This window comes from Myiozetetes cayanensis, unplaced genomic scaffold, assembly GCF_022539395.1.
Source record: "Myiozetetes cayanensis isolate MyiCay16 unplaced genomic scaffold, myiCay2020 scf66, whole genome shotgun sequence".
Classification (NCBI taxonomy): Eukaryota; Metazoa; Chordata; class Aves; order Passeriformes; family Tyrannidae; genus Myiozetetes; species Myiozetetes cayanensis.
In genome coordinates this window covers 1-134301 of record NW_026087920.1, presented here as the reverse complement: position 1 = coordinate 134301, position 134301 = coordinate 1, and the positions used below count along the sequence as shown (strand labels likewise).

General features: G+C 64.3%; 8 protein-coding genes across 16 annotated transcripts in view; 4 read left to right on the top strand and 4 right to left on the bottom strand.

Annotated features, from left to right (window-relative positions):
* The window catches only part of R3HDM2 (R3H domain containing 2), a 28196-nt gene extending 19294 nt beyond the window's left edge, over positions 1 to 8902 (top strand). For 5 of the 8 annotated variants that reach the window (XM_050337457.1, XM_050337454.1, XM_050337455.1 and 2 more), the window contains 12 exons: positions 1937 to 2100; positions 2616 to 2705; positions 3289 to 3531; positions 4088 to 4214; positions 4631 to 4866; positions 5200 to 5354; positions 5756 to 5856; positions 6562 to 6731; positions 6877 to 7021; positions 7108 to 7208; positions 7289 to 7373; positions 8249 to 8900. In XM_050337457.1, coding sequence (XP_050193414.1) covers positions 1937 to 2100; positions 2616 to 2705; positions 3289 to 3531; positions 4088 to 4214; positions 4631 to 4866; positions 5200 to 5354; positions 5756 to 5856; positions 6562 to 6731; positions 6877 to 7021; positions 7108 to 7208; positions 7289 to 7373; positions 8249 to 8598 — 1967 coding nt within the window. In that variant the 3' untranslated portion in view covers positions 8599 to 8900. Of the gene's footprint in view, positions 1 to 1936; positions 2101 to 2615; positions 2706 to 3288; positions 3532 to 4087; positions 4215 to 4630; positions 4867 to 5199; positions 5355 to 5755; positions 5857 to 6561; positions 6732 to 6876; positions 7022 to 7107; positions 7209 to 7288; positions 7374 to 8248 lie in introns of all 8 variants that reach the window. The other 3 variants (XM_050337459.1, XM_050337461.1, XM_050337462.1) reach the window with 3 other exon arrangements.
* A 476-nt stretch (positions 8903 to 9378) lies between these two features.
* On the top strand, positions 9379 to 13667 carry STAC3 (SH3 and cysteine rich domain 3). Of its 2 annotated transcripts, XM_050337463.1 has the most exons (12): positions 9379 to 9412; positions 10741 to 10807; positions 11175 to 11433; positions 11652 to 11749; positions 11956 to 12031; positions 12136 to 12230; positions 12340 to 12406; positions 12591 to 12640; positions 12760 to 12854; positions 13114 to 13165; positions 13332 to 13469; positions 13569 to 13667. In XM_050337463.1, exons 2-12 carry the CDS (start codon positions 10742 to 10744, stop codon positions 13665 to 13667), a joined length of 1095 nt encoding a protein of 364 aa, XP_050193420.1. In that variant the 5' UTR covers positions 9379 to 9412; position 10741. The 2 variants fall into 2 exon arrangements, 1 of the variants encoding a protein (XP_050193420.1); XR_007631738.1 differs by lacking the exon at positions 9379 to 9412 and having other exon boundaries at positions 10742 to 10807; positions 12340 to 12384; positions 13569 to 13661.
* Positions 13668 to 24506: 10839 nt separating this feature from the next.
* On the top strand, positions 24507 to 29130 carry NDUFA4L2 (NDUFA4 mitochondrial complex associated like 2). The gene is made up of 4 exons (XM_050337468.1): positions 24507 to 24632; positions 27067 to 27155; positions 28549 to 28609; positions 28867 to 29130. Exons 1-4 carry the CDS (start codon positions 24576 to 24578, stop codon positions 28921 to 28923), a joined length of 264 nt encoding a protein of 87 aa, XP_050193425.1. The 5' UTR covers positions 24507 to 24575; the 3' UTR covers positions 28924 to 29130.
* Positions 29131 to 29640: 510 nt separating this feature from the next.
* SHMT2 (serine hydroxymethyltransferase 2) lies at positions 29641 to 34179 on the bottom strand. Its single transcript, XM_050337480.1, has 12 exons — positions 34069 to 34179; positions 32647 to 32841; positions 32464 to 32543; positions 32137 to 32337; positions 31977 to 32058; positions 31660 to 31782; positions 31418 to 31557; positions 31133 to 31298; positions 30957 to 31056; positions 30664 to 30819; positions 30258 to 30365; positions 29641 to 30042 (listed from the first exon to the last, which is right to left on the bottom strand). Exons 1-12 carry the CDS (start codon positions 34090 to 34092, stop codon positions 29915 to 29917), a joined length of 1503 nt encoding a protein of 500 aa, XP_050193437.1. The 5' UTR covers positions 34093 to 34179; the 3' UTR covers positions 29641 to 29914.
* A 246-nt stretch (positions 34180 to 34425) lies between these two features.
* Positions 34426 to 46466, bottom strand: NXPH4 (neurexophilin 4). Its single transcript, XM_050337466.1, has 2 exons — positions 46385 to 46466; positions 34426 to 35979 (listed from the first exon to the last, which is right to left on the bottom strand). Exons 1-2 carry the CDS (start codon positions 46433 to 46435, stop codon positions 35206 to 35208), a joined length of 825 nt encoding a protein of 274 aa, XP_050193423.1. The 5' UTR covers positions 46436 to 46466; the 3' UTR covers positions 34426 to 35205.
* Positions 46467 to 49588: 3122 nt separating this feature from the next.
* LRP1 (LDL receptor related protein 1) lies at positions 49589 to 119574 on the bottom strand. The gene is given in 91 exon segments (XM_050337450.1): positions 49589 to 50580; positions 50583 to 50688; positions 51051 to 51195; positions 51305 to 51392; positions 51633 to 51697; positions 51882 to 51986; positions 52287 to 52461; positions 52591 to 52752; positions 52907 to 53080; positions 53180 to 53320; positions 53675 to 53851; positions 53940 to 54056; positions 54243 to 54349; positions 54573 to 54751; positions 54829 to 55100; positions 55377 to 55496; positions 55679 to 55813; positions 55885 to 56028; positions 56304 to 56426; positions 56867 to 56986; positions 57276 to 57408; positions 57613 to 57719; positions 59241 to 59357; positions 59514 to 59639; positions 59955 to 60077; positions 60537 to 60656; positions 60735 to 60851; positions 61139 to 61232; positions 61627 to 61745; positions 61748 to 61774; positions 61938 to 62126; positions 62312 to 62517; positions 62924 to 63111; positions 63387 to 63506; positions 63729 to 63814; positions 64012 to 64195; positions 64709 to 64896; positions 64984 to 65124; positions 65505 to 65627; positions 65710 to 65838; positions 66047 to 66163; positions 66620 to 66742; positions 67009 to 67158; positions 67507 to 67620; positions 68205 to 68324; positions 68892 to 69020; positions 69106 to 69231; positions 69447 to 69639; positions 70079 to 70283; positions 70595 to 70784; positions 71860 to 72231; positions 72431 to 72555; positions 72685 to 72836; positions 73023 to 73149; positions 73572 to 73701; positions 73777 to 73911; positions 74116 to 74247; positions 74904 to 75032; positions 75142 to 75282; positions 75408 to 75557; positions 75781 to 75875; positions 76143 to 76317; positions 76466 to 76693; positions 76785 to 76916; positions 77173 to 77417; positions 77702 to 77866; positions 77983 to 78187; positions 78625 to 78822; positions 78961 to 79206; positions 79287 to 79487; positions 79704 to 79886; positions 80083 to 80250; positions 82371 to 82451; positions 82585 to 82701; positions 82912 to 83037; positions 83303 to 83443; positions 83540 to 83665; positions 83986 to 84175; positions 84331 to 84553; positions 84669 to 84849; positions 85020 to 85256; positions 85470 to 85613; positions 86625 to 86814; positions 86973 to 87195; positions 88149 to 88311; positions 98636 to 98899; positions 99122 to 99250; positions 100036 to 100155; positions 101493 to 101630; positions 105522 to 105644; positions 119425 to 119574. Coding segments are annotated over 91 exon segments (13611 nt in total). The 5' UTR covers positions 119498 to 119574; the 3' UTR covers positions 49589 to 50551.
* A 4188-nt stretch (positions 119575 to 123762) lies between these two features.
* STAT6 (signal transducer and activator of transcription 6) lies at positions 123763 to 131107 on the top strand. The gene is made up of 20 exons (XM_050337479.1): positions 123763 to 124035; positions 124809 to 124939; positions 125046 to 125184; positions 126226 to 126309; positions 126394 to 126695; positions 126810 to 126941; positions 127046 to 127234; positions 127305 to 127392; positions 127494 to 127616; positions 127754 to 127846; positions 128000 to 128206; positions 128283 to 128377; positions 128466 to 128602; positions 128701 to 128847; positions 129041 to 129110; positions 129371 to 129484; positions 129589 to 129684; positions 129791 to 129871; positions 130122 to 130268; positions 130354 to 131107. Exons 2-20 carry the CDS (start codon positions 124824 to 124826, stop codon positions 130532 to 130534), a joined length of 2541 nt encoding a protein of 846 aa, XP_050193436.1. The 5' UTR covers positions 123763 to 124035; positions 124809 to 124823; the 3' UTR covers positions 130535 to 131107.
* Positions 131108 to 131506: 399 nt separating this feature from the next.
* Positions 131507 to 134297, bottom strand: NAB2 (NGFI-A binding protein 2; the record flags this gene model as incomplete). The annotated part of the gene is made up of 6 exons (XM_050337482.1): positions 131507 to 131983; positions 132074 to 132274; positions 132363 to 132495; positions 132689 to 132740; positions 133255 to 133388; positions 133617 to 134297. Coding segments are annotated over 6 exons (1296 nt in total), but the record flags the coding sequence as incomplete, so codon positions are not given.
* Positions 134298 to 134301: the final 4 nt, after the last annotated feature.

Genomic DNA, 134301 nt, shown 5'->3' with positions numbered 1-134301 from the left:
TCTCCAGGCAGGTCCCTGCACAGCTGCCCGGGGGCTCCTGGCACGCAGGAACAGGGCTGGGGAGCTGGGGCTTGTGGTGCTCTGCGTGTGGAACCAGGACGTGGCTGGCACCAGGATCTCGGTGCCTGGGCATGGTTTGATCACCTGCTTTGTCACCATCACCTCTCCCATCCCTTCATCAGTCACCTGGGATGAGGGACAGTGTTTGATCCCAGCCCCTGCAACTCAGACTCCCAGTTATCGTGGTTTTCTCTCCCCTGCTGTGCCCCAAGTTGTGTTGCCATTCCCTTCTGCTCCCCAAATCCCTCCCAGCCCTGAGGATGCTCAGGGTGAACCTCCTGGCACTGTGCCTTAGCTTTCCAAGGAGGAGGGCAGGGAAAGGTGTCACCGATTAGTCTCATCAGACACAACTGTCAGACAAAGACTCTGATAATTGGGATCTGCCCACGGTGTTCTCAGAGTGATTCACTGAATCCTGGGAGCAGACAGCAGCTGGAGCTGGGCCTGAGCTCCAGAGCTGCTGGGGATAGTGCAAGGGTTTGGGAGCCAAAGGGAATTAGGATCCCAAGTCTCTCTGCTGCTCCTTCCTTGTCTGTCCCAGTACCCTTTTCAACCTGCTGCTCATGCAGGGTGTTTGTGGAAGGGACAGCACAGGTTTGGCTCCCATTTTAGTCTGGTGACAGCTGGGGTAGCTGCTGACTGGTGTCAGTGAGCAGAATCCAGCATTGTCCCACTGCCCTCCATTCCCACTGCTCAGCAGCAGGTCCCAAATCCTTAGGAACTGGCATTTTCCTGGAGGGGAGAGGCAGATTGTGGGTAATAACTGCTCTACGAGAGTCCTTTCAAACAAAAAGGGATTTAAGAGGCTCCCAGACCGTGTCCCAGCACCCAGCCCTTGGAACCACACCTTCATGTCCCAGTTTGGAGGTGCCCACAGCGTCTCCTACGATCCTGTTCCCATCATGCCAGGGCTCTGCTCACTCTGGGTGTTCCAGCCACCTCCAGGACTGATTCATGGAGTGCTGGGAGCTCTTACTTGAAGATCTGTCCCAACGTGTGCAGAGCAGAGTGAGAGAGGAGCTGCTTTTTGGCTCTTCCTGTGATTTTCCCTCCAGGTCTCCCCTGGGAACAGGAGCCAGTTGCTTTCCAGGCTTTAAATAAGGGCAAATGATTAGAAACATCCTGGGAGAAAGGAAAAAAAAATAGGCAAAGGAATTATCACTTCAGGGAACAAAACCACCAAACCCACCTTCCTCCATGTCCTTATGTTTATTCCATGGGATTGGAAGTGCCTGGGACCTGGGGGCTCTTTTCCCATCACAGCATCCAGCCCCTGGGCAACTGTCAGTGGAATATTCCCTCCTTTGCAGCAAGAGGCTGCTGACAGAGCTCCTCAGCAGAATCCCTGGAGATCAGCTGTGGAAGTGTGGGAGATCAGAGGCAGAATTGGTTAAACAGCAGCTACTGGGCATGGAGCAATAGTTTCACAACCCTTTTATTTCTGGAAGTGAGACTGGAATACTGAGGAGACCCTTCCCAGCTGGGTGCCAGCAATGTGCATCTCGCTCCTTCCCAGCTTTTCCTGCCATGGGAAGGGATTGCTTTCAGCTTGCCCCTTCCCATCCTTTTCCTCAGAGGAGGGGGGTCTGATTTTGGGATCCCTGCCTGGTTTGGGGGTGGAGAGCCTCCAAATCCAGCCAGATTCCTCTTCCCTGCGTGGGGCAGGGGAGGAGATCCCGGGATCAGCCTTGGAGGGTCAGTGTGTGCTCTGGACGTGGAGAGGAGGGGGATACAATCCCCGGGAGTGTCAGCCCCTTGCTTTGCTGTGAGCAGAGGCAAAGCAGTGCCTCAGCCCTCTGCCTGCTCCGGTGGTGACAGGATCCCACCCAGCCTTTGTCTCCCGGGTGCCGACCTCCCGTGCCTGTCCCTGTTGCAGGTTTGGTGCTAGGAGCCCCTGAGGGGTGCAGCCAGTCCCCGTCCTCGCAGCCCAGCCGTGGCCTCCTGCCCTGCACGGCCCCGCAGCCGCCGCCCCCGCAGCCCCCCGGGATCCCCCCCCCAACCCAGCAGCCGCCGGCCATGAGCAACCCCATGATGTCCCAGGTGAGTCACCGCCCGGGACCCGGGCTCAGGGAGGGGGGAGCAGGGCCAGAGCACACCCAGGGGGCTCTGGGCCCACCCGTGGGGTGTTGGGGGTCCCCACACTCGCGGTCCCTCTGTGCTCGTGGCAGAGCAGCAGAAAGGTTGGGGGCTGTGCCCTGTGCCGTGCCTGAATGATTCCATGGGATATCCCAGCTTCCCAGCCCCTTCTGATGGGCTCAGGCCAGCAGCCCCTGAGTAAGGGTCTGTAATCTTTGGGTGCTTTGGGACAGGCCACCCCTCCCAGGCCCTGCAGATCCTCCGGCTGGGCCGTGTCTGACAGGGATGGATCCTGCCCCGGAATGGTCTCCGTGCTTCCCAACCCCTGCAGTGCCCCTCTGTGTGTTTGCAGTTGGCTCACTTGACTAACCTTGTTGTTCCTTCTTTCTCTCCTTCCTCCTCATCCTTCCTTCCTTCCTTCCTTCCTTCCTTCCCCTGTCCCTCCTTTTCCCTGGATCTCTCTCCTCCGCTGGTCGTAGCCGGTCCCGGCGCTGCAGCCCGTTCCGTACTCTCCAAGCTCCTGCCCCCAAGTCCTCTTGCCAGTCTCTCCACCCCAGCAGTACAACCTGGTATAAACCCCAGTTCCTCTTCTGCACTGTCTGTTGTGCTCTGTGCTGTGTTTGTGTTGTGTGAGCTTGTGCTGATCAGGTATGTCCCGGGCACTGACCCCGTGGGGTTGGGATTCACGGAGCTCTGTGCTGCAGTGGCATTCCCGAGGCTGTGGCACCACCAGTCCTGGAGTGGCAGTCTTGCAAAGAGCCTGGGAAAAGCAAACTCCGAGCCCAGAGCTCCCCAGGAGGCGATGCTTGTGCCCAATGCTGGGGTTTGGGAGCTGTGGCTGCCCCGTGGGCTCTGCCAGCCCCTGTGCTGTCTCCACCGGGATCTTTTGGGAATGGTGTGCCCCATGGGACGTGGCCTGCGGGCTGGGGTCACCCCTGCCTGTGTGGGACCCCAGGTGTCACTGAGTGCCCACGCAGCATTAGGCCCCCCAGCGGGTCGCATGTCCCCCTGTCCTGCTCTGGGTCTGTGGCTGGGGGAGCTCCTCACAGAACAGGGAGGAGGGGTCTGCACTCACCAGCAGAGCTGTGTGCTACGTGCTCTTGTGCCACGTGCTGTCTGTGCTCCTCCATCCTTCCCCTTCTCTCCCCCCAGGCCGACGAGCTCAGCAGCCCCTTCGGGCAGATCAGCCTCAGCCGACAGGGCTCGACGGAAGCCCCGGATCCTTCCTCGGCGATGTTCCAGTCATCCCTCATCTCCCAGCACCCTCAGCAGACAGGATTCATCATGGCAACCCCTGGGCAGCCCATCCCCACCTCCAGCTACTCCGCCTCGGGGCACACGGCCCCCACTCAGCAGGTGCTGCAGCCCCAGGGCTACATTCAGCCTCCCCAGCAAGTAAGGACACGAGGGGACGTCCCCAGGGCTGGCAGGGGCTGCTTGGGAGTGGGGTCCCTCTTTTGCTGCTGCTGGTTGGTGATGGATCCATCCTCAGGGGTCCAGGCTCCGCGGTCTCACGCTCCCTCACTAGCACAGGATGATCCCAGCCCCCTCTGAGCCCACGAGGCTCCTACCTGGGGACCCTCTGGCCTGCTCCTAGCTCTCAGTGGTGGGGGAGGGACAGTGGCCGGACTCAGGGCTGACACCTCTAAGCTCTCTTTGGGGTCCTGCAGGGCTTTAGGACCTCTAGGATTGTCCCCTGAGCTGTGAGGAGAGTTGTGCCTACTGTGCTCTTGCACTACTGTGCTGGGAAAGGCTTGGATGAGGAGGCTGGGGGCCCGGGAAGGGGCTGCGGTTCCCCACGGAGCCACCAGCTGGCCAGAGCCAAAGCCCTGGGTGGTTCCCTTCGGCAGAAGCCAGGCCAGGTGAGAGAGAAAACTGGTCCTGGGGGACCAGCTTTCTTGGAGCCCCTCCCTGCTGTGTTCTCACCGCTGTGTTTTCTTGCCCTTGGTAGATTCAGGTTTCTTACTACCCCCCCGGGCAGTACCCGAACTCCAGCCAGCAATACCGACCCCTCAGTCACCCAGTGGCCTACAGCTCCCAGCGCCCACAGCAGCTCCCCCAGCAGTCCCAGCAGCCAGGTAAGGGGCTGGAAAGGGGGGAGGGGGGCAGCTTTCCCTTCTCTGCTGCTTTTGTTGGCCTTAGGGATCCCCCATGCCCTGTCTGGGCCCAGGTTGCTCTTCCCCGTCTCCCACTCTTTGCAGGACCTGTCTCTCGGCTGGAAATTTGGATCCTGGCCTGTAGAGGCTGTTGAATCCTTCCCCTCCCTTTCCTCCCAGCTTGTTGGAGCAGGGATGAGTTGGATTTAAGTCCCACTGAGGGGGTTTAATGCCAGGAACTTCCCTCAGGTGTTTTTACATCTGCCCTAGGGAGGCCCATTCCCCACTCTTTAGCAGGAGGTGGGGGCAGATCAGGATTTGAGCCCCTATATCCCAAGTCTGGGGCTGTTTCCCACCTCCAGCTGGGAAGCTGCTCCATTGAAACCCTGTTCTGGCAGGTTTACAGCCAATGATGTCCAACCAGCAGCAAACATACCAAGGTGTGATGGGGGTGCAGCAGGCGCAGCCCCCCGGGCTCCTCAACAGCCAGAGGAACAACATGGGGGGCCAGATGCAGAGCGTGATGGGGGTGCAGCAGGCACAGCCCCCCGGGCTCCTCAGCAGCCAGAGGAGTGGGATGGGGAGCCAGATGCAAGGCCTGATGGTCCAGTACACGCCACTGCCTTCGTACCAGGTGGGCACCTGCTGCTCTCCAGCGTGGGGGGCTGGGAGGGGACCCCAGTGGGCAGGGTGTGCCCCATTCCCGTGCCTGAGGGTGGGAGCCAAAGGTGGGGATTACCCACTTGGAGAGCACCTGGGGGAGGGCACATCCCTGTGGGAATCTGTGGGACACGTCTGGAACAGGAGGACTGGGAGAAGAGCTTTTGGGAGGGGCTGCCCCTGCCTGGCCAAGGTTGCTCTGGGCAGGAAAACACCACCTGGAATCTCCTCCCCTTGCTGGTGTCTCCTTGGGCCAGCTCTCCCTGCTCCATGTGACCTGGAACCTGCTGCTTTCCTCCCTGCCCAGGTTCCCATGGCCAGTGAGTCCCAGAGCGTGGTCCAGCAGCCCTTCCAGCAGCCAGTGCTCGTGCCAGCCAGTCAGTCTGTGCAGGGGGGGCTCCAGGCTGGGGGGGTCCCCATCTACTACAGCGTCATCCCCACTGCCCAGCAGAACGGCACCAGGTAAAGCTGCTGCACCTCCGGCCTGCCCTGGGGAGAAGGGGGTGCTGCTGCCCACAGAGGGCCTTTTGGGGTTGTCCTGTCAGGGCCAGGAGACAGCCTTGATGTTCCTCATGGGTCCCTTCCAGTCAGGGGATTCCATGATTCCACTGGATGATTCCATGCCCTGCTGAGAGGGGGGAGCGCTCCTGCAGCTGGAGGTGGTTGAGCACCTCAGGAGCTGCTCCTCCCCTATCCAGGGCTTCCTGGCCACCAGCATGCCAGGCTCCTGTGTGCCCAGCCCTCTCCAGAGGCTGCTGTGTGTCCAGCCATCCTGCACAGAGGGAGCTGGGAGTTCCCTGCAGACACTCCTGGGGTTTTCTCTCCCCATGCCCGTCCTCACCCGATCCCTCTCTGCTCCTCAGCCCGTCCGTGGGGTTCCTGCAGCCTCCCAGCTCCGAGCAGTACCAGCTGCCGCAGTCCCCGGCCCCCTGCAGCCCCCCCCAGATGCAGCAGCAGTATTCAGGTACGAGGGGCCACGGGCAGGGCTGGCACCGGCTCCAGGTGGGATCAGCTTTTGGATCACGGGCGGCAGAGCTGCCCCTTGGCAGCCAAGTGTGGCAGCTTCTGTGCCAGGGGGCTCCTGTTTGGGAATCCCACTGAGAATGGTCAGGATGTGGCTCCAGGGTGGCACTGGCCTGTGCCTGGCATCTCTCTGCCATGGTGGGCAGCGGGGTGGGAGTGGCAGAGGGAGCTGGGTGGGCTGTGGATTGGTGAGAGCAGGGAGAATTGGGGATGAGGAGCCTCAGGATTCCTGCTCCCTGTCCCAGCCACTGGGATCGAGGTGAGGCCTTGTGAGCTGGTGCAGGAGCTGGATTGGGATTGTGGAGCTCTGGGCCTGGTGAGCTGCAGGATCTGGGCTGGGATGCTGGAGCTCTGTGCCCAGAGTCCTGCAGCGACGCTCAGAGCAGCCACTGAGCTGCCATCCATCAGCTTGTGCCCCCTGCTCCCGTTTCTCCTGGATTAAACATCCTCCCTCCCTGATGTAAGATGGAATATGGGAGAGGGATCCCCAGCAGATCCTGGTGGGGCTTTTCCAGCCTGGGGAAGGCAGGAAGGGCAGAGGAGAAGAGTCCAGAGCGGGATCACAGGGAAGGGCATGCAGTGGCAGGGACAGGCAGGTGCCCCCAGCAGCAGAGCCCGGACCAGACGTGCCTGTGTCTGTCCCCAGGGGTGTCCCCGTCAGGCCCCGGTGTGGTGGTGATGCAGCTGAACGTCCCCAACGGTGCCCAGGCCCCCCAGAACCCCCCCGTGGTGCAGTGGAGCCACTGTAAGTACTACAGCCTGGAGCAGCGGGGGCAGAAGCCAGGAGACCTCTACAACCCCGACACCAGTGCTCAGGTACTGGGCGGACTGGGAGGGGCGGGGAGGAGGCAGCTCAGCCCCTGGGGCTGCCGGGGTGGGCTGGGCGATGGCCGGGGGGTCACCCCGCGGGTGTGGGAGCGGTCACAAGCGCTGGGGGTGTCTGACACTGTCCCTCCCCCAGGCCAGCACTCAGCTGAACAGCCCCATCACGTCCCCCACCCAGTCCCCGACGCCGTCGCCCGTCACCAACCTCAACAGTGTGTGCACGGGGCTGAGCCCCCTCCCTGTCCTCACACAGTTCCCCCGGCCCATGGGCCCGGCACAAGGTAAGGGGGAGGTGTGTGGGGACAGCCCAGGGCCGGGAATTCCCCGGCGGTTCCCGGGGCCCCCACAAACGTCGCTCCTCGCGCAGGTGACGGGCGGTACTCGCTGCTGGGCCAACCGCTGCAGTACAACCTGTCCCTCTGTCCCCCACCACTGCTCCACAACCAGCCCGGCTACACGGCACACCAGGTACAGCCGGGCCACACGTCCCCTCCCTGCGAGGCCACCGTGTCCCCCGAGGTGACACGGTGCCCTTTTCACTCTTCAAGGGGCAGACTGGAATGAAGCACGGCAACCGGAGCAAGAGACAGGCCCTCAAGTCAGCGTCCACCGACCTGGGGACGAGTGACGTAGGCAAGTGACCCCCTGGAGCAGTTCCCTTTGCCCTCTGACGGCCACACACACGGGGTTTGGAGACTCCAGATGCCCACGCCGGCATCCCACAGAACCCTGTGTTGGTTTTGGGGAGTGGTTCCTGCCTGTCCCTCACCCAGGGGGTCTCCACAAGGTCCTTGGGGAAGGAGGGACCCACAGCCTGAACGGAGCAGCCCTCACTGACCCTCTGGAGGCCTCAGGCTTGTCCCCCATGTCACCTCCATGTCACCATCAGCAGCTGGTCGCAGGGGGCCCTTTAAGAGCCGCCTGGCATGGCCTGGCTGTGCCACGTTAATATTAGCAAAGAATCCCTTCAGCAGCTCTGCTAAACCTGGAGCCAGGGCTGGAGCCAGGAGCTGCAGAGGGGCTTGGGGACCACCAGGCAGGGACTGGGGCAGGAGCTGCAGAGGGATTTGGGGACCACCGGGCAGGGCACGTCCACGTGTCGCTGTGGATGCAGCCGTTCTCCCTCCCAGGGTCAGGGTGGGAGCACAGGGCTGGCTCCCAGTCCTGGCCCCTGAGGTTTGGGGTGGGAAAACAGGGCAGAGCCCCTGGGAGAGCCAGAACTGCCCAGCCAAGGCCATCCAAAGGACACCAGAAGGACGTGGTGTCGCTGGGCAATACCCATCTCCTTCTGCAGCAGGTTGTGTGCACGGGAAGGGATCGGGATGGGAGCAGGTAGGGGCAGTCTGGGGGAAGTGACTGGCTTAGAGAAATACCTGTGGGCAGCGTGGCACAGCGCAGCATTGCTGGGCCAAGGAGAGGTGGGTGCTCCAGCCCAGAGCCGGTGGGAGCCCGGCAGCGGCTCCGGGGGCACCGGGAACAGACGGGTGACTCGTCTTCCTTCCCCACAGTGCTGGGCCGGGTGCTGGAGGTGACGGACCTGCCCGAGGGCATCACACGGACCGAGGCCGACAAGCTCTTCACCCAGCTCGCCATGGCCGGTGCCAAAATCCAGTGGCTCAAAGAGACTCAGGGGCGCCGCGGGGACGGAGGCGGCGGCGGCGGGGACAACAGCGGGACTCCAGAGAACGGCAGGCACGGTGACCTCGCTGCCTTATACACCATCGTGGCCGTGTTCCCCAGCCCGCTGGCTGCCCAGAACGCCTCCCTCCGCCTCAACAACTCCCTCAGCCGCTTCAAGCTGCGCGTGGCCAAAAAGAACTACGACCTGCGGGTGCTGGAGCGGGCCAGCTCCCAGTAGGGCTCCTGCGGGCACTGGGCACCCCCCTGGGCCTCTTCTCCTCCTGCCCTCCCTTCCTCTTGCCCTCCTTCCTTGATATATTTATATGAACATAATTAAGAGACAAGAAGTTGATTTTTTTTTTTTGGGTTTTTTTTTTTTAATTATTATTATTTTTGGAGTGACGCCCGTGCCCACCCCCCTCCCCTGTGTCTCTGGTTTTGTTTAAGCACTGTGTTGGACCGCACATACAGGTGTTGATTGGTATGTTCACTGCACATTTTATTTAATCGGATTATTATTTGGGGGGGGAGGGGGTATTTTTGGTTTTATTTTATTTGGGGGGGGTTGTTTTTAAATAAAAAAAAAAAGAAAATTGTCCATCACTTGAACGTAACTTGCCCGTTCTCTGCCAGTGCCAAGGGCTGGGGGCTCTGGGCTGCCTCGGCGGGGTGAGGGGACAGTGGAAGGGGCACTGGCAGGGGATGTGTCCTGCCCGGTCCTGCCCCTGTGTTGGCATGTCTGAGGGCTGCGAGCTTGTGGTGTGCCAAGGTGGGAGCCCAGGCTGGGAGTGGAGTGCTCGGCCTGGGGCTGGACCCCTGACAGATGTTCACAGCCTCTTCTCTCAGCTGCCAGCCCCGTCCAGCTGTGCCAGGGCAGGAGTGAGGGCATGGAGTGTCCCCAGCTGTGGCCCCTGCCGGGAAGCAACACACTCCTGGTGACTGAGGAGCAGCACCTGGAGCTGGCACAGGTGCAGTGGGGACAGGATTTGGGCTGGCACAGCCTTGGTGGCACAGCCGGAGCCTCCAGCAGCAGTGGGATGCTCCCAAGGCAGGTAAGAGAAACTGGGAAGGGGGGCTCCAACTCCAGACTTGAACCAGCTCCCACCTCGCTGCCACCCACAGCTGGGCAGGGACCGAGGGGACCCCAGGATGCCCGTCCAGGGCCCTGTCCCCCACCACAGGCAGCCTTTGGTGCCAGGGGTGCCCCACAAGAGACCCTCTGCTGCCACTCTGCCCCGGGCCCCCCGCCCGGGCTCAGCTTCTCAAACCCACGAGCGAAGGAGGCCCCAAGGCTGGAGCACAGAGCCCTCGCCGTGCCCGGTCCCTGCGCTGTCCCATGCCAGGCTGGGGGGGCCCCTGGCACGCCCAGCAACCCACCAACGCAAATAGCCGGTGGCTCCTCCGCCCGCTCCCGCCCGGCGCGCGCTGGGGCTCCAATTTCCCGGCGTCAGCCCCCGGCAGCGCTCAGCTGTCGTCCCCCCTGCCCTGTCACTCCGCTGGCCACGGGACCGTGGCGGCTGCCGCCCTCCCCACCCGCCACGGGGGCCTGGGGGCTCTGCGGCCGACGGGGCCCCGGCACCGGCCGCCCTTCGGGGGGTTCTGCAGCGCAGGGCGAGGCCTCCCAGCACAGGGTAAGTGTGTCCCCCTGTGTGACCCCCCTCGCCGTGGCCGTGACCCCCGTGGGCACCCCATGCTGCTGCAGGATCCCAGGGTGCCCCCTTGCTGTGTTACCCCTCACCCCAAATGCTCCCCGGTCCCAGCGCTGCTTCCCCGCGGTCTTCCTCGATTTTCACAAGGGCTGGGGGGGCTCGGGGTGGGCGCCACCAAAGATAGCAAAGTCTGGGTGGAAGGACGGCATGGAGGGTTCGTCAAAGGTGGCATGGGCATGGTTTGGGGGATGCAAGAGCGGGTCCTACCCCGGTGGCAGCCCAAGGCCGAGTGATGCCCCTCGGTGTCACCTGTGTGCTCGTCCTGAGGGGCCGAGAGCGGCACCGTTTGCAGGTGCATGGTGAGATGGAGATGCCCAGGCAGAGGTGGGCACGTGCAGGTAGCCCAGGGGCTGGCTCACAGCACTTGGCACCACAGTCCTGAGCCAGTGGCCGTGCCAGGGGCTGGGCTGGGCACTGGCCTCCTCCAGCCTGGCCTTGGGGCTGCCCGGGCCAGGACCAGCCCTCGCTGGGGCAGGGGCTGCAGGATGGGCGGTGGGAGTGACCCCCAGGGCAGAACCAGTCCTTGCCAGGACAGGGGCTGTGGGATGGGCAGTGGGACTCGGCGCTGCTGGGGAAGTGCAGGCAGGGCCCACCCAACGAGGCTGCCCCCGCCGGGCACCTGCAGCAGGACCAGCCCCAGACAAGGCCTTGTCTCTCTGTTCCCCTCACAGCATGACTGAGAAGGAAGTGCCAGAGCCACCAGCTTCACCTGCTTCAGGTGGGAAACCCAAGAGCCGGGTAAGTGGGTGCCCAGTGGGTGCCACAGGGGGAAGCCACCTCTCTCAGCATCATCCTGTCACTGTCCCAGGAGGCTTGGGAGGGCTGGGGGTGCCTGGTGGGCCCCAGATCCACCTGGTGCTGGGTGGGCATTTCCCAGCTGGGCTCTTCTCTGGGATGCCCATGTCCCCAAGGTGCTCAGGAGATGCAGTTTCCCCTTTTGTGGAATCTTTATGGGGTTGGGAGGAGGGTTCCCATCCTCACAGCGTTCCTGGGGTCTCCTTCTGCTTGGGGAAGGGGTCTCTGGGTCAGGGCAGTGGGGTGAGGAGCTGGGCACGGGGTCTCTGCCCTCCTGCCATACACCATCCATCCTCTCCTGCCCCAGCAGCTGCAGAAGCTGAAGCAACTTTTCCAGCGGAAGCCCAAGGAGGAGCCGGTGCCGGAGCCGCAGCCCAACGGGGAGCTGGTCAGCCCCTCGGGGGGGCCCATCTACTACATCTATGAGGACGAGGAAGAGGAGGAAGAGGAGGAAGAGCCCGAGCCCCCTCCTGAGCCCGAGAAGCTTGTCAATGACAAACCCCACAAGTTCAAAGATCATTACTTCAAAAAACCCAAGTTCTGTGATGTTTGTGCCCGAATGATCGTCCGTGAGTCCTGACGGGGCTGGGGGCCATGGGCAGGGCAGGGGGGGCTACAGGCAGGGCTGGAGCTGGGGCTGGGGGCTACAGCCAGGATGAGGGTTGGGGGCCACGGCCAGGGGCAGGGCAGGGCCTGGGGGCCGAGGCTGCCCAGGGCTCTGTCCCAGACGTTCCACAGCTGCAGTGTCACATTCCCTCTCCTTTCCACCCCCCCCCACCACTGCCAGTCAACAACAAATTTGGCCTGAGGTGCAAGAACTGCAAAACCAACATCCACCACCACTGCCAGTCCTACGTGGAGATGCAGCGCTGCTTTGGCAAGATCGTGAGTGTGTCCCCCCCTGCCCAGCCCGGGGCCACCTCAGCCCCCACGGGCAGGACCCAGGTGCCACCACCCCTGTCACCTCCCGGCCCTGAGGGGGGCCCTGGCTTCGCCCTCTCTGGGCCCCCCGTGTCCCCCCAGCTCTGATGGGATGGCCCGTGGGTGTGGGGGGTGGTTGATGCTCCGACCCCCCCCCCATCTCCTCGCAGCCCCCCGGGTTCCGCCGGGCGTACAGCTCCCCCCTCTACAGCGACCAGCAGTACGCCTGCGTCAAGGACCAGCTCTGTAAGTGCCCATGCCGGGCTGTCCCCTCCCTCCAGCCCCCACCCCGGGGTACCCCATCCTCTCGTGTCCCACCCACGACCCCCCGCCGTCCCTGTGCCCCCCAGCGGACAACAGGAGCGACCCCGTGTTCGAGACGCTGCGGACGGGCGTCATCATGGCCAACAAGGAGCGCAAGAAGGGGCAGGACGACAAGAAGAACGTGAGTGTGGGGTCGGGCTCTCCCCGAATTCCTGTGGGAGCGGTGCTGGAAACATCCTGCCCTCCCACCCCTCACTCTGCACCCCCTGAGAGCTCTCTGCGCCTTCCAGCCCTTGGCTGCAATGATGGACGAGGAGCCGGAGGCCACGAAGCCGGTGGGGAGCAAAGCCGAGGGCGGTGAGCGCGGGGGCCGAGGGACGGGGGGCTGAGCCCGTGGGGCAGGGAGGGAGCCCCCGACTGGGCTTGGGGGGCCACCAGGGTGGGGTCTGCCCTGCAGAGAGGGGGTCTCTCACCTCACCCTGGGGCTCTCACTGTGTCCCCGATACCCTCGGGGAGGTGTGACCCCCTCTCCCATTCCCAGGTGCCTCCGAAGGGGACAAGAAGGCTGAGAAGAGCCCAACAGATGACAAGGTACCCCCCATCCTCAGCCTGCACCCCAAAGCCGTGGGCAGAGGTTGTGGGATCTCCCTGCTGGGATCCCTGCAGCCGTTGGCAGCCTCTGGGACCCCAAACCTCGTTGTGCCCCCCAGAGCAAGAAGCCACAGCCGGGGGCGTTCCTGCAGTCCCACTATTTCGTGGCCCTTTATCGCTTCAAAGCCCTGGAGAAGGACGACCTGGACTTCCCGTGAGTTCCCAGCTCTGTCCTGGGCTCTTTCCCAAGGCTCCTGAGGTTTGGCTCCATGTGATTCCATGGGTTTCTCGAGGCTGAGCTGCTCCGTACGGGACCTGCCTGTCCCCGAGCGCGTGGGCTGCGCTCATCCCTCACTGTCCCCGAGCATGGGGTTCAAGGAGCCGATCCCGTGGGAAGGGCAGTTTTCCTTGGGGTCTCCCACGGCAGGGGGGCCCTTCCCACCCCTCTCACAGGGCACTTCTTTCCCTTCCAGGCCCGGGGAGAAGATCACGGTGGTCGATGACTCCAACGAGGAGTGGTGGCGGGTAAGGCCCTCTGGAAAGGGGAGACCAGCTGGAATTTAACACAGCCCCCCAAACCTGCTGTACCCCCCTACCAGCCCTCACCCTGGGTGGGGGGGTGGATCTGGGACCCCTGGACAGGCCCCCCCACCCCCCACACCTCCACTCCCCACTCACTTGCTCCTTGCAGGGGAAGATCGGTGAGAAAGTCGGGTTCTTCCCGCCCAACTTCATCATCCGGGTGCGGGCCGGCGAGCGGGTGCACAAGGTGACTCGTTCCTTCGTGGGCAACCGGGAGATCGGGCAGATCACGCTCAAGAAGGATCAGGTGAGACGGGACCCCCCCTCGCCCCCTGCTCTGGGGGCTCAGCCCTGCTCCGGGGGAGGGGTCCCGGGGGTCTCACCCGCCCCTCTCTCGCCCCCCCAGATCGTGGTGCAGAAGGGGGAGGAGGTGAACGGTTACGTCAAAGTCTTCACCGGCCGCAAAGTGGGGCTGTTCCCCGTGGACTTCCTGGAGGAGATCTGAGGGGGGCTCTGGGGGGTGGGAGACCCCCGGGATGGGGACGGAGGGACCCCGGGATGGGATGGGGGGGCCCTGGCTGCGGTGCAGGGATGGGGATGGGGACAGGCACCCCCATCTCTGCTGCCCCAGCAGCAAAGGGGTCTCTGGAGGAGACTGTCCCCCCCAGGACCGGGATGGAGGGGTGGGAGGTACCTCTGGGGGGTGTTGGTGCCTCAGACACTGAGTGCGAGCAGGAGGCACCCCCAGACTCGCTGTGGAGCCCCCCAGCTTGGAGGGGGTGGATGCTGGGGAGGGTATTGGGGGGTCCTGCCCCGCTGCTCCACGTGTGTCACCCACCCGGGTTTTGGCAATACAGGCTGTGCCCACCCCCCACTCTCCGGTGAATTTAATGGGGGGGGGAGCACTGGGGGTGCTGGGGGGTCACTGTGGGGGTGTCAGTGACCCCAGTGGGGGTCGTCACTGGTCACTGTGGGGTTCAGTGGCCCCAGTAGAAGGGGGGTCACTGGTCACTGTGGGGGAGTCGATGGCCCCAGTGGGGATGGGGGGGGGGTCACTGGTCACTGTGGGAGGGTCGGTGACCCCACCGGGGGCTCAGCCGGGCACGGGCGCTGGGAGGGGACGGGGCGGGTCCGGAGCCCCCCCGGTCCGTTCCCCCGGGGCCGAGCACTGGCGCGGGGCCCGACGGGGCCCCAAAAGGGGCCGCAGGCGACAGGTGACGGTGCCGGGGACAGGACGAGACCTTGGAGCGGGATTGGGGGGGGCAGGAACAGGTGCCCGGGCCTCGGAGCGGGGGCTGAGCCCCGTGACGTCACGGTGTCGTGACGTCAGCGGTAACCACGGCAACGCACTGGCGGCCGGGGGTGGGCGGGACCGGCAGGGGTGGGCGGGGCCGGGCTTACCCGGCTCCGCCACGCGGGGGCGCTGCCGTCCCGCCGCGCGGCCGCGCTATATGCAAATATATGCAAATATATGCAAATGAGACGAGCGCGCGACGGCGCCCCTTGTGGTCGGCCGGTGGGACAGCCCCCGGTACCGGGGGGGGTTCGATCACCCCGGGGGGCTCGGGAGGGGTCTCCATGGTCTTTCCCCCCGCCATGGGGCCGGACTGGGGCTGCTGAGGGGGCTGCGGGGGCTCCGGGGAATGGGGGGGGAGAGGGGTAAGGGGCAGGCGCTTGACCCCCAAATGGGGGTCCCCCGCATTTCCAGTATTCCCAACATCCCCCGCCCCAGCCGGGAGATGCTGCTGCGGGAATGATGGAAATGCGGTGGGGGGGACAAGGGGGGAGAAGGGGCAGACCCCAGGACTGACCCGACACTCCCCTCCCTCCCCCCGCTCCTTCCCTTCCTGTCACACAGCTTTAAATGCCGGACCATTAAAATTTTCCACCTCATTTGCGGCTCCTCACACGGTTAATTTTCCCGGGATTGTCTATTTATTTATTTGTGGAGCCCTGCGGGAGGGGGGGAGGGAGCAGCTGATTTGCTGCATCTGGGCGGTGGGGAGGGGAAGAGGGGAAACCACCCTGGGAAGGGGGGAGGGCTCCGGCTAATTTAACAGCTGAAGAGAGCAACTTAATTAGAGTCAGCTGGAAAATTGGGTGAAACCCCTTCCATCAGCCTCCCTTCCCCCCGCCAGCCTCCCTCCTTGCCGGCTCCTGGTGGGATGCATTTTGGGATGTGTTTCGGGATGGGGGAGGGAGAGCTGGTCCCAGCCAAGCAGTTGCTCTTCGTTACAGCCAGGAGCTAATTGGATTGATCAGCAGTTATTAGGAAATTAAGAGCTGAAGCCCCTCCACTCTCCCCTGGCTGGGAAGGGATTCTGCACCCCCTCCCTATTAGGGCTGCTGAGCACTTTAGGGTTTGGGTTTTCCTGTTTTCCAGTGGTTTTCCCACTCCCGGTGCCTCCGGCCTGGTTGTGACTTAGGTGTTTGCAGAGAGGGGGGGTCGTGGGGGGACTCCCTGCTCCTCCTCAGGTCGAGGGGGTGCCCCCCAACCCACCCCTTGGAATACACAGGGATGCAGCTGGAGGAGCCCTCCTGACCTCCAGATTAATCACCTCCATTTCTCTCGGCATCCCAGGAAAGGTCAGGAGTCTGCAAGGCCCAGGAATTAATTGAAATCCCACCGGTCTTGTGCCGGATCCATCCATCATCCCGAGGGAGCAGCTCCGCGCTGGAGGGGGGTGGGAGCAGCCCCTCCTGCACCCCCTTTCTGGGGCGCTCTGAGAGCAGGGAGCGGCAGATGCAGCGCTCGGAGCTTGTTCTCCATCTCCAGGCAGGGAAATAAATGGATTAAACTAAACTAAAGCGTCTGCGCTCCCCACCTGCCCCCCCGGCCATAAATCAGCATAAATGCAATTTCCATATTCATGGTATTTATCCAATAACTGTCCTGTCCCAGATTAAACGTGCCCCGGGGAGCACCGGGGCTCTTATCTGTGCCGGGGGGGCTCCCGGGGAGGAGCAGCTCTGCTGGGGGGCTGCAGTGGAGGGTGGGGGGGCTCTGCTCTGCATCCTCTTCATCCTCCTCGTGGGGGACTGGAGTGGGGACTCTGCTCCTCATCCTCTTCCATCGCTCCCGGCCCGGTGGCTCCTGGGAGGGATGCTCAGAGGGCGGATTTGGGGCTTGGCAGTGCTCCTGTCCCGCTCCCTTCCCCTTTTTCCCTATTCCTTTCCTTTCCACTTGTTTTCCGTTCTCCCTCTGCCTCCCCTCCCTCTGGGCCTGGTCCCCACAAGTCCCTTGCGTGGGCAGGGAGAGGGTCCCATCCTGCTCTGGCACCTGGGGGGGACACAGGAACCTTCCCGCCCGGCTCGGAGGGCAGGACTGGGGGTGCTGGGGGGGCAGGTGCCCCCCTCCCGGTGTCCCCAGTGGCTGTGCCGTGGCTGGGGACACCACACACGCCACGACTCCCACTGTGACAGGTCCCTGTCAGCCGTAATGACCCGAGCCCGGCTGGGCCCCAGGGCTGGGAGCTCGTTACGGGGGATTTAATGAGGGCAGGAGCAGCCACCGCCGCTGGCTCTTTGCCACTGCCAGTGGCCTCGGGCCCGCCGGGACCCCGAGCCGCTGCGGTGCCCTCCCCATGGCACAGCACCGAGCCCCCCCAGCCCCCCTCGTGCTGCCCCAGCCTCTGGTGGGGCTGACAGAGGAGTTTGGGGGCAAGAAGGTCCAGGAAAGGCAGATTTTGGGGGGCAGCAGAGCCAGGGGGCTGCAGCCAGAGCTGGGGGGGCTGGTGTTGGGGTCTGTCCCCATGCAGAGGTGGTGGGGGCAGGCTGAGTGTCCCCCAAATGTGGGGGGGCTATGTGGGATGCAGTGGGATGCCAATCTCAGCTGTGGGGTGGGGGCTCAGCCGTGTGTCACAGGCAGCACTGGGGACACCCCAGGTGCACCAGCCCTTTTGGGGGGGGCAGCTCTGAGCCTGGGGGGTCCCAGAGCAGCGTCTCCGCTCTGAGGCAGCCGCGTCCATCCTGGCTCCACAACAACTGCACAAACAGGAGCCTGCGGGGAGCAGGGAAAGGTTTGGCAAAGCAGGAGGCGAAGCACGATCTGAAAGAACCGAGGGAGGGGGCTGCTCTGTCCCCCCACCCCACTGCAGATGGGGCAGGCCCCGAGTGCCCAGGGGTGGTCGCATCCTGCTGGGACCCCCACCTGCCCCCCAGAAGGGCAGCACAGGCCCCACCCCTGCAGTCAGAGGAGAGGGGTCCCTGGGGACCCCCCAGTCACTGCCACCCTCTCAGCCGAGCAAACCAGCCCTGGACCCCCGATGAGCCGGGGTCCCTGGGTGTTGAGATCCCCCTTGTCCCCCTGGCACCCCTGTTTGCCTCCCCCTCGCCCCCCAGGCCCAGTGATCCCCCCCAGACACTAAGTGGGGCAGGGATGTGCTTTGGGGAGAGACCTGGGGGAGCAGCTCTGGTTCTGGGGCCTGGGAGGGGACCTGGGGGGTCCTGTCCTTCCCTGGGGAAGGGAAGAACATCAGGATCGATCCCTGCCCTCCTGCCATTCCCACCCCCTCAGCCCGCACCGCCTCCTGCCTGTGCTCCCCCAGGCTTTGGGATCCGCCCTCCCAAATCCTTGACGGAGGATGAACCGCCCCAAAGCCTGGCTGGGGCTCGCGGCCGCCACCGCCTCTGTCCCCACAGCCCCTGTGAGGTGAACTAAATCCATCCTAATTAGCGCTGATTTGCATGGGGAAATGAAAATTAATCTAGCCTGGCTTTATTGGAATTAGTGATTCCAGTTGGGCACATCAGGCAGTGGCAGACGTCTGAGGGGGCCAGGGGGCTGCCCCCAGGCCTCTACCCCCTCCAGCCGGGTTTGGGGTCCCTCCATGGTGACACCAGGATGCCGGGGAGCACCCACGGGGTTGGCACCAGGAGCCTGGGTTGGGCTCAGCGCCCTCCCAGTGCACCCCCCTGCTCCCACACCCCCTCCCAGCATCCCCAGTTGCAGGATAAGGCAAACAGCTCGTTTTCACCCCCGTTGTCCCATCCCACGGGTGGTTCTGGGCACGGTGGGAAGCGAATGAAGGGCAGGGAGACCCTGCAGGGATCCGGGGTGTCAGATTTTAGGGGTGGGGTATCATATGCACCCGTGTGCATTACATCATTACATCCCTGTATTCCCACACACGCGTGTCCCTTGCCGGCCTGTTCCCGGGCATTCCCACGCGTGTGCCCCGTGCGTGCCATGCAGGAGCACATTCTCATTCCGAAGGTGGGGTCCGCAGGGGGGGGAGTGCCCCGGCCGTGCCCCCTCAGGAGCCCTCTGGCCCCCGCTGCCTCCCGGGGGTGGCACCGGCGCTCATTGTTATGGGGCCCGTGCAGAGGAATCCTCGTCCCGCTCATCAAAGGTTAACGAGGAGAAAAGAGCTGGGCAGGGCCCGGGGCCGCCGGGGGGGTGGGGGTGGTACAGTGTGACAGACCGGGGTGGGGCTGGGGGCTGGGGTTCGGCGCCTGGCACTTCACACCTCCTTGGTGTGACCCTCCAGCCCCAAACCGGCCACATCCCTCTGGGACGGGCTGTGTCCCCCTGCCCTCGGGCAGGCTGCCCCCATGCCCCATCGCCACCCTGGGGACACATCTGCTGTGTCCCCGTGCCCCATCGCCACCCTGGGGACACATCTGCTGTGTCCCCGTGCCCCATCGCCACCCCGGGGACGCGTCTGCCTGGCGTGACCCCCCCCGGCCGCCCCCCGGGATTTCATCCTGGCTGACAGGAGCGAGACCTCCCGCTCTGCGGCTGCATTTGCAAGTCAAGCAGGAGCTGAAGGGCCGGTGGCAGCGGCCACCTGTCCTGTCTACCTGGGGACAGGGATGGGGACGCCCTGGGGAGGTGGGGGCGCGCCCCAGTGCAGGGGGATGGGGCTGTTCTCCCCCCCCCCCCGTGTTTTCTCTGGCCGGGGTGGGGGGTGTGTTTGCTTGTCTGGGGGGCTGTTTCCCCCCCGCGCAGGCTGTAAACACTCAATTAAGCGGGAGCCGCGGTCCTGCCTTCCCTGTCGCTGCGGGTAATTATGTCGGTTTTTCGGTGTCAGGCGCGGCGGGGAAGCGCGATTCCAGCTAATTGGAGCAGCAATCCCAGCCCAGACCCTTCCGCAGCTGCTGGTGCTGCCATGTGACGGTGGCCCGGGGCCCCCCCGGATCGGCGCCCGCAGGATGCCTCGAGCCACCTGTCCCCTGGATCCCACCCACACACCTGGATCCCAATCCCCCCTGGATCCCAATCCCCCCGGATCCCACCTGTCCCTTGGATCCTACCCACCAGCCCCCCTCCCTGCCCCCTGAATCCAGCTCCCCCCGGGGATTCCATCTGTCTCCTGGTTCCCCATCCACTCCTTGGATCCCATCTGCCACCTGGATCCCCCCCTCCCCCCGGATCCCACCCGCCCCATCCCTCGGTGCTGCAGGTGAAGGGCCTGCCGGGTCCTGTCCTTCTCTGCTCTGCTGCAGGGTGGGCTTGAAGTCCACCCCCACGATTTTTTGGGGATTCTTTTGGGCTCCCCAGACCCCCCGGGTACCTCGGGGGGCTGAGCACACCTGGCAGTTCAGGTGTGTGGGACTGGGGAGCCTTTGGGGACCCAGGGAAGGGTGTGCAGGGAGAAGGGAGCTGCCCCTCAGGGTGGGCCCTGCCAGGACTGGGGGCTGGCAGGGGGATCTGGGATTTGGGGGTGGGGGAGGACCCTTCGCCCATCCCGGGGGAGCCGCACCGGGAGCTCGGCGTCTGCCATTGATTTCTTATTATGGAGTTCAGGAAGAAAAATGAGGCGCTGGGGCTGCGGAGCCGCCGCCGTGATTTGTTGCCTTCTCGGCGTGTCCTGGCGGGGATGGGAATTGATTTTGGAGGCTCTGGAATCAGTCAGCAGGGCTGGGGGAGGGAAGTGGGAGGGGGCTGGAGAGGGGTCGGCTGCTGGGGGATCAGCACAGCCCCCGGGATGGGGGAGATGGGACCCCCCGGGCCTGCTCGTGGTGCAGGGGGTGCTCCCCACGCCGGGCTGGAGCCGTGGGGGGTGGGTGGCAGCCTCTGGAGGGGGGGACAGATCCCTTTGGGGTTGGGGTCCCTGTCCTGGTAACTGGGGGTCCTGGGACTGCTCTGAGTGGGACCAGAGTGGCTCGGGGAGGGGGAACTGTGGCTGCAGGAGGGTCCCTGAACCTGCATCCCACACCAGCAGCAGGAGCAGGAGCAGCAGAAGGGGAAGGAGAAGGAAAAGGAACAGGAGGAGAAGGAGGAGAAGGACGAGAAGGGGAAGGAGGAGGAGAAGGAGAAGCAGGAGGAGCAGCAGGGCCCAGTGGCAGCCACGGGCCCACTCGTGTCCCACGCTGCAGAGTGCCCCGCGACAGCCCCTTTGCCAGTCCCTGTCCCTGTCCCTGTCCCTGTCCCTGTCCCGGTGCCACCGGGCCGACCCCGCCGCGGCCACCAGAGGGCGCCACAGGCATCCCGCGGGCCCAGGGGCGAGACCCCCGGGACCGGCACCGCCCGCGGGGGGGCCCGGCCGTGTTGGGGGGGGTGGGGGTGATGTACAGTGTGTGTGTGATGTGTGTCTGATGTCTGTGTGTCCACACGTGCACGCAGGTGTGTCTGATGTGTGCACACGTGTCCCAGCCGTGTGTGTGTGTGTGTGTCCCAGGTGTTACATGTCTCAGCTGTGTCCATGACCCAGCCACGTGTGTGCATGTTCCATCCATGTCCCAGCCATGTGTGCGTGTTCTTGTCCCAGCCATGTGTGTGCATATTCTATGTCCCAGCCATGTGTGTGCATGTCCCAGCCGTGTCCAAGCTGTGTGTGTGGGTGTCCCAGCCGTACCCCAGCCTTGTCCCAGCCATGTGTGTGCATGTTCTATCTGTGTCCCAGCCATGTCCCAGCCGTGTGCTCCTCTCGGGCCCCACCGGTGTGTTTGTCACGATGAAGGACGAGGCCATTGTGTTTATTAAATTGCAGCTCCGCGCGGCGCAGCCCTCGCAGCCGCTGACCCCGGTTATTTATAACGCGGGCGGGGAAATCGCAGCTCCGGGCTGGGGCTTTTCTGCGGAGAATTATGGAAAAAAAAATCGATTGTGCGGGCCGGGGCCGAGGGGTGGGGAACTGCGGGGTCGCTTCCAGGAATCGCTTCATCGCCGCGGCTGAGCTGATCCTCCCGGCTGCCCAGGACCCCCCCAGCTCCTCAGAACCCCCCCAGCTCCCCAGGACCCCCCCGGCTCCTCAAGACCCTTCACCCGCTCCCCAGACCCCTTCAGCAGCTGAGGGGAGGCTTTTGCAGCATCACCGGGGGGGGTGACAGGGTCTGGGGCAGTCGGGGTTTGGGGGTGTCCCCCACGTCCCGCCGCGGCTGTGGGTCGGAGCTGGGCTCTCCCGCTGCTCCCCCCGCGGCTCCCGTGATTAATGAGGGGAATTAGTCCGATAATGGCTCTTAAATGACTGTGCCAGTTGCAGGCGCCGCGCCCCGATGGGTGATGGATGTGCCGGGCCCTGGGTGGGCGCGATCGGAGCCGCGTCAGGACCAGGGCAGGAGCGAGGAGGGGGCTGTGATGTCATGGTGCTCGGTGACGTCAGGGAGCAGGTGTGACGTCACACGCTGGCTCAGCGCTGCCGCCCCCAGGCAAGCGGTTTGGCAGGGTGGGGGCTTCTTCCCCCTTCAGTGGCTGTGCAAATCACCATGACATGTCGCGATAGTGCTGGGCTGTGATGCCCTTCATGGAGCTGCATGTGCCACTCATTCCCCTCGGGCTCCCAGGCAGCAGCACCAGGATCGTCCCTCTCTCCCAGATCCCCGGGATCCAGCTCTTGCTCCCGGTTCCAAGGCTGATCCCAGAGTGTGGCTCCCGGGGGGCCGGTTATGGAATGAATCCCGTTAGTTCTCCATTTGATTATCGGCTGTTTGTTTATTGTTTGTTTGCTTTACTTGGGATGAATCTTTCCTGCCGGTTTCCATCGTGCCACGCCAATTCCGTTGGGAATTACAGCTCTGGTGGGAGTGGAGCCGGGTCAAAGGGAAGGCCCTGTGGGCAGCGAGTGGTGGTGACCCCGTGTCACAGCAGGGCGTGGTTGGGGGGGGCCCTCCAAAGCTTGGGGGGCACAAGCAGTGGGTGCCAGCTGGGAGGGCAGGGGAGCTGAGGGGGCTGTGGATTTGTCCCATGGGATGTGTGGATCAGGAGGGATCTGGGGGGGGCTCTGTGGGGCCAGGGGGAGCTCAGTGCCGAGGCCAGGAGCCCGAGGAAGCGCGTGCTCAGGTGCAGGCACGTTCATCCCGAGCCGCAGCATCTCCCATTAATGAAGCACTTCATCACAGCGCCGTGCCGGTGCTGGGGGGGGGAGGGGGGGGGCACCCAATTCCGGGTGATAAATTCCCGGCGACGGCCCTGGCTCGCTCGCCGCAGCCGTGATTCTCCTTCATCTTGAATAATATTTTCGGAGCGGTTGTAAAATCACCCGAGGCAGTGGCTGCCAGCGGAGCCCAGGGCTCCAAGGCCCCCTCCCAGCCCCCCCCAGCCCCGGCTCTCTGGTGTGTGTCACCTCTCCGTGTGTGTCTGCACGTGTGCCACCACATGGGAGCTCCCACAGGTGTGTCTGGCCGTGCACGTGCGTGTGCAGGCCCGTGCCCGTGCCCGTGTGCGTGTGCCAGGTATGCACTGCAGGACCTCCAGCACCCCCCTCGTGACTCCCTCAGACACCCCCCAAACCCCTGTTTGCCCCCCTGAATCCCTGATTTTTGCGGTGATGATCGCCCTTGTCCCCACCCTGATCTCTGGATCCTCCCCTGGACCTCTGAATTTTGGGGGGAGGGTCCCCCCCAGACCTCTGGGTCCCCCCCTGGACTCCTGAGTTCCCCCTTGGACCCTGAATTTTGAGGTGAGAATCCCTCCCAGCCCCCTGTGTCCCTCGGATTTTGGGTCCCTGCAGATTGAATGGGTAGAGCAGGGCTGGGTGGTTTGGGTGGGTGTGGAGCTGCCCAGATGTGCACATCTGGGTGTTCTCCCTCCCGAAACGCCGATCCCCAGCTCTGTGTGTGCAGAGGAGAAGGCCCAGTGGCATCTCCGTGCTGGGGGTTGTGGTGTCACGCTCCTGGAGCCCCCCCAGCCCCCCTCCCTCCACAGCCACTCCCGAGGACTCCTGGCAGCCCCACGGAAGATGGAAGCACCACTCGGGATTAAACTGCCTCTTAATTACAGTCATTAACGAGCGTGGAGGCAGCTGGGCAGGGAATCCCACCACGTTCCAGGGGATCTCCTGCAGGGAACGGGGCTGGGCTCGGGGTGCAGGGCCCCCCAAAGCAGAGCTGGGAGAGGCAGGACAGGGGTACCCCAGACCTCGTGGGCCGCCCTGCACTGATGGGTTGGGGGCTGCACACACGTCCCACACTGACACACGTGTCCATCTGCACATACCCCGTGCACCCCCTGCCCCCTGATTCTCCCCCTGTGCCCTCCAGCCGCCCTGGGCAGGGGAAGGTGACAAAGGACACGCGGCCCGTGCCGAGGGCGGGATGCTCCGTCTCGGGCAGTGGCACTTAATCAATCGCATCTCAAATCTCTAATTATATCACCCGAGGCCCCGCTGGATGCGCCTCAGCCTGCTCTTGTATCCGTGTACTCCCGAGAAATCCCCCCCCTGTGTCCTTTACACCCAGATGGAAGTGGAGAGGGTGGGTGGCCTCGTGTCAGGAGGACCCCACGCGTGGGTGGGAGAGAGGAGCGTCCTGGGGGGGGTTCTGAGAGCCCCCAAAGTGGGGTCTCAGGTACCAGACACGGCTGTGCTGCCGCTTGGCAGTGCCATGACGTGATCACCCCCCCGCACTGGGGGTCCCCATCCCTGCCTGGGGTCCAAAGAGCCACCCCCGCTCTGTCCCTCTCCCGGCCCTTTGTTGGACACAAATAAGCGGTTTCCATGTGCGCGGCAGCATCTGCTCCTGCCGGGGAGATTTGCATCGCTAAATGTAAATTGGGTGTTATATCATTTATCATAAACGGGAGGGCGGGGGGAGGGAGGGGGGAGCGGCGAACCCCGGCCAAGTTGTCACCGGGAAGGGAATCACGACCGGGAATCACACGGCTCGTCCTTCCCCGCCACGGGGGACCCAGAGCCGGGGCTGATGGGGTGGGACAAGGCTGGTCCCGAGTGGGGAGGGAAACTGAGGCACGTGGGGGGACCTCGGGGCCCACGCCCAGAGCTCGCCAGTCCCCTGGACCCCGGGGTCACCCCAGGGGAGGCCGGAAGAGGCAGATGGTGCTGGGGATCAGGATCTGGCCCCAAGCCTCCCTTGTCCCTCCCCACTGGCCCTGTCCCCAGGCCTGGATCCCCATCCCGACCCGCCCCGTCCCTCCCAGCCCGACTGCAGACGCCTCCCTCGCCTCCTGCCCACCGTCCATCCTCGGTCAGACCTCGGAACCCGCTGTCGCAGCCGGACCGATCCCACCCCGGCCATGAAGGGCCCCCTGCGCGGAGGGATGTTCTCCCGGCATGTCAAACGGCACCCCGGAGTGAGTGACCCAGCCCCTCCTCCTTCCAGGGACCCCCCAGCCTTCCCCTGCCCTCTGTCCCTCCTCACAGGGACCCCCCACAGCCCACACCCTTCAGGCTCGTCCTTCTCTCCCACGTGCCTGCAGCCCCTGGGCTTCTCCATGTCCTTCTCCCTTCATCCCACCTGCCATTCCTTGTGCCTTCCTCTGCCCTCTGTGCCCTGTGCCATCTCCTCTTCCCCACGACCCTCCTCAGGCCCTCAGCTCTTACCACACCCCAACAGGGACAGCTGCTCCATGTACCTCCCGCCATACCCTGTCTGGGGACATCTTTGGAGGGGGGATGGAAATGAGGCCCCCTCCCCACTCCCCCCGAGGAGCCCTGGGTCTGTCCCTCAAAATGTCAAGCTGAGGATTTGGGTACCAAGTTGCCTAAAGCTGGCTGGGCACTGCCAAGGGGGGGCCAGCATGGTGGGCATGGGCAGACAGGACCCTCAGAGTGCTTCCAACATCCCAGTGCTCGGCTGGGACGCTGCTGGGCGGGTGTAGCCGCACTTTGGCCCGGTAGTGGGTCCTCTGCTGTGCCCAGTGGTGATGGATGTCCCAGCCCAGGCAGCACCATGAGGCACAGCAGCGCTGGCAGGACCAGAACCAGCTGGCACAGCTCGGTGGGCACTGCCTGGGCACAGGGCAGAGCCTGGCACTGCTCCCCACTGCCCACCCGTGGGAAATGGGGCTGCACCGCTGGCACCTGCGGCTCGGCAGCCCCTGCCTGCGGCTCCCCCTGCCCCTCATTCTTCCCGGGCATTAATCACCCAGACGGTGCCGGCAGCAGATGGTGAGACGGACCCGCCGCCCCGAATCTCCTCCGGCAGCCACAGCAATTCCCGGCGCTGCGGCGGCTTCTCGATTCGCCAGCGCTTGGGCAGAGGCTGCTGCCAGCTCCTGCTGGCACCCCGTGCCAAGGACCGTCCTCCGCCGATGGCCCTGACCTCCTGGATGGGCGCTGGCATCTGCCAGGCGCTCCACCATCGCAGCTTGGCTTGAGCTTGGCTGCCAAGCGGGAACTGGGCAGTACTGGGGGCACTGGGAGAGGATGGGGGCCGGTGGGGAGCTCCTGGGCAGGGGGACGGTGCAGTTGGCTGTTGGTGGTGAGCACAAGGGCTGGAGTGACCCTTCCCAACACCTTTCCAAGCACCATCAGAGTGGGGAAACTGAGTCATGGGGTGGTGGCCGCTCAGGTGGGGGTCTGGGGACCCCATCTCTGCGCTGCAGCCGCCGAGCAGAGCTGCAGACGGAGCCGGTGCTGGGGAAGCGGCTCCGCCACCGTTAATGGGCACGGCGAGGCCCCGGCTCCCAGGGGCACGGCTGGCGCCAGGCTCATTACGCGCCCGCGGCTTCCCCGGCGCGGGGGCCGCGGCAATTTGGGGGAGGTCAGAGCTGCCTCGGCTCGGCTGAGATTGAGGCCGCGCCGCTCTGGGCACCGGGGGATTGGCAGCGCGAGCGCAGACGGGCAGGTGGGACTGGTGGCTCCGCCGAGGTGTGGTGGGAGCCACTGCGGGCAGGGAGGGGGGCGAGGGCACCTCGTGCTCGCAGGGACAGCCGTGGTGGGGCTGGGGCCGCTGAGTGCCCTCCCAGATCCGCTCTGGACCCCCAACTGCTCGGCCCCGGCGTGTCCCAGTCCTTCCCAGCAAGAGGATCTGAACGCTCCTTGTCTTGATGGTGCCCCCCAGACTGAGGGGGCAGGGCTCAGGGGGCTGTGGAGGGATGGGGACACTGCCTGGGTCACAGTGTGGCCCAGGGACAAAGCCTGCCCAGGACCGAGTCCCTCAAGGAGGAACCATGAGCTGATGCTCAGCCCTGAGCCGGAGAACTGGGAACCCTGGGAATGCCGGGAATGGGGTGCTCAGGACCGAGAGCCTCAGGCAGGAACCATCAGCTGAGGCTCGGCCCTGAATGGGGGCACTGGGGATGCTGGGAATGGCAGGAATGCTGGGAATGGGGTGCCCAGGACTGAGTATGTGAGTTAAGGCTCAGCCCCGAGCAGGGTCACTGCAGACACTGGGAATGGGGTGCCCAGGACTGAGTACCTCAGCAAGGAGCAGTTAGCCAAGGCTCAGCCCCGAGCAGGGTCACTGTAAACGCTGGGAATGGGGTCCCCGGGTCCTCAGCAGCACTGGCTCCGGGCAGCCACAGGCAGAGGGGAAGCGATTTCTCATTCCAAATCCAATTCCTCTCCAACACGAGCCGATTTTTCTCTCCCTCTTTTAATTCAGTCACTCAAGCTGACAGCTACACTGTGTACCGCAGCCCGGCTACAGGATTGCTCTGCCATATTCCCCCTGTAAATCTCCCGGCGTGTCAGCTCTGCCTTTCACTCTCCGGTCCGCCTGATAAATATTCATTTTATTGGGGTATTTTTCATTTCTCTCTCTCTCTCTCTCTCTCTCTGCAGCTCATTCCCCTCATTGGCTTCATCAGTGTGGGCCTGGGCAGCGCGGTGCTGTACCTGCTGAGGCTGGCGCTGTACAGCCCGGACGTCAGGTACGGGTCAGGGTGCCCTGGGCACCCTCAGGCTCTCAGCCTGGGTACCCCTTGGGCACTGGCCCTGGGCACCCCTCAATCTCTCACCCTGGGCACCCCCTGGGCTCTACCCCACGCCCTCAGCGTGTGGGGGGCTCAGCCCCAGTGCCATGAGCGGGTGTTGGGGTGCTCAGACACTCCTGACACCTTTGTGGTGAGGGGTGGGGGGCAAATGTGGGTGCAGAGGTGCCCCCAGCGGGTGAGGGAAGCTGGGGTCCTATCCCCTCTCCTTGTTTTGGAGGGGGTGGGAGAAGGGCTCCTCCAGCCTCCTGCTCTGGGCACTGGGAGGAAGGTGGGTGGGTGGGCGACAGGGTGGGTAAAATGTGGCTGATGGACAAGGTGGGAGAATGTGGGGAGGGAACTGAGGGGAACAGGGAATGGTGGGATGGATGGTTAGAGAAGGAATGAAGAGAGGGAGGGAGAGACAAAACCAGCAGGGAAGGATGAGCAGAGGGAGAGGTGTGAGGAGGGATGGAGGGATGGAGGGGGGATGGAAGAACGAGCGGAGGAAGAGGAAGGGTGTGAGGTGTGAAGATGGATGGAGGGATGAATGGATGATGGATGGGTGTGGGGAGGGTGGGATTGAGGGAGGGATGGGAAATGGTCAGATGGATGGTTGGAGAAGGGATGGGGAGAGGGGGGGAGGGACAGACAAAACCAGGGATGAAGGAAGAGTGGAGGGAGAGGTGTGAGGATGGATGGAGGGGTGGGGGACAGAGGGGGGTGCCTGGGTGGAGGGAGGGATGTGGAATCACAGAGGATGGATGGGCAGGACAGCCCCTCATGCTGGGGGGACCAGGCTGGTTTTGCTGTGTCCCCACGGCCCCCCCCCACCTTGCTCATAATTATTTGCTCCCGGTAAAACCACTCATGGATTTAATCTGGCACCAGCTGAGCTCAGCTCTGCAATTAGTGGATCCAAACACCTTGGCTTGGAGGGTGGGAGTGCAGGGGGGGTTTTGGGGGGGGGATAACGGCCCCCCCAGCACATTAATGCCATTAACAGCTCCGGGAGGGGCTGCGCTTGCAACACGGCCCCCCCTTCATCCCCCAATAACACACACAAACATCTTCCCAGATGGAAAATTCTGCTCTTGGCCAGCAGCAGCGGATGGGGGGGAATGGAAGAGGGGGGGAATTGAGCTGTTCTCTCCAGGGACCCCATCCCACGGCTCTGCTGGCCTCCCAGCGCCCCTCCCGGGACAGCACAGGATGTGTCCAGTGTGGGAAGGCCCCGAGGAGAACTGGGGATGGTGACATCGGGGCTGGGGGCACAAGGGGGGGGACAGTGGGGTGAGAGGGGGTGGTCTCTCCCCGCTCCCTGCAGGTGCTGATGTCCCCATCACCCCCCCAGCTGGGACCGCAAAAACAACCCTGAGCCCTGGAACAAGCTGAGCCCCACGGACCAGTACAAAGTGAGCACTGGGTGAACTGGGGGCTGCCAGGGGAGGGGGGAGCAGCCCCCAGTTTGGGGGAAGACACCGTGTTTGCCCTGGGGACAGGGACAGGGGGATCAGCCCTGCAGGGGAGGCTCACGGGCCCCACAGCTCCCTGTGCTCAGATTTGGGGAGGGGGGCACCGAGTGTGTCCCCCCAGCTCGGGGCCAAGGCCAGGCTGCAGCGACACCAGGGAGGGGAGTCACGACCCCCCCTCACCTCCCTCCCTTCCGCAGTTTCTGGCAGTTTCCACTGACTACAAGAATCTCAAGAAGGAACGTCCCAGCTTCTGAGCCACCCCCGGGACGGGCAGGGGGGGAACCCAACCCGCCTGAAGCCCCCCCAGCTCCGCCAAAGCCACCGCACACAGGTCCCAGCACTCCCCCAACACTCCCAAACCTTGTGACCGAGTCCCCCCCCCAGCAAACCCCGTCCCTGCAGAGCCCCCACACCCCTCACGGTCACGTTGTGCCTGCCTTAACTCCTAGGACAGTAATAAATTACAGGGGGGGTAGCAAACTGCATTGTTTGTGGTTTCCCAGGGCCTTTAACGCAGGAGATTTTATCACGCCCCCTCCCCCGGGAAGGCTGGGGGGGTTTGGGGGGGGGCCACATCCCACTGGAAGCAGCACAAGCCCCCCGGGTGCTGCATTTCCCCTCTCCCACGCTCCTGGGCCCCCCCTCAGGCCCCACCCAGGGCCCTCTGGAGAGGGCAAGGGGGGGGGGTCACACCCACACATGTGTGCAGATGCACATGCGTGTCCCGGGGACGTGTGCAGCCCCTGGGACACGTGACATGGAAAAGAGGGGGTGGAGCAGCCTGGGCTATGGCCCCCTGACTTGTTTAGGGGCTCAGTGTCTCCCCCTGCCCTCAGAGCCCACTGGGTGAAGCCCCAGGATGGGGACACTGAGGCACAGAGACCCCCAGCTCTCCTGGTGCAGTGCTGGGGGGCTCCAGGAACCCACCCCTAGCCACCCTTCTCCCCCCCAGCCCAGCACCCAAACACCTCCAGGCTCTGCCCCTGCTTTTATTAGCAACCCCCCCAATAGAAAAGTGCAAGATGAGGCTGGAACTAGCGGTGCCCCCTCCCAGTCAGCATCTGGGGGGGTCTCTGCACCCTAACACTGAGAGCAGGACGGGCATGCACCGTCCCCCATTCCGGGGAGGGAGCGCCCAAAGGTGCTGAAGGGGGACGAAGGGGAGTGGGGGGAAGGCAGAGGGTGGGTTTCAGCCTCCCCTCGCCCCCCCAGTGACCCCAGCCCGGCAGGAGGGGAGCCCCCCCCTCAGTGGTCGCTGAAGCCGGGCATGGGGAAGGCACGAGCGAAGGTCTCGACGCGCTGGCGGAGGTCGCTCAGGCGCCGCTGCGTCTCGGGGTCCTGCAGCAGGAAGCTCTTGAAGTCCTGGAGCTTACCTGGGGGCGGGAGGGGGGCAGGTGAGGAGGGGGGGGACCCCACGGTAGCCCCATCCCTGCCCAGGCACCCGCAGGGGAAGCTCCTCCAGGCTGGGGAGCAGGGCTGGCACCGGCGCGGGGCACAGCCCCTGTGCCCCCACGGAGTAAGGGCCCCCCCCCAGGAAGGGGGGCACGGGGAGAGACAGGGGGAGGAGAAACAGCCCCCCCCCACTCACTGGTTTTGCTCTTGACGTCCAGGGCCAGCATGATGCCCTCGTCGATGAACTCCACGACCTTCTGGAAATCCTCCTCGCGGAAGTGGCGGGAGGTCAGCGCGGGGGCACCTGGGGATGGAACCCCTCAGGGCCGGGACCACCGTGGGGCAGCAGCCCCCAAGGGCTCCCCAAACCCCCCACGGGCTCCCCAAACCCCCCAAAGGAGCTCCCCAAGCCCCCCCAAAGGAGCTCCCCAGCTGCCAGCCCCCATGGGGTCCCGTGCCCCTCTCTGGGCCAGAACCAGCTCCAAACTCCCACACGGAGTGCTCAGAGAAGGGTGGAACAGTGGGGCTGCCCTGGGGCAAAAGCCTGAGCACCCCCCACCCCAGGGCTGGCAGGAAGCCCCCCCGCAGGGCCCGACCCTCACCCAGGCGCAGCCCCCCCGGGGTCAGGGCACTCTTGTCCCCCGGGCACGTGTTCTTGTTGGCGGTGATGGACACGAGCTCCAGCACCCGCTCCGCCCGTGCCCCGTCGATGCCCTTGGGCCGCAGGTCCACCAGCACCAGGTGGTTGTCGGTGCCGCCTGGAGAGCAAGGCAGAGGGATGAGGACCCCCGAGCACCCCCAACCCCTCCCCTTGCCGCCCTTCCCCTGCTCTGCAGCGCTGCCCCTGTTCTGCCTCACCCCTCCCCAGCTCACAGGGCCAGGGACGGAGCATTACCTGACACCAGGGTGTACCCGCGCTGCAGCAGCGCCTGGGCCATGGCCTTGGCGTTCCTCAGCACCTGCTGGCAGTACTCCCGGAAAGCCGGGGAGCTGGCCTGGGAGCGAGGGGACACCCTGTCAGTGCTGGGCCCGGGTCACCCCCCGCCCCGAGCCCCCCACCCCGGCACGGACCTGTTTGAGGGCCACTGCCACGGCGGCGATGGCGTGGTTGTGGGGGCCCCCTTGCAGGGAGGGGAACACGGAGAAGTTGATCCTGTCCTCCAGGTCGTAGAGCGTCTCCTTCCCCGTCTTCTTATCCACGGAGCGCACGCCCTTGCGGTAGAAGATCAATCCCGACCTGGGGGCAGGAGACGCTGGCACCGCTGCTCCCGCTGTCACCCCGTGGGACACCCCCTGGGGCAGCTCCATTCCCGGGGAACACCACCCCTGGGACACGGCAGGCGCTCGCAGCCTCACCTGGCGCCACGCAGGGTCTTGTGGGTGGTGCTGGTGACGACATCGGCGTGTTCGAAGGGCGAGGGGATGGCCTTGGCCGCCACCAGCCCGCTGATGTGGGCCATGTCCGCCAGCAGGTACGCCTTGACCTCCTCGCACACCTGGGGACACCGTGGTCACCCGCTGTACCCTGGGGACACTGTGGCCACCGCTGTCCCCGTTCCCTGCCCCCTGTGGCCCCCAGACACTCCCCCAGCACGCACCTTCTTCATGCGGGCGTAGTCGATGAGCCGGGCGTAGGCGCTGGTGCCCGCGATGACCAGGCGGGGACGGAAGAGCCGCGCCGTCACCTCCAGCTGGTCGTAGTCGATCAGCCCTGTGGCCGGCTGCGAGGCACAGACAGACAGACAGACAGACCAGAAAGCTCAGTCAGCCCGGGAGCGGATGGACAGACAGACAGACAGCTCGCCAAGGCACCCCTTTGCTCCCCCGGCTCCAAGCACGGCACCTCTGGCTGAGCCGTGGGTACCTCCTGAGCCACAGCTGCCCCTTTCCCCCCAGATCCTGCCCCTCAGCTCACATCAAGCTTGTAGGGCATCGACTCGAAGAAGATGGAGGTGGCCGAGATCCTCTTGACGTCGGACATGTACCCGTGGGTGAGGCTGCGGGGAAGGTGCGGGGTGAGCCCGGGACCCCCGGGAGGCAGCGGGATCCAGGCCCCCCACCAGCCCCCCACTTACTGGCCCCCATCAGGCAGGTCCAGCCCCATCAGGCGGTCGTGGGGCTGCAGCAGGGCCGTGTAGGCGGCGAAGTTGGCCGGGGACCCCGAGTAGGGCTGGACGTTGACGCCCCAGCGCGCGGGGTCCAGGTCAAACGCCTCGAGCGCCCGCTGCTCGCACAGCAGCTCGATCTGATCCACCACCTCGGCCCCCCCGTAGTACCTGGGGGAGACAGGACAGGGTGATGGGGGCTCCCCCTGCCAGCCCCCCCTTGGGGGAATCCCTCCTGCAGCTCAGTCCTGGCTGCAGAGGGACCCCTGATGTCCCCCCATCCCGTCCCCACTTCACCTCTTCCCAGGATAGCCCTCCGAGTACTTGTTGTTGAGGCAGGAGCCCAGGGCTTCCAGTGCCGCCCGGCTGCAGAAATTCTGGAGGAGAACCAGGGGTCAGAGTTGGAGCCGCCAACCCCCTTCCCCGAGCAGGGGTCCCCTGGGCCCGGCCCCAAGCCCAGCCAAGCCCCCTGGCCCCCACCTCAGAGGCGATGAGCTCCAGCCCCCGGCACTGCCGATCCTTCTCCTTCTGCACCAGGCTCCACATCTCGGGGTCGCTCTCGGCCAGGCTCTCCTGCCCCGTCCACCCGGGCACCTGCCTGGTGGCGGCGGCGGCGGAGCCGTGCTGTGCCCGCTGGCTGCCGGGGCCCACCCGGCCCCCCCATCGCTGCAGGGTCTGCACAGGGAGGGGGGGACAGGCTGTGACCCCACACGGAGGGTGCTGGACCCCCCCCCTACCCTCCCCGGACCTGCAGGTGACAGGGGGAGGAGCAAGACCCCCAAATTCTGTCTCCAGTCACCGGTGTCACCCACCAAGGTGGGCACATGGAACTCCAAGGTCCTCATAAGGCCCATGGGGACCCCTCCAAGCTCCCCACAGGGTACATGAGGACCCCCAGGGACCCCACCAAGCACACGGGGACCCTCCCAAGGTTCCTACAAGACACATGGGGACTCTCAAAGACCCCAAAAGCATGTGAAGACCCCCAAGGACCCCATAAGGCACAGGAGAACCTCCCCAGAGGGCACAGGGGGACCCCCCCCAAGCCCACGTGCACCCCTGAATCCTCATCCACGGCCCCCCGTTCATTGTACACGGGGGGTTGTGTCTGCCCTGCAGGACCCCTACCCCAACGCCGTGCACAGCGAGGGGGGTCCCCGGTGCCCCCCTCACCCCGGTGACGGGTGATGTAACCGCCGCCACCCCATTGCATCACCCGCGGGGCCGCGGGCACCGGGCAGGGGCCAAGGCCGGTGGCGGTGGCTGTCCCGGCCCCGGGGACTTTGGGACAGACACAAAGTCCGCGAGGAAGGGTTGGGGGGCACGGGACCGTTCTGTGGACACGACACCGGGATGGGGGTGTCGGTGCCCAACCGGGGGCGAGGGCGGTGGGGAGGACCGGGATGGAGTTGGGACCCCCGGAGGCGCTGGAGGGGGGAGGAAGAGGTACATGGGGGGCGAACAACTGGGCATCGGGACCCCCCCCGCCTGCCCCCATTGGGGACCGGGAAGTGGCGGAGATCGGGACCCGGGTGAGCACCGGGAGACACCGGGGACCGGAGTACCCTGCGGGCACCGGGACCCCTGCGAGCTCCGGGATTCCCCGGGGTACTGGGACCCCCTTCCCCCCCGGGATCCGGGACCCCTGCGGGCCCCGGGATTCACCGGGCCCCGGGAACCCGAGCGGGCCCCTCCCTACCGGGCACCGGGACCCGCCCCCCGGGCACCGGGACTCCTGCGAGCACCGGCAGACCCCGGGGACCGGAGTGCCCGGCGCGCACCGGGACCCACGCGGGATGTGGGAACCCTTACCGGGAACTCCTTACCGGGAATCCCTCACCGGGGATCGGGACCCCCCCCAACCCCCGGGGACCGGCCCCCCGTGCCCCCGGTGGGGCTCACCCTGCCCAGGCGGAGCGGCCACATCTCGGTCCGCGCTGCACGTGGGTCCCGGCAGGGTCCCGGCCCCGGTCCCGGTCCCGGTCCCGGTCCCGGCCCCGGTGCCCGCCTGGCTCCGCCCCCACGCGCGAGCTGCCGGGGGGGGCGGAGCCACCGGGGCCGACGGGAAACTGGAGGTCCAACCCTCCCCTCCCCTCCGCTGGACCGGGGTCATCCCTGTGCCCCCCATCCCCAATCCCGGGAGCTCCCCATCCCCGCTCTCCCCATCCCCAATCCTGGGGGTCCCCCATCCCTGCCCCCTCCATCCCTGGTCGGGGACGATCAACACACTTTCTTTTTTTTTTTTCCTCCCATTTTTTCTTTATTTTCCACTTTTTTTTTTCATTTTTAATTTTCTTTAAAAAAAAATGATGAAGAAGCCCCTTCCCGAGGGAGGGACGGAGCAGCCCCTGGGGACTCCCCTGCCCTCCTCACCGCGTCCCTGACCCCTGCATGGCACTTCTTCATGGCGTGGGATGGGGGGGCTGCACACATGGAAGGGTCCCCCATGGAGGGGGGTGGTCCATGGGACACCGGGGGCTCAGTTGTGGCACTGGAGCAGGGCCAGTGTTGGGGGGGCTCCAAAATACCTAGGTGGACCCTTGCACACACACACGTGCAGGGCTGTAGGACTGCAGAGGACAAAAGCCCCCCCAGTGTATGGGGTGAGGACTGAGAGCCCCCCTCAGCACCCTGACCTGCCCCCCGTGACACCCCGGAGGTGCCATCACATGGGGTGGAACCCCCCAGTTCATCCCCACACCCGGGGGGCCCCAGCCCCCAGCATGGGGGGGCTCCGTGCCTGCACCCCCTGAGCTGCAGTGATGGGATTTCAGTGGGTAGGGGGGGCCGGGACCCCCAGCACCAGTTGTACCCCAGTAGGGCGCAGGGGTGCCGCAGTGAGGGGGTTTCAGTGGGTGGGGAGGGTCTCAATGGGTGGGGGGCTGGACCCCCAGCACCAGCTGTCCCATAACACAGCACAGAGATGCTCCAATGACGAAGGGGGGGCTGGTGTGGGGGTCATGGGGGACACCGAGCAGCCGTGAAGGGGACGCAGCACCACCCCCAGCCCCCTTCCCCCCACCTCCCGCTGCGGGGCCGTCAGCCGAAGTAGGGGTTGTCGTGCTGGAAGTTGTAGTCGGGACAGACCTTCTGCACCAGCTTGTAGTCGATGCTGAGGAAGGAGATGAAGATGCAGATGACCTTGAAGGGCTTGGCGCAGAGCCAGGCCGCGTGGCTCTGCGTGTGCTCCGTGAAGCACACCTTGGACGGGTCGTACAGGCACGGCTTGTTCTTGCGCGCCCGGTTCGTCTTCTCGTACTCCACGTGGCAGTTGAGCGCCTTGGCCGGGCGCCCCTCGGGCAGGGTGCTCTGCTGGGGGGGCGGCGGCGGGCGCGGGAGCTGGGGGGGGCCGGGCACCAGCACCTCGAAACCCACCGCCTTGGAGGGGGGCACGATGCTGACGGAGACGTTGCCCAGGCTGGAGGAGTTGTGTCGGAAGTAGACGCTGAAGGTGCCGTTGATGTGGTCGACGATCTTGCCCGTCACCAGGAGGCTGAACTTGAGCGTCTTGATGTTGAAGTAGAAGTCTCCCCAGCCGAAGATCTTCTTGGTGCGGCTGGACTTGAGGGTGGGCTTGCGGTGGGCGCGGGGGCTCGGCGGCTCCCCGGCCGTCTGGTTCTTCTGCCAGTCCCAGGGGCTCCTGCCGGCGCCCGCGGGCATCCCCGCGCCCCGGGGGGGCTCTGCGGGAATCAGCCGCCCGGGGTCGAGCGCTGGGGGCTTCAGGGTGCCATAGGGGACGTCCTTGAGGAGGCCGGAGGTGCCCAGCTCCAGGTACCCCAGGGTCTTGGCGATGTGACCCCCGGCACACACCGTCTGGGGGGAAGAGGGCAGAGACTGCACGAGCTGTGCCTGTGTCCTCCTCCTCATCCTCCCACCTGTGCCCTCATCATCCTTCTGCCAGCATCCCCCTCCTCATCCTCCTCCCCATGCCCCTCCTCACCCTCCTGCTCCTCCTCATCCTCCTGCCTGCAGCAGCTGGGCCGGGACCGCAGCGTCCCCTTCCCGAGGCTCGCCGGGTCGCTGGTTTGGGCACCAGCGAGCAGAGCCAGCTGCCATCCCCAGCCTGGGACCCCAACTCTGACATGCCTCCTGTCCCTCACCCCCTACCCAGCTGCTCCCCCGTGCCCCCATCCCTCATCCCGCCGCTCCCAGGGTGCCCGCTGTGCCCTCCTGCCCTACCAGCTGCTCCGGAGTCCAGGATGCTGCTCTGGCAGCCCCGGCCTCGTCAATCACTGTCACCCTGAGCTGGCAGGTGCTCCACTGCTCTGGCAGCTTCTGCTCTGGATGACCTGTATCCCGGGGGGAAGGCGGGAGGGGGGAGCAGGGCGGGGGGCAGCAAGCAGAGGCACCAGCTGGAGGGGTTGTGGGAACATGGGGGGCTGCACTCCCACAGGGAGCTGAGGTGGGCCCGGGGAATGGCTCCAGCTCATCCCAGCATCACCCACCCTGCACAGTGTTTCCTGCTTGGGAATGATCTCAATTGGGAATGATGGGGGTCACATGACCCTGCTCAGAGAGGGGGAAGCCCCCCAGGCCCCCTTCTCCTTGGTCAGGTGGGTCTGTGTGTGTGGAGTCTCTGCTTGGGCACTCCCCAGAGGTGAAGCAGCACCACTGGGGGGCCCAACCATGGTCCCCCACACTTGGTGTTGAGCTGGGGGCTCCATCCAATCCATCCCTGGGGTCCATCACCTCATCCCCCTGGTGTGTGCTAGGCTGAGCCCCTAAATCTGCTCTGGCATGTGCCACACAGGAGACAGGAACGCTGGGCAGGCACAGGCAGCTCCATGGGGCTGTGGGAAGGGGATTCGGGGGGACTCAGCCCATCATGGGGGAGCAGGGGGGGGGACAGGGTGTGCAGTGCAGAGCTGTGGCTCAGCTTCCATCCCTGCACCCCCCAGCCCGGCCAGCCCCCCGCTCCCCCCGGCTCTCTCCGAGCGCCGCTGCTGCCTTCGCCCTTATCTATATTTCAACGCAGCTTCAAAGCCCAGCTCCTTCTCCAGCCAGAGAGGGGGGGCAGGCCCGGGATGGCAAGATAAGGGGAGGAGGGGGAGAGGGGCACCCCCAGGCTGGGAGAGATGCATTTTGGGCCGGGGGGGTGGTTGCAGCTCCTCCCCCTGCACCCCAGCTCCGCTCCGTCACTCCATCCATCAGACTGGAGCCCCTCACATCCCACCCTGGGGAGGCCAAGGGGCACCCGTGACCCCACAGCTGGGAGCCCCCCAAACCTGCCTGCACCCACAGCAAGGGCCCAGGGCCTGCAGCCCGCAGGGAACACAAGCAGAGCAGTATATGCTGCTGAGCCCCCACCACTGGGAAGGATTTCTGGAGGTTTCCAAGCTCTGTGCTGGATTTCCATCGCAGCCAGGGCTGGGAGCCAGGACCCGTCCCCAGCAGCACTGCAGGCACCTGCACCCTCCTCCCCTGCCTCAGTTTCCCTTTCCAATCCCCCGCTCCCCACAGTCCCCTGCAGGGGTGAGTGGGATGGGATGGGATGGGATGGGAATGGGATGTGATGGGAATTGATGAAGACAGTGATGCAGGGACAGGGAAGGGACAGGGACGGGCAGGCAGTGGGGAGGGGACGCAGTGGGAGCAGAGCAGATGGGTGCTGGCAGCAGCCCCCTTTAGTCCGGGGGGCTGCAGATCCCCAGGCCAGGCTGGTGCAGGGGTTGCAGGAGATGGAGCCGGGAGCCAGGGGACACAGACTGTGAATGGAGAGAGGGAACAGCCCCCACCCCTGCAGTGCCCCCAGCCCCTGCTGGCGAAGGGCCAGGCTGGCAGCCCCCCAACCCATCCAGTCCCTCCTCAGGAGCTGCTGGGGGAGCGGGGGATGAAAGGGAATTGCAGAGCAGGGCAGCGGCTGCGATGCAGCCAGGGCGATCGATCGCGGCACCGGCGCAGTCCGAGGGCGTGGGGGGACCCTCTCTGCCCGCAGCCCCCGCTGAGCTCCGGCACGGGCCGGCCAGGGGGGCTCAGAGCCTGCGGGCGAGGGGCAGGGATGAGCTGGGCCACGGGCACCTCACCCCAGGCAGTGCCGAGGGGGACCAAGGTCACCCCCCTGCGCCCTGGCAGCGCTGTCGGAATGCAGGGCAGGTCCCGAACACCTCGCATTAAATATTAATGCTCCTGCTGTGCCTTTGGGGTGCAGCTGCACACACGTGCCCATGAACCTCCTGACACGCGTTGTGGGTGCGCAGGGGGGTCCCAGTGCCAGCCCCTCCCTCCCTGCCCACACCAGGAACTGTGCCATGCATGGCCCTGTGGTGTTCGGGGCTCCGCTGCCACACGCCGGTCACCTCGGTGTGCCTGAGACGGTTGTTTTTTACTGTCACGTGTGCTACCGCATCTACACATCCGTGCTCTTCCCCTCCTCATCCTCCTGCCTGTGCCCTCCTCCTCATCACCATCCCCATGGCATCGTTCAGTGCCTTAGCTGCTCTCCAGCCCCTCGTGTGCCCTTCTGTGCCCCCACGGCGCTGCAGTCCACGGGCACCACGTGTCACGCCCCGCGCACAGGGAGCCAGGCAAGGATGCGGGAAGGGCTGGATGTGGCTGCAGAGGGACCGGGAAGGCTCTCGGTGCCGGCATCAATTTGGTTCGTCAGGCCCAGCGGTGATGGCCACTCACATCCCATTTGCTGCTGGGGCCAAGCGCCGTCAGCTGCTCCCCCGAGACCCTCGGTCACCTTGGTGGAGAGGAGAGGAGCAGCACGGGGGGGGCCCAGGGAGCAGCTGCCCTGGTGTGGGATGAGCTCCAGCAGCCCCAGAGCGGGGCTGGGAGTGGTGGGGCACAGGCTCAAGGCAAAACAGCCCCTGCCAGCAGCAGGAGCAGAGTGACACCCCTCTACAGAGGCAGGGTCTCTACCGCCAGCCTGACCCTGTCCCCATTGCGTGCCTGTCCCTGTGCCCACCGCCAGTCTGTCCCCATCTCTACCACCGGCCTGTCCCCAACCCTGTCCCCGATCCTGATCCCTGATCCCGGATCCCATCCCTTCCCCCCTGCCTCAGCAGGGACCACCGGCAGCACTGTCACCGCTCTGTCACCGCTCTGCTGCTCGGGCTGTCCCGCTCTGCCCGCGGGCGCAGGGTCAAGCCAGCCTCTCCCCTGCCACCCCACCTCTCCCCCTGTCACCCCGCCGCCTTCGTTAGCGCGAGGAGATTAATTGGAGGTGGTGAGCGACAATCCCCGCGGGGCCGCTCCCCCCGGCGCGCGCAGCCCGGGGCGCCGTGGCATTTCCAAAGGTTAGCAGCAAACAAGGTGCCTCTGACAGCTCCCATTTATCTCCCGGCGCCGCGCGGGTGCTAATGCGGTGCCGGGTGCCGCGCTGGGCTCCGCGGGGCTGCGGGAGGGACCCGGCGTGCCCGGGCGTGTCCGAGCGGCCGCGCGTGGGTGAGAGCTCCGGGCTGGGTGTTCCCGAGCCTTTGGGGAGCGTGTGCGCGGCTCTGGGGGGAGGGTGTGGGTGTAGGTGCCGCGGGTGTGCGCCCAGGTCGCCTCTGCGCCCGGGTGAACGCAGCAAACGCCAGCGGGTGCTCCCGTGCTGCTCCACGTGCGGCTGGGTGTGCACCGACACCTCCACATGTACACGCACTGTGACACACGCACACGTGGAGCGAGGTCCTTGGTGTGGCTGCACATCCTGGGTGATGCATTCCCACACCCCCTGTGTGCCCACCCCTATCCCTACCACTAGCCCGTCCCCATCCCTATACCCAGCCCGTCCCCATCCCCATGGCCAGACTGTCCCTGTCCCCACCACCAGCCTGTCCTGGCAGGGGTATGGCTGTGCTGCCGCCACCCTGAGCTGTGAGTGACAGTCCTGGGGAGCCCTTGGTGCCAGGGCAAGGGACTGATGTGCTGCTGGGCACCCCTGGGCTGGCAGTGGGGTGCTGGAGATCCCCAGACCAGAAAAGGCACCCCCAGCACTGGGATGGATGAACCCGACGCCAACAGCTCCTCGGCCAGCGGAGAGCCCAGAGGAACTTGCCAAATCCAAATCCAAATCCACCGAGTCCGCCAAACAATCCACCAGATCCACCACGGGCTCCTCCCGGCTGTGTCCCCCACGGGACCGCCCTGGGGTCCTGCTCGTGGTGACACTGGCGTGCCACGGGGACCGGTGTCCCCTCCAGCAGGACCGTGACCTGTGGGGCCGGGGGGATTGCCTTTGGATCAGCTGTGCCTTCACCCCCCAAACAGACACCTCGCTCCTCGCCGACGGAAAAAATATGCAAATGCTGCAGCTTTATTAACGCGCTCGGCACGCGCTGGCTAATAAATATTTCATAGCCCGAGTAGGACTTTTTTTCTCCCTCCTCCTTCTTTCTTTCGTTTTGGTTCCTTTTCCCTGTCACTCGTTTCCTGCCTTTTCTTTCCTCAGCCGTTATTTTATTTATTTATTACTTTTAAGGGCTTCACGGTGAGGCAGGAGCTGGGAGGTGGTGGTGGGGGGGCCGGGAAAAATGTACATCCCAAATCTCTCCCCCCACGGGTGGAAAAGGAAAGTGCTGTTAAGAGCAAAGGAAAAAATATAATAGAAGGGAGGAGACGGCAGCAGGCAAAGGATTCGAGGCTTGTGTGACTCATTGGGCTGGAGGAGAAAAGGGAATGAATGGGAAAACAGGAGATAAACGGAGCAGGAGGGGGAGAGGGGGTGCGGATGGGTGGGCAGCAGCCAGCGGTGAGGGGACATGGGGGTGGTGGGGGACAGGGACACGTGGCTGCAGGGTGTCCATCACCCAGTGGCACCCGAGCCAGCCAGAGGCCAGAGGGCCTGGAACCCCCTGGATTGGCCTCGGAGAGACCCAGCCCCATGTGAGGGTCACTGGGGAGGGGGCTGCTCCCGGCCACCCCCAGCCACTCACCACGCAGGACACGGGGACATGGGCAGCTCACAGGGACGGTGTGAGGCAGAGCCAGCAGGGACGGGTCCCAGGTCATTCCCACATCTCCAGTGCCAGGGATGGCCCCCAGGACCTCCATGCTCCCCCTCCTCGGCCCTGCCTCAGTTTCCCCCACCCTCCCTGAGCCACCCCAGCTCTTCTCAGGTGAGGACTCCCAGGGGTGCAGGGAGGCAGCAGCTTCCCCCGAGTCCCCCCCCAAACCAGCTGGACCACAGGCCTGCAGCCCCCACCCTGTGCTCAGCTCCCCCACCCCCGGCCACCCCCAGCCCTCTCCTCCCCATTCCACTTTATTATTGCAATAAATGTAGCCATAAAAGTGGCAGGTATCGGCGCACACCGCGATCGCTGCTCCCGAGCTATGGAAATGTAATTTCGAGTGTGCCCGGGAAATTTTATAAGATTGTATCAGGAGGGATCATAAATTGCATTTCCAGCACCCCCCCCCTTTCCCCCTGGATGAGATGGGGCCCATGAGAAGGTCACCAGAGAGGGGGTGAATGCCAGGCTGTCCCCTCAGTGAGACCCCATCCCCGTGGCCCCCCCCAACATTCCCAGGGCCAGCTGGGATCTGTTTCCCCCGGGGGTGGGGGGCAGCAGTCAGGACAGAGCAGCCCCCTACACCTCTCTGGCAGCGGAGGTTAATGAAGACCCTCCAAGGGACCCCCAGGAGCGCTGGGGACCCTCAAGGGCATTGCTGTGGCTGCAGCTCCTCTGGGGTCACAAGGACCATGACCCTCCACAACCAGGCAATGGTTTCCATTGGGAGCAGGGGACAGCGTGTCCCTGCAGCCCACCATGCCCTGGGACCCCTCTGGTGACCCCCAGGGCTGGATTCAGCCCCCTTTGCACCCACCCCCCATCCTGGGCTGCCGGCCCCTGACTGGTGCCCACCGTGGGTGGAGGCTCTGGTGCCCCGTTCCAGGGAGACAGGGGGGACAGCGAGAGGGTCTCTGTGACACCCACTGTGACACCAGGCAAGGCCAGCCCAGGGGCCTGATGGCCACGGGGGTCACAGGGGGTCTGTGTCCCCACACAGTGGGCTGCGGTGGGGATTGATCTGGCTGAGGGGGACCCTGGAGCTCCTGTCCCTGATCTGATCTGATCTGATCCTCCACAATGACTTTCCTTTTGCAACAGGGAAAAAGGCAGGAGGAGGTGGGGAGGGGGGGGGGACACGGGCGCGGGGACGTGATTATTCCTTCAGCAGCAATCCAAGCGGCGGGAGAGGAAGCTTCATCTTTCCTGGGCCATTTACCTCCAGCGCCCGAGCGCGAAGGCTGAGCCAGGCTCGGCTGCGAGGCTGGAGCTCGGCCAGGGCGGGGAGGGGGGGCTCCTGCTGCAGGGTCTCAGCGCAGCCTCACCCCACGCTTGGGCCACCGGCTGTGGGGACTCTGGCTCCCGGAGAGGAGGGGCTGGGGATGCAGAAAGGGGGTGCAAAGTCATTAATCTGTGAGTGTTAATTGGCAGGGGTGTGATTAGTGGCGGGGGCTCAGCTGGGGGCTGCTCCTGCAGGGGGAAGTGCTCCCCTCGCCCCCCATCCCGGCTCGGGCACCCCTGCCAGTCCCCGGTGGAAAACTGGCAATTAAAAACAGGAGGAGAGGGGAAAAAGCAATAAAAGGGGACCCGGCTTGGAGCCAGAACAGCCCTGGGAAGCGCAGGGGTGGGTGGGTCTGGCTGGGGGGCACCCCTGGGTGCCCCCCCTCCCCAACCACTGCTCCCCCTCCTCGCTGAGGCTGCGCCAGCCACGCTCCAGGCTCCAGCCTTATTGAATCTCCCAGCTCAGGGTGCAAAGGGCACCAGAGGGAAGAGTTATTAAAAAAAGGGAAATGAGTCGCTTGGAAACCTTCTTTCGGAATAACAGTGTGTGTTTGTTTGGCGATAGATTAGCTCAGCCATGCTGAGCACACAGCACCCGCCGCAGCCAAGGGCGGCTCGGGGAGCCGCAGCGCTGGAACGGGGGCCACGCGGAGCTGATCCCGGCCCTGTGGGCACCATCTGGGCACTGTCCGGGTACAGACCTGCCATGGCAGCTCCCTGGAGCTCAGCACCCCCAGGGACCCCCGGCCAGGCAGGGCTGCAGGACGGCACCTCCACCCAAACCCCATTTCCCCTCCCCTGGCCCCAAATGCGGCGCACACCTCCGAGCCACAAAATGGGTGAACCCCCCACAGTAACGGGAGCTGGGGGGGGGGTGGGAATTGGGGTGTCCTTGCACGGAAAGGGCTGGCAGCATCTGCTGAGAGCAAAGCCATCTGTCAGGCAGCAGCCCAGGAGACGTGTGACGGCTCCTGGGTGACAGCGAGGCAAAGGGTGAGTTTCCCGCGCCATCCGCCTCCGGCTGGCACGGCCACCGGCACCGCGAGGCAGGGCCTTCCTGGGAAGGGTTAATCCGTAAGGGAAAACCTGCCAGCAGCACTCCAGGTGCTTTGCAGACAGCCGCTATCTCACCTGCCGGTGCGGGCAAGGAGGGAAACCGAGGCACAGGGTTGGGCTGGGGGAATGTTCCGGCAAAGGCGCTGGGGATGGAGCAGGGTGAGGAAAGACAGCGGCGTCCCAGCCCTGGCCCTGCTGCAGAACCCAGCCACCCCAAGCCAGCAGTGCCTGCTCCTGCCTGCTCCAGGGCCAGCATCACCCGTCCCCTCCACTGCTGGCTCTTGCTTGGCACTGGGTGGGGGTCACACTGTCACAGCAGCATCAGGGACCCCAGGAATGGCATCTGCCTCCCGGGAAGGCCAGGGGGATGAAGGTGGAATTGCTCTTTCTCAGCCCAAGGCCATCAGGCCCAGCCAGCAGTCCTGGGTCCACGCAGGGGGCTGGCCAGGACCCGTGGTGGTAGAGAGCCAGGCCAGGTCCCCCCCAGAAGGACCCCACAATGTAATGCTCAGTGCACAGCAAATAATGGAATGCATAAAAATAACGCAGGAACCTGGGAGAGGCTGAGGAAGGGGGGTCTCCTGCAGGCAGAGGTGGGCTCATCCCCTCACCTGCCCCAGCACTGCCAGCCCAGCAAATCCTGGGCACCCGCAGCCATGAAGGGTGGGGTGCTGGGTGGGCCAGGAGGGTGGTCTGCACTCCCATGGTGGGAACAGGCACCCACTGGGCTGGGAGGGCTTGTCCATCCCAGCAGGGATCCCACAAACACCAGTGTCACCCAGCACACACCACGGGGGGGACACCCCGGGGGTCCCTCATGCTGGGGGTCCCTCCCTCCCGCCACAGGGATGAGGCTCTCGCTGCTGCCCCAGGGGGTGCAGCCCCACCTGCCCCCACCTGCCTCTTCCCCCTGTGCTCCCACCACGGTCCTGGTGGGATGCGGCACCGGGAGCCCCAGGCCAAGGCACCCACCAGGGCTGGAGGGAGCCGGTGGGACCCCCACCACACCCAGCTGCCTCTTGACCCCCAAAAGAGGCCTGGAAAGTTCCTTCCCAACAGGCCCAAAGGGCTGAGGGGGCAGGAAAAGCTCTGTTCCCCCTCCCTGGCACCCGGTGGCCCCACGGGTGGGCAGCCCCTGGCCCCTCCATGTCAGGGAGCCCAAGAAGCACCGGGAGGGGTGTCCTGGACCCCCCACCACAGCGGGGCTGGGGCTCAGGGTATCTCCCAGGGTTATCCCCAGGCTGGAGCCTCCCGTGCCCACGTGCCCACCCCTTGCCCCAGGCCGTGCCCGTGCCCCCTCCTCGGCTTTGAGCCCCCCTGCACCCACCCCAGCCCCGGCGCCTGCATGGGCGTGGGGGGGGCCAGGGCAGCGCCCTGCTCCGGATTTCATCAAAACAAACCCATTTGTCTTGAAGCGGCTCCAGCACCGACAGATGCTCTGCGATGGATGGACACGGGGAGGGGGGGTCACGCAGAGCCACCCCCACACACGGGCACCGGTTTTCCCCCCTCCCCACGCAGGGAGCAGCGTGCCAGGGAGAGACGAGTTGCAGGAGCCTTTGCCTGGGGGGGGTCGGGTGGTGCGGGGGCGGGCGGGGGTGGGGGGTCCCTGATGTGCATCCAATTCCCGAGAGGGAATTGACTCGTTTGATTTTATTCATGAAACACAGAAAGTAAAAATGGAGTGTCAGGAAATCAGATCTGCTGGGTGATGAGCCTGGCCCCCCCGGCTGGGCTGGGGGGGCTCCATCCCCCCCTCCTGACCACCACGGCGCTGGCGTCGGATGCAGCCGTAGCCCCCCGAGGGGCTTCAAGAGGAGGTGGCAGAGGGGGGACACGAGGGGGTGAGTGGCCTTGGGAAGCTTTTAGGATCTGGGACTGGGGGACTTTGCGGGGGGGGCTCTGCGGGTGGGGGGGTCTCTGCGGCTGCAGCTGCTCCTCAGCCTCCACAGGCAGGCAAAGGGGGGGAACAGGCAAAGCCCCCCCCCCGGCCTGTCCCAGGTTCGAGGCCCCGTGAGCCCACCCTACAGCTGGGGGGCGCCCGCTGGGATGGGGATGTGGCTGGTGGGAGAAGCCCCCCTGGAAGGGCTGAGCCCCCCCCGTGTCGAGGCTGAGCCTGCACCGAGTCGGGACAGGGATGAGGCGTCGCCTCTGCAGGTGGTTTCGGGGCTCACGCCCTTGGCGGAGCCGGGGAACGGCCGTGCCCCCCCCAGCCCTGCGTGGGGACCCCCGAGCCACCGTGGGGGGTTTACCCTCCTGCCCCCTCCAGGTGCGGGACAAGGGCACCCTCTCCCCTCCCGCGGAGCCCCCCCGGCAGAGGGTCCGACCCACCCACGCGTGGCCGCCCCCACGTTCACGAGCGGCTCCGTCTCGCTGCCCCCCCCGCACCTGCCAGACGGCGCCTCCCGCGCTCTGCAACGGGGGGAGGACTAGAGGGGCTTCACCGGCGGTGGGACCCCCCCAGGATTTCCCCTCGGCCCCCAACTCCGCCCGAGGTCTGGGCGCGGCGCCCCGGGACAGCCCCGGGACCCTCCCAACTTGGGGGGCGCAGGACTCCCCATATGCAACCCCTGTCCGGCCCCCCCAACTCTCTCATTCTCTCGCCCCCTCCAAACCGCTCCCCAGTGACTGCACGACCCCCCCAGGATCGCACAAGCCCCCAGCCCTCCGCTCTCTCCGTGACTGCCGGAGCCCCCAGTGCACGACACCCCCGAGCCGCACCCCCCACTGCACGACCCTCCCCAGGACCGACCCCCCAAATATTGCACGACTCCCCAGGGCAACAGCACCCCCATCCCTCCGGATTTGTCCCACCCTCCCAATAACTGCACGAGCCCCCTCACGGAGCTGCCCCCTCCCCGGTAATCGCCCCTCCCCGGTAACCGCGCACCCCCTTCCCCCGCGTCGGTGGCGGCCGTGGCGGGCGGGGGTCCCGGCCCCCGTACCTGCAGCAGCAGCAGCCCGGGCCCGAGCAGGGGCAGGCGGCGGCGGAGCATCGCGGGGCTCCGGGAGCGGCGGCGGCGGCGGCGGTGGTTGAGGGGCGGCGGGAAGAAAGTTGGAGACTTGCGGGGCCAGGCGGCGCCTCGGCGGCCCCGCCAATCCCGGCCGGCGGGGGGGCACCGGGGGCGGCTCCGGGGGCGCCGGGACCCGCACCGGCCCCGCGCGAACCGGCGGCTCCGCCACGCACCGGGGCGGGGGGCGCGGGGAGAGCCCCGCACCTCGCGGGGTCCTTCGCCCCCTCTTCCCCCGCATCGCAGGGTGTCCCCCGGTCCTACCCCCGCCTTCCCCCGCAGCCCGGGATGCCTCCGATCCTGCCGCCCTCTTCCCCGGGGTGTCCCCGCTCCTATCGCCTCGTCTCCCGGAGACCCCGCACCCCGACATTGTCCAGGGAGACCCCGCACCCCAGGAGACCGCCGGCCCTGCCCCCATCCCAGGAGACCCCCGGTGTGTACCCCCGACTGCCCCCGGTCCTGAGACACCCAAATCTTGCTCCCGTCTCCCTGCGCACCCCGGGTCCTGCCCCCTGTTCCCTCTCCACCGGAGATCCTGCACCCCGAGGTGCCCCCGGCTCTGCTGTGCCCTGGAAAACGTGCTGGCACCGCAGGGGGACACCCGGTCCTGCCCTCCTGGGGCCCCCCACCGCTGAGCCCCCCCAAGATTCCAGCAGAGGAGGGGGGACCACCCTACGGAGAGCCCCTGGGGGGCACTCCAGGCCCTGCCGCACCCCGAGGAGGGGTCCCCTTGCCTTGCACCCCCACCCGTGTCAGGCTGGACATGCCACCTGCGTCACCTGCACGGACACACGTGTGCACACATGGACACGCGTGTGCTCATCCCCATGCTGGGCCCCTCTCCCAGCGGTTCTCACCCGTCCCCCCCAGGGTTTTCACACCTCCCCCCCCCGCCACCAGAGCCCCCTCTCCACCCCTTAGTTTATCCTCATTATTGTGGGGTTTACTGTGATTATCCTGGGAAGCTGCCGGCGGGGGCTTGGCATTGGCAGGGCCAGGGGCACGGGGGCTGGGGGCACACGGGGGGCTGAGGGCACACGGGAGGGGGCTGAGGGTACGCAGGGGGCACTGCAGAACTGCCTGGACATGTGGAGACAGAATGATCAAAGATAAGGGAGAAATGGGAAAAGGGAAGGGAGAGGGTGAGGAATGAGGGAGATGGGAGAAGCGGGAGAGGGAGGAGAGAGCAGAGGAGAGAGGAGCGCAGGGTCCAGGGGCCCTGGTGTTGGGGGGTCCCAGCCAGCCCCACGCCAGCCCCATGGTGGCCCTGGGCATGTGGGTACATTGCACCCTGTGCCCAAGATCTGCAGCTGGGGTTCAGGGGAGCCCCCCGACTCCAGGGTGGTCCCTCCAGCCCCCCTCTTGCTGCTGCCCCAGTGCCAGCGCTGCTGGTGAGGGTGAGACCCACTGCCAGCCCCACAGCCCCCTGCTCTTCTCTGTCCCCCCACCTGCCACTGCCCCTCTCCCACAGGACCCCCCAGGGACCCTGGCACTGTTCCCCCCCAATGCCACGTTCACTCCACAGAAGCCTGGGGGGGCTGCAGGGGCACCCAGACCCCTCGGGACCTCCCCCCACATCACCACAGAAACTCCCTGCTGGGGTCCCTGTGTCCCTGATGGCCTCACTGGGGAGCAGAGACAGCGGGGTCTGCGAGAGGTTGGGGGGCTCTGGAAGAGACCCCCCCCTCCCTGCCTTAACAGCCCATAGGCCTGAGGGGGGGAGGGAAGGGAAGGTGGGGGGGAATGAATGGGGGAAGGGGTGAAAAATAGAAAATATTGAAGGAAAAAGATAAAAAGGGTTGGGGGGGGGGAGAGGGGAAAGGGAGGAAAAACCTTGGGAGGAGATTTAAGAACCGATAAGTGAACAAAGAGCCGGTATTGAAATAGATCTGAGGCCGCCGGCGCCCGGTGCGGGGTTGGGGGGGTTCAAAGGCAGCGGCTGCGGGGGGTGGGGGCTGTGCCGAGGCTGGTGATGATGGAGGAGGGGGTGAGGGGCGACCTGCTCTGCTGAGCCACTAGCCAGGGGGGTCCAGGACCTGCCCCGGGGCCCCTCACACCTGCCTGGCATGCGGCAAGGCCGGGGCGATGGACATGAGGGTTCGATGCCCTGAGGGTTCAGTGCCACAAGTGAGGCCCAGCACGAGCCCCCTACCAGCACAGCACGAGCCCCCCGGGGCAGCCACGACCCCCTGCCCACCCATCCTGCCCTCTGCTTCCCACTGCTGCCCTTGGGGTGAGGGGGCTTCCCAACGCAGCCCCCTGCCCACAGCCCCTGCTGCTGCCCTGACCACCTGTGCAGACACACAGGACAGGATGGTCCCGCACTCCTGCCCGCCCCACGGGGGGACACGGACGGGGGGGCACACGGGGGGCACGAGGGGGCACACGGGAAGGACACATACACTGGAAAAGGATGAGGGAGATACAGGGGTGGACCCACGGGTGGGGATAAACGGGGGGCACAGGGTGGGACGTGGGAGAGAGGGGCACACACAGGGGGACAGGGTGGGACGTGGGAGAGAGAGAGAGACACACGGGGGGACGTGGGGGGGACACGCGGGGGGCTCTCGGGGATGCGCGTTCTCGAGAGCGGTGTCTCCACCTGGTGGCGGCTTCTGGTACTGCGCGCGCCGCCGGTGCCCGGTGACAGTTCCGGTGCCCGGTGACAGTCCTGGTGCCTGGCGACAGTCCCGGTGCCCGGTGACAGTCCCGGTCCGGTGCCCGGTGACAGTCCTGGTGCCCGGTGACAGTTCCGGTGCCCGGTGACAGTCCCGGTGCCCAGTGACAGTCCTGGCGCTCAGTGCCCGTGCTCGGACCACCCTATGCCCCCTCCCCCTGACCTCCCCCTGTGCCACACGATGGAATAAAAGGTCCTGGTGGGAACCTCCTCCCCTACAGCACCTCCCTGTGACCCCCTCCCCGTGACCACTCGACCCCCTCCCTCAATGCTCCCCCTCCCGACCCTCCTCCTCCTCGCCGCCCATAACCCCCGAGCCCCCTCCTCACTCCCCAGGGCCAGAACTGGCACCACTGGGCTTTGAGGACATCATGGCCACGACACCCCCCCGTGCCCTGGCTCCCCCAAAGCTGCCTCCCACTCCTCCTCCCGCCCAGCCCTCCCCAACCATCAGCCTGCGCTTCAGTTTTTAAAAATTTTATTTATAACAATATCTGTTTTGTTTAGTTGTAAAGTAATCCAGCAAAAATTATTAAAACATTTCCCCCCAGTAAAAGGATGGGGTCCCTCCCCGCCCCCCCCCATGCGTTTATTTATTTCTACTATAAAAGCTAGGTCATCTCCAGGGGGGTTTTGTGGTCTTTTTTTTTCCTCTTTTTCCTGTTAAAAAATGTGCATGTGGGAGAGTGGGCCAGGGGCAGGCGAGAGGCCGGAGTGGGGGCCATGGGGCTGGGACCCCCCCCACCACAGCGGGGCTGGGGGCTTCGTCCTGGCCCCTGTAACAGTCGGGCAGAGAACGGGGGAGAGGGAGGGGGTAACGGGTAGGGGAAAGGTGGGGAAGGAGGAGGGGGAACAGGGAAGGAAAGAGGGAGGGAAGGAGGAGGGAGGGAAGGGAATGGGGAGCCAAGGGCGGGTCGCAGAGGCCGAGCTGCAGGAGAAGGGGGAACCCGGGGAGCAGCAGATTGGGGGGAAGGAAACGGGGTCCCCAGAGAGGGAGCTGCCGGGGCTGGGGGCTGGGAGAGCGTGTGGCCCCTGCTCTGCCGCCCCCCTCGAGCCCCCCCATAGCAGTGACCCCGCGTGTCCCATCAGCCCCGGCCCCGGGGTGTTCACCCCCATACCCCGACATGCCAGCCTGTCCCGGGGGTGGGAGGGGGCAGAAAGGGGAGGAGAGGGGAGGGAGGGGAGGGGAGGGGAGAGTGGGGGCCCAATGTAAAGAGATTTAAAATAAACCAAAGCCGGGTCTGGCAATGAAGACGCCGAGGCCTGGGACCGGGGAATATACAGGTAATAATACTGCTCACATAGAAAAGTAATAATCCTTCATTTGTACATTTATACAGCGGCTCGTGGCCCCTCCGGCCCCCCGCCCGCCCCTGTGGCGGGGGCTGTGCTGGGCCCGCAGCCCCTCGCCCCCCGGCCGGCCCCTATGCCAGGGGGTCCGCCAGGTCATCGTCCCCAGCGCCAGCAGCTCCCGCTTCTCGTCCGTGCTGGCCAGGGAGTTGCGGCTGTTGTGGGCGCCCATGTAGAGCGTGGCATACACGGGGTTGGTGAAGTTGGTGGGCTGTGGAGAGGGGGAGCGGGTGGGAGTGGGCATGGACACCTCCCCCTGCCCAGAACTGCCGCCCCCAGGGGTGCCCCTGTGAGAGCCCCCACCAGCCATGACCTCCTCCAGGTCCCCGCTGGGCCTGTGGTGCTGCTGTCCCTCCCCCCACAGCCTCCAGCCCCAAAGCCTTCGAGACCCCTCAGAGACACCACCCCCCCAGGCCCAAAGCCTTGTGATCCCTCAGAATCCCCCCAGCCCCAAAGCTTTTTCAACCCCTCAGAGCCCCCCTGCACAGAGGGTCCTGACTGCCACAGCAACGTGTCCCCCCTCCCAGCACCCCCCACCTCACGCTGGAGCCCGAGCAGCCGACAGCCCCTCACCTTGTCGGGGTCCAGGGCGAAGTCGGCGTCCAGCAGCTCCCCCACGTCGTCGTCGGGCTCCCCCTCGTACATCTTGTAGGTGGGATTCCCGATCTCCACGTTCATGGCACCGTTGGTCATCCGCTGGTGCTGGAAGCCCTTGGCACTGGGCGTGGGGACACAGAGGGTCAGTGCCAGTGACACCCCCGCAGCTGTGCTGCGCCCTCGAGGCTTTCACAGCTGGCACCGAGGGCTCCTGCCCCGCCCCGACTCACCCTTTAATTCTCCACTTGTACCAGACAAAAGCCACCACGGTGAGGAGGATGAGGAGCAGCAGAATGGGGATGACGATGGAGGCTGTTCCTGCGGGAGGAAGGGATGGGAACAGTCAGAGCCTGGGGGGGGGGGTCAGTGCTCACACCCCACACCCCTGGTCCAGCCGCCTGGGCTGGCCCTGTCCCCCCTCCACCACAAAAAGGGGTTCAGGAGTTGCACAGGAGCACTGGATCCCCGAAAACAACACGGCCCTGCCCCCCCACACTGTGGTGTGGTGTGGGGTGGTGTGGGGTGGGGCAGGGGGGTCACGGCACTGCCCCCACTTACGGCTGCTCTGCTGCTCGCTGACGATGAAGTCCTCGCAGCGCGTCCCCGTCATCCCCACGGGACACCTGGGAGCGCAGGGAGAGCACTGGGATTAGCGGGGCAGGGGCATGCAGGGAGGGAGGGAGAGGTGGGCACAGACCTGGGGTCAGGGTGGGGTGGGGGGCACACAGAGCGGGGTGTGTCAGTCACGTCTTGGGGGGCAAACGGCCCCCTGTCCCCCTGGCATCCCCAAGCTCCCCAGGCTCTTACAGGCACTCCGGCAGCTGCGTCTTGTCCCCGATGGAGCAGGTCCCGCCGTGCAGGCAGAAGTTGTCACAGGTCAGGCAGCTCGGTGCTATCTTCCCGTCTGGGCAGCTGTGGGGCACAGAGGATCAGCCCCATGGGTACCCCCGGCTGCCCAGTATCCCCCCAGCTCAGCCCCCCCAGGACTTGGCTGTTGGCTCATCCCACCAGCACAGCTCACGGCTGCTGGGACACCTGGATGGGCCACCTCCTGCCAGGACCCTCAGGTCCCTGGGATTTATCTGCCCTGAATTACCAACCCAGCTGTGGCCAATCCCCATCAATCCAGCCACAGGGAGACAGGTTTTTTCAGGGGTCTCTGTGCCCACCGCCCCTCTCCCTCCCTCCAGGTCGATGATTCCCAGCACCTACATGCAGGAGACCTCCCCACTCTGCTTGTTGATGCTGCACTTGCCCTCCTGGCACCGGGAGCACTTGTTCTCCTGGCACTGGGCGCCCTCGAATTGAGGGGGGCAGCGGCACTGCTTGGCACCACTGGCCGTCATCTGGCACACGCCGTCGTTCTCGCAGTAGTCGAAGCACTGCCCTGTGGGGGACGGGGAGGGTCAGGGTGGGCAGCCCCTTGGGGTCCCCAAGCACCCCCAGGGGAGGGGCCCCCCTCCTCTCACCCCGCCCTGTTCCCATCCCTGCCCCGTGGCACGGCGGTGGCACTCACGGTACTGGCAGCGGTCCCCGATGAAGGTGGGCAGGCAGCGGCAGGTGGGCTGGTTGCCCTGGTTCACGGTGCAGCTGCCGTTGTGCTGGCAGTAGTCCGTGCACACCTGCTGGTTGCACCGGGGCCCGGTGAAGCCGGTGGGGCAGCGGCAGGTCGGCATCCCTGGGGGATGGATGGGTGAGAGCTGTTAGCCCCCTGCCCACCTGTCCATCTCTCCATCCATCCATCCATCCATCCATCCCTCCATCCATCCATCCATCCATCCATCCATCCCCCATCCATCCCCCACCTGCCCTCCCGGGACCGCCCGGCTCACCCGAGGGGGACGCGGCGCAGGTGCCCCCGTTCTGGCAGTAGTCCCAGCACTGGTCGATCTGGCACTTGTCCCCGTTGTAGCGCGGCTGGCAGCGGCACTTGGCCTGTTTGCGGGCGTTGAGGAAGCAGCTGCCGCCGTTCAGGCACACCAGGTCACACGTGTCGGTGGTGGGCACTGGGAGGGAGGGACGGAGGCGATGGAGGTGAGCGGGACCGCCCTGGCAGGACCCCACCCCCCTTCTCGTCCTCTTCCTCCTCCTCTGGTGTCACCTACCGACCGGGGAGACGGTGGGCGAGGGAATGACCACGCAGGTGCCGTTGTCCAGGCGTTTGCCGTTGGGGCAGGTGCAGACGGGCCCGCTGGGGCTCAGCAGGCAGAGCCACTCGCACTTCTTGCGGTCACAAGGGTTGGTCACTGCAGGCGGGGAGGGGACGGGGTGGTGAGGACAGTGGGGGGGGGGCAGCACGGTGACCCACAGCCCTCCTTGCTCCCCAACACCTTTAGGACACCCCCAAAGCCCTCAATGCCCCGGGGTCACCAGCTGACTGCGCCCCACTGCAGTTGGCCTCCCACAGCCCACCCCACAAACCCCCCCTGCTCTGCCCACCCAGACAACCCCACTTTGGGCACAGACCTGCGGGGTTGAGTCCTCTCTTCCCAAGCGCTGCCAGCACTCCCCTCACCCCCCAGCACCTCCCTGCAGGGATCAGGCCCTGGCAGCCCCCTCCCACCCTGGGGGCAGGGTGGGGGTCTTGGGCTCGCACGCACCCTCAGGCTGCTTGTACTGGTGGTAGAGCACGACGTCGGTGGCGTGGTTGAGGCCGGACGTCAGGTTGGTGACAGCCTTGTGCCCGAACTTGTGGATCTTGAAGATGCGGTTGTTGATGTAGGTGACGCCGTAGATGTAGTCCTCGAAGATGTCGATGCTGAACGGGTGGCTCAGCCCTGGGGAAGCCAAGGGGGGATGTGAGGAGGCAGGAATTTAGGGCGGACGCTGGGCTGGGGACCCCCAGGGGGCTCGGGAACCGCTTACCCTTCTTGTTGTCGATGGCCACGACGGGGTCGGTGCCATTGAGCCGGATGCTGCCAATGACGGAGAGCTTGGCATCAGCCCAGTACAGTCGCTCATTGTGGTAGTCCACGGCCAGGCCTGAGGAGACACAGCCCTCAGTGAGCCCTCAGCCCACCCTGAGCCCCTCCTGACAGAGTGACCTGCAGAGCAGCCCCCCTGCCACCCCTGCACCCTCCCGGCGTGGGGCTCCGAGCCCCCAACAAAAAAACCCCCATCAAGGCTTTTGCTCCCCTTGTGCCCCTCTTGTTAGTTGTCTCAGCTCACCTGTTGGCCACTGGATGTTGTCCTGCACCAGGGTCTCACGCAGCGTCCCGTCCATGGCAGCCGTCTCGATCTTGGGGTGATTGCCCCAGTCTGACCAGTACATCGTCCTGGAAGGACACAGGCAGGTCATTCCCATGGGAATGGGACAGCCTGATGACCCATTGGAGCAGAAACCCTCCCATGCTGTCCCAGAGTCCCCAGGCAACTCTGGGTCTACTTCAGGTGACACACAGGGTGACACCGGGGCATCGGGAGCTGCCACCACGCGTGGGCTTGTGGTGAGGGGAGCGGGCTGGGCAGGGGAAGGAAGGACGGGCTCGAGGCTCTCACCCCCTCAGCGGGTCAACCACGATGGCGTGGGGCTCATCGATCATCCCCGAGATCAGCGTCTTGCGGTTCTCGCCCTTCATCTGCGCCACCTCGATGACGTCCCGCCCCGAGTCCGTCCAGTAGATGTTCCCGGCCACCCAGTCGATGGCGATGCCCCGCGGCATCTTCAGCCCCGAGATCTGCGTGGGGCAGAGAGCGGGGAGAGGTGAGGGGGGAGGACACCCCCAGCCCGTCCCCCCCGGCAGAGCTCACTCACGTTCAGGTGGGTGACGCCGCCGTCGATCTGGCGCCGGTTGCGGTTGGAGGCGGTGGAGGCGGAGGAGGAGGCGGGCAGCTCCCGGTACGAGATCCTGCCCGTGTGCCAGTTGGTCCAGTAGATCTTGTTGCCCTTGACGTAGATGTCCATGGCGTCGATGCGCACGTTCTCGTCGCCCTGGAAGGCCGGCTCGTAGGCCGAGTTGGGGTTGAAGGGGTACATGCTCCGGATCTTGTTGTCATCAGCGATGTAGAGGATCTGGTGCTCAGAGCCTGCAGAGGAGGAGGAGGAGGAGGAAGAGAGGTTGGCATGGGCTGGACTGGGAGTAGAGACTCAGCCAGGAGTGGGGGCTCAGCCCAGCTCCCCAGTGGGACAGGATGGGGGTCACTTGGGGGGCCCTCAGCCAGGGACAGACAGACAGCACTGGTGGTGCCAGAAGTGTGGGCAGAGGTGCAGGGGGATGGAGGGAAGAGCAAAGGGGTCCTGTGGGAGGCCCTGGGCACACGGGGGATCCTGGGCACACGGTGTGGGGCCTGTGCCCTCCTGACCTTCCGCCTTGCACATGTGGTCCGTCTTCATGAAGTTCTTGGCGCAGCTGCAGACGTGGGAGCCCTTGGTGTTGTTGCAGAGTTGGGAGCAGGTCCCGAAGCGCAGGCACTCGTTGATGTCTGGGCAGTGGGAGACGGGATCAGGGGGAGACCCAGAAGGTGCCCCTGCAGACCTCTGTGCCCCAACACACCATTCCTGCTGCCCCAGCCCCTCCCTCCATCGCTGTGAAATGCCATCTCACCGGCAAAAGCCAACCACAAACCCAGCGGTCCGACCCCGAGCCCTGCCCAGTAGGAAGTACCTTGGCAGGAGTTCTTGTCGGGTACCTTCTGGAATCCTCTGCGGCAGGTGCAGTACGAGACAGAGTGGGACTGGACACACTGGGCCTCGTCCCCACACATGGTGGCGTTGGTCTTGCAGTCGTACGACTTGTGCTCTGCGGCGGGACGTGCCATCACACGCGTGTCACAGCGGCTGCCCCAGCGCCCACCCCGGCCCCACACCCACCATGGGAGCAGGATGTCTCATCGGAGCCGTCTCCGCAGTCGTCGAAGAAGTTGCAGCGGAGGTTGGCGCTGATGCACTTCTTGTTCCCGCACAGGAACTCGTTCTTCTCTTGGCTGCAGCTCTTGGGCTTGGCCGTGGGTGACTCTGCGGGAGAGGGGCAGCGGCTGTGACCCCCGTGTCCCTGGGCACCATCCCCATGGGACCCTCCGGCTGCCAAAAGCACGGGCAGGGAGTGGGCAGGGACTCGAGGAGCTGCACCCACACCCTGGTTTTGGGAGCGAGGAGTGGGCAAAGCCAACCCCACCACCTGGGCTGAATCCCGGGCTCTGGGAGGACCATCCCGAGGGCCACAGTGAGCTGGTGACCTGCCACCCTGGCCACGTGGGTGCAGGGCTGTGCCCACGGGCAGCCCCACTCACCGCAGTCCTTCTCATCCGTGTTGTCTCCACAGTTGTCAATCCCGTCGCACTGTCGACCGATCCACAGACACACCCGGTCGTTCTTGCAGCGGAACGGTCTGTTGGGGGGACACTGGAATTTCACTGCACCAGCAAACAGAAACAAACGGTGACGGTGAAAGGAGACGCCATAGCCAGGCTGTCACACTTGTCACGAGCTGCTGCTCGGCCTCTGCCCGCTCTCTGGGGAGGGCTGTCCCACGCGGGCGGGCGGGCTCCGGAGGCTGAAGCAAAGAGACTGAAGCAAAGACAATTGCCCGGCTGCTGGGAGCCCTCTCCTCGCCCAGCCCCGGCCCCCCCAGCCCCCTCCCCACCACCAGCCCCTCTCCCCACTCAGCCCCTCTGTGACTCCACTCCCTCACAGGGGCAACCTCCTTCCCCTCAGCCCACCAGGGACCCCTGAGAGGAGCTGCCATAGGTCCCCCCACTCCCCCCGGTCCCCCAGTGGTGCCCGAGTCCTGGGACTGCCCCCATCCCCGGGGCACGGGGGGTGCTCGGGGCAGAGGCACCGCGGCATCACTCACAGCACTCCTCGGGATTCTCATCCGAGTTGTCCCCACAGTCGTCCTCCCCGTCGCACTTCCAGGCCAGGGGTTTGCACAGGGTGTTGTTGCACTGGAACTCGTCCAGGGGACACGTGCGAACTGCGGCAGCGCGGGGCAGGAGGGGACACAGGAGGGGACACAGGAGGGGACACGTCAGCCCCTGCCAAAACCCCAGCCTGGGGCCGCAATTCCGATTTCCCCCACGGCTGGGGGGAGTCTCCAGGGCTGGGGGGTTCCCAGGGCTCGGATCTGTGTCCGTGTGTGCCCAGGGGCCGGGCAGAGCAGAGGGGTGGGGGGCACACACACAGAGGAGTGGGGACAGAGGTGACACGAGGGCAGGGAGGGGGGGCAGGACCCGCCCCGGGGGACCCCGCGGCGCTGCCGTTACCGCCGGTGCCGCAGTTCTCCTCGTCCGTGCCGTCCATGCAGTCGGCGTCGGCGTCGCAGCGCCAGCGCATGGGGATGCAGTGCCCGTTCTTGCACTGGAACTGGTCGAACTCGCAGCGGGGGGTGCAGTCTTTCTGCAGGGGACGGCCCAGGGACGTGGTCAGAGGGGACGGGGTGGCCGTGACAGCCCCACCCGCCCCATCCCCACACCCGGGGTCAGCTCTGAGCCCCAGGACAGAGGCAGAGGGGGGACATGTGCAGGGTTCTGAGCCCCAGGACAGAGGTAGATGGGGGACATGTGCCCCCTCCCAGGCGTGGGCAGGGTGGAAGGGCCGTACCTCGTCGGAGCCGTCGGCACAGTCGTGGTCCCCATCGCATTTCCACCTGCCCGCGATGCAGCGTCCGTTGGCACACGAGAACTCGCTCTCGGAGCAGGGCCGGGGTGCTGGGGACAGAGAACAGGGTGTCCCCTGAGCCTGGGGACAGCCAGGGCAGGGGGCAGGGGCAGGGGGTCTCCCTGGCCAACAGCTGGGGGGCACAGGCTGACACAGACACGTGGCCAGTGGCACTGGGGACACGGGGGGTGCAAGCAGAGCTGGAGGAGCTGCCAGAGAAGGGCATGGCTGGTACCACCTCCCAGTCCCCTTCCCACCTCACTCCAGCTCCCTGCAGGGGGTTCAGGGGGCACTGGTTGTCTTGGGACCCTTCCCCTCCTCACGGCCCCAGGGCTTTGGGGCACACAGACCCTCTGGCCATGGAGCAGGACTGTGGGGGCAGAGGGGGGTAGGGGGTGTCCAGTTGGAGCACAGGGGTCACAGTGGGGATGGGTTTTGGAGGTAAAAGTCTGAGCCATGCACGGGTCCTGCAGAGCAGCAGGGTCAGGCCCTCCCCGGCTGCAGCTCCGAGGAGGGAGATGCTGGTGCTGATGCTCAGAAAATCCACCTGGGTTGTCCAGTCCCAACCCCTCTGCCCTCACCTGGAAATTATTGCCTTTATTGATTTTAGAGAGACTGTACATGGAATTAAAAGATTTTGGCAGGAACCTACCTCTGAGCGCCCCATAACGACAGTGTGAAAATGGAGAAAAACATAAGATGAAGTGAAATGGCACAAACTCAAAAACACGACGGGAAATCAACAGAAAAGAAAACAAAAGTGGCACCCTAAAGAGCTGCAGGGAGACAGAGGGACCCGGTGGGCACTGCAGGGTGGGAGAGGGTCTGGCAGCAGCCCCCGGTGCCATCCCAGAGCAGCCTGGGCCCCTCCAGGTGCTGCAGGGTGGGAGAGGGTCTGGAGAGCCCCTCGTGCTGTCCCACAACAGCCTGGTGCTGTGGGGTGGGAAAGGGTCCAGCAGCAGACCCTGGTGCCATCCCATGGGCAGCCTGGGACCCTCCAGAGGGATAGGGCTGTGCTCCCACCCACAGCAGAGTCCCGGGAACTGTCTCATCCATGAGAACACACACTCCTCTGCTGCTGAGGGGGTGGTTGGGAACACTGAGGGGCAGCACTGACTCTGCCCCGACCCTGGGGATCAGCCACCTCCCCATTCACTGGCCCAGGCTCAGGACTGTGACCTGGGTCCCTCCCAATGGCTCCGTGTGTCCCCACTGCCGTCCCAGGTGCCGCTCCGGTGCCGGCAGGACGAGGTGTCTATGGGTGGCCATGGCCTCACTGGGTCCCTGTGCTGCTGCTGGGAGGGTGTTGGGGTCACCCCCTCCCCATCACCCGTCACCCCTGGGGTGTCTCCTCAGCACAGCCCCCCCTCTGCAGGGCCAGGAGGATTTCCAGACTGCTGGAGTCAGGGGTGTCCTGGCTGGGGGACACGGCAGCTCCCCGGGCTGCCAGCCTGACACTCCCCCCATCGCTGCGACCACAGGCAGCAGGAGAGGGTCTGAGGAGGGCCCAAACCTCTCCCCTCCCCACTGCTCCACTCCTGGTTCAGCAGAGGCTGGGAGGCGGCACGTACTGCAGCTCTCCTCGTCCGAGTTGTCCCCGCAGTCGTTGTCGTAGTCGCACTGCCAGCGGCCCGGCACGCAGCGGTTGTTCTTGCAGCGGAACTGGTAGGGCTCACACGTGCGCTCGTCTGGGAGGGACAGGGACAGCACAGGGGATGGGGTCAGCACTTCCCCAAACAACCCAGGCACCCCAGAGGGGACAGCCAGCGCCAGGCCAGCCTGCCCGCGGGGAACGGGGGGCTCGAGGTGGCACAGGCTCGTCCCCCCCACCAGCCCCTGCTCACCGCATTCCTCCTTGGGCTCGTCAGATCCGTCCCCACAGTCGTCCTCCCCATCGCACTTCCAGCGCGCCGGGATGCACCGGCCCGAGTCCTTGCAGCGGAACTCGTCCACACCACAGGTCATCTGGGCTGCAGGGGACAAAGTGACAGGAGGGTCAGCACAGGCACGTTTCATTCTCCATGGGGTTGATGAACAGCCTGGAGCTGGCTGAGCGCTCCTGCCTGGAATGGGGGGGTGAGAACCCTGCTTCCAAGCAGTTCTCCAGGGAGAAGTCAGGGAGAGGAGGATCCAGGCAGGACAGACCCAGGCAGAGCCACCACCACCATCACCCACCACCCACAGGGACCGAGCAGGGACCCACAGACACACAGAGGGGACCAGCAGTGGGGAGCCCCCATTTCTGGCGTGGCCAGACCCCCTCCCCACAAGGGCCCTTCCCTTACTGCAGTTGGCAGGTTCATCAGAGCCATCCACGCAGTCGTTGTCGCGGTCGCAGACCCAGACCCGGGGGATGCAGCGCTTGGTGATGGCACACTGGAACTGGTTGGGAGCACAGGTCACCTCCGCTGCAGCAGGGAGAAGGGGTGTCAGGAGGGGCGGAGGGGGGGCTGCCAGTCCCTGCCTCCCCCCCAGAAACCACCTGCAGGGCTGCAGGATGCTCAGGGGATCACAAGGGTCTGGCCCTTGGTGTGGGAGAGGGGAGCAGAGCCCCGTGGTGGCCCCAGAAGATTCCCAATTATGGGATACAGGGCAGAGGCCACAGATCCCTCAGCCAGGCAACAGGCTCAGCCCAAATCCAGGACAAATACTGAACAGGCCACTTTAAGGGATTTAAGGATTTCCACTAGGAAAGAGGAGTGTCTGTAAGGCAGTGGGGTGATGTGGACAGAAGCTCTGCACTGAGCAGGGTTACAGGGAAAGCCCCAGTACACCCCAGAGCAGACAAACACCCCAAGACAGGGATCTGAGCCCCTCAGCCCAGCCCACAGTCACTCCCACCCACCATCCCAAGCACCCCCACTCACGACAGTCCTTCTCATCCTCCCCGTCCCCGCAGTTGTCCTGCCCGTTGCAGCGGAAGATGCCGGGGATGCAGCGGTTGGTGTTGGTGCACTTGAACTGGCTGGGCAGGCAGACGTGGATGTCTGGGGGGAGATGACACAGTCAGGGGGTGACAGTGCTGGGGGGGAGTCTGGGGGTCACGAGGGGACACGGGAACCTACCGCAGTTGGCTTCGTCCGAGTTGTCCTGGCAGTCGTTGTCCCCGTCGCAGATGAAGGCTGGGTTGGTGCAGATCCCTGTGGAGCACTGGAACTGTCCCGGCCTGCACTTGAACTCAGCTGTGGGGTGACACAGGGGGACAGGTTTGCTCTGGGGATTGTTTTTAGGTTGAACCTCAACCTGCTGCTTCCCCCTCAGGGGTCCTCAGCAGGGACCCAGCACCAGTCCCAGGCTCGGGTGCAGTGAAAGGGCGGCTCTGCTCCATGGGACAGTCCTGACACAGGGACAGGAGTGTCCCACTGCTCCCTGGGTCCCATTACTGGGGTGACCCTCCCCTCCACGGGGTTTTTCACACAGCCCAGGGGTGCTGGGGTGTCAGGAGCTGTGGTCACCCCCCGGCACTCACGGCAGTCCTCGGGTTCATCCGACCGGTCCCCGCAGTCATCCTCGGTGTCGCATTTCCACCAGAAAGGGATGCACTTGTCGTTCTTGCAGACAAACTGATGGAGAGAGGAACACGTGGGGTGGCTCAGGATGGGGAAGGAGGACCCCAAAGGCTTTGGTCCCCAGGGAGCTCAGCCAAGGGCACTGACCCCGTGCTGTCCTGTCCGAGGTGCCCCTTGGACACTCCATGTCCTGCCTTGAAGCAAAGCCTTAACCCTGTGCCCACCCCACCCAGCCCCTGGGCTTTGAGGGGGGACAGGCAAAACATTCCAGAGCTGGAGGGTCTCTGGCTCCCCTGGACACCCCCAAAGGTGAAGTGCCACAGGAGGGAGGTGTTGCCTGTGCCCACAGAAGACATCTGCACCCCAGCACCCCTGGGGAGACCACGCAAGAGGGACACGGAGACAGGCACAGGCAGGGGCAGGCAGGGACAGGCAGGTAGGGGGTTACCTGGCTGGCTGTGCAGTTGGAGACACAGGTTTTGCCATCGCTGCCCAGGTAGAAGTTGGTGGGACAGGCACACTTGTGCCCCCCACCTGGAGAGAGCAGGCAGAGGTTGCTGCAGCCCCGTTGTTGGTCTTGCAGGGGTGGTTGGGAACTGGGGAGAGCAGGCGGACAACAGCGAGTCAGACCACACTGGGGACCCTCAGGGTGATGTGAGAGCTGTGAGACCCTTGTCACCCCATTCCCGCTCCCCTGCCCAGCCCGGCATCCCTTTCCCAAGGTCATTCCCCAGTCCCAGCACCCCCGGCCCCGCTCACCGTCGGGCTGGCGGTAGGGGTGGTAGATGTGGATGTCCATGGGCCGGTGCAACGTGCTGATCAGCAGTGTCTTGTTGGCTCCCGTCGTCTTGTGGGCCCGGTTGATGGACTTGGTCTCCCAGTCGGTCCAGTAGATGAAATCCTCGAAGAGGGTGAGCGCGAAGATGTGCGGGATGTCCTGGCTCAGCACTGCGAGGGGAGCGGGCGGTCAGTGAGGGTCCCCCTCCCGCAGGGAACCCGCCCCTTCCCTGGGCACAGAGGAGTGGCTGGAGCTGGGGACCATCCCCAGCAGCCTTGGCTGCCACTGCCACTCCTGATGCCCATCCTGGAGCCCCCCAGGCCCCGCTGGCTCCCCGGGACCCCGCCGCTCTCACCCGTGTGGCGGTTGGAGCCGTCCAGGCTGGCGAACTCGATGTAGTCCTCCCGGGCATCGGCCCAGTAGATCCGGCTGTTGATGTAGTCGAGGGTGAGCCCGTTGGGCCAGGTGATCTTGGTGTCCACGATGACGCTGCGGTTGGTGCCGTCCATGCCGATCTTCCCGATCAGAGAGTGGTCCCCCCAGTCCGTCCAGTAGAGGTAACTGGGGATGAAACACAAGAGCAGGGAGAGGCTGAGTCCAGCCCAAACCATGGAAATTCCTGGCTGTGAGGGGGAGGCCCTGGCACAGGCTGCCCAGAGAAGCTGTGGCTACCCCATCCCTGGGAGTGTCCAAGGCCAGGTTGGATGGGGCTTGCAGCAACCTGGGATAACAGGAAGTGTCCCTGCCCATGGCAGGGGGGTGGAACGAGATGCTTCTTAAGGTCCCTCCAACCCAACCCTTCTGGAACTCTATGACATCCCAGGTGCTTGGGCACAAGGCAGGGAAAAGCACCCCAAAGGTCAGGAGAGGAGGCTGCATCCCATCTCCCAGCCTCCAGGACTACAGTAAGATGACCACAGCCCCTCCCCAGCGCAGAGGGGAAGGCCCAGGTCCCCCAGGCTCTCACCCGTTCTGCACATCCACCACCAGTGCCCGGGGCTCCCGCAGGCCCGAGTTCACCAGTACGGTCCGGTAGGCGCCGTTGAGCTTCGACACCTCGATGGTGTCCCGCCCCTTGTCACACCAGTACAGGTTGCCTCCCACCCAGTCCACAGCCAGCCCGTCGGGGTTGCTCAGCCCCGTGCGGTGAAGAACCTGCCAGGAGGAATTGGAGATGCTGGGGCTGGACAGGGAGAACCACACCCCGGTCCCTCAGGGGTGACAACATCCCCCTTTCCCCCTTGCCAGGCTCCTTGTCCCCCTCCTCAGGGCAGCACGGAGCCCACCCCTGCTCGGGATGGGGATGGAAAACAATCCCACAGCAATCCAGGCTGATTCTCTGAGACCAGTGATGACCCCACAGCAGGGCTGGTGCCCCTTCCCTGGGGGCAGGAGGTGGGTGAGGAGCAGGGGCTGCCCCAGCCCCTCACCTGGACGTTGCTGCCGTTGATGTGCATGCGGCGGATCATGCTGCCCTGCGTGGTGACATCGGTCCAGTAGATCATCTGCTCCCGGTAGTCAAAGTCCAGAGCCACGGCATTGTTCAGCCCCTGGGTAGGAGGGAGGAGGGAGAAGGGTTGTAGCAGCCTCAGCAGCTGGCACAGGCTTTCAGGGGCTTTATAGAGTCCATTTACATGGATCTACAATATCCCTGGGAAGCCAAGAGCCTGAACTCCCCTGCTGGCAGCTCCCATGTCCTTCTGGGCCCCCTGCATCCCAAAATCCCAGCCACACAGGGTTGCTGCCCCTCCTGCTCCCAGTTGGCCCCACACCTGCTTGAGCAGTGTGTAGTTGGAGCCGTCCAGGTTGAGCTTCCTCAGGTAGTACCGGTTGGCAAAGATGAGGAAGGGCTCTTCATCTGCATGGAGAAAGCAAGAAAAGTGGCAGGGAAGCACCTCTGGGACACGGGCAGAACACAGCAGGCCTGCCACCCTCCTTGCCCCACCCCTTCAGGAGCTGGGGGCAGCCACTTCGCCCTGTGACCAACTCCAGTGCCTGGAGCAATCCATGGTCACCAGGAGTATCCCGGGTGCCACGCCCACACCCGGCCCTCACCTGTGACAGCCTTGCAGCTGGTGGGGTTGTCAGGTCTGAGCTTGTAGCCCTCGGTGCAGAGGCACTTGTAGCTGCCCAGGGTGTTGATGCACTTCTGGCTGCAGGGGTAGGTGGTGGAGCACTCGTCGATGTCGATGCACGTCTTGCCATCGTCCTTCAGCCGGAACCCGGGACGGCATCTGCACTGCAGGAGCAACCCAGAGCTGTCAGGCACCCCCAAGGCTGGGAGGTGACAGGTGCTGGGAGGTGACAGGTGCTGGGAGGTGACAGGTGTCACCGTGGGACACGCGGGCTCAGCAAGGACAGCGGGGACGCACGAGCAGCGCCAGAAGCGCCCGCGCTGTGTCCCTTGCCCAGCTGGCACAGGACAGACACAACCTGCATGTCTGTGGAGAAGGAAGGAGAGGGAACAGCTGGAGCTGTGTCAGGGGAAGCTGAGGCTGGATATTAAGAAAAGGTTCTTCCCCCAGAGGGTGGATGGGCACTGAACAGGCTCCCCAGGGCAGTTCATAGCCCCAGTCCTGCCAGAGCTCAAGGAGCATTTGGGCAACGCTCTCAGGCCCACAGTGCGATTTTGGGTTGCTCTGTGCAGGGGAATAAGTTGGACTTTGATGATCCCTGTGGGTCCCATCCAACTCAGGCTATTCCACGACTCAATGATCCCTCCAGCCAGCCCCCCCAGCCCCTGGACCCCTACCTTGTACCCGATCTTGAGGTCCTCACACTCCTGGGAGCAGCCACTCAGCTTCTTGTTGAGACACTCGTTGATGAAGCAGTTGAGCTCGTCGGAGCCGTCGGCGCAGTCGTTGTTGTTGTCGCAGAGCAGCGCCTCGGGGATGCACTTCCCGTTCTTGCAGAGGAAGAAGGAGTCGTTGCACTTGTTCTCTGCGGAGAGGAGGCGGCAGAGGTCAGCGTGGGGTGGCTGGGACCCCGCTCCCCCTGCCAGGAACCCCCCCTGGCCCCCACAGGTACCTGGGCTGCTGCAGCGCGGGTTCTTGGGCGCCTCGTCCGAGTGGTCGTGGCAGTCGAACTCCCCGTCACACTCCCACAGCCGGTTGCTGAGGCAGCGGCCGTTGGCACAGCGGAACTCGTGGGGGCCGCAGGTGGGGTACTCTGCGGGAGGGAGGTGGGCTCAGACAGCTTCCCACCTTCCCCAGCCACCCAGAGAGACAGGGGCACCACGGAGTCACCCCAACTTGCATGCCTTGCATGCCCACACCTCCTGCAGCTGGCCTGGGACAGGGCTGCTCTGCAGGCACACAGATCTCTCTGTGGGTTTGGATCTCCCTGAGGGTTTGGATGCCTGTGCCAGGGCGGATGCCTGCAGCAGGGCCGGGGGGCTGCTCTCCAGCACCGAACCCCTCCTGTTCCCTCTCCGGGTTCCCCCTCATCCCGCTCACATCAAACCCCTGCTGGGCAATGAAGAACCCCCAGGGCCCTGTCTCAAAGCCACCAGAGCCCCCACCGTCCCCCTCAGTCTCACAGACACCCACCACACTCGGGGGACTCGTCGGAGCCATCTCCACAGTCGTCGTCGTGGTCGCAGACGAAGTGCTTGGGGATGCACTGCCGGTTCCCGCACATGAACTCCCGCTCATCACATGTGTTGTTGTACACTGCAATGAGGCACCACTGTCAGCCCTTGCCCTCTCCCCGGCCCTCCTGCCTCCCCCAGACCCCCTGCCCTCGGGCACTCACGGCAGCCGGCAGCGAGGGTCTCATCGGCCCCGTCCGCGCAGTCCTTGTCCCCGTCGCAGAGCCAGCGCTCCGGCACACACACGTACGTGCCTGGGCACTGGAAGGACCCCGAGCTGCAGGTGGTCAGCCCTGGGGAAGGGAGGAGTAGGAAGGAGCCTGGTCACCCCACTGCTGGAGGATCAGCACATCTCCAGGGAGCCCCAGGATCCAGAGCCCAGGGGAGCGGTGGGACCGTGGGTGGGAAAGGGATGGGCAGGAGGCAGGAACAGGGCTGCAGGAACACAGCAATGGAGCAGGCAGGGACTGAGAGGGGGGAGAAGGGTTGGGGCAGACTCACGGCAGCGACTGTCCTCGTCAGAGCCATCCCCGCAGTCATCAGCCCCATCACACACCCAGAGCTTGGAGATGCAGCGGTGGTTGTTGCACTCAAACTGCACAGGGTAGCAGAACTTGTCTGGAGACGAGAAGAGGGGGATCAGAGTGAGGTGATAAGGGGAGGAGATGGCAGCAGAGCATGGCCAGGCGGGGTCAGCCTGGCTCCAGGAGCCCAGGGGGGTGCTGGACTGGGACTCCCTGCCCTGGAGCTGGGGAGGTTCCCCAGTTCCTGAGCACTGTTTGGGGCTTTATCAGAGAGGTTGGAAGTAAAAATGGAGCTGAAGGGAACCCTAACTGGTCACGTTCAAATGGGCCATGGACACTTGTGTGTGCACTGAGCAAACCAGCACATGAGGCCATTTATACCGGACACAGCTGAAAGCCCCAGTGTGTGAGTGAGACCAGGGAAGGGGAAGAACCTGGGGTCTGGCCTTTGGCCAAGGGATGTCAGGGAGAGAAGAGGGCCCTGCCCACCCTCCAGCCCCGCCACCCGTGCCATCGCCCGAGTTGTGGCTGTCCCCACCCTGCCGCTCACTGCACTGGGTCTCGTCTTCGCCGTTCTCGCAGTCGTCCTCCTTGTCGCAGGTCCAGGTCATGGGGATGCACCTCCCGCTCGGGCAGGCGAAGTAGTTGGCTGGACACTTGGGCTTCCTCATGCCTGGTTTGCCAGGGAAACATCAGCGAGGGCGGTGGAACGGCCACGTCCTGCCTCCCCCTGCCCCAGAACTGAAGGATTCCTCCCCCAAAAATCCCCCTGGGGTCCCACACCCCTGCACGCCACAGCACCCTCTGCGCAGGGGTTGTGTGAGCACTGGTGGGCAAACAAAGCCCCCGTGGCCCAAACAGACCCCAGAGGGTTGCAGCCAGCTGGAGGGTCAGCCCCACACCCCTGTCCCCCCGGTCCCCCTCCCCTGCCTCTCTCACCGGGGCAGTTGCGCTCGTCCGAGTAGTCCCCGCAGTCGTTGGCGCCGTCGCACACCCAGCTGGGCGCGTAGCACAGCGAGGTGTGCTCGCACTTCTGGAACGTGGTGCCCTTCACCCCCAGCTTGAAGTAGCTGCTGCAGTCGGTGGCGGCTGCGAGGAACCACGGCAGGAGCCCCGGTGACACAGCAGGACCCACAGCAGGAGCCCCCTGGTCCAGCTCCCGCCATCGCCGGAGCCCGTCCCTCCCCACCAGCACCTGGCTGGCTGCCCCACATGTGCCCTGAGGTTCCAGGGTGGGTGGTGGGTGCCAAGCACGGCACAGGGGGGCTGCAGTGGTGGGCTGGGGCTGCCTCAGGTGGCAGGAACACCGAGGTAGAGCCCTCCTCCCTTCCCAAACCAGCACAGATCCCAAAGACCCAGGTCCCCACCACGAGCACCCAGGGCAGGAGCATCCCCAGAGCCGGGGAAGAGACAGGGGACAGGAACTGGGGCACTCACTGCAGTTCATCTCATCGGATGCATCCTCGCAGTCGATGAACTGGTTGCAGCGGCTGGAATTGCCGATGCAGGTCCCGTCCCGGCAGCGGAACTCAGTAGCAGCACAGCTGGTCTCTGCCAGGGGAAAGAAGCCCCCGCAGCGGATGAGGCTGGGAGGGGGGACCCCAGTGCACACCCACCCCACAGCACCCACTGGCGCTGCAGAGGGGCACCCACACATCCCCACTGCCCACACCGCTCTGGGCTCTCATCCCGTGCTCCCAACCCTGACCCCCTTCTGGATGAGAGCCGGCGTCTCCTGGCAGCCTGAGCCCCTCTCCCTGGCACTGCCAGTCCTTGACAGTGCTCTGGGAAGCTCCTGACCACCCCTGGCAGTTTGGGACTGCAGCCCTGAGGGAACGCTGCCTTTGGGGATGCCATGAGGAGCAGTGACACCCTGCCCTGTGCCCCTGCTGGGTGTCACCCCACCCTTCTTGGGAGGCTCTGGGTGCTGCGTGCCCACACCCAGGAGTTTTTCCTCCCAGCTGTCATTCCCAGCTTTACAAAGCAGCACGAGCTTGACCTTGGCTCCCCGTTAAGCCCCGGCTCTGCTCTGCTCCTGTCAAGCTGACGGTCACTCCCTCCCGCCGCCGCTGTCCCTGTCCCAGCAGCTGACGGAGCCCTGGCAAGGGCTGGCCGGGCGCCAGGCAGACACTCACTGTTACAGGGCACCTCGTCCGAGTTGTCCCCGCAGTCGTCCACGCCGTTGCACCAGAAGCGGCTGGCGATGCAGCGCCCGTTCATGCAGTGCAGGTAACCCTTCTTGCACTTGCGGCTGCCTGCGGGGGAGGAAGAGGAGGAGGAGGAGGAGGAAGTGAGAACAAGGGAGGGTGGGCAGCCCCCAGGGTCTCAGATCCTCAGGGACCCTTCAGCAGGGGAAGAAACTACAGAGCAGGATTAGGGAACCAGCCCCTCGTGCTGGGCTGGCCGCTCCAAGGGGTGGTGTTGAAGGAGGTGCTGCAGCCCCCACCAGCTCAGCTCGAGGTGTCCCACTGTCCAGCCTGCCCCCCAACACTGGAAAAGGTCTGGAGACCTCAAAGCCTGGCTGAGTGCACTTCTGGGAGGGCAGGAGTGACTGCGAGCACCTGAGGGGCACGAGGACACTCCAGAGTCCTGGTTCCCTTTGCCAAGCAACCCTGGCAGGGCTCAAGGCCAGGTTGGACAGGGTTTGGAGCCACCTGGTCTAGTGGAAGGTGACCCTGCCCACGGCAGGGGCATGGAAAAAGATGATCTTTAAGGTCCCTTCCAACCCAAACCAGTCCAAGTTTCTCTGAGCAGAGACAGGGTGTCTGTGGGTGCCAGGGTGTGTGTGTGGGTGAGCAAGGCAGCAAGAGGAGGAACCTTACTGCAGTAGGACTGCTTCTCGTCCGACTTGTCCTTGCAGTGCACCACACCGTCGCAGGTCTGGCTGAAGTCGATGCAGTCGCCGTTCCCACACTCAAACTCCTTGTGAATGTTGCAGGTGGAATTCACGGCTGGGGAGGGCAGGGGGAACGTCAGCTCTGCCAGGCTGAGATCGGCCTCTCCCCCTCCACTCCCCACTCCCTCCCATCCCCTCACCTTTGCAGGTGAAATCCTCCTGCAGGACCCGCTCCCCGCGGCAGGAGCAGTTGACGTGTCCCTTGGGGGTGAGCAGACACAGGTCCTGGCAGCCGCCGTTGTTCACCCTGCACGGGGACAGCTCACCTAGGACAGAGGGACAGCGGTCACAGGAGGGACAGACCCAGCAGTCCCTGCCCTGGGGGGAGGCAAAAAGAAGCAGTGATCCCTCCCCAGGCTCCTCCCAGGGGTGCAGGGCGCTGGGGGCACCCGATCTCCCCCCACGGCTTCCCCTTCCCCCGGCCTGCAGACAGGGTGAGGCTGAGGAGGGGAGCCTGCAGTGACGAGCAGAGGGTCCTCACAGCTGTCGGTGTCGTTGGCCACGGCGATGATGCCCATGGGCTGCTGGGGGATGTCCACGCGCAGCAGCTTCATGTCGGTGCCCACGTATTTGTTGGCGCGCTGCACGGCCCGGCGCACCCAGTCCGTCCAGAAGATGTAATCACCATACACAGCCAGGCCAAAGGGGTGCACGGGCTCCGACTTCAGGATCACCTGCCGGGCACAGAATCGTGGAATGGGCTGGGGTGGAAGGGACATTAAAGATCACCCCGTTCCCAACCCACTGCTATGGGTGGGGATGCCTGCCACCAGACCAGTTCCATCCGACCTGGCCATGAACACTTCCCAGACTCCACCACCTCCCTGGGCAGCCTGTTCCAATGTTTAACAACCCTCTCCATGAAGAAATTCCTTCTGATGTTCAACCTGAACCTCCCCTGGTGCAGCTTGAGGCTGTGTCCTCACTTCCCAGGGACACAGGCAGAGAAACCTGCTGTGGGACACAGCCCTCCCAAACACGGAGTGTCCTCCCCTGGGGGATGCCTGATCTTCCCCAGCCCCGGGGACAGCTCTGCTTCCCTCTGACCGTGCTCCAGCCCCAGTTTGGACACTCTCCTCCCCGTGTTGCTGCCAGGGCCGGTGCCAGACTCACGTGGCGGTTGGAGCCGTCGTACTCGCAGCGCTCGATCTTGTCCAGCGTGGCATCGGAGAAGTAAATCTTCTCAGCCTTGTGGTCGATGGCCAACCCGTTGGGCGTCCGTATGTCCTGGTCGATGATGATGAGCACGTTGGCACCGGACAGGGTGGCTCGCATGATGCTGGGGTGCTGCTCGTTCCAGTTGGTCCAGAACATGAGGCTGGAAGGGGAGAGATGGGACATCATTCGGGGACTCAGGGGTGGATGGGACATCGTTCCCACATAAAAGGGGGTGGTAGGGGGATGAAAGAGGCTACTGCAGCCAGTTGGGAAATGTGGCACCCCGTGGATGGGGATGGGACAGGGGGTCTGTTGTTGCTTTGGGGTGCTGAAGGATTCGAGGTGAGGGGGGCACACAGCCTTTCCTCCCTGCGATCCAGTCCTCTCTGCACTGGGATCCAGAGCTTCCACTTTGGGAAGGGGACCACGTGGACCACTGGGGGGCTGGCTGGACCCTCGACAGCCACTCACTTCTGGCACTCATCCAGCACGAAGGCACGGGGGTGATCGTCCCCCGACATGGTGATCACCGTCTCCCTCTCGAAGGCCCCGAGGCGAGTCTGGTCCACAGTGTGCCGGGTGATGGTGGAGGTGGTGTAGCTTGTCCAGTACAGCGTGTCCCAGCCACGGTGATAGGCCAGCCCCTCCACTGAGCCCACATCTGCAGGGGGGACAGGCAGGGGTCACATCCAGCCCCAGACCACGGCAAGGCTGCCGGCTCACCCCACACAGCCAGCGCTGACCCCGACTCCAGGACACTGAAGTTACTGCTTTTAATTACAGCCAAGACAACCCTTGGAGGCTTTGGCTGCTGGGTAACACCACACCAGCGGGGTGGATGGTGGGGCTGGGCTCTGTGCTTGGGGTGAGCAAACACCACAGTAGGCACAACTCTGCTGCAGCCACCCTCCCTCGCAGGAAGGCTGAGGGATGGACACCTATGATGCTCCAAGGATTTGAATTTGGCTCTCTCAAGATCCACACCGGCCGGACCTTGCTCCAGGTCCACAGCAGCAGCGCTGGGAAGGGGAGGATCCCCCACTGCCAGGGGAGAGCTGAGCCCCAGGGGCACAAAATGACGAGGTAAAGCCTCATGGCAACCAGGGAGCTGAACTGTGCACCCATCCTTCCTCCCTCATTAACGCTCAGCAAAGGGTTTAATGAAGCGGCTGGCAGAGCTGAGCCTTGCTCTCCCATCTCAGGGATAAAGTCACAGCAAGTGCTGCTGTGAATTCGCTCATTAGCAGCATGGCACGGCCCTGGCTGAGGGAGCTCCTGGAGCACCAGTCGTGGTTCTTTTAAGTTGCTACAGGTACCAGTAAACCCAACCAAGTGCAAGGTGAGGGCTGGAGGTGAGGCCAGGGCCGGGCACAGCGAGGGTCAGGGCTCAGGGCGCTGCCTCGGGAGGTGAATGCGAGCGTGGAGCTGATCCTGAGTTTGCTGCAGCGCCTGTTTCTAGAGTGAGGCACGCCCGAGCCTCGTGACACGCTCTCCGTGCCAGAACGAGCTCTGCAGACTGCTCCCAACGCCTGTGTCCACTTCCAGAGGCTCCTCAGAAACCTCACGGCCGAGCCCGTGCCCGAGGCTGCTCCGAACACCCCCAAAAGCACCAAAACGTGCTCTCCAAGGGCCAAAACCCCTTTGGGACAGGAGGGAGGGGGTGCAGGACAAGGTGGGGGAGGGCAGGAAGAGGGGTCTGGGGGCAGACACAGACGGGCAGCCCCGGGGCCACTCACTCTCCACGATGGTCTTGCGCCCCGTGCCGTCGTCGTTGATCTGCTGGATGTTGCCGAAGTGGATGTCGCTGTAGAAGATGCGGTTGCTGCCCTTGGAGCCGTAGCGGTAGTCGAAGGCCAGGGCGATGACGTTCTTCATGTGCTCCGCGTCCTCGAAGGGCTTGATGGGCGCGTTGAGGTTGTTCTCGTCCGACAGGTGGATGCTCTTGAGGATGGTGCGCTCCGAGTACAGCAGGTACCCGTCGTAGTCCCGGCAGCTCACGCTGTCGTCCGCCAGCATCCCGTGGGCGCAGGCGCACGTCCTCTGCCCGCCGCCGCGGTACAGGCACAGCTGCTGGCAGTCCCCGTTGTTCTGGGCACAGATGTTGGTGCCTGCAGGGGATAAAAGGGGGGACTGGGTGAGGGGCTGGGCAGAACGTGCCCAGGCTGCGTCTGGCTCTCCCTGCTCAGCCCACGGTGCAACGCGGCCCTGACAACAACATGGTGACCCAGTCGATGTCATCCCTCTCCCCACATGAGGAGCTGAGCCCCTCCCTGCACGTGTGGCCACCTCCCATGCCTGGGCTCTCACCCTTCTGCCGGGCCCGGTTGAAGACTTTGATGTCCTTGAGCTGCACACCGATCCCTGTTCGCAGAGACACTGACTCGGTGGCGTTGTCCTTGTTGCCTCTTTTGATGGAGCCGTTGGCGTGAGTCCTGAGGAAACACAGAGTCAACCAAGTGACCAGCATGGGACCTGTCCCCACCTTTTCACAGCACCTGCCAGCTCCCCCCACCCTCCACACAGCAGGTGCCCAGACCCCCCCAGGCCCCCTGGCATCGCACCTATCGCTCCAGTAAATGTACTCCTCGAAGACCGACACGGAGAACATGTCCATGTTGTTGCTGGACAGGACGACCTCCCGGTTCTCGCCCGTCTCCAGGTCAATCCGTTCGATCTTGTCTGTCCGGGCATCGCACCAGTACAGCTTCCCATCCTGCGGTGATGAGAGAGCATCCCAGTTGGCACCGGGGTGGCACCCTCTGCACCTCCAGTGGGACATGCCACGATCCAGGAGACCACCCTGGACAACCCTCCTGAGACTCTGGAGCCCTCCCCACCATCAGGAGACAGCTGCAGGGACCCTTGGGACCAGTCCCATCCTCCCAGATGCCAACTGTACCTCGTAGTCCACGGAAATGCCGTTGGGCCAACTGATGCTGACGTTCACCAGCACCATCCGCTCGGTCCCGTCCAGGCGCGAGCGCTCGATGCGGGGGTACTGCCCCCACTCCGTCCAGAACAGGTACCTGAGGGGACAGCAGGGACATCACCACAGGGATGTCACCAGGAGCACCATCCTGGGGCCCTCTGGGACAAACACCCCTCCCTATCCCCCCCATTAGGATGTCAGTCTGGATCCTCTGGGCTTGCAGACCCTGCATCTCCAGCCCTCTTTGGATCCAAACACCTCTCCTCTCCCTGGGACTCTGCCCAAAGCTGGAGTCAGGCTGGGGAGGCTCCACTTGGATTTGCTGAGGTGTTGGCACCCACCAAGTCCCAGGGAGCTCCCAGGGGGCTCAGCAGGGTTACACCCGGGGTTGACCCACTGGTGTGGCAGGAGACCTGCAAGTCCTTCCCTGCCATATGTAAACCCACGGCTCTGCTGAGAGGTGTGGGGGTCTCTGCTCCATGCCCACCCCTCTCTGGGAAGGGCTTTGTGCAGTCTCACCCCTTCTCCGGATGGACGGTGATGGCCCGGGGCTTGTCCAGCCCCTGCGAGATGACCACGTAGCGGAAGGACCCGTTCAGCCGGGCCACCTCGATGACATCGAAGCCCTGGTCCGTCCAGTAGATGTTTCCTGCGAGAGGGGACGGTGAGCCCCCACACGAGCCCCACCGCCCCCGCCGCCCCCAGCTCCGCAGCCCCCTCCCACCGGCGATCCAGTCCACGGCGATGCCCTCCACGCGGCCGATGCCGTTGGTGACCACGTCCTCGCGCCACGTCTGGTCCCGCTTGGCCCGGCTGATGGTGCTCAGGCCCATGTCCACCCAGTAAATCGTGTCGTTCTCTGAGAGGCACGAGGAGGCAGGAGGGGGGTGTCAGTGACAGTCCCTGGAGTGGCACAGACCTGCACCCCAGGGCCCCAAAACCCTCCTTCACCCGGCGCTGCCGAGGGGGGACCTTCCGGGGCAGAGTTCTGCCAAAGTGGCGTCTGGAGTTCCCCCTCCGGTCTCTTCCCAGCCCCCCTGCCCTGTTCCCAGCCCTGCATCACCTGCATGGAAGTCGATCCCCACAGCCAGGGAGGTTCCTGACACTGGCACAAGAGCATCGGACTTGTCGTTGGGGTCCAGGGGAATGCCCCGGATGCCCTCGTGGACCGAGTACAGGAGGAAGGAGCCAACACCTGTGACACGGGTGTGGGGACAGTCAGACATCCCATAAACCACAGGCTGTCCCTCCCCCATGGAAAACTGTGACTGCTGCTCTGTGGAGAATGAGCCTGGCAGGGTTCTGTGGGCCCGTCCCAGACCTCCCTGGGGGCTGAACCCCTGGCACAGCCCGTTCCAGGGTCCTGCCCCACTCCAGGGCCCAGGGGAGCACGAGCGAGGCCCCTTCTCACCACCCCCCACTCCCCCTTTGTGCTGGCAAAGGCTCCGCGGCGCATCTGGGTCAGGGCAGCGCTTGTTATTCAGCCCCTGCCCTGACCCAGATGGTGCAGAGCTCTGCCAGCCCCCTCCAAAACCACCCGGAACACTTTGCACACAAACAGCCTTTCAGAGGCCCTGGCAGTGCCCGGGCAGACGGTGGCAAACGCGGCGGGGACGGGGGATCTGCTCGGCCCCACTCCCAGTGACCCAAACCCACTGCCCACAGTGAGGGTCCCACCTCTCCTTGGGGGGCTCCTGTCATGCTGCCCCACTCCCCTCCTCCCACGATGCCCTCAGGGCCCCAGCAGTGCCCCCGTGCTCATCAGGGACAGTCCATGCCAAGGTCTTGCTGCCACCTGAGCCCATCACCCCTCCAAGCCCCCCAGTGTCCCCCCATAGCAGGCACACTCACCTTCACAGGACTGCTGCCCACTCTTCAGGCTGTAGCCCGCCGTGCACATGCAGGAGCGGGAGCTCTCGGAGGTGGGGAGGCAGAGCTGAGAGCAGTCCCCGTTGTTGTGGCTGCAGGGGTTGGTCCCGGCTGCGGCAAAGAGAAGGGGTTGAGGGGCCGTGGGGAGACAGGGAGCACCCGCCAGGGCTGGGGCAGGCAGTGCCCACACGGGGTGTCTGCCCCAGGACCCCCCGCTCACCCTGCTGGACGCTCTCGTCGTACACCTTCATGTGCATCACCAGCGTGGTGCTGTTGCGCAGCACCGTCACCTCCGTCCCGTCCTTCTTGTTGCAGGTGCCCATCCTCTCCGAGGCCTGGTCAGCCCACCACAGCTTGTCCCCTGGCAGGAGAAGGCAGGAGCATGTGGCAGCGCTCCCCATCCCCTCCTGCCCCCGCTGAGATGGGCACGAGAGCTCGGGCAGGGCCCGGAGACAGGGAAAGGTCTCGCCCTTCGCCAGCCCTCACCCATGATGGCCAGGGCCGTGGCCTTGCTCAGCTGGCTCCGCACGGACTCGATCACCTCCAGGTTGCTGCCATCCAGGTCACACCTGTTGATGGTGCCATTGCCAGAGCTGATCCAGTACAATTTGCTCTCTGGGTAGTCGATGGCCAGACCTGGAAAGGACGGGAACATCAGTGTCCCGGTGGCACACAGGGACCGTCACTGGTCGGGAGGTGGGACGGGACTGGCAGGGCCATGAGTGATGGAGAGAGTGGGCAGGTGAGGTTGGGGTGACCCAGCACAGGGCAGCTGCCACTCCCCTGGGGAGCCAGAGCAGGCACTTGAGGCCTCTGCAGGACAGCAAGGTGAGATGGGGGGATCCCGGGGGGTCCATACCAACAGGTCCCTTCTGGTTGGTGAAGAGGAGCGTGCGGTTGCTGCCATCCATGTTGGCCACGCTGATGTTGTCCCCGTCTGTCCAGTACAGCTTCCTGCACAGTGAGGGGACAATGGGTGAGGGGACACAGTGCCAGCACCCCCTGGGCCCTCCCAGCCCCGCTCACGGCACAGCCCACCTCCCACCTCCTCTCACACACCTCCTACACGTGCTGACATGCAGGGAGAGCAACCTGTTCTCTCCTCCATCACATATGTGCACCGTCACGCACACACATGTGCCTGCACACACACCTCCTCCTCCTCCTGGGATGCTCCCGGCCCAACCCCAACCCACTGGCACCACGTCCCGCCAGACTCACCCCCGGAGAGGATGAACCACCAGGCAGTGGGGCTTATCCAGCCCCTGGATCACCGCGTTCTTGAAGGAGCCGTCCAGCCGGGCCACGTTGATCTGCTTCTTGTTGGCATCGTAGCTGGTCCAGAAAAGGTTTCTGGACACCCAGTCCACAGAGAGGCCGTGAGCGTTGGGCAGGTCTGCAAGGGAACGGGGATGGGAGCTCATCAGCTGGGAGGACAGGGTTGGGGTGATGCTCAGGCGAAGAGGAAGGGCCGATCTCATGGAGCTGAAGGCTCTGCAGGGGCGGGGACCCCAGCTCTGGGGGCGATGGTGCCCCACACCCACCCGCAGAGACCACGGTCTCCACGCCAGTGCCGTTGATGAAGGCTCTCTTGATGGTCTGGGTGCGGACGTCTGACCAGTAAATGCGCTGCTCCAGCGCGTCGTAGTCCACCACCGTGACGTTGTCGATGTCAGGCACAGTGAAGGAGATGATGTAGTTGTAGTAGGGGTTGTCGATGTCCACGCCCCGGATCTCCATCTGCCGCGCGTACAGCAGGAACTTCTTGAACTCTGGGAGAGGGAGAAGAGGGGCAGCGGTGGGACCTCAGCTCCCCATCACCCACTTGTCCCTCTGGCCTGGGGGGCCCAGGCAGACCCCTACCATAGCAGGTCGTGTTGTCCTTGTCCAGCTTCATGAGGTGGGGGCAGGCACAGGACAAGGTGCGGTTGTAGTTGATGAGGCAGAGGTGGGAACATGGCCCTTTGCCCCCGTTGGCTTCGCAGGGATTAGGAGCTGCAAAAGGGACAGGACTCAGTGATGTCCCTGTCTCTGGGGACACCTCCCCAGGAGGCCCCCAAGAGCTGCAGCCCCCCCAGCTCCCTGCCTGCCCCATTGAGGAGTTTGGGCCATCATCACCTCATCACTCACTGAGGTGGGAACGACACCCACCCGGCGCTCCGAGTGAGTGTGGGCGCAGACCGAGTGCTGGCACCGTCCCTCCCCGTGCTCCCCCCACCCCATCCCGCCACCTCCGCTCCCCCAGCCTCACCCAGGGGCTGCCGGGAGGGGTGATACACCTGCAGGTCGAAGGGCTGCGTGTTGGTCCTCTGCACCACCGTCACGTTGTGCCCCGTCCACTTGTTGGCCTTGGCCAGCGTGTTGGTGCGCCAGTCGGTCCAGTACACCTCCCCCCCGTACAGAGTGACAGCAAAGGGGTGGGACAGGTACTCGTGGCCCCGCAGCACCTCGATGTGCCCCGTCCCATCGTACAGGGCTGAGTAGATGGCGTCCGACCTGCCCCGGCAGAGACGAGGGTGAGGGGGGTGGGGAGGGGGCACTGTGGGGTCTTTAACCCAACAGTAACAACATGCAGGGTCTAAGCAGCCGTGGGACAGCTGCTGATTTACACCAGGGATCCACGGAGGAGAAAACCCAGAGCGAGGGCTGGAATGTGTCGGGAGACACAAACGGAGCCCACAGCGCAAAGGCCTCTCGCTCCCAGCCCAGCACGACACTGGAGCGAGGGGAAGTCCAGACTGGGAGGGATGGGGAGGCAGGGACAGCTGTCCTGGCCCTACCTGGCATCGATCCAGAGGATGCGCTTTTCCAGGTAGTCCACAGTGAGCCCGTTGGGCCACCCCCCAGAGCCCGTCTCCTTGTGGATGGTGCGCCGGCCCTCGCCGCTCATGGAGGCGGCCTCGATGCGGGGCAGGCTGGCGTCCCAGTCCGTCCAGAACAGGATCCTGCCGGGAGGGACAGCAAGGGGCACCATCAGCGCAGCAGCCCATGGTCTCTTCCCCCTGGTAAGGTCCCAGGGGTGGCAGCGTGTCCTGGCGAGCACCGGCCCCTCCTGCCTCACCCATAGCGGGGGTCCAGGGCGATGGCGCGGGGGTGCTCGATGTCCCCGGCCAGCAGCGTGGTCCGCATGGTGCCGTCCAGCTTGGCCACCTCGATCTGGTCCAGGTTGCTCTCCACCCAGTAGATGTTGCCAGCGATCCAGTCCACGGCCAGTCCCTCGGGGGTGGCCAGCCCATACTGTATCACCACCTCAAAGCTGGTCAGAGCTGTGGGACAGTGTGAGAGCTCAGGCTGGTGCCTCTTCCCTGGCCCATCCACCACCACCATGTCCCCATCCTCAACAGCTCCACCCAGAATAACTGAGGTCAGTGGCAGGGGGACTTGTTCTCCCTATATGGGGTCTGCCCCCTGTCCGTGGTCCGAACCCCAAAGGGCTCAGCCCTCCACCCACACTCCCAGCTCTGAGCTCTTGCTGCCCCACTGCTCTTGGGAGCAGCAATGATGGGGAGGAGCCTCAGCTCTGTGCCCAGGTGCTGGGCTGCAATTACCATCAGGGAAGCACTGGGAATGCTAATTAACTCCCGCATAATGAGAGCAGAATGGGATCACTATCAGGGCCGTGGGCTCCAGATGCCACATCGCTGCAGGTGTTACGGAGTCACTGATCCCACCCAGCAGCCCCCCAGGTCCTAAGGCTCCGCACCCCCGTTCTCCAGCAGCTTTCCCCTGTAGATCTTGTCCTCCACCACGTCGGTCCAGTACAGGGAGCTCTGGTTGAGGTGGAAGTCCAGGGCGATGGTGTTGCGCAGCCCGGGCACCAGGACACTGTAGTCCCCCCGGTGCAGGTCGATGCGGCGGATCTCGTGGCGGTTAGAGAATATGATGAACGGTTTGAAGGGGTCTGGGGGGAGCAGGGAAGGGTCAGAGGGGGCATGGACAAGGCAGGGGATCATGTGCCTGCTCCCAGCCACGCCTGTCAGCACAACCCTCAGCTCCATGAGAGGACAAATCCCCACCCAAGGCACCCCCCTTCACGCACCCAGGCTGCGGCAGCTCTCGCCGTCGGGCTCCAGCATCCAGCCCTCGTAGCAGGAGCACTTGACGTTGTACTTGTCCTGCTCGCACTTCTGGCTGCACTTGAGGTGCTTGGCACAGTAGCTCTGGATCTGGCAGGTCTTGTTGTCGGCGCCCAGCTCCATGCCCAGGGGGCAGGAGCACACGATGCCCTCGCCGGGGGCCACCGTGCAGTTGTGGCTGCAGCCCCCGTTGTTGAGGGAACACTGGTCTGCAAGGACAGGACGGGCTCGTCACCTCCTCGTCACCTCCCGGGACACGCCGGGTCCCCAGCCCCGTCCCCGTGCTCACCGCAGAGCTCGCCCTCGTCGGAGCCGTCGCCGCAGTCGTCAGAGCCGTCGCAGAGCTTCTCGGGGGGCAGGCAGATGGAGGTGTTGTTGGCACAGGTGTGCGAGGGGGGTTTGCACACCAGAGACTCGCAGTTCTCCTCGTCAGAGTTGTCCTCACAGTCCCTGTCCCCATCACAGACCCAGGCCTTGCTGATGCAGCGGGCTGAGGGGGAAGGGGCGGGGAGGGGGCAGAGCAGACCCAGAGATGTTATTCCAGGTATTTGGGGTGCCCCAGAGCTGGTGTCCCTCCACCCCCGTCCCCGACCCGCCAAGGCAAGTCCCAGCCCCTTCCCCGGGTCAGAGGGGGAGAAGGTCACGGTTCGTGGGTTGGCTGTGCGCGTTTCCCCATTTTTGTCCCTCCCCTTCCCCTTGCTCTCACCCGAGTCCTTGCAGCCGAACTTGATGCTGGGGTCGCAGACGTGGGTGACGCCCTCGCAGTTCTTCTCGTCGCTGGAGTCCATGCAGTCCGTGTCGCCATCGCAGCGCCAGCGCATGGGGATGCACAGCCCGTCCAGCCGGCACTGGAACTCGTCCGCGTGGCACCCCCCGGGGGGGCGCGTGGCTGTGGGGAGGGGACCCGCTCACTGCCTGCGCCCCGAGGAGCTGAGGGGCTCGGGGGTGGGGGGATCAGGCTCTCAGTCAGCAGGGAAAGAGCCAGGGACACCCAGAGACGCAGGAGGGGGATCCAGGCTGGAAGCAGCGGAGCTCTGCTCGGAGGGGGATCCATGCCCCACGCCCTCCCCCGTGCCGGGGCTCACCCTGGTTGGTGCAGTTGGCGTGGGTCTCGTCGCTGTAGTCGCCGCAGTCGTTGTCCCCGTCGCAGGTCCAGTGCACGGGGATGCAGCGCCCGCTGTTGCACTTGAACTGGTTGCTGGAGCAGGAGTGGCTGCACCCCGCCTCGTCACTGTTGTCCCCACAGTCGTTGTCTGCAGGGCGAAGGGGAGCGGGCAGGGGGTCAGCGGGTGCCCGATGGGGAGGGGTCTGGCAGAGGCACGGCAGGAGGGAGGACAGCAGAGACCCCCCCGCCAGAGGCAGCGGTGGGGGAAGCGGGGAACACCAGGGATACGGGACAGAGCACGCCGGCAGACAGGACACGGGGTGACAGTGGCCCCTCGGCACTGGTGGCGGGACCCCCACCACAGACCAGAGACCCCCGGCCCTCCCACCCCCCTCTCTGCCACAGCACCAGCAGCGCACAGAGAAAATGGAACACAGAAACTGCATAGATCAGCCATGGACCTGGGGAGGCTCCGCTCCGCTCCGGGGGGAGCGGGGCTGGGGGTCAGGGTGCTCCTTTGGGGGTGCACCCACGGGGAGGGGGCTGGTGCAGCCAATTGGGGGTTCAGATTGCCTGGAGAAAAGCCCCTAGCCCGCTGATGGGCAGGGGGAGCTTTGGTCTGAGGGTACCAGGACACTGGCAATGCGGCCCCTCTGCTGGTTCAGCATGGGGGGCCTGGCTTGGGGACCACGACAGGGCTCCATTCTGCTGTGGATGCCCCATCCGAGGGCTGGTCAAGGTTATTTGCCTTTCCAGTGCCTCACAACGGGCACAGGGACCATGGCAAAGCTGGGAACGATGGCACAGCTCAGGGCAATGGCACTGCTGGCTGCCACACGGCCTCAGCAGCAGCCCAGCTCCTGCACATGCAGCCCTGGGTTTCCACCAAGAGAAGCTTCCCAAGGGGCTCTGCCTGGTGAGCTGGGAGGGACACTGGGTTCATTCCCTGGCACCCAGCGCATCCCTCCCACTGCTGGAGAGCACAGGGGGCATTGCTGGAGAGCGTGGGGGACACTGCCAAGGCATGGGGGGGCATTTCCAGAGGGTTTGGCAGGCATTGCCGGAGGTACGGGGGACATTGCTGGAGGCAGAAGAGTCATTGCTGGAGGCAGAAGGGGCATTACCAGAGGCAGAGGGGGCATTGCTGGAGGCAGAGGGGGCATTGCTGGAGGCAGAAGAGTCATTGCTGGAGGCAGAGGGGGCATTGCTGGAGGCATGGGGGCATTGCCAGTGTCCAGAACAGCAGCCCCAAGGGGCTCACAGCCCTCTGGAGGGGCAGGTTTGGGGGCTCAGGGGCCAGGTGGGGGTCTGGTGCATGTTGATCTATGCACTAACCGGTAGGCTTTGGACAGTTCTTTTCGTCAGAGCCATCCCCACAATCTTTTTCTGAAACACAGAACCACCAGACAGGAGCGTGGGCACAGTGACAAACACAACACACCACGGCACAGCGGGCGGCACAGACACCGGGACGTGGACACAGACACGGACACACAGAGGCTGTGCAGGCACTGGGTGGCGAGACCAGAAGCAGCAGAGGGTGCTGGGGGAGCGGGGGCAGCCGGGCTGGGGGAGCCCTGTGGTGCTACAGCTCCTGCCCCAGGCAGGCTTGTGGCTGCATGAAGGGGCTTCACGCCATGGCCTGGCTGCCACGGTGGGGGATCCCAGGAGAAGGGACCACCCTCGGCAGGGCCAGCTCTGAGGGAGCTCAGGAAGGCTCCAGGAGGAGTCCTCCACCCACAGCTCCACTAATCCCGGGAGTTCATCCAGTGTCTCGTCTGCTCTGAAGCCACTAATTAAACATAACGATGCAGAGCGGCTCAAATAAACTTGTGGGGAAGCAAAGCAGCCTTGGGGCGAACCCTCTGTCCCAGGCCTGGCCCTGCAAAGATCCGAGGGCAGATGGGAACTGACCAAGAGAGCTTTCCTGCCCTCCCTGGGGCTGCAGGACATGGCTCAGCCCTGCCAGCTGCACCAGCCACTCTCTGCTCAGCTCCACCTCTGGGGCAGAGTTTTGGAGACCCATCCAAGGTCTGAAACGATCCCTGCCAGGTTATTCCTGCAGCACACGCTGCGCTGGGGGCAGCCAAGGGAAATGTGGGGCTGGAGACTGCAGGATGTGCTCGGCTTTGCCTCACATCTGCTCCCTCCAGGACCTGGTTCTGCCCTTCAGCACATGCTGACAACTGGCCCTTGCCAAAGCGGGGCCCCTGCCGGGCTGCACCCCCGCCTCGGCTCTCGCCGTGGGGTCTGGGCCAGGGTCCTCACCGTTGTCACAGCGCCAGTTGATGTTGATGCAGCGCCCGTTGTTGCAGGTGAACTGTGTCAGGGGGAAGCAGGTCGGGTAGGCTGTGGAGGAGGCAGAGGCACCGTGAGCACAGGGACACCCTGGGTACGCTCCAACCCCCACGGCCCCACGGAAGGGTGAGGAGCAGCACCCCCAAAGACCCCCGTGCTCCCAGTGCTCCCAGGCGCAGCTCACCGCACGAGGCGGACTCGTCGGAGCGGTCCCCGCAGTCGTCGTCCAGGTCACACGTCCAGGAGACGGGGATGCAGCGGCCGCTGGCACAGGAGAACTGGTTGGGGGAGCAGGTCCGGGCTGGCCAGGGAGGGACAGACAGAGCATTAGTGGCTGGTGGTGCCCTGTTTTGCCAGGGAAGGTGGGGAACAACTCCCCAGGCTCCTGCAAGGCACAGCTGAAGCCCAGGGATGTGTGAGACCCCGACAGCTCAGCCCACAGGGAACAGCTACAGCTGCGGCTCAGCAAGGACTCTCCCATGGCTCCCTGAGGATAAGGCAGGTTCCTCACCTGAGCAGGTGGAGTTGGACTCATCCTCGTTGTTCCCGCAGTCGTTGTCCCCGTCGCAGAGCCAGCGGTTGGGGATGCAGCGGTTGTTCTTGCACTTGAAGCGGTCCGAGGGGCAGGTGTGCTGGTCTGTGGGGGACACCCGCTCAGGACCTGCCCCTCATCCCACCCCGTCCCTCCTCCGCGTCCAGTGGAGGAAAAATAGACAGAAAAGGGCTAAAGGGACAGGCCTCAGGTAAAGTGGGGATCAGGATCCCAATCCCCATTTCTCCCTTCAACCACGCTCCATCCCGCTCCCTCCAGCTGGGGAGGGGACGGAGGGGTCCCAGCTGCCCGACCCCAAACCTGGGGGAGCCCAAGCCCCAGTCCCAGCACACAGAAGGGGGTCACGCACGGCAGAGCTCGGGGGCCTCATCGCTGTTGTCCAGGCAGTCGTTGTCCCCGTCGCACTTCCAGCGCTCCTGGATGCAGCGGCTGTTCTTGCAGGCGAACTCGCCGGGCTGGCACTGCGGCGGCGGGATGTAGGACGGGTTGGCTGCCGGGGGAGAGCACGGCGAGGATTTGAACCGGGTCACCAAGTACGGCGTCCCACGGGAAAGGGGGTCCCCACGAGGGTCCCAGGGCAGCCTACCCTCGCAGGTGACGGAGTCTGCCCCCAGGACCTGGTCCTCGGCGCAGGCGCACTGGCGGCCCCGGGGGGTGGCCAGGCACAGGCTGCTGCAGCCCCCGTTGTTGACGCGGCACTTGTTGGAGCCCACTGTGGAGGCAAAGCAGGGTGAGGAGATGGGACCTCCATGCCCAGGGACCCCACGGGGGTGTCCCCGGACACCCTCAACGAACCCCACAGTTGGAACCCAGCCAGAGACCCAGCTCATGAGGCCATGGGGACCCCTGAGGGGACACAGAGCCTGACGGAATAGGGGTGGGAGAGGGAGGGGGGGCTGCAAGGGCAGGGGATGAGCACCACAAAGAGAATTGTGCATGGGGATGGCCAAAAGGAAGCAAAAAGGGGTGAGGGGCTGCTTAGGCAGGGCTCATCCTCACCCCCCAGCCCCACCCCTGCTGCAGCCCCCACACCTTGCTGCTGCTGCGCGTCGTACATCCGGATCTCGAAGATGGGCGGGCGCTCGTTGCGGAGCAGGCTCACGGCCTTGGAGGCCTGGTCCAGCCGGTAGATGCTGCCGCTGCGGTACTCGGTCCAGAAGAGGAAGTTGCTGTAGTGGCACAGCCCGAAGGCGTGATTCAGCTCTGGGCCCTCGTACACGATCTGCGGGCAGGAGGAGAGGCTCCCTTAGCCGGGATGGGCACTCGGGGACGGGGCATGGGATGATGGGATGGGAGAGAGGGAGGCAATGCCTCGGCTGCCCACAGCCCCAGCGCTGGGGTGGTCAACGTCCCGGGGCCTGTGGGACCCCTACTCGCCTTCCGCTCGGTGCCGTTGAGATAGACCATCTCGATGCGGTCGTAGAAAGCGTCCACCCAGTACAGGATCTTGGCCGGGATGTCCAGGCTCAGCCCGTTGGGCCACAGGACAGTCTTGGAGGTGATGAAGATGTTGCGGTTGGAACCGTCCATCCAGGCCCTCTCGATCTTGCCCCTCTTGCTGTCCTTGGGATCCTCCTCCCAGTCTGTCCAGTACATCCACCTGCCACAGGACCAAAAGCTGAGCCCTGGCCCCGTGGTCACAATTCAGAGACGTGACCACATCCCTGCGGCCGTGCCACCCCCCCAGCCAGCCCTGCCCACCCGGGCACCCGCACCCGTTCAGGGGGTCCACCACGATGGCGCGGGGGTGCGTCATCTTCCCCTCGATCAGCGTCTTCCGCGTCTGGGAGGCCTTCTCCAGCCGCGCCACACTGATGGTCTTTTTGGGGCCGTCATCTGTCCAGTACAGGTTGTTCCCCATCCAGTCCACAGCAATCCCTTCCACGTTGTGGATGCCTTTTGGGGAAAAGGCGGAGCGGGCGCGTCACCAGCCGGGAGATGGGACGTGGAGGCAACAGCCCCATCTGACTCACGGTGTGCTCAGCACTGACCGATCCCCACACAGACCAACGGGGATGACGGACCCCCAGCCCCGAGGGTGCAGGCTGGGCCCCTGGGCCACGCACCGTCCTTCAGGATGGTCTCCCGGTCCGTGCCGTCGATCTTCTGGCGCCCGATGAGGTAACTGGTGGTGTCGGCGAAGTAGATGAAGCCGGTCTCGGCGTGGAAGTCCAGCGCCCGGGGGTTCATGAGGTTCTCGATGGGGATCATGTGCTCGTCCGGCACCTTGGCCCCCATGTCCATCCCGCGGATGATGCCCGGACGCCCCTTCCCGTACACCAGGAACAGCTCGTGCTCAGGCTCTGCGGAGAGACAGGGGCAGCCGTGGCCACCAGCCAGGCCAGGGCAGTGCCAGAGGGGTGGCACATGGCACTGGGGCTGCCATGGGGCCACAGCTACGACACAGAGGCCGGCAGGAGGCAGTGACAGGCGTGGGCAGGGAGTGCAGAGCCCACAGCCAGCCCACGGCCCCAGACCCTCGCCCCCACATTCCCCCCAGGAAGCCCAGCACTCACTTTTGCAGGACTTGCCGTCACTGCCCAGGCTGAACCCTGAGCGGCAGCGGCAGGTCCGGCTCTTGTGGCTGTTCCCGAGCAGGCAGATGTCGGAGCAGCCTCCCGGCTTCCCGAACTGATCCGGCTCGCAGGCGTGGCTCCGCACTGCAACACAAGGGGGCTGTGGCAGCCAGAGGCACCAGAGCAGCACAGGAGGGTCCTGCTCTGCGTGGGGAGCACAGAGGGACAGGGACACGGGTCTGCAGCCACAGGGACATGGAGATGCTCTCATGGGCCCTCCCTGGACTTTAGGGTGGCCTATTATCCCCAGAGCTCCCAGCTGGTCAGTGAGGGGCTGAGCACTGCACAGGACAGTGCAGAGATGGGAAAGGATCTTCCCACAGGAAGGATCCCTGTGGAGAAGCCAGCCTGGCATGTCCCAGCACACAGCCACAGGGCCACACTCTGCCCCATCATGCCAGCCCACCCCTCACGGGCCACGGGGAGAGCGGGGCTGCACCGGTGGGATGAGCCCCCACAGAGGGACAGCCAGCACTGCCTGGAGAGCCCCTTAATCACACTCCTTCCCCACTCAGAAACCTCCTGATTAATTTTATATTCTGGAAAATGCCAAGCAGGCTGAAGACACTAAGAGGATTTCAAAGGAGTAAATTGATTAACTGCAGGAAGGTGCTGGGGGTGGAGCGGGCAGAGAGGGATGGGCACGAGGAGGGGACGGTGCAGCACTGGAGACTTTCAACTCCCTGGAAACCCCTTGGTGCCCAGGAGCAGCGGGGTAAACACACAGGCAGTGGGGACTGAGAGTGTGTGGGGCCATGAATATTTCAAGATGTCACATCTGCCCCCACGTCCCTGCGCTCTCTGTGATCCATCAGTCCTGTGGAGCAGCTGCCACGTCTCTCATAGGAGGAGACGCAGCCATAGCAGGGGATGGGGCACCCCAGGGTGTTTGGCAGCTTGACAAACAGCCCAGAGCACTGAGTGCCATGTCCAGCCCTTCCTTGAACATCTTCAGGGATGGTGACTCCACCACCTCCCTGGGCAGCCCCTTCCAATGCCTGACCACCCTTTCCTGTGAAGAAATCCTCCCTGAAATCCCACCCAGGCCCTTGCCCAAGGATCCAAGAAGCTGTTACACCCAGGCTGGGCTCCCACCTGTGGGCTGGCGCCGTTGGTGGTAGATGTGCAGCGCCCCACCCTTGTCCACCCGCGTCACCACCTGGTACTCGGTGCTGTTGAAGCGGTTGACGCGGATGACGCTGGTTTTCTGCTGGGCGTTGGCGTTGTCAGAGTTGGTGGCGTACAGGTAGTTCTCAAAGACGGTCAGCCCGTACAGGTGTTCGATCTGTGGGCATCCACAAGGAATTCAGGAGTGAGGAGAACCTGGCTCCGGGGCGTGCCAAGCCCCTGATCCCACCTCTTGTCCCCGTGTCACTCACGGCACAAGATCATCCCTGACAGGACCACGCTCAGTGCTCAGCCCCTTCACCCAAACCCACTCACCAGGATGCCCTGGATGATGGTGTGCCTGTTCTTGCCCTCGTAGTCCACCACCTCGATGTAGTCCAGGTAGGCATCAGCCCAGTACACCAGCCTGTTCACCAGGTCCAGGGTGATGCCGTGGGGGAAGACGATCTTGCTGTCCACCAGCTTGGTGCGGTTCTGCCCGTCCATGTCACAGCGCTCCACCTTGGGGATCTGCCCGTAGTCAGTGAAGAACACCTTGCTGTGGGGGAAGAGCAAAGGCAGGAGCTCAGAGCCGGGATGGCACAGGAGGAGGGAGGATGTGGATGTGCAGGTGGCTCATGCTCACGCTGGGAGGCACAGGGGTGGCCGGGGTCTGGCACAGGGCTCGAGGGGAGCTTCAACCCAGATGTGTTGGTGTCCCTGGAGGAGGTCCAGGGCCCTCCACATGTACACATGGGGTTGTACGAGTTAAGACACAACTTGAGGCATCTGTTTGAGCACCCAGGAGTGGTCCTGCCTGTGGCAGCAGCTCCTGGCACCACACTTCCCAACAAGGCACAGCCAGAGACAGGGATCAGCACCAGCAGCACAGAGCCTGGGGAACTTAACTCAGTCCCTTGTGGGGCTTGTCTGCACCTGCCCTGCTCAAGGTCAGAGTCTCCCTCCAGGCTTCCCTGCAATATTTATTTGTCCATATAAAATACTCCCAATTTTCTGCTCAGTAACACCAGCTTTCTCCATCCAGGCAAAGAGGGAAGCAGGAGGTAAGGGGGGGAATTTCCCTCTTTACTGGTTACGCCACTCTGCCCACTGTGGCCTCAGCCACACCAGCAGCTGCTGTGCGTGCCCTGGGCTGCTCCAGTGATTCAGCATCCCAGCTTCCCCAGCCCTGGGTTGGGCAGAAGGCAGCTGCCGGACACAGGCACGAGGTAGCTGCTCCAGCCGTGCAAGGAGCCGACTGTTTCAGCTCCCAAAAGCCGGAGCAAAGCTGTGGGCACGCTGTGTGGCACGAGCTGGGAGCAGCAGCTTATCCTGAGCTGGGCCAGGGGTGTCCTGCAGGACTGAGCCCTGCGGAGCCGCTGCCAGGGGAGTGGGAAATGTCCCTGCAGAGATGGGGGCTTGACACGGGCAGGTACAGGAGACCCCTGAGCCCCAGAGGGACAGACCACCTGTGCCAACTGTCCCCAGGGGCAGTGAGTTCCCAGGACTCACCCCATGGCTGGGTCCAGCGCGATCCCCTTGGGATTGTACAGCTCCAGGTCCAGCAGCGTGACACAGGTGTCCCCGTTCTTGTTGCAGACAAAGATCCTGTCATCGATGTCATCCACGAAGTAGAAGTTGCCCGTGAGCCAGTCGATGGCCATCTGCTCCACGTCTGGACAGGGGTGAGGGGGGGTTAGACAGGGAAGGAGGGAGCCAGGAACCCCCCATGGGGTCCCTGATCACGTCCCAGCCCATGGGGATCACAAGCACCAACACAGCTGGGGAATGAGGCCGTGGGAGCCATGAGGGCACTGGGATCTGCACCACTCCAGGGACCTGCCCTGGTCACCCCACTGGGAGCCACATGGCTAACCCCAGCACCCCACCCTCTGCTCCACAGGTATACAGGACCGTGACAAGCCAGGGACATCCCACACAGCCAGGAGAGCATGCAGTGCAAACACTGGGAGAGCATCCTGCAGAAACACTGGGAGCACATCCCGCAGGAACACCGGTGGAGCAGGGGGGAGCTCTGCCAGGTGGGTGCCGGAGGAGGGAAGGGGCAGCAGGGAAGGGGAAGGGGCTCCAACCGCAGCACTGGGACGTCACAGCCGGGAGGGAGCGCGGCAGAGGGGGGGCCGTGGGCAGATCCCACTGGGCGAGGTGGGAGCAGAGCTAATCTGGAGCTGCAGGGACACCCTGGGGCCTGGAGCAGGTGAGAGACAGCACCTGGCACGCAGCATGTGAGCACTTAATTAAACCAGTGAAAGCCTGTTAAATCGGATAAACCCAACGCACCTGAATTCCTGCCTTGCCACCGGGTCAGTGCTCAGCCCTGCTCAGCCCTCCCTGCACCCGCCAGGACAGGGGCCAGGCTGAGGGGTTGCAGGTCCCAGAGATGCCAAGTGCTTTGGGTTAGTGCCCCCCAAAGACCCCGTGCCCCCCAACACAGCAGCACCAGGGTCAAGGCAGGGGCCAGGTGGAGCAGGGACGGGGGCACAGCAATTCCCCAGCCTGGGCACTCCAAGGCCAGCAGGACCCAGACAGCCCCTGAGGAGCAGGGCCAGACACCACTGAATTATTAACCAACGCAGCAGTTTGGAAGGGAAAACACCAACCAAGCCAGGGCGTTTTGCAATGCCCCACACCCCCCTGCTCGCGGGGTTCATCCCAGGGATGCTGAGTCTGTCCACGCAGACCATGGGGTGAGACCATGGGATCTGAGCACACAGCGGTTTGGGGGTGCACAAACCCCAACTCCCAACGCCTGGGCTATCCAGGCCAGCTCTCCCAGCCCTTGTGTCCAGGTCACGGCCCTGGGGACGGGGATGGGGACATCCAGCCGGGGCGATGCCGACAGTGACCCCCCCTCCGGAAGGGCGAGGCTGCAGCCACCACCCGGCGTGAGGCAGCTCGTAAAAACAAGTGGAAACAGCCCGAGCCAAGGAATGAGCATCAACCCCAAACCCACGACCAGCACAGGGCTCCCGACATGCCAGGGCCAGCGCTCAGGCTCGTGGGGCTCCCAAGCCAGCTGGGACCCCCAAGCCCCCCCAAGCCCAGCTGCTGGGGTGATAGAGGGGTTTGTGCTGAGAAAAAAACCACCTAAAAATGTGCACTGGGGTGTCAAGGGCCACCCTCTGCCCCTGAGATGGGGCTGCCTGAGTCCTGCTGTCACAACCAGCACCCTCAGCCCTCCCCTGCACTCCCCAGCACCCCAAACCCCCCTGTGACACGGGGAGGGGGCAGCAGGGCCAGACACAGCCCTGCCAGGGAGAGAAACACTTCGGCAAAGGGATGTGCAAGAATTCCCAAAAAAAAGCAGGTCTTGGCTGGCGCCTGCGTGGCTGAGTCAGAGTCACAGGACCGGGGGAGCGATCCAAGCAGGGGCGGGTGGGGAGCGTCGGCGGGACAGAGCGGGGGCCCTCGCCCCCCACCCAGGGCTCTGGACCCCCGGATTCTCCTCCCAGAGGGGGTCCAGCCAGCGCCATCACCCCTTTCCTGTCACTCTCCTGCCTCACCAACCACATCCTGCCGAGCTGGAGCTGAGTCCAGCCCATCCAAAGGGGGCAGTTCACCAACCCTCAAAGAGGAATCTGGAGGGAAAATGGCCAAAACAAGCCACAGAATTCCAGCTCTGCACTCCCCTCACAGCCACCCTGCCACAGCTCCCCAGGGGATCAGAAGGGTCCTGGTCCCCCCGGGGGTCTCTGGCCTGGCCCCTGCTCTGAGCAGGACAGTGCTGGGCCGGGGGCTGGGGGTGATGCAAGCACTTGCTCCTCTCCAGGGCTGTATTTTTGCAGCTGGAAAGCATTACCCTCCTCAAAGGCTTTTGTTTTCCAGCTTTGCTCCTTCTCTCCCTGCTTGCCATCCTCCCCCCTCCTTCACAGGAATCACTTTTCATTATTATTATTTTTATTATTATTATTTTCAGCTCTTTCTTGTAGCCCCAGCTAAACCTGGATTTCCTCCTGAACTTTCGGTGGAAGCTAATTTAGCAAACGTCTATTTTTAACCCCCGGTGCTGGCCTGCAGAAACCTCCCCCCCCCCACCTCGGGAGAGGGGAGGAGTGGGGGGCACAGACCCTCCCCTGCTGTGTCCCCCAGGAGCAGAGTGGGTGCCCAGGGAAGGTGCCACGGCCGCCCGTGACCATCAGGACACGCCATGGGCCCAACTGAGGGGACCCGGCAGCGATGACCCTGTCCCTGGACATGGAGGGGTCCTGCCACGACTTCCATGGGAACAAGAACCTGGGGGCAGCGACCCCCCCACCTCCTCCCGCAGCCCCCGTGGCAGAGGGGGTGCCTCCTCCCCACCAGCTCCCACCCTGGAGTCAATCCCCCTCCTTGCTCAACGCCGGCGGGACGTTGCGGGCGATTGCGACATGCCGAACTCATTTCCCAAGATTTATTTATTTGAGAGTGTTTGGAAAGGAGCTGGTGGGGGCAGAGAGTGGGGAATGTCGGCTTTCCAAGGCTCTTCCCGGGAGAAGCAGCCAAACAAGCTGGCGGGGCCGGGGTCCACGCTGGCAGCCGCCCTCGGGGTGGGGGGGCCTTCCCACGGGGAGGGGGGATGGAGGGAGCACCGAGAAGTTCATCACGTTGCTCAACGCGGGGTGGGTTGGCAAATTTAGCAAAGCCCGAAACCCACCCGCACAGATGTTTCCTGGTTTCACACCCACCACGGGCCCGAGCCATCCTGACCGAGCTGGTGCTGCTACAAAACCCTCTGTGTCACACTGTGCTGGGATCTTCCCTTTTCACAGAATCCAGGGACGGTTTGGATTGAAAGGGATCTTGGAGATCACCCAGCACCACCCCCTGCCATGGGCAGGGACACCTTCCACTAGCCCAGATTGCTCCAAGCCCCATCCAACCTGGCCTGGGACACTCCCAGGGATGGGGCAACCACAGCTGCTCTGGGCACCCTGTGCCAGGGCCTCACCATCCTCACAGGGAGGAATTCCTTCCCAATATCCCATCTAACCCTGCCTTCTGGCAGTGGGAAACCATTCCTCCTCATCCTGGCACTCCAGGCCCTTGTCCAAAGTCCCTCTCCAGCTCTCCTGGAGCCCCTTTAGGCACTGGAAGGAGCAATAAGGTCTCCCCAGAGCCTTCTCTTCTCCAGCCTGTCTCCAGAGCAGAGGGGCTCCAGCCCTCAGAGCATCTCCGTGGCCTCCTCTGGCCACATCCTTCTTATGCCTGGGATCCCAGGGCTGGATGCAGAGCCCCAGGTGAGACATCCCACTCAAAGAACTCCTTGACACAAGTGGGTCATTGACCCCACGCTGCCCTCGGGAGCTGCAGCCAGAGGTTCTCCCTCCCAGAGCCCGATCCACAGAGCACCTGATTTACCCCACTTCCAGTCAAGCTCTGCAGAGCTGTGGTTTTTTTTTGGGGAAGGAGCTTTGCTGACCCAGCACATAACTTTGCTCTGCATGAATCAGTTGCTGTGCAGTCTGCAAACACATCAATTGTGGCCTGACAGGAGGAGGAAGGAAACGCGCAATCTTCCCTCAGATTAAACCAGGGATTTCGACACAGTCCCCAGACAGCTGCGAGGGGGACCAGGGGGACACAGCCACTCTGCAGCTCCCCAGGCTCCTGCTCAGCTGAGAGAGGAAGAAGAGAAACCCACTAAAGCTGTGGAGGTGCAAGGAGCTCAGGAATCAGCCCTTTCTGTGAAGAAATTCTTCCTGCAATGTGTGGATGTGGCACTTGGGGACACGGTTCAGGGGTGACCTCGCAGTGCTGGGTTAATGGTTGGACTCGATGGTCTTAGAGGGCTCTTCCAACCTTAATAATTCCATGATTCTAAGTCTGGGAGAAACTCCACTTCCCAGCTACCCCTCAAGGGAGCACTGCCAGGAGAGCAGGACAGGGACACTGGCCAGGAGAGGTCCTGGCCCTGCCTGAGGCAGCCGGAGACACCGTCGGGCACGGAGCTCCAGCACCAAATCCTCGTTCCTGTTCTGCTGAGGAGCATTTCCCCCTCGCCCCAGCACATGGGATGGAGAACAGAGCTGGGCTGAGCTCCGCTGCCAACACCTGTGTGTGGGTTTTAAATAGAGAATAATAAAGAAATAAAGAAAAAACGAAGGATATCTATGCCCAAGTGTATGTACAGGGACAGCCCAGTTCTTGCTCCAACCAGCCACGATGGATCAGCCCTGACACGAACCCCGGGTGCCTCAGGAGGCCGAGAGGGAGATCCCACCCGGAGAGCAATCCCCCGCTCCTGGCACAACCCACTCCCGGGCCAGGGGGGCCGTGGCCAACTCACCACCCAGCGAGTGCCCCCCGGCGCCCCGAGCCGCCGGCACGCGGCCCCGGCGGAAAAACAGCTTGGAAAAGTTGCCGAATGTTTCGGCTCAGAAACGCCGGCGGCCGAGGAACGGAGGCTCGTCAGGAATGCGGTCCCCAGGGCTGCTCAAATACATCGGTTTCCTACTTTCCTTTTTATAGGGAATGATCCGTTTGATACATTTACATAATACCATAATCTGGAGGAATTTCTGCCTCTTCCCTCCACAGACATCCTCTCCCCGGGAGAACAAGACCGTCTCTGTGACGGCACGGCGCTCCGTGGGTAAACACTGCTCCTGGGGACAATTTTCCTTAATTAGAAGTGTGTTAACAGGACGGGCACGAAGACAAACTCCCGCCCCGAAGGGCGCCGGGCGGCCGGACAGGCACCCAGTGCCCCCGAGGGTCCGGCACGGCCCCCCCTCTCCCAGGAACAGCCACCTCCTTGTGTCCAAGCTGGACGGCGGAGGGGACGGCCACCACCACACAGGGCCACCGCCGTCACGTCAGCCTCGTTCCCTCAGCAAACCAGGCTCAAAAATAAATAAATTCACCCCCCCCCTCCGCTGAGATGTTTCACTCCGAGGAGGAACCGCTGGGTGGAAGCCGGTGGCCCCCGTCCAGGGCGTCTGACTCGGCACTGGGACGGATCCCGGTGGCTCTGCGCACACTCACACCCGTCCTGCATAAACCAAACGTTCCCCTGGGGGTAACACCGGCCCCCCTGGGGCTGGGCAGCCCCCCCCAGAGGGATGTCCCATCTTGGGAACAGGCAGAGCACTGATGGAAGGTGCTGGGGCATCATCCCTCTCCAGGGAGCCCTGGGCTGTCTGACAATGCTCTCCGTGCCTCAGAGCCCCGGTACAGCACCACGGCTGCATCCAACGGGGATCTGTGCCCAAGAGGTCACCAGCACCTCTCCAGCCCCCCACCAACACCCCCCTCAGCTCCCCAGGGTGGGGACACCCCAAAGCTGCCCCCCTCCCCGCATCCTGGCTCAGCCCTGCAGCATCTCTGCAGAGGCACTGGAGGTGGGAAGAGCAGGAACAGGGATGGAACGAGCTCTGGGCTGCGTGGAGGGCAGCCAAGGGACTGCTAATTGCTCTGCCTTAATGAGCCCATTCCACGGGCACAAATATTCCGCAGAGGCCGAGGGAGGGACAGGGCACTTGGCTTCCTTCTGGGTGAGAGGAGAGAGACACAGGCTCGACAGGAACCCGAGCACCGTCACTGGGGTGATTCGGGGGCGGGAGGATGAGAAAGCAGAAATGGGGCCGGTGTGGGCAGAGAGGACCCCGCAGGGCTCGGGCGCGCGCGGTGAACCCGGCACGAGGCGGTGCGGGACGGACACACAGATGTGTGCAGGGACAGACACACTCCTGTCCATGTGAAATCAAACCCATCCCCGGGCACAGAAGGATCCTGATGACTCAGGACATTAATGTCACCCTTTTGTCTCCAGCAAAGTGGGAACACAGCTCGTGAGACACCTCAGGGATGGCCGGAGGGAGACAGAAGGGACGAGTGGGGGAACCAAGAGCACCCTTCCTCACCCTGCCACCACAGCCCAGGGGTCTCAGTCCCCTCGGGAGCTTTATTCCTGTCCCCTACAAGAGGAAACACCAGGTAGTGGAAGTCAGAGGTGCTAAGCAGAGCTGCAGTGAGGTCCAGAGTGTCTCAGTGGCAGATCTGCCTCCAGAACGAACAGGGACCAGCAGGCTCTTCATTAACAGACTGATTAAAATCATCATCATGGTGTCATCCCTCTGACACAACAAGCTGGTGTGAGGACCTGGACATGGATACAGCCCCCAACCCTTGCCCTCACTCAGTGCCTGCTCTCCTGTGTTGCTGCAACAAGAACAGCCATAAACAGTTAAAAAAAATCCAACGGAGAGGAACCAGGAGATGAAGTTACCAATCATCCTGCTCTCCTGCCAAGTGAGTTCACGTCGGAGCCTCTTTCTTGGCCAGGATGAGGCAGCAAGGAAGAAAAATAGCTTTCCATGCAAAGTGGGGGAAGAAATGTACTTGGATTCCTCTGCAGAGTAACATCGCCCTGAAATCAATCTGCCCCAGCGCCCACAGCTCCTCTGCCCGCTGGCAGCGGGACAGGCCATTCCGAGTGACAGGGCTGAAATGGAGTCAATGAAAACACCCTCCGAGACGAGCGTGTTTGGATTGATGCTGCCCAGGAAGGCATTTTAATAGTGGCCAGATTGCCAGCGTTTAGGGTTTATAATGCGCTCGGGATCAAATGTCCCGATATTTCAAACCCCTTCCCGGGGGCTTGTTTTAGAAAGGAAAACAACAAACCTTAAGCCGAGAAACAATAAATCACTGCACCTCTGCAGCCCTTTCCCAGCAGCCCCACACGCATCCTGAGCTGCAGAATTCCTGCCTGGGAGCCGCAATCCCCGTGGAGTTGTGGGGCCGGCACGGCCCCGGCACTGTGGGACATCAGGGGACCTGCTCCATGACGGAGAGAACTGGGGAAACGGAAGAAAACTGGAGCTCTGGGCACTTGGGCTCCTGGGGCAGGGATGGAGCAGTGCCAGGGTTGGGAAGGAGCAGTGCCAGCACCAGTGACCTGCCAGCACAATAAATGCATTCCCTGGCATCACTGAGCTCCTGGTTCTGGCCGTGCAAAAAGCCACGGGAAAGGGGAAGAAGAAAAGGAAAGAGCAGGAGAAGGTGAAGAGAAGGGGAAGGGGAAGAGGAGCTGCCCCGAGAGCCACAGAGAAGTCCAGGGCTCTGGCTCCTGACACGTGTTCTCTAGTATTTTTCCACAGTCCAAGCAAAGGACTCCTGCCTTTCCCTGAAAGCCGAGTGTCACCCGATCACACCGCGCCGGAGATGGGGATTTAACGCCACTGCCGAGGCCAAGAGGTGACCGGCACAGGGTTGGGCTACTGCCAGCTGACAGTGGCCTCCTAAGGAGGGTCCTGGCCTCCATGCACGCTCCAGGCAGGTGTTCCCCCACCTCCTGGTGTCACCTGTGGGGAACAGGCACGTGAATCCAGTGGAAGGGGGCACAAATCCCACCACAGACCAGAACGCTGCTCCCCTCGCTGTCCCAGCCTCGGGCTCCACAGCTGAGCTCAGGGTTCCCCAGGGATGTGATCCCTGACAGAGGGCCCCAGGATGAGGGGACAGGAGCAGCAGGATAAGCTGGGCAGCTGGGAGAGCTGGGGGAGCAGAGAGCTCCAGCCGGGACATGGGATGCAGCAGCACAAGGGCCCGGAAGCAGATTTTAATTATTATTTTTTAGTGCGCTGTTTGGCTTTGAAATTCCTTGGAAGCCCAACTCCAAACAAACAAGGACATTGTCTGGGGAAACACGTGGAGGCTGGAATCTGGTTGAGAAAAGCCACGGGATCACAAAGTCCCTGGAGTTCAAGGATCAGCCACCGAGCACGGAGGGTCCACAGGGACCAGAAGCAACCCCTGGCCCGGGTTGTTGCTTCAGAGCACATCCTGCCCCTGCCCCACACCAGAGGGGCTCAGGGCTAAGGGGGGGTCCATGGCAAACGCCCCTGTCCCTGTCCTGATGCTCCAAGTGGTCGGAGCAGGATGCAGCCTCAGCACAGGCACGTGCCTCCGTCCTTGAGCGCCAGTAATGCCTGCCAGGATCCTCCCAGACAGGAACAGTACTGGATTGTCACACAGGGAGGAGGAGAGGGAGATTGGGATGGGAGGAAGGATGAGACAAGTTCCCCTTGTTACAATTCAGCGCTGGCAGGAAGGACAAGCCATCCCCGTGCCATCGCTCGTGCCTGATCTTCCTCACAGGGCCGAGCATGGAGGGACATCGGGCTCCCCAGGCTGGCAGGAAGGTGCCACTTCCAAGGTCCCTGCAGGGATGGGAACAGCTTGGACCCCTGTCCCACGAGGGACTGTGTTACCCCACCTGCTCTGGCCACTGGCACTGAGCCCCACATATCCCCTGGAGGTGTCCAGAGTCCCCCCAGCCACCACAGCCCGCTCCTACTGGTGAGAGAACTAATCCAACTCCAACGTGAAGTGGGGTTTTTTTGTAAGAGAAATGGATGGAAGGCTTTGCCAGCCTCTTGATTTTTAGTGTGGCCCTGGAAAAAGCCCTGGGGGTAGGGAACCAGCCAGCTCAGATCAACTGAGAAAATCAGTGCCTGTGACAAATGTCCACAGGCAGCGACGCGGGCACTGAGGGAGCGGCAGAAGTGCCGGAGCTCTGGAGCCTGCGGAGAGCAAAAGGGTTTGGGAGTGTAAGGACCAGGGGAATAGCAAAGCTCCGGGCACAGCAGGTCGTGCCAAGGCCTGTTAACAGCCTCCATTTAACACATCTCCCGCAGCACAAGCGGCACTAATCTCTGCAGGAAGGGAGCGGGACAGGGAGGCAGGGAAGCGATCGGAGCCGGGCTGTGCCACCATGCATCCCAAACCTCCCCTGGCAGCTGGAGCTGCTGGTTTCCAGCCCCTCAGCATCAATCTCCCCCCATCAGATGCCAGCTCAAGTCCCATTAGCAGCAGGCACCCGGGAGGCCCCATTCCTGCTGGGAGCAGATAATGCCATAAAGAAGCAAATAAAGAGGGAAACCACTAATTGGATTCACGGGTCTCTCCAGTGTCCTGCCTGAGAGTGACATTATCTCCTCATCCCAATGCCCAGTGCCGGACTCAGACACTGGGGGAATTCATTTCTCCACCTCCTTTGTGCTGAGCAACCAGTCTCACCCCGAGGGAGTCTTCAGAGAGGAGCTGGAGGGGCACCAAAAGCAGAGACCTCCCCAAATCCCGGGAGGGGAGCGGGGAGCTCAGCCCCGGCCTGCCCGATTCCACGCTATCGCCTCCGAGAGCAAAGGGTGAGGCCTCTCCCTAAAAATACACACAGCCCTAAAAATACACAGGGCGAGCTTAAATTAACCGTGCACACACACCCCGGGCGGCCACAGCCGGCTCAGCCCAGCCACACGCAGCCCCCGGGACCCCCAGGACCCCCGGGATCCCGGCTCGTGCCCCCCTGCCCGTGGCAGAGGAACGCCCTCGGCTGGGGGATCCACCCGGGACCTTCCCTCGCTCGCAGAGATCGGTTCATCCACGTCCCCACCAGTCCCACTGCTCCGCACTGGCGAGGGAGGTGCTGGAAGCCTGCAGAGATCCCTCACGGGGCAGAGGTTCTCATGGGCCTGACCTGGAGAGCACCAAAATCCCAGTCAGTGACTCTCCTTCCCATTCTGAGTGCGGAACTGGGACCAGCGAGCCCCAACAGGAGACGGAGCTGTAACCACACTCGTTCCGGCCACGGAGCCGCGAGAGGAAGGGAAGTGCCACCGGCCACTCGGTGACTCACACGGTGCCCACTGAGGCACCTCTGGGTTGGGAGTTTGTTCTCAGTCACTTTTTGGGGTGGAACTCGGTCACTTTTTGGGGTGGGACCAAACGACAAAGCAAAAACCGCCATCCCCAAACCTGCTGCACAGGTACCGGCTCTGCTCCTCCCCGCATCCCTTGTCCTCACACCCTCCCCCAGAGAAACCACAAAACTTGCTAGAAATAATAAAAGGGAAGGAAAAGGGAAGGCCAGTGCCTGACTCTGTGGGAAGCTGCCTCCTTCCCACTTTCACCCACTGCATTCTGGGGACACTCAGGCATCACAAGGAGATGGGGGTCAGGGGAGCAGGGTCAGGGTCCCCAGGGGGGCGGGCACTCACGGTGCAGACTCAGGGAGATGTTGATGGAGCGTTCCTCCACAAACCCCTTCAGGTTGGGGATCTTGGCACATTTGAGGATGGTCTGGGAGGCACTGTCACCCACGTGGACCCAGCACACCGTGTCCTCCACGTAGTTGAAGTCCATGGCCGTGGTCTGCTTGGCACTGGTGGGGGTGATGTTGGGCACGGGGGCTCCGCTCAGGTACGTGGCCAGGATGTTCTGGGAGTTGGCGATGAGCAGCACAGGAGGGCGATCCACGGGCTCTGGGGGAAGGAGGGGAGAAGGGGGGTCATGGCAGAGCACCTGAACCCCATATCAGCCTGCAGCCCAACCCTTCTGATCCAGCTGAAGCACCACCATGACACAGGTGAGGAGGTGCCAGTGCAGGACATTCCTCAGGCAAGAGCCTGACATGGAGAGCCCAGAGCAGGGCCACGGTCTGCAGAGCTGCCCCGAAGCTCTGCTCATCCTGCCAAGGATCTCACCATTCTTGGCTTTGCAGGATCTGTTGTCTGGCTGCAGGAGATATCCCTCGACACAGCTGCAGGTGTAGGAGCCCTCCGTGTTGGTGCATGTCTGGCTGCAGGTCCCGTACACAGTGCACTCATCAAAGTCTGGAAAGGACAGGAAAAACCCCGAGGTTTGGACCAGCAAACACCCTCCTTGGCTGCCTGAAGAGACCCTCAAACTGGCCTCCTGAGAAACTGAAGGGACCCTCACACCCAAGGCCACCCCATGACAGGACAGGCAGCCCCCAGCTCTCTGCTCCAGTAGGACAAGCCCTGCCTGGTCACTGAGCCTCCTCATGGCCTCGTTATCCACTGCCTCCCCCAGCTCTGCACCTCCATTCCCACTCCAAATCCCTCTAATCTGCAGCTCCCAAACCCCCAGCTCAGCTGCTCTTTTTTCTGGCAGATAAAAGTGATGTATCTCCCGGAGCTCCTGCCCCAGAGCTCTGTGACAGAGCCAGGAATGGCCCCTTCCACCTCTGCACAGATACATGAAAGGGATGGAGACACCACAATCTCTCACTTCCAGACTCATTTCTGGCATTACATGGATCCCATCATTCCTTGCTGACCCTCCCCTATTTTTTTCCCCCATCCTCTCTGAGGTAGAGCCACGGGGAGCACACACCAGCCCTGACTGCACACAAAGGCCTTTTCCCTTGTCCCTCCCAATATTCCTGACTTAGGCTTTCGGGAGCCACATCCACAGGGGATGGGGTCTCATCCCACCCCATCTGCCCCATGTTCCCCCCTGAAAGGCAAGGTCTGCCAAGCCCCTTTTGCTGTACGGCCAAGCCACGGTGCTGCTCCCAAGATGGTGACACTGGAACATCCCAGAGGACCCAAAGTCACCAGGAACGGGGTGAGGGTTCTGCCCGGCCCAGACCCACCTCTGCAGCTCCTCCTGTCCTCGGCCAGCTGGAAGGAGTGGTTGCAGTAGCAGATGGGGCCAGCCAGCGTTGGAGCACAGTGGTGCTGGCAGCCCAGCGCCGAGCAGTTGGCCAGTTGTTCTGCAGACACAGGGGAGATGCAGGAGGGAGGATGTCACCAGGGCAGGGAACAGGAGATACAGGAGAGCCTGGAGCCCCCCTCCCCTCCTCGCCCTGCCTGACCCCAGTCACCTGAGGGCTCAGAGTGGGTGATGGGGGGGTTCAGCACAGGGGCTCTGCTGGCACTGCCATCCCTGGGATATCTGCAAGGGCAGCAGAGGGGTCCCAACTCCCTGAGGGGAGCGGGACGGGGCGGCACGAGGCTCCAGCTGCTGGAGCATGAACAGGGGTGTCAGCTCAGGGTGACAGTTTGGGATGATGCCTTTGGGTGACAGCTCTGTGTGATGGCTTCAGGTGACAGCTCAGGGGGACAGTTTGAGGTGGCAATTGGGGGTGACAGCTCGGGTGACAGTTCAGGTGACAGCTCCCTGCCCAAGCCTGGGGCGAAGGCAGGCCGGGGCCCGCAAGCAGCTGCGAGGAAATGCCTCCCTGGGGCGGCACCGGCCACGGGCAGGGGGGACTCGGCATCCGGCTCAGGCAGCACCGGGGGCTGACGGCCCCAGCGTGCCCAAACCTGTGAGCTCCAGGTGCCCAAAGCCGTGAGCACCAGTGAGCTCCAGGTGCCCAAAGCCGTGAGCACCAGTGAGCACCAGCTGCCCGGGGCCGGCCCTCGCCGCGTGCGCGCGGCTCACGTGCTGCCCGCCCGTGGAAAATCAGATCCCACTTAAGCAACGAGAGCTATTACTGAGATATTAATTGTCGGCTCGGGCACAGCTGCAGGAGCTGCCCCAGGCTCTCCAGTGGGAGTGGAGAAGTGGAAAGGAGCTGAGTCTCAGGAGGAAGCCCCTCGGGGTAGGGGTCCCAGTGGAGTGGGGTAGGAGCCCCCCTGCCCGAGGCAGGGAAGGGCTGGGGAGCAAAGAGGCTTCAGAGCTCAGGGTCAGCCCAGGACACACATTTCTGAGCGACTAATCTGCGCAGCAGCACGCTGGTTTAGGGAGTTTTCCAGCAGGATTAGCCACGGGGACAGGCCAGGAGGGGGAACAAAGCTCCTGGAAATTAGGAAAAAAACACAGTGGTATCTCTTATCTGGACCAGAACCCCAGGCCTGGAGCTTTTAAACCCAGGAGACAATGCAGCTATTTCATGGCTTCGGGCTCAGGAATGATGGGCATTTCACTTCCAAGCGGCTCTGGATAATCTCTGGATCCCAGAGCGGCCAGCGCTGAGCTGAGCGTGGAGGGGCTCACACCCAACCACAGAAACCAGGGACAGGCACTCCTACCCCAGTGGGGGAGCATCCCGTGGGGCAGCCCCCCCTTCCCGCAGCCCCCCTTGGAGCACCGTGCCCCCAGACCTACCCCGACAGTGCGGCCCCTCGTCGGAGCCGTCGAAGCAGTCGTGGAGCCCATTGCAGAGTTTGCTCATGTGGATGCAGAGCTCGGTGCCCAGGCAGTTGTGCTCGTTGGGTTGGCAGCGGGACACTTTGCTCTGGGGACCTGTGGGACACCAAAGGGCACGAGGGTCAGCGCAGGGACCACGAAGGCCCCGCAGCCCCCGGACCCTCCTCGAGTGCCAACGCGCTCCTTGTCCCGAGGCTGCGGCACAGGCAGGCTACAAACCCAGCACAAGGAGACTTAATCTCCATTATTAACTGGAAAAATTACAAAGGAAGCCAGGCTTTATTTTTAAGCTCCTCTGAAAAGAAGCAAAGCGTGGAGACAAACAACAAACACACCATAAATCGATTAACGGCCTGAAACCCCAGGAAAAGCTCCTGCAGCGTCCAGCACGGCTTCACACCGGGCTGGAGGTGGCTGCAGGGGGTGACACACAAACAGCGAGCCGTGGCACAGCCCCTGTGAATCCCAACCCCCTCCACAGGGTCTCCTCCCCTCCCTGTCCCAAACCCATGTTCTGTGTCAGGGCTGGACACGCAGCATTTCACCAGAGCCACCAACACGCCTCTGCCCAGCCAAAACACTAAAATCCCATTTTCTGGGGAGCCAGGGGCTGTCTGTGCCTCACCCTCCTGTCAGCAGGGCTGGCAGTGGGGACAGTGGCAGAAATAGCTCCCCGGATCCCCGCGGGCCCCCCGTCCTTCGCGCCCGTGAGCGCCGGGAAGGGCACAGCACGCGCCGGGCGCCGTGTCCAGGCACGGTCCCGTTTTAGCCCAGTCACCTTCACTCTGACAGCGGGGTTTGTCCTAAATAAGCTCAAACTCTCCTTGGAGAGGAGCGTTACATCACACACAGGGCTCTGTGTGCCGGTGCAGCCTCGCACTGCACGGCTCCGGCCAGCGCGGGCTCAGCATCCCCACTGAGTGACACAGGGCGTGATCCCCACCCTGACCCCCACCCTGACCCCCACCCTGATCCTTGGGCTCCCAGCAGCTGCGGCTCCAGCAGGACCTCAAGGCCCCCAGCAGCAGATGGAGCGGTGGAAAGGGCACCACAAACCCCGGGGTTTGTGAACCCCCCGAACCCATCCCAAAACTGGCACTGGGACCACGGACTCCTCCAGGATGCCAGAGCTCAGGACACCCAGGCTCTGTCACACCCACTGAGGATGGGGGCTTCCCTGCTTTCCATGCCCCAAGGCAGCCAGCAGATGACTCCCAGGAGAATTTCCTACTGGGTGCCACTGCCCAGATTTGCTTTTCACAGAGGGTGGGCCCCCGGTAATTGCAAATTACAGGATAATTAAGTAATATCAGTATATGGACCAAAAGAATGAAGGGGCTGAAATGAAGCGCCCAGTTCATCAGTCAGAACTGCTCTGCTGTGTCCATTATTCCCTGCAAAGAGCCCGGATCAAACCACTTATCCCAAACAGGGCAGGATTAATCCACAAGCCACTTTGTTTGCTTTTGACTGTGTTGGCGCTAATAAATGAGCCAATTTATTACATGTGACAAGCTTGTGGTACACCCCAAGGAGCCGAATTAGGCAGGAATGTTTAACCTCGAAAAACCACTCGGAAAAAAAAGGAGGAAAGAAGAAAGGCAACTCTTCCTCCTGCAGTTGATTTGGCAACAGCCCAGGGAGACGCAGACGTGGGGGAACGCAGTGAGGGAAGAGGCTGGAGGAGCAGGAGCTGGAAGGCCCTGTTTGTCCCACCAGGATGGACACGGATGGCAGCAGTGAGGGTCCTGCTGCTGCCCACACGGTCACATCCAGACTCACACAGGACCACGCCAAGGGCAGATCCAGCACAGCAAGATGAGGGACCCGAGGTCTCCTGAACCCTCAGGTCGATGGATGGACCAACCAGGTGCCAGGCACAGCTCAGCCACAGCAAATTCCTTCCTCGGAGCCCCTCATCTCCTTTGATTTCCAACGGGATGGAGGTTCTTGTCCAAGTGTTTTCCGTGGAGCAAAAAACTGACCAGCTGGGCAAGAACTACCGGCACGAGCGCAGCACCCGGCTCAGGAACGGACAGGGAACACGTGAGCAAAGCCAGGGAATACTTCAAAGGATTCCCCAGGGGGCAAACCCCGGCATGCACCTGAGGGCGTTTCAGGAGCACGTCGGTGCCACACAAATATCCCGGCACCAGAGCACACGCGGCACAGCCGCGGGAACCGCGCTCGCAGCCCCGGCTCAAACACGGATTAAACGGGAGCAATAAAAGTCATTCTCTCCCTGCCAAAGAGATAAGGGGGATGAGAGGCTGCTGGAAGCCCCGGTGCAGGAGTGGCGTGAGAAAAGCCGGCCTGGCAGATACCGGGTGCACGTGCTGACAGGTCGGGCCCCGCGGGAACGAGCCCGGGCAGGAGCAGGCAGGAGACTCCCCCATCCCCCTGCCCACGGGGACGGCCCAGACGAGCACTGGCAGCGTGGGGTGACCCCGATCTGCACGTCCTGGGGGGCACAGCCTCCCCCTGGCTCCCTTCTGCCATCCTGGGAAAAGTGAGCAGAGTCCCTCAGGGAGGCCAAACCCTCTCCAGGTCCCCAGGGCTGGGCTGGGGAGGGAACAGCTTCCCAAGGACTGAGCGAGTCGGAAGTTTGGGGTCTGGGATGGTGATGGAAACACATGGATTCGGTCCCACAGGTGGGCTCAGTCCACACAGTGAGGAGAGAGGAGGTGCCAGGCTTTGGTCTGAACCTCGCAGAGGCTCCCACTTCCCTGTCCTGAAGTGTCAAGCACATTCCAAGGGGCTCAGGGTCAGCAGGTCGTTCTGTGTCCCCAAGGAATGAACCCTCAGGGGAGCTCGGACCAAATCCAAGAGTCTTCCGACATCCACGACCTCTGCACAGATGGACACGAGGTGCATCCACAGCACCGGACACTGCCCCCAGCACCGGGGCCCCCCCAGGCACAGGGAAGAGAAAGGAGGAAGGGGAAGAGGGAAGAGCATCCAAGGGGTCAGTTCTCCCATCACCTGTCCATATGGATCGAGCACAGACATGCGCAGCAAGTGGAACACGTCAATCAGGACAGATTTCTTCCAGCCTCTGAGTCCTCCCGCTGTAATTTTCCAGGGCTGCTGATTGACTGGAGCCAGCCAGCCCATCCCAGCCCCCCATCCCTCCCACAGAGGGGCCGGTTGCATCATTTTGCCTCAAGGAATAAATAAACCCGGAGCCGAACCAGAAACCGCTCTGGAGGAGACGGTTCTGCCAAGCACGGTGGGAAGGGGGAATCCAGGAGGCATCAGTGGGACAGGGGACCAGGGGATTCTGCTGGTCCACAGCTGCCCTGTGACCCGGAATCAGGCAGAGGGAGACAGTGGGACACAGGGACAGGTGGTTCCTCCTCCAGCCCAGCCAGAGCAGAGCCCCAGGTGTCACTACAGCTCTAACTCGCTCCCCTGTGCAGACACAGCCTCTCCATTCCCATCTAATCCATCCCAGCTCCCTGTCTGCTTCTGGAGAGACACCACTGCCCCAGCTGAGGCAGGAGCACCCCTAGTGCCAGGACCCCCCGGTGTCCAAGGGGCTCCAACAGCTCAGCCCAGCAAACCCAATCCAGCATCCTAATCCCAAAACGACAACTGGGAGAGCGGCATCACTTTCCCAGTTGCTCCCCAGGACTCCCAGGGATCTCCTGCTCTGGTTCCCAGCGCCCTGGAATGCCGGGTGCTGAGGCACCGAGGACAGGGGTGCCACTGCCCGGCTCTCGACTCCTTCTTCCTCAGGGACATCCATTTTGATGGGGACAGAGACAAATGAGACACTCCCCGTTCCCAGGAGGCCGGATCGTTCCAGTGGATCCCAGCCCTGGAACAGCGGACAGATGGACGGACGGATGGACGGAATGGACACCCCCCCACCCCGGGGGGGCCGAGGTAGAACGTCGTGCAGTGGCTTCTCGGGGCCCTGGAACGCCCGTGGAGCGGATGGAGCAAACCCAAAGGAGGAGGATTAGGAAGGAAAGGCATACATACATATCTCGGGAGATTCATCCGAGCCATCCGGACAATCCTTCTCCCCGTCACAGCGCCAGCCCTTAGATATGCACGTAATCTGATCTTTGCATGCAAACTGTTTGGGGCTACAAGTCTTCGGTGCTGGATGGGAAAAGAAATAACGATAAAATAAACAACATCAGTTTCTCCCCAAAGACAAGGTTGTTTCAAAAGAGAAAAAAAAAAAAAAATCAAATTTCGATTAAAGGTCGAGATTGGGTTTTATGGGGGGGGGGGATGATTTCTTTCGGCGAAAGTTTGAGCCCGGCATCGGATCCATCAAACCTGCCCCTAAGGAAAGGAGGAAATTTAAGCTGGAGCATTAATTACACCGGGAGAAAACAGGAGCTGAGTGCTGTGATGCACTCGCAGATTTTAAAGATCATTTAACTTGGATGAATTAGCTCCTGGGAGCCAGAGGCGCTTTGCTTTCCGTGCTAGGCAAGGGAAAAACAGGGCAAAACAAGCAAACCCAAATGAGAACAAATTAAAAAGTAATGTTTCTTTAAATCATGAGGACAACAGTGGGATGGCACCGCATCCATCCTGTGCCCAGGACCCCAGGGCAGCCCGGGGAGGGAGCAACTCCATCACACCCCCCCCCAACACACAGGGATGGAACGTGGACGGAACAAAAACCAGCAAGAAAAGCCAAAATCCAGAGGCTGGGAAGGGAGACAGGTTGGGAAGAGCCTCCTGACTGTGCCCTGAGGGTGTCACTGCAATGAGGGGGGGGGGGTGTCACTGCATCCCCCAAGCCCCAAAAGCAGAGGCTGCAATGAGGGGTCACTGCACTGGGGTGTCACTGCCATGGGGGGGTCACTGCCCAGCCCAGGGGGTGGGGGGTGTCTGACATCCTGCAAGCCCAGTGCAACTGTGAACGTTTGTTCAAGCAAGGGCAGTCATACGCAATTCCCAAAACATTCATCTCGTGGCATCCCGGCTCTCCTGCCAAATTCCCTGCTCCAAGGATCCACTTCCTGCTCAGCCTGCGGAAGAGGGGTCTCTGTGTCTGCCTCTTCCTCCCCGGCTCCTGCCACGGTGCCGCTCCACAGCGGGGATGGTCCAGTCCCCAGTCCCCATCCCGGTCCCTAAAGGGCAGGAGGAAACCCTTCCTACCCTGTCCCAACACTAATCATTCCTCAGACCTGCACAGGGCTTCGCCTGAGCCGTTTGCTCTGACTGAAGTGCAGCTCCTCCTGCAAACCTGCTTCCCTCCTTCCTTCCCTTCCCTTCCCTGCACGGCATCCGCCCTGGTGGCGTGGGAGCTGCTGCTCAGCACCACGACGGGAGCTCGGCACAGCCAAGATGGAGCCTGGGCGGATCAAAATGGATGGAACATCCCCAGGGACGAGCAGATCCTTCCCCACCACCTTCCCTAGGCTGGAGGTGACCTCCAGACCAAGCCTGTCCCCTTCCTCCCACCAGGCTCAGGCACGGTCACCTCCTGCTCCACCCCTCTCCCAATCCAGCCCTGCCGCCCCCTCTTCCCAGAGCTCATCTGCCGCCTCCATCTCCCAGCCACAAGCGCAACCCAACGCAGGATTCATTAAGAAAACCACAGCAAAGAACCGACACTCCCTTGGATTTCCTGCTCTTCCTCATCTTCCCAGGTCTCCGGCAGCCACAACGTGACCCACGGCTGCCGCAGCCGCCGGCACCCGGAACCCACGGCCCGGCACCTGCCCCGGCCAAGCTCAGCTTCCCAGGGGAGCAGGCAGGGCTGCAGGAGGGCAAATCCCTGGGAAGCCATTCCCAACTGACTGCCCATCCCAGCTGCTCACAGGAGGGGAAAGCAGAGCCAGCACACGAGGTTGTTTTGCACTGGGAATACCAATCCTGCGGCGGGGACACTCAGGGATGCTCCGAGGGGTCATCCCCCAGCACTGGCGTGGCCGTGCCGAGCAGCCCCGGTGCCAGAGCAGGACACGTGGGATTTCTCCCAAGCACTGACACATCGTGCTGTGCCAGGCTGCACGTGCATCACGGACCACACACACCTCGGGGCACCCGCCCTTCCCCAGGGGGTGATGCTCCAGGCAGGATGACCCTGGGGAGCCGCCCCATTACCCCTCACTGCCACGGGGCACCCAAACCGAGCCCAAACCGCCCCCTCCGCCATCCCCAACCACGACGCCGCCTTCGGCTGCGCATCTTCCAGGGCAGCTCTGGCACTGCTGCCACAGCTTGGAGCAGGGGGAGGAGGGAAGGAGATCACTTCCCACTCGGCAGCCGGCTCTCCGGGCTCCTCGGCAACCCCACGCGTTCCCTGTCCCCGCACAGCGTGTTCCCAGCGAGCTCAATGCCCCGCTGCCGGCGCGGTGCCTCGGTGCCAGGTGGACAATTAGAGAAGGTGTCTGTTCATGCCTCCTTCACACGGAGCCAAATCCCCTTCCCGAGCCGGGCGCCCGCCCCAGGAGCAGCGATGGCAGCAGCGAGCGGAGCTCCAGCCCCGGGATCGGGAATAAAGGCGCCTTCATCGGCGCACAATGGGCGGCTCAGAGCGGGGCCGGGGCAGCTGCGGGGACACATCCAGCCTTGGCAGCCGGGGGACAGACCCCGGCTCAAAAGGGACTCAAAGGGGGGAGAAACTGGGCTAAAAAAAACAGAAAAAAATTGTCAAAATAGCAAAAAAAAAAATTGGGGGGAAATGGTAAAAAAAAAACAAACAACAGAGAAAGGTCAACAAAACAAAACAAAACAAAACAAAACACCCGAGGCAAGAAATGGCAAAGAAAAAGAGCCTGAGAAATGGCTACCCAACCCAAAAAAAGGTCCAAAAAAAGAGGGCCACGAGAAAAAGGGCCTCCAAAAAAAGGGCCAAAAAAAAGGTTCCCACCAAAAAGGCCTCCCCCAAAAAAGCCATTTGGGTGCAAGAAAGGAAATTGCTCTTTCGCAGGACAGGGTGGCACCCATGGGGTCTTCCAGGACCAAGAGCCTGGCAGAGCACCCCATGGACACCCAGAGGCCTCATGCTGGAGCAGGATGGGTTGGGGAAAGGGCTGGCAAAGAAAAACACCAAAAAACATTTGGGTTTTGCCTAAAATGAGCAGAGGACACCGAAACAGGCTGGGGAAGAGCTCGGGGAGCAGAGCCTGGAGCAGAGGCCAAGTGACCTCCAGCACACGGATGAGCACAGCACAAAAACCTGCACAGACTGGAAGCAGGGCACAAAAGCACGAAGGAGCTCCTTCCCAGAGCAATCCCTGCTTCCTCCTCGGCCCAGCTCCTCCTCCTCTCCTCGGGAGGAGGTGTCCCGGCCGCTGCTCCGCAGAGGAAACAGCCCTGGCCATAAATACGGCTCGGAACGAGCACGATTCCCAAACCAGATGTTCTAGGGGGAGAAGAGAGCACGGAGGGAGGGAATAAACCCACTCTGGAGGCAAATAATCCCACTCCAGTCACTCAAAGGTCTCCATCCCCACCTTGTGTGGTCACAGCACCTCAAAATGGGGAAGGTTGTTGTGTTTTGGCCAATTTTGGCCTTTCTTTGGTAGAGCCTGTTCCATCAGCCAGATAACACCACATCTTCATCCCCACGTCCCTCCTCCGTCCCTCCCTGTGGATCAAGGCTAGAGCACAAGGCCATGGCCACTCTTCCCAGTTCCCCCTTGGGACCCCCCATGCCAGCTGGGAACCCCGTGGCACCGTGCTGCCAGATCCTCCAAATCACCCAACACGCAAATTCAACCACATTCAACACACACAGTCAACCAAAAGCACATCAGAGTCACCTTCTCCCCTACATCATCCCTCCTTTGTTCCTGAACTACAGAAAAAACAGGACCTGGGAAGGTCAAAGCCTGGAGCCCCCCAGCTCCATCCCACTCCCTCATCCTGGGGCCCGGGCCCAGGCTGATCCTAAAGCCCCAAATCATGCAAATTTTCCAGGTCCTTTGGCTCCCAAAAGCTGACCCGGGTAACAGAGGCACTGAAAACACCAAACCCTCAGGTCTGAGGCGCATTTTTCCAGGGGGAAAGGGAAAGGAAGGCCCAGCTGTTTGTGTTGCGTTTAAATACGCGATCCCAAAACAGTTCAAATGCATTTTTGCAATTCTTCCATCCGGCCCCCTCCGAAGGGGAAGATTCAAACCAGATCCCTGCTCCAGCCCTTCCAGGACCGACGCGGCTCCCGGCCATTCCCGCCGGAGAAGCCGCAGGTATGTGGCCAGGCTGGGGGAGGGGGGTGGCCAAATGCTAAGTAAATATTGACTTTAAAATGCATTTATTTATCACCCCCCCCTTTCCTTTCGAGTCAGCCCATGGCATCGGAATCAGGAGGCATTCGCCTTCCTTAAAAGAAAATAAAGACAATTTGGAGAAGCCGAGCCTGGCCCTGCTCTGCTAGAGGTGTTGGAATGGCACGGTCAGGGCTGGGACCCCCCACATCCCAGAGCCCGGAGGGACAGGCAGGACAGGTTCCATCTGCTGCCCCACCCCGGGCATGGGGACACCCAGTGAGGATCCCAGCACCCTCAGCTCATCCATCCCGAGGCCACCAGCACATCCCCGGACCCTTCCCACGCTCCCACCACCCACCCAGACACTCCCCATGGCAAGGGACACCCATCCCTGCCCACGGGGCACAGACTGGGAACAACTGGGTCCCTGCTCTGGGTACCCCGCAGTGCTCCAGGGATTGGGACACGGCGTCCCAGTGTCCCACTCCGCTCCAGGGACAAGCCCAACTCCCGGCTTGCCCCGGGCAGTGGAGCCCCAGGGCCAGGGCAGGGAGAGGTGACACAACCCAAAGGCACAGGGGGTCCCCAGCAGCCCCCCAACAGCCCCAGCATGTGCACTGGGGAGGGGTTCCCAGCAGCCAAGACCTGCCTCCCAATCCAAGACAAAGGAGCAGAGCGAGGATGGGGGGAAGGAGAGGAGGAGGATGGAGGGGCAGAGCGCATCCCAAGGGAGGTGGGAGGTGGAGGCGGGAGACGGAGGCAGGAGATGGAGGCTGTGCCCACCAGCATCCATCCCCAGGGGGCGGGGAGTGGGGGGGAAGGGGAATAAAATCCCCCAGGCTGCGTCCATCCCGCAGCTCCCATCACCTGACTTCAAACGCATCCGGGGGGAGCCGATTTCCATGCGAACACGCATCAGGAAATCTGGGAGGAATGCGCTCCCCCCCCTGCCCAGCCCCTTCCCCTCCCTCTCCCCAGGCTCTGGCAGCTCCGCCGCCTTCAGATGAAATCCATTAAAATAAAAAAAAAAAATAAAAAAAGAAAAAGGCGGGGGGGGAAAGGAAAGATTTGCATTTTAAACCAAATTCAGGAGCCGGGAGCTCCGTGCCCGAGCGATCCCCCTGCGTCCCCTCCCGCCTCAGCCCCACCGAGAGTCCGCAGCACAACGAGCTGAAAAATGGCAGGAGATGGAACCAGATGAAACGAAGCCCTGGCATTGCCAGAACTGGGGATAATAATAATAAAAAAGGAGCTGGATCATCCAGACCGTGGTGGGGAGGGGCAGGAGGGGCAGCTCCAACCCCGCAGCCGAGGGCGATTCGAGGGAGAATCCTGCTTTTTTTTTGATTTCTTTCTCTTTTTGCAGCTTATCTGCAATTTAAATGAAAAAAAGAGGGGGGGGAGGAGGAAAAAGGGGAAAGAAAAAAGCATTTTCAGCCAGGAGAAAGGGGCTTAAGTCCTCTGGGTGCAGTTGGATGGGCTGCAGCCGGCCCTGGCCCATGGCCATCCCTGCTGTGTTCCCCTTTTCCTGCCCCAGAGGAGGGATGGGGAGGGGGCAGTGGGACTAAGGAGCCCCCCCCCCCCCACCTCCCCTACCTGCTCAGGCTTTATTCCCTGTATTTATCCCAGCAATAGGAGTGGGATGTTTATACCCTGGGCAGTTGGGAACCCAAACAGGATCCAGTGTTCTGCAGCGTGGTGGTTATTTATGGCCTGTGGCTGGAGCTGATAAGGCTCCCTCCAGAGCCCTGCCTGCACTGGGAATAAAGCAATTCCACAGGATAGATTAATAGGCATTTCATCCCAGCAGCTGGGAGGGAGGGAGGGAGGGGAGGCTGCTGGGAGCTCAGAGGGGCAGGAGGGTCTGTGCTTCCTCCCGCCGGGCCGGGCATCAGCTCGCCAAGGCTTTCAAAGGGCTGGAGCCCGGCCAGAACCATTGGCCTTAATTCATTAGTCAACTCAATTTCGCTGCCTCCGCAAATAAGGACTTTGTCTGGGATGGGGAAACGGAGCAGAGCAGCTATTGTGCCCCAGGAGCGGGCAGAAAGGGCCCTTTGAGAGGACACTCTGCCGGAATAAAAGTCACTTTTATCCCAGAATAATTAGCATGCTCTGAGTACACTAATTATTCCGGCATAAAGGGACTTTTATTCCCGAGCAGCGCGGCCGCGCGGGGAGTTGCTCTGGATTCGGCTCCACCTGCCCGTGTGAACACGGCCAGGGATGATCCAGCTGGGATTTGTGGGTCCTTGGAGTGGCCACTCCTGCCAGGTCCCCTCCAGGGCACACAGGAGGGTCCCACCCCAGCATGGGCAGGGAGCAGTCACCCCCAGGAGATGACAGAGGCTCGAGAAGGATGGAGAGCAGCAAGAGGGGAATGAGCACATGGAGACCCAGCCCCGTCCCCCACCATCAGGTCCCCTCCTGAGGTCCCCTGGGGACCTGGGTGTCCTCCTGGGTCCTGTGGGGGACCTCAGAGCATCTTCTGGCTCTGGGGAGCACAAGATCACGGACCCATAGTTGCACGGCGCGATCTCCTGCTATTTCAAGGTCTCCCAAGGAACAACCCCCTGCCACAGCTCTTGGTCGTCACCAATTCCCATCCTGGTCCCCAAAACCTCACACAATCAGTCCACAGGGACACAGGCCCAGCCACCCACGTGCTGCCGGCGAGGTGGCGGTGCGGGACGGGCAAAGGTCTGGGGATTCCTCGACAGCACATCCCGGGAAGGCAGGGCCTGCGCAGCTTCCAGGTGGCAGCTGCTCCACTGGAAAAACATCCCTGGCACACTGAAATGTCCCATCTGTCTATAACTGGTACAAATGGTGAAAGAGGAACCGAAAGACCAATCTCAGGTTATCCCTGAGCTGATGCTGAATCCCAGGCGCTGCCTGACCCCTTGGCATCTCCATCAGATGCTCCCAGACAGTTCCTGCGGGTCAGGGAATCCTGGTTTCCCCGCTTTTAACTTCTGTAAGTTGCAGAAAAAGAAAATTTATGATTTTATGCAGCTGAAAGGGCGCGGGGCTGGGCTGGGCGGGTGATGGGGGGGACGATGGCATCAGAGCTGCAGAGGAGGAGGAGGAGGAGAGCACTGCGCCGGTGAGTAATAGCAGTGCTGGGCTCCAAATCCGCTCTTCCCCAGGGAAAGCACTCCAGGCTGGGAGGGGAGGCACTGAGTGAACCCATCTGGAAGGGCCGGGGGCCGGCGCAGGAAGCGGGGTCGCAGTGTGGGCACCGACCCAGACCCGCCGAGCTGGAGGCACAGCCGGGCCCGCACGGCGCTGGCCCCGGTGCCCCGCGGCATCCGCCCCGCGCTGGGAAGGCGGCCGGAGCGGGAAGTATTAAACCCAAGTGCTTCCTTTTCCAAACAATAAAAAGGCACCACGACACCCGCGGCGCCGCGCCGGGAGGAAACCCTTCAGAGCCGCCCCCCGCTCCCTGCGCCGGCGCCCGCGGGGACGGGGTCCGGCACCCGGCGAGGACGGGACCACCACAGTGGTGCACCAGCGGTTTGGGGTGCCCCTGCCCCTGGCTCAGAGCCCCCAGGTATCAGAAATCACCTGGAGCAGCTCTCTCAGCAAGAGCTGTCCCAACGGGACTGCTCCGAGCAGCCGTGGGTGGGCACGTGGAGGGGGGTGGGCACACGCTGGCAGCCCACCATCAACACGCTGGGCCGGTGCCTGCAGAGGGGCAGGGTGGGCAGGGGAGCGTCCTGCTGCTCCCCAGAGTCAAGGCTTTGTGTCCTCTTGCCATCCTTCAAGCCACGATACTCCAGTTCTGAGCGGGGAATGAACAGAAAATCACCAGGAGCCAGCGCTGAGGGACTCTGCCCCCCGGGGCGCAGGGAAGGAGAGGGAGGGGACAGTGGGAGGGACTCAGCCCCAAGATCCTGATGCAGGGATGCAGGGTGTGGCCACCCCAGCATGAGCAGTGGCCACGCTGTGGCTACAGGGAGCCCACTGTGTGATCCAGGGCCACGAGCGCTCGGTCCCCTCACCCACAAACAAAGAGCTGGAGGTAGATGGGTGAGACTGAAGCGATTCAAAGCTCTCATCTGATTTAAATATTTATGCCATTTGCCTGACAGCCCCCAGCAAACAAACCCAGCCGCCCTCAGCGAGGCTGGGGCAGGTGGGCAGCAGTGGGATGGCTCCAGAACCTTCCTCCCCCCAGCTGAAATCCTCCTCCTCAGCTCATTCAGCCAGGGATGGGTGGCAGAGCTCCAAGTCCAAGGGCAGCAATGACTCCCTTGCCCCCCACACCCTTTAATTCACCAAGCAAGCCCCATGCTCGCCCCCAGCACATGCAGGATGTGACCCCCAAAACCTGCCCATCCTCGGGACGTGACCCCCAACACCTGCCCATCCTCACCGCAGCCTCATTTGGAGAAACAGCATCTGGCAAGAGGCTAATTAGTCCACTCAATTAAAGATGCAACTTCCAACTCAATTAGACTCCCTCCCAGACATCCGCAATTCCCACTGATACCCCGGTCCGTGTGTTTTGGACATCACAGACCCGCTCTCACCTTCCTGACACTCCCCGGAGCCTGGGATGTTCCTCCCGTCCCTCCCCTCGGTGCCACCACGAGCACGGTCCCACCGGAGCTGCCAGCGAGGTCATTACCCAGCGTTTCTGCTGCCAACCCCACGAGCGGTGCTGGGACTGTCTGTGATCCTGCAAAGCATCTGCATGACTGCAGCTCCGGTCTGCTCCGCTCCCTGGCTCGGGAAGGACACTGGAGTCTATATTTAGCACTGGAAACGGCCAGACCGCGGTGGGGAACGCAACCTCTCGCGGTGGAACAACGGCCAGAACAGCCCTCCCTGCCCACCCCGTGCTTTTCCTTCCCAAACAAGAGGCACGGAGCAAAGAAAACAACGAGTTCGAGCCGAATTGGAAAACGTTGAAAATATTCAGCATCGTCGCAGCCGGCGGGTCGGGCTGCCTTGGAACAGTGCGTGGAAGGGACTGGAAACTTAAGTCAACAGCAAAACCTGGGCTGTAAATAGCTCGAGTAGGCCTTGGATTGCAAAATCCCAAGGAGAGGGAAAAGCATCCCCTGGAAAGCAGGTTGCAGCAGGGACGGAGGCAGCGCTCCGTTTGGGAGAGCCCGAGGGGGACAGCGCTGGACGCAGGACGTCCCCAGGCACTCAGCGAGGCCTTGGCACCACTGGCCACCAGCTGTCCCACACGAGAGGGATGTCACAGCCAGAGGTGATGCAGATATTCATCCCAAGCGCAAGGAGGGTCCTGTCTGCCTGGCAAAGCCGGGACCGCGGGAAGGAAGCCGGTGGATGCATCCATCGCTCACCAGCCAACCAGCCACAGTGGCCAGGGGTCAGCACCAACTCCAAGGAGCCCATTCCCAACTCTGGGACCGCCAGATTCATTCCAGGCACTCCAGCTGAGCCCTGTGGTTTGCTGGGATGAGCTGGGAGCAGGAGACCCTGAGCTCAGCAGGCGCCTCTCAGAGGGATGCACTCCCCCAGCAGGGCTGGGGGCCGGACAGGGAGTCTGGGGGGCACAGGGCAAGGATTTATCCACAAGGTTGGCATGAGAAAAGTGCTTGGAGTGGATCTGGGAACCGAAATCGCCTCCACGCCTGGAAGAGGAACCTCCTGCCCCGTGACAAAGCCGCGGGCTCACCCGCTGGTTACCATGGTGCTGACTCAGCAGGATGCAGCACACCCCGTGTGACCCCCCCTCCCCAGGCATGCAGTGACTCCAGAGGGCCCAGCCCTGGCTGCGGTTTGGAGAAGCACCCCCTGTGCACCCAGTGCACAGGCAAAGGGCACCTGAGAAGAGGCACGTGCTCCCTGTGTTTTGGAGAGGCTCCTGGGGGCCCATGACCCTCCAAAGGGCTCTTTATGGGGTGCAGGGGCCTGGGAAGGCTTCCCAAAGGCACAGCCAAACCCCTGGAGCACTATGGGGGTCACAGACACGGGTTCAGCTCCTCCTGCCTCCCGGGACAGCCAAACCCTCCCTTGTGGGCACCATCCCCAGGGTGTTCTCTATTCCTGGCCAAAGGGCTCCTGGTTCTCACCCTGCCCATCTTCCATCCCCTTCCCCGAGTGCCAGGAGGTGACCCAGATGCTGCCACAGCTCAGGGGGCAGCTGGGTCCCCTCACACCCTCCCAGAGGGGGCAGGAGCAGGGCTGAGCTCAGCCTGTCCACTGTTCCTTCCCTGAACACCCTCATGCCAGACAGCAGGAGGACAGATTTGGGAGACAACACTCCTGCCTCCAAGCTGCTCATGCCACCACCCCCTCCCCTTGGCGGACTCCGGGGCTGTGTTTTGGGGACCCCACCCAGCAGCTGCTTTACGCAGCTTTTCCCTTAATTTGTCTCCAAATTTCCGCTCCAATCCCGTCGTTCCTGCAAGAAGAGGGGAACGCCCGTGCAGCAGAGGAGAGCCCAGACCAGCCCCACCAGGTAGCCACAGGTCAGGCACGGGCTGGGGACAAAGAGGAACCAAGGAACGCCAAAGCACAGCCAGCTCCTCCAAAGGGTGCTCCAGGAACCAGGCCCTCGGAGGCACAGGGCGGACTGGGAGCAGCTTTGCTCCCCGTCATCCCAACTGGTGCTTGACACAGGAGGAAAAGCATCACCAGCTGGAGCAGCCCCCGCTCCTTCCCGGTTCGCAGGCTCCCCCGGAGCACATGGAACCGGCACGGAGGGAACACGAGGAGCGAGTGGTGGGGCTGAGGCACCGAAGGCGAGGGGGCTGCCACAGCTGTTCCCACCTCCACGCCGCCCACCGCGCCTCGGGGAGCTCTGGGAGCAGCGAGGAGGCAGCGCCTCGGCTTCACCCCAAACCGGGCAGCGCTGCCAGGGATGCTCCAGCGCTGCCCCATCCTCTCAGCATCACTGCATCTCACGGACAGGGAGCACGTGGGGTGGGAGCACGCTGGCACCCCGTGGCACAGCGTCTCCATGGGACTCTTGGCAACCCCAAGCCCTGCAGAGTGGAGCATCCCACTGGGATGCTCTGCACAGGAATGTCAGACACCCCTCCCTACCACTGCACGGAGGAACCCCCAGCCCTTCCCCAGGGGCAGCCCCTCTGACAGCTCCTGCCTCCTCCTCCCAGCACCCCCAAACTTCTGCTCTTCACCTGCCCTGAACCCAGCACGGCTCCAGGCATGTCCACGCACGCCCCGGGAAGCAGCGCACGCACACACGTGTGCACACATGGGCACATGCAGGTACACACATGGGTGCACGCAGGCACACACATGTGCACACAGGCACACACATGGGTGCACACAGGCACACACGTGTGCACACGTGGGCACACACAGACACACACGGGCACACACATGTGAACGTGGGTACACACGTGGGCACACACGCTCCCCTCGCGCGCACGGGACACGCCAGACCACCAAGGCGGCGAGAGGGAAGCGCTGCTCCGGAACACCCCAGCCACCCTCAACCACAGGTATTTCCAAAACAGGAACGGGGCGATCCCTGCCTGCCCTCGCTCTGCTCCCAAGGCCGCCCGGCTCTGCCACCGCAGGGCCCAGGGACACCCCACACTGCTCCAGGAAGCGGTGGAGGATCGGGTACAGAGGAGTCACACATGGGTGCCCTTTGTCCCCCTGGAAGAGCTTCCTCCCATTCCCAGCAGGACTTTGCCCCTCTCTTTCCCAGGAAGAAGTGGAGAGCTTCCAGAGCTGCAAACCACGGCAGAGAGTGTGGGGAACTGGGTCTCCTGACAAGGATGGGGACACTGGACCTTGCTGCCCGTGACTTCCCGGGCTCTCCCAGAGCCCCACTGCACCCACTTGGGCCATGGGAGACCTGCATCAGGGAAACCAGAGCTCAGACAGGACTGCTGGGGCCAAGGCACCAGCTCAGGTACCACCTTCTGCCTCCCAGCCAGCCCAGCCACATGCCTGCAGAGCAGGGGACTTCCAGAGCCCTTTCCTCATCCTGCCACCCACAGACTCACACAGGTCCCAGCACCTCTTGCTCTGCCCAAGGCCCTGGGAGGTGGAAGCCCCTCAGGAGGGTAACACACACTGGGAGGAGGGGGTGTCTCTACCCCATTCCGGCTCCTGGGGTGGAGAAGGGGATGGAGGAACTTCCCTCCGGCTCATCATCCTTCCGCAGCCTCGTTTCCAAAGGCAACGCAGCTTATGCAATGAGCGATGCCTCCCTCCCGCCCCCACCAACTTCTGGATCCGCCGGCTGCTCGGAGCCACCTCCGAGCGGGGACGATGCCCCCGAGACCCGGGTCCCCAGGCAGGTGACCCCACAGGGCTCAGCCGTTGGTCACCTGCACCACCGAGTCCCCCGGGTGGGTGCCAGCGGGTCAACCAGCCCCACAGGTGCCAGGTGAGGGGGGGCTGAGGGGTGCCTCGAGCTGCTCCGCTCCTGTCACCTCCCTCCGAGGGACACTCCGGACTCCCAGCAGGGCAGGAGGGGTCGGAGGATGGAAACCGCAGGCTCCGGCCTCCCGCGGCCCCAGACACAAATCTGGGGCAGGGATCTGGCGTTTGCCCAAACCTCCTCCTCCTCCTCCATCCCTCCGACCCGGTGACGGGTCAGGCGCTGCCACTGCCACGACACCAAATCCCTTCTCTCACTTCAATCCAAGGTGGGTGAAGAAAAGGGGACAGGAAAAACCTTTCCCCGCTAAAAAAACCCTCTCACTCATCAGTCAGCCCAGCCTCTCATTTCACCAGGCCGTTCCCATGCACACAGCGGGGATCTGTAAGAGGAAAACCGAGACCCCCCCTATTTCCCCGCTTTTAAAGGGATAAACAGCCCCGCGCGTCCAGGCGTTGTGAGGAACTTCGCCACGGCCGCCGGTTCCCGGCTGGATCAGCTGCCAGCGCAGAGCGCGGGCGCTGCCAAGAGCGGCCCCTCGCACATTCCCAGCCCGGCCATGGAGCTGACGAGCTCAAGTATTTACTGAATAGATCAATAAGGGCCGGGAACGCGACGTGCGCGGCTTGGGAAAGAGCCGCTGGCAGGGGAGCTGGACACGCGGAATGGGGGAGCGGGATGCGCGGATGGGGGGAGGTTGGACAGGCAGACACACGGACAGATGGACGGACAGCCCCGTCCGTCGCTGGGTAAACACATTCCCAGTGTCACCAGGCCGGCCACAGCCAAACTCCGCAGCCGGGCGTCGCGGCTCGGGGAGAAGTAGCCCCGGTTATGCAAGAGTGGGGTGAGGCCGGGCTGTCACGGGCGCCCCCGCCAGCGGGGGGGACCCCGGCCCCAGACACCCCCGGGGGACACCGGGCCCCTCGGCCGCGGCTGCCGCAGCGGTGCAGAGCTCCAACTTTCCCGCTTGGCTGCAGGGAAAACTTTGGATTCCAGAGGAAAATGGGATGGAGGGCGGGTGGGAGCCACGGGAACGGGCGAAGAGAAGAAAACGGGGCGCGCGAGCGAGCGGCCCCCGCGCCTGCAGGGGGGCGGGAGGGGGCGCGCAGCGTGCGCTGCGGAGGGCGCGGGGAGGACGCGCCTCCCAGCCCGGCCCGGCGCCCCCGTGTCCCCGGTGCGGCGGGGCCGGGCTGCGCCCGCTCTGCTTTGTCACGGCGGCGGCGGAGAGGGGACGCGCGGCGCCCCCGCCCCTCCCCGGCCCGGCCGAGCCCCGCGCCCCCGACAGCGGCTGCGGCGCCCCCTCCTCGCCGCTGTCCCCGCGGGGTCCGTCCCTGCCGCCCCCGCTGCCCCGACTCACCTTCGAGGGCGCGGGCGGCGGGCGCGGCCAGCAGGGCCAGGAGGCTCCCGGCGAGGGCCAGCAGCGGCCCCATGCCGGCGGCTCGGCGGCGGCGGCGGCGGCGGCTCTCACGCCGTGCTGCCCGCGGGGCGGCGCGTCCCGGGCCCGCGCACCGACATCCGCGGGGGCGGGCGGGGGCAGGCCGGCGGCCGGGCCGGGCCGGGCCGGGGGCGGGCGGACCCTCCGGGCTGGGCGGTGGCGGCGGCGGCGGCGGGGCCGGGGGCGGCGGGAGGAGCAGGGGGTTGAGGGGGTCTGCGCGCGCCGCCGCGGCGGAGGGAGGGCGGCGATGGGGGGCTGGGATGGAGGGGGGCGATGGAGCGCGCGCCACCGCCCGCCTGACGTCACCGGGCGCGAGCCGCCGCCGCCGCGCGCGGACGGGGAAGGGGCGCGCGTGGCGTTTGGGGGAGAGAACGACACACGCGCGCATGCGCGTGCAGAGCCGGGGCTGCGCCCCCCGGTGGGGGTGGGCAGGGTCGGGGGGTCCGGGCGGGGGTCCCGCATCGGTGCGCTACGGGCGGGGGTCCGCTGTGGCGCAGGGACAGCGCTGCGCTGGGGGCCAGGCACGGGCGGGGCAGCGGGACCATCGCTGTGCCCCCCAGGACAGCGCGACCCTCGCTGACCCCAAGTGCGAGTGGGACCCTCGCTGTGACCCCATCCATCCCCGCGGGAGGCGAGGCAGCAGAGCTCACGGCCAGGGTGCCAGAGCAGCGACCCCCACCGTGGGGGTCCCCGTTCATCGGCAGGGCCGGGCGTCGCTCCCGCAACTCCTGCTTTGACGGAGAGCCGTGACGTCAGAGCTAGAGCCGTGACGTCACCCACCGGCCACGCCGCTGCCTGCAAGGGCCGGGGGCAGAAGGGGGAGATGGGGAGCGGTGCCGGCACCGTCATCAGGCACCATGAAACCCCTCCGCGTGATGTCATATGCTTTAAAATGACGACGCGCGTCTGACCCGCCCCACCCTGGTGAGGCAGCAGCGTGGGAGATGTTTCGGGCTGCACCAGATGTTCGGGAGAAGGTCCAGATACTCCCGGGAAGCCGCCCCTGCGGCAGGGCCCGGGGAGCACAGGCACGGCATGTCCCGGGGAGCTGGAGGGCGTCCCGGGGGGCGCTTCTGTATCCCCCACTCCCCCAGAGCCTCCAAACGTCCCACGCGACCGGCGGAGCGGGGCGATTCTGGTTCTTCCCACGCGTGGACTCCGGCCAATGCTCCGCATCCCTCTCCCCATCCGGCACCGCTCTGGACCGGAGGCTGGCGGGGCCGGAAAGCCCCTTCCCGGTCCCGAACCGCCCCGGCGGGGACCCGGCCTCCCGGGGAGTCCCGGTGCGAAGTGGCGGAGCCGCGCTCACGGGGCCGCCGGGCGCGATTGATGCTCGTAACGGCAGCGCGGAGAGTTCAGCGGCGCCGCGAAGGGAGGAGCGGGGGGGAACGCGGGGACGCCTCCCGCGGGGCTGCGGACCCCGGGGTTCCATTGGCGTCCCTGCCTCAGCCCCGGTCCCGCATCCCCCGCAGCGGCAGCCCCGGTCCCGCATCCCCCGCAGCGGCAGCCCCGGCCCCGCATCGCCCGGTGCGCCCCGGTGGCACCGGCAGTGCGGCAGCGCCCCCTGGCGGCTCCGGTGTGGCCCTGCCCGGTGCGGTCCCTCCGCCCCCGCGTGGGACCCCCCGAGCAGCGCCCCCCGCCAATCCCCCCTTTCCCAGCCACGGTTCCCGTCCCCGGGCCGGTACCGGCGAGCAGGAACGGGCACAGCCCGGGACTGGCCGCGGGCTTGGACCCCGGGACGAGGACAGGGGCTCGAACCGGGGGGTACAGGTGCAGCCCGGGACCACCGGCCCGACCCCGGCGCACCCGGCCCCGGCGCGGACACGGGACCGGAGCTGCCCCGGTGCGGGAGCACCCACGGGGGCGGGCGGGGAGCTTGGAAGGGCAGCGAGGGGGAACCTGATTTGGGCAGGAGCAGGGGCGGGTGTCAGAGATGGGCACGGGGAGGGCACGGGTGAGGGGGGGTGAATGGGACAGGTGTGGGAGCAGATGGGGCGGGTGTGGAATCACCGGGGGGGGAAATACGGGTTTAGAGTGGGGTCGTGAGTGGAGGCACGAGTGGGGAGATATGGGCCAAGAGTGTAGTCGCGAGTGGGTGAGGGCCGATACGGGGCGGGTGTGGGGTCACAGCCCCTCGGTGTGGAGGTGCGGGGGTCTCAGGTCCCGCCGAGGCCAGTGGCGGTCCCGGTGCCGGTGCCCTCCCGCCCCTCCCGCAGGTCTCCTCCCCCTTCCTGTGCTCGGCGCTTCCCGGCGGAGCGGGGACCGGCCGCGCCCGCCGCCGCCATGGACTGAGCGAAAGGCCGCGGGGACCGGCCGGACCGGCCGCCCCCCGCCCGCGGCGGCTCCCGCCAGGTAACCGGGACCGGGGGTTCTGCCGCCGCCTGGCACCTCCCGCCCCGCCCCGAGACTCGGGCAGGGGCGCCAGGTTGGCAGCCGGGGACACAGGGGTCCCCGGGGTGGGGGGCTGCTCGGGGCACCTCCTGCAGGGTTCCGAGGGCGGGTGGGGGTCCGGGCAGCGTGTCAGGCTGAGCGGGGGTCTCTGGGGTGGGGAGCAGTCAGCCTCTCACTGGGATGTTTTGGGGTGGGACGGGGAAGGGGCTCTGGAACCGGCACCGTCGAGGCAGCATCGGCCGCGCGGGTGGAAACGCAGCCCACCCCAGTCAAAAGTCCAGAGCAGTCGCTGCCCGGTGGGTGCAGCGGCCCGCACCCCTGTCCTGGCACCCCAGTGTCCGGGGACAGAGGGTGCGCGGGGCAAAGCGACACCCGCGACACCCGCGGGGCAAAGCGACACCCGCGACACTGGCTGCGGTGGGGATCGCCAGACCCCCCCCGCGTCCCGGCGGTGGGACCCCGACAGCGGGGGTGGGGTCGGGTGGGGCGGGAGCGGGTCCAGCCCGGGCTCCCCGCACCGTGAGTCACCCTGGGCTGGGCCAGAGGGGGAAGGCCCCGCTCCTCTTCCTCTGCCCCACCGGAGCTTTCACTGCCTGAGCGCGGTCAGCTGTGGGAAGCCCCTGGCACCACGTGGGCTCTGCGGTGTCTTCCCCGTGGCACTGTCACCAGTGTCCCACAGGGTCCAGTGTCCCGGCCTCGTTCAGAGAGTGCAGGCAGCAGTGGCCTCCTCAGCATCCCGGGGAAACTGAGGCACGCTGAGAGGCAGCAAGGGCAGAGCCAGAGCAGAGCCTGGGTGTCCTGAGCATCTGGAAAACCCCCGTGCCCAGGCTCCTCCTACCCGACCTCCCCATCTGGGAGACCCCTGGCCCCACGAGGAGGCAAAGCCCTGGTGTGGAAGAGAAAGTGAAAGTGGCTGTGCCGAGGGGCCTGGGGAGGGGGAGCAGGCTGTGGAGCCTCCTCTCTGGGGGTGCCTCCTGAGGGGTACAAGCCTGGTGGCATCCGGGAGGCTCGGGATGCATCCACAGTGGATGCAGCCGCGGTTGGTGCAGGTGTGAGTCTGGAAGCTGCCACGGAGTCTGCTTTGCTAGGATGACCTGGAGGAGGGTTCCCGCGGGAGGTTCCCCCCAGGAGGGAACCAGGAAAGGCTGTTCTGCAGAAGGAGAACAGGAAAACATGGAAATTAGGATAGGAAGGCTATGCTGAAGGAGCTGCTGTGACTGATGCTGAGAGGGGATAGGCATGTCCCCCCCATGAGCTCCTCCTGGGCTGGGGGAGGAGGGAGCAGTGTGGCTTCTCCTGCAGAGTCTCAGCAGGTCCAGGCATGCCTGGCTTACGGCTTGCGCTCCAGGTTGGCGCTTCCAGCCAGCAGCTGCCTCCCAGGGCTGAGCAGAAATACAGGTTTAATGGGGGAGGAGGAGGATGAGGATTAACCTCGAGGGTGACAAAAGGGGAGGCTGGTTTTCCCTCCTGCCAAGATCCCACTAGGGCAGTGGGGAGAGCCCAGTAGCATTCCCGGCATCGGTGACTGCGTTTCCCACGAGGCACTGACCGCTCCGTAGTAACGCCATCCCCTGGGCCCGTGCGCTGCGGTGAATCACCGGGATCTGTTTGCTCTGGGCGGGCGTGGAGCCGAAAGCAAAAGCGTTTCTGGAAGGCGTCAGGCTCCAGCCGCCATGGTCGCTCCCTGGAGCGGCATGGGGGGGTCCAGGAGGGCTGGTCCCACGGGAAGGGGAGCGCCCCAGGGGCCACCACACCGCCACCGTCCCGGGGAGCCCCCGAGGCCCCGCTCGGTGCCAAGGCCGCGAGCGGTTGTTTGCGCCGGCTGCGACGTTGCCCAGTGACGCCTTGGCTTCCTTCCCCTCGCAGGGTTTCTCCGAGTCTCTCAGCTCCACCTCCGCCTCGGCTCTCGCCGCGCGGCCCAGGCCCGTGGGGAACGCGCTGCCCGCGGGGACACGTGACGTGACGCGATCCCCCGCTCGGCTGTTTGCTTTCGGGGACGAGAAGCCGGGCCTGGGCGGACGGGCTGGCCGGGGTCCCACCGGCGCCCCGGCCCCTCGGCGGGGCTGTGAGACGCCAGCGCTGCGGGATCCGCCACCGGATCGGGCCTCGGCCCCGGCCGCTGCCTGCGGAACCGGCAGCGAGGTGCGTCTGCGTGGGGACCCCCCTCGCCAGCCGGGCCCCCGAGGGTGTGAGCATGGTGGGAGGAAGGGCGGGAGCTGCCAGGAAGAGGGATGGGGTGGGCAGGACGTCGGCACCGCTGAGGGGCCGGGGTGAGACTGTTGGAGTTCCAACATCCAGCTTTGGGGCGTGGTGGGACTGTGACACCCCCCCAGCCCAGGCCTTCCACGGGGAGTTTCCTATCTAGTGCCTCATTCCAGCCCTTCTCTTGTTTTCCATGGGCTGTGGAGACCACCGAGGCTGATGGGCAGCTGGGGAAGAGGCCTTCCTCCGGGAGGAGAGCTGAGAAGGTTTTGGGGGGCAACCAGCACTGAGACCACCCTGGCAGAGCACCCTCACCACGCTCAGGGGGAGTTCACTCTCCTCCCGCTCCCAGAGGGTTTCACATTCTTCCGGCTCTCCCAGCTCTCCTGTGCCAAGTCTGGCAGCACTTCTCCCATCCATCCTTGTGTGACACCCACAGAAGGAACAGGGATTCCACAGAGATGTGGGAAACTGAGGCACAAGTGGGCTTCCTGCCTGCTCAGAATTGCACAAGAGGCTGATCCTGGATTAGTCTTCCCACTCCTACTCCTCCCTGGCAGCCCTGACCTGCTGGAGCAGCAGGTTCAGATGTAGAGGATGGGCAGCAGCTCTTACCCCCATCCCTCAGGGGATGTCGGCTCTTGACCCCCCCAGAGCTGTGCTGGGGCTGCCTGGGCGGCCCCACTCCCATCCCCTCTCCTGCTCGCACACAGGTGACTGTTCCCAAGATGTCTCTCTGGAACATCGTGTCCCACGTGCCGCAGGAGGAGTTCAGCAGCCTCTCCACAGAGTTTCCCCGGAGCCTGCGCTGTCTCCTGGCCGACTGGCTGGAGAACCAGCCCTGGTGAGTGCCCAGCGCCCCTTCCTGCCCAGAGCAGCGTGGGGCTGGGGGTCACACAGGGGAGGGTGGTGGATCCACACCTGTTCTCTCAACTCTTTCCCTCTTCCAGGGAGTTCATCAATGGCTCGGACGCCTTCTGCACCAGCATGGCCAGCAGGTTGTTCTCAGCCCTGCTGGAGAAGCTCCGCAGCGCCGCCGGGCCTGAGGGGCAGCAGTGCCAGCTCCTCCAGCAAGTCAACAGCCTCGAGGTGTGCAGGGACCCGGGGCCACGCCGAGCTTGTGTGGACTCAGCGACTGGCTTTTTGGGGTGTTTCTGATGCCAGAGGGGGGTTATTTGTGTCCCAGAGCTGAGCTCAGCTCCGCAAACCAGTGGCCCCCAGGGAGCTGCCACATCCCCCCCAAAACAGACCCTGACCTTGTGGGGAACCTCCTGAGCCCCTCAGCCCCCCCATGGCCCCAACTGTCAACACCGGGGGCCGCCTCTGCAGATGTTCCCCATTTTCTGCTCAAGCATCTGATTTCTCCTTCCTCTGTGCCGTGTGGGGCTGCATTTCCTCCCGTCATGGGCACTGAGTTTCATTTTTGGGGCTGTTTCTCTTACTGAGGCTGTTGGAATCGCTCTGTTCCTCTCCCACCCTCCGATTTATCCCCTCTCTCTGGCCAGCGGAGCTTGGAATGCCAGGGCTGAGCAGGACTCACTCCCAGAGCCCTTTTCAGGGCTTTTTGGGTAACAGACATTTTTAATATCCAACATTTGGGAAGGGGTCAGCTTTAGTCACAACTTTTTGGGGAGGAGGGTGACTTTCCAAAACAAGACAACCCACCGAGCACCCCATGGCTGTTCCCTGCTGTGTGCTGCTGCTGTTTTGGGAAGTAGCTGATTTGGGAAATGCGTGAAGGCCTGAGGAGCTGGCACAGGGCACAGGAGCTGGAGGCAGTGGGGGAATTCCTCCCTTCCGCTGTTTCCAGTGGAAAGCATCGATCCACCCAGGGCAGCTCCTCCCAGGGCAGCTCAGAGTCTCTCCCAGGTGATGGGCCGGTGAGGCTTGAGGAAATGCTCACAGAAATGGAGAATTCCCCTTGGTTTGTTGTTTTGTCCAGCTCCGGACATTCTGTGATTCTGTGCACAGTTTGAAGTGCTTTGAAAGCTGGAAATCAGCTCCATGGTGGTCGTGGAACCCCCGAGTCGCCTTGGCCTGGTGTTGTGGGAAGGGGCTGGGGTGGGAGGGGGCAGGAATGGGGGGCACGTGTCCTGCCCCCCCCGACACCCCACATTTGGCTGCCCCCAGAGCACCTATCGCCGGGACCCGCTGCGGCTGGTGGCCGTCCTGAGAGCCATCCTGGAGGGCGAGAAGGCCGCCGTGCTCAAGCGGGTGGGTGGTCCCCGCCCCCTCCCTTGTGCCCCAAGGCACAGGGCCGACCGCAGACCCCGCTGACCCCGCTCTGCTCTGCCCCAGGAGCACCACCTGCCCCTCAGCTTCCACCGGCGGCAGGAGGAGCTGAAGTTCAGCGTGGGGCTGCAGCGGCTGCAGCACCGCGTCCGGGAGATCCAGGCGCTCCAGGACGGCCCCGCGGGCGAGGGGCGGGCCGGGGCTGGCGCTGCCCCCCAGGAGCTGCCCACCCTCATCCTGGAGGCCGTGAAGGAGCTGGAGGCGGTCAAACAGCAGGTCCTGAAGAGGATCCAGATCTGGAAGAGGCAACAGCAGCTGGCGGGGAACGGGGCCGTCTTTGAGGAGAACCTGGCGCCGCTGCAGAAGAGGTGCGGGGGCACAGGGCGGGGATGGGGGACCCCAAGCAAGCCCCTGCTCCCTCCACCAGCCCAAGGGGGTCTGGGTGAGTGGTGGTCTGGTGCTGAGGGTCCCCCTTTCTGCAGGTGCGAGGACCTGGTCGAGATTTACTTCCAGCTGCAGCAGCAGGTGATGGCGGCGAGCGCGGAGCTGGGGCCCGAGCTGCTGCCCCGGCTGCTGGAGCGCTTCAGCGAGGTGCTGTCCAGCCTGGTCAAGAGGTAACAGCCTGAGGGGCTGTGGTGGGCCAGGTGGGTCTGCAGGGGCTGGTGGCAGAGCTGGCGGGGCATCACGCCAGGCACCACGGTGTCCCCTTGTCCCCCAGCTCCTTCCTGGTGGAGAAGCAGCCCCCGCAGGTGCTGAAGACCCAGACCAAGTTCCAGGCGAGCGTCCGGTTCCTGCTGGGCCCCCGGCTGATGAAGGCAACGCCCAAGCCCTCCATGGTGCGGGCTGACATGGTGACAGAGAAGCAGGCGCGGGAGCTGTCGCTCAGCACCCACAGCAACACCCCCAGGTGAGCAGCTGGTGTGGGGGCGAGGGGGCTTCCCCACCACCACACCCCCCCTGACCCCTCCTCTGCCCAGCGAGAGCACGGGGGAGATCATGCACAACGTGGTGGCCCTGGAGACCAACCCCACCAGCGGCATCTGCTGCGCCAACTTCAAGAATGTGGTGAGTGCCACCAGCAAGGGGCCGGGCTGGGGGCTCCGCTGGCAGCTCCCGGGGGTTTCTGGGCGTGCCGAGGCTGGTGATGCTCAGCTCTCGCTCCCCAGCTGCTGAAGAAGATCAAGCGCTGCGAGCGGAAGGGCTCCGAGTCGGTGACGGAGGAGAAATGTGCCGTCCTGTTCAGCACCACCGTGGCCTTGGCACCCAGCAACGCCTCCATCCAGCTCCAGGTACTGGCCCCTCTCCAGGGGATGGGGCTGGATGTGCTGATTCCTCCCCGGGGGAACCCCATGCTGGGCTGGGATGGTCCCAGGGCAGCCACCCTGCTCAGCTCAGGGGTCTGAGGGGGGTCATTCTCTGCCCCCAGGTCCTCTCTCTGCCCATCGTGGTCATTGTCCACGGGAACCAGGACAACAACGCCAAAGCCACCGTGCTGTGGGACAACGCCTTCTCCGAGATCGTGAGTGCCACGAGCCAGAGGGAAGAAGCTGGGACCCAGGGCTGGGTGGGCTTTGGAGGGGGGAGGAATGACCTCAAACTGGAATGGGAGCCCTGGCACTGGGTGGGACAGGTGGTGGGGGTCCTGTCCTGATGCCCCCCTGCCCGACCACAGGAGCGGGTGCCCTTCGTGGTGGCCGAGAGGGTGCCCTGGGAGAAGATGTGTGACACCCTGAACCTGAAGTTCATGGCAGAGGTGCAGACCACCAAAGGGCTCCTCAAGGAGCACTACTTCTTCCTGGCCCAGAAGATCTTCAACGACCACAGTGCCAGCCTCGAGGACTTCCAGAGCCGCAATGTCTCCTGGGCCCAGTTCAACAAGGTGACTGGGAGGGCTGGCCAGGGTGGGCAGGGGCCAGAGTAGCCCTGGGGAGCCTCATGGCCTCTCTCTGCCCCAGGAGATCCTCCCTGGTCGGGGATTCACCTTCTGGCAGTGGTTTGATGGAGTCCTCGACCTCACCAAGAGATGCCTCAAAAGCTACTGGTCAGACAGGTGCGTGCCTTTGGGACTGGGCCTGGGTCCCAGCCCGCCACTCTGGGAGGGTCCTGGTCCCACTTTCCCATCTGTCCACCCCCTCTAGGCTCATCATTGGCTTCATCAGCAAGCAGTACGTCTGCAAACTGCTGAGCACGGAGCCGGACGGGACCTTCCTGCTCCGCTTCAGCGACTCCGAGATCGGGGGCGTCACCATCGCCTACGTCAGTCGGGGCAAGGACGGTGAGACGGGGGTCGGGTGCTGTGAAGGAGGCTGGCCCTGTGGCCTGGGGGCATGGGGTGTGACGCTGGAGCCCTGTGCTGTGTCCCCCCTCCCTCAGGCTCCAGCCAAGTGGAGAACATCCAGCCCTTCTCTGCCAAGGACCTGTCCATCCGCTCCCTCGGCGACCGCATCCGGGACCTGGGGCAGCTCCGCAACCTGTACCCCAACACCCCCAAGGACCAGGCCTTCGGGAGCCACTACAACAGTGAGAGGGGGGAGCTGGGGTGGGGCCTGGGCTGCCCCTTTGAGCCCCAGCGATGCTGGGAGGGGTCTGGGGTCTCACCCGGGCGATCCCAGGGCTCGTGGGGGCGGCCGGTGCTGGCAAAGAGGGTTGGCAGGGCATGGCTGGGGTGGTGGCTCAGGGTGGTGGTCACGGCTGCTTCTCCCTCCCCGAGCAGAGGAGCAGACGGGCAAGGACGGCCGGGGCTACGTGTCCACTGCCATCAAGATGACGGTGGAAAGCGAAAGGTGGGTGTGAGGCCATGGCTGTGCGTGCTGGAGGTGTGTGCACATGGGCCAGGGTTTGCACAGAACCCCGGCCAGCCTGAGCCTCCCCTGGGCAGGGGCATCCCTGAAAGGGCAAACCAGGGCTGTGCTGGTGAGCGAGGAGCCCCCGTGGGCCCCCCGAGCTGTGCTGGGGTCTGTCTGTGCTCCCACCACCCACTGGCACAGGAGCCCCTCAGGAGCCTGGCCCTGGCAGTGCTGATGGGGACAATGTGCTCTTGCAGGGACCAGCAGCCCCCGAGCACCATGGGGGCCCCCCCGGCACCGATGTTCACCCTGCCTGTGCCGCAGCCTGAGCTGCGCCCCGAGAACCTGCAGCCACTGCCAGGCTCCCTCTGGTGAGTGCCCTGCGCTGGGCAGGGCCAGGCCTGCTGGTCTGGGGGGCGGGGCTGTGGCAGAGCCCCCCCTCCTCAATCTGAACCCCTCGGTGTCTGCACTGCAGCCCTACCACTCCCTTCTGCCCCCAGCCCGTTCCCCCGGGCTACCCGGAGAGCAGCATCAACGTGATGGTCCCGGACAGCCTCACCCCCTTCCCCAGGTAGGAGCGGGGCTGGGTTAGGGTGGGGGGGCCATAGTGAGCCCCCACCACCTCCAGGCAGGGTCAAGGGGTGTGGTCCCCACTCTGAGTGTCCCCCTCTCCACAGGACACCTCCAATTCTCCCACCCTCCCTGAGTATGGACCCAGCACTGCCCCTCTGCCAGGACCCCACCTTCGGGACCCCTGGGTAAGACCTGGCACGTGGCTGGAGGGGGGCCCTGTACCCCTGTCTCCCCCTCACCCTGGGCACACAGACCTGGAGGGACCGTCCCCAGCTGACCAGTGCTCCCAGTGCTCCGTGCTACTGGTGCTTCCTGGAGGAGACCCACGCCAGTCCCCCCCAAACCAAGCATTGCACCCCTCATGCCTCGGGGCTGGTGAGTACCCCGAGGTACCCCACGGTCTGTATCAGCCCCCCCCATTCTTTGTCCCCCCAGCCCTTTCATGCCCAACCAGTACCTGACTGGGGAGGCCTCACAGCTGCTGCCTGGGGGTCCCTCTCCGGAGCTGCAGGACGAGGAGATGCCGGAGCTGCCCCCGTTCCCGGGCGTGGTGGACGCGCCGCTGCAGAGCCCCCCGCGGTGGTGAGCACGGAGGGAAGGAGGGGTCATGGGGGGGAACCCCCCCCACACACACTCCCCCCGGTCACCCTGCTCCCTGTGTCCCCAGGATGTCGCCCAGCATGGAGCCGCCGTCCAGCTCGGACCTGGATCAGTTCCTGCAGGACGTGTCCCTGTTACCCCCCTTCGCGCCCCCCCCGCAGCACAGCGAGTACCCCAATTCCAGCCCCTCCTGCTGGGGGCTGGGGGAGGCGCGGTGGGATGACAGCGCCCGGCCCGGGCACGCCTGAGGGGGGCTGAGGTGTGTGTGTGGGGGGCATCGCAGTGGGACCCCCCCACTCTCGCCCAGCCTTGTCTGGCTCCGTGGATTTTGATACCACTCGTGCTGGGGTGGAAACTCCAGCTGGGGAGGGGGGGGCAGCTTTGGGGAAGGGGGATTTGGGTAACCCCAGCTTCCCCCCCCCCTCGCCGTGCCTTGCTGCCCACCCCCGCCGGGGTCCGCGGGTGAGGGGGTGCAGGCACAGGGGCCCCGTCCTGCGTGGGGGGCACCGGCAGCCGCACGCGGTGCCCCCAGCCCACGCCGCCGGGATGAGTCACCGCGGGGGCGGGAGGCGGCAGCAGGAACGGCGCCGGGGCGGAGGTGCCAGCCCGGTGCCCGGCGGGGGGGACACCGGGACCCCCGCGGAGGGGGACGCGGCCCCCTCGCACCCCCGCGGTCAGCGCTTGCTTTGGGGTTTTGAGCCGTCCACCTTCTCCCCCCGGGCTGGAGCGGGGGGCAGGGGGGGGCGGGCAGGAAGGTAAGCCATAAAATAAAGTTTTATTCCAAAATAACAAAATAAATAATCTACTGTACACAGTACAAAGGAAGAGTCGCTAATGCTCTAAAAAGACACCACACAGTCCTAAGGATGGGGGGGGACACCCCGGGGCTGGGCGCGGCTTATGGGAGCGGGATGTGGGGGCTCAGGAGGGACCCCGAGGGGTTGGAGGGGTGGGTGGGCAGCACCTCCCCGGTGCCCATCGAACGCCACCTGCGTCGTGCTGGGAGGGGGTGACACCCCACGGCACGTGTGACACCCCACGGCACGGGGACCATGCATGGAGCACACGCAGGTATCGGGGGACGCGTGCGGGGCGGGTATTTACAGTGCTGGGATGGCGGCGGGGGTCGCAGTGGGGTGCACAGTGCGCTGGCACGTGCTGCGGGGAGGGGGCTGGCGGCTGGTGCGTGGGCGCTGCGGGGGGTGCGGGGGGCCGTGTGCCCGGCGTGGGCGGCAGCGCTGACGCGGGAGCGCGCGGTGCGGTGCGTGTGCCGGGGGGACGCGTCTGTCCCTGCACGGTGACGGGGCCGGGGGCGGGGAGGGCGGTCAGCACGACGGGGGGGCTGTACAGTGGGCTCCGGTCCATCGAGGGCCCGGGGGGCTGGCAGGGGCCCGGAGCCAGGCGGGATGAGGGTATTGCTGCTGCGGGGAGGCGCGTCCCACCGCGGCTGAGGTAACCAGAGCGTGGGTGTGGGAGGGGAGGGGGCCCGGGGGGCTGTGGCTGAGCCCCCCCTACCCCAGGCTCCCCGCGCCCAGAGCACCGCCAGCACCCGTCCCCCAGCACGTTATTGCTTCGTTAATGGTGGCGGGGGCTACGGGGGCCTCACTGCCGGCTGCTCTCCTGCTCCACCTTGATGGTGCCCCGAGGGGGGTCTGGGGGGGCCGGAGGACCCCGTTCCGCCAGCCCGTCCTCGAACTCTGCGGGGAGAAGCGGGAGATGGTGTCAGGGCACGATTCCAAGGGAGGAGACAGCGGTGCTGCCCGAGCCCCCACAGCAAAGCCGCTCACCTGGTCCCGGGGGCTTCCCCGGCAGGCAGGGGCTGAGCCGCCCCACGCGCTCGTGCGAGACCAGCCGGGCCAGGCGCAGCCCCTCGTCCATCAGCGTCTGCTGCAGGATGTGGCGGCTCCAGAGCCCGTGGGGTGCCAGGCCGAGGGGCACGTCGGGGGCCGTGCCAGGCGGGGGGGTCAGCCGGGGACAGGCCCCCGCCGCTGCCAAGAGAAGGGCGAGAGTCAGCACGAGGGGCTGGGGGGTCTGCTCACCACCAGCCCCCCTGGAAGGGCAGGGACCCCAACTCACCCTGCAAGTGGCCATCGAGGCTCTCCCCAGAGAGGCTGCCCGTGTCCTCCTCCAGGCTGGCTCGGTACACAGCCCCGGGGGGCTCCAGCCCCACCGGCAGTGCCAGCAGCTCAGGGCGGCTCTGCTCTCCCACCTGCCAGGAGTGCTCCGGTGAGCAGGGGACAGGTCCCCTGTGCCACCCGCCCCAGGACACCCACGGCCCCAGCCCCGCTGCCACCACCCCTCTGTGGTGCCCCTCGCCCCCCGCCCAGCCCCGGGCACGCTGTGCCGCCCCACCCACGCTCCCAGGTGTGCACACCTGCACACGCCCCCCTCCTCACACCCACCTCCTGCTTGAGCCGCTTGGCTGCGATGGCTCCGCTCTCCTCGGGGAGTGCCCTGGGGGGGAAGGGGCTGCGTCAGGCGGGGGGGTGGTTGTGGCGAGGCCCCCACAGGCACAGCCACCCGCCCTCCCGCCACGCTGTGGGGGTGGCCCGCAGGCAGGACAACGCCACGGGTCGGGGCTTTGGCATAGATGGAACCGGGGGTGGAAAAAGCGGGGAGCGGCTAGAGAAGCGAAGGGAAAAGGCAGCCCTGGCACAGCGGGCAGGGGGCTTTGGGGATGGGCACGAGGGATGGGGCATCCCCAGCAGCATCCCACCCCATGCCTGGCAACCCCTTGGTGCCTGGCATCCCCCCCCACGCTTGGCATCCCTGTCATTCCCATCCTCCCCACCTCCCACGCTCCGAGGTCAGGCAGAAACCACCCACGCTGGGAAAGGGGAACCGGGGGCCGCGGGGCCCTGGCCCTGTCCAGAAGCACGGGGTGGTGGTGCAGCTCCCAGGGTGTGTGGGGGTGACAGCCAGGCCCCCCCAGGTGTGGAAGGAGGGGGTTTGGCAGGTCTGGGCTCACCTGGCGACCTTGAGCGAGGACAGGTAGGTGCTCTCCCGCGCGACCTGCCGCGAGAGCGAGAAGAGCTCGACACGCCGCAGCAGCAGCGAGTTGTCCCGCAGGCAGAACTGGGCGGCCGCCTCGTTGATGATGAGCTGGGGGCAGAGAGAGACGAGGCGTGAGCGGGGACGGCAGCGCCCACGGGACAACAGCTCCCACACGGGACCCCCAGCGAAGGCGGCACCTGCTCCAGGCTGGCAGATGCCACCTGGGTGAGAGCAGACTCCGGATCCCACCTACCCAACAACCCTAGAGCTGCCCAGGCTCCATCCCAACCCAGCACATCCTGGGACCCTCGAGCATGGCCCCCACCACGTGCCCACCTCGTGCAGGGTGAGCTGCTTGCCCTCGCGGCGCCGGGCCTCGCCGCGGCCGTAGATCGCGCTGTGCCGCCGGATCTCCTCCTCCTTTTGCCGGTCACCGTCCTCCAGCTGGAAGATGTGCCCCACGGCCTTGGCCAGCTTCTTGTTGAGCTTCATCAGCGCCCGCAGCTCGGCGTCGCCGCCCCGGGGGCAGCTCTGCAGCAGCCGCTCCACGCTCTCCGCCACCGTCCGCACCAGCTCCGGCTCCAGCTCCGCGCCCGCCGCCTGCTCCCCGCCGCTCCCCCCCGGGGAGAAGGGGGGACCCCCCGGATCCTCATCCCCGCCGCCCTCCGACTCGGGGGTGCTCCTCCCTGGCCACTGCGGGGCCGCGGACGGCGACAGCTTCTCCCCCGGCTCGGTGGGGCTGCGGGCTGGGGGCGTCCCGGCACTGCCACCGCCCTTGCCCGCGGCCTCGCCGGGGCTGGCGTGGCCATTGCTGAGGGCCTTGCGCCCGCCGGCCTCGGAGAGCTTGAAGAGCGGGATGCTGCTGACGGGCACGGCCGACACGGGCTGGCTGAAGAGCCCCGGGTTGGAGGCCCACTCGCGCAGGGCCTTCTGGAGGCGGCGGACGTGGAGGGGCTTGGTGGCCATGCCCACCAGCGCCATGATCTCCAGGAACTCCTCCTCGCCCGCCTCGCAGAGCTGC

Excerpts from the sequence above, each read along its gene's own strand:
- NDUFA4L2 (XM_050337468.1), top strand. The coding sequence starts at position 24,576 with ATGAAGGGCCCCCTGCGCGGAGGGATGTTCTCCCGGCATGTCAAACGG. Across the intron at positions 24,633-27,066 it reads ATGTCAAACGGCACCCCGGA|CTCATTCCCCTCATTGGCTT; the intron begins GTGAGTGACCCA and ends CTCTCTCTGCAG. Across the intron at positions 27,156-28,548 it reads CTGTACAGCCCGGACGTCAG|CTGGGACCGCAAAAACAACC; the intron begins GTACGGGTCAGG and ends TCACCCCCCCAG.
- NXPH4 (XM_050337466.1), bottom strand. The coding sequence starts at position 46,435 with ATGCTCCGCCGCCGCCTGCCCCTGCTCGGGCCCGGGCTGCTGCTGCTG. Across the intron at positions 35,980-46,384 it reads CCGGGCTGCTGCTGCTGCAG|ACGGTGTGTGCCGGGGGTCA; the intron begins GTACGGGGGCCG and ends TCTTCCCCCCAG.
- STAC3 (XM_050337463.1), top strand. The coding sequence starts at position 10,742 with ATGACTGAGAAGGAAGTGCCAGAGCCACCAGCTTCACCTGCTTCAGGT. Across the intron at positions 12,641-12,759 it reads AGAGCCCAACAGATGACAAG|AGCAAGAAGCCACAGCCGGG; the intron begins GTACCCCCCATC and ends TGTGCCCCCCAG. Across the intron at positions 13,166-13,331 it reads CCAACGAGGAGTGGTGGCGG|GGGAAGATCGGTGAGAAAGT; the intron begins GTAAGGCCCTCT and ends TGCTCCTTGCAG.
- SHMT2 (XM_050337480.1), bottom strand. The coding sequence starts at position 34,092 with ATGTGGCCGCTCCGCCTGGGCAGG. Across the intron at positions 31,783-31,976 it reads CGATGCCCTACAAGCTTGAT|CCGGCCACAGGGCTGATCGA; the intron begins GTGAGCTGAGGG and ends TGTGCCTCGCAG. Across the intron at positions 30,366-30,663 it reads CCCGGGGGGGCTGCGCCTGG|GTGCCCCCGCGCTGACCTCC; the intron begins GTGAGGGTCGGG and ends TTCCATCCCCAG.
- STAT6 (XM_050337479.1), top strand. The coding sequence starts at position 124,824 with ATGTCTCTCTGGAACATCGTGTCCCACGTGCCGCAGGAGGAGTTCAGC. Across the intron at positions 127,235-127,304 it reads ACCCACAGCAACACCCCCAG|CGAGAGCACGGGGGAGATCA; the intron begins GTGAGCAGCTGG and ends TCCTCTGCCCAG. Across the intron at positions 128,603-128,700 it reads CGTCAGTCGGGGCAAGGACG|GCTCCAGCCAAGTGGAGAAC; the intron begins GTGAGACGGGGG and ends CCCCTCCCTCAG.